Source organism: Plecotus auritus (assembly GCF_963455305.1).
Source record: "Plecotus auritus genome assembly, chromosome: 3".
Lineage (NCBI taxonomy): Eukaryota > Metazoa > Chordata > Mammalia > Chiroptera > Vespertilionidae > Plecotus > Plecotus auritus.
Genome location: NC_137772.1, coordinates 219,671,916 through 219,809,951, shown reverse-complemented (window position 1 = coordinate 219,809,951; position 138,036 = coordinate 219,671,916). Strand labels below are relative to the sequence as shown.

Here is a 138,036-nt window from a genome sequence, read left to right as displayed (position 1 = left end):
ACGTGAGCCCTAGAATCTGGGGAAGTTCAGGAGGTGTGTGGGAGGCCTTCCCGTATGCTCCAGCTAAACAAGGCCTGGGTGTGTGTGTGTTTTGTTCCCTGAATGTGTTTCATTGAACTGGGCCTACTCTATGTTTCTCTTTTTAAAAAATACATATTTTCATAAATTTTTTTAATTTTATGTTTTTTACATATAATTCTTTTTTAAAATTCTTTATTGTTGAAAGTATTACATATGTCTCCTTTTTCCCCCCATTGACCTATCCCACCCCGCTCCCACCCCCCACCACAGGCCCTCACCCCACTACTGTCTGTGTCCATGGGTTATGCTTATATGCATGCATACAAGTCCTTTGGTTGATCTCTTACCCCCACCTCCCCTGCCTTCCCTCTGAGGTTGGATGGTCTCTTTGATGCCTCTACGTCTCTGGATCTATTTTTGTTCATCAGTTTATGTCGTTCATTATATTCCACAAATGAGTGAGATCATGTGATATTTATCTTTCTCCGACTGGCTTATTTCACTTAGCATAATGCTCTCCAGGTCCATCCATGTTGTTGCAAATGGTAAGAGTTCTTTCTCTTTTACAGCAGCGTAGTATTCCATTGGGTAGATGTACCACCTTTTTTAATCCACTCATCTGCTGATGGTCACTTAGGCTGTTTCCAAATCTTAGCTATGGTGAATTGTGCTGCTATGAACATAGGGGTGCATATATTCTTTCTTATTGGTGTTTCTGATTTCTTGGGATATATTTCTTGAAGTTATATATTTTTAAATTGATTTTAGAGAGGAAGGGAGAGGGAGCAAGGGATAGAAACCTCAATGATGAGAGAAAATCATTGATTGGCTGCCTCCTGCATGCCCCTCTAGGGATCGAGCCCACAACCTGGGCATGTGCCCTGACTGGGAATCAAACCGTGACCTCCTGGTACATAGGTCAATGCTCAATCCCTGAGCCACACTGGCCAGGCCACTTTATATCTTATTATAACCACACTTCTAAAGACAGATTGCCTATATAGTTTGAAAAATTATTTTTTCTGTCTTGTTATTTAGATAAAACCTTAAAAAGGTTGGAATCAAATAGTTTGTATTTACTCTTACACTTGATACCAGGACTATCCTGAAAATGCGGCCAGTGGTCATGGTACTGACATGCTTCCTTTGTTATAATCACTTGCATTTGTCCTGCCCCCATGCTAAGAGAAGCTCCCTTGAATTAGGCAGATTTCAAGTCCCACACGTCCCTGTAACTCCCACAGTGCCCAGCACGGTGCTGCCAACAGGAAATCAGTAAATCCCTGTGGAATTAATGAAAAAATGAATAGATATCTCCTCATCCTAATAATAAGGACTTCCTTCCTTCCTTCCTTCTATGCATCCATTCAATCATCCATTCTTCCATCCTTCCATCCACCCACCCACCCACCCATCTTTCCATCCATCCATCCATCCATCCATCCATCCATCCATCCATCCATTCTTCCATCCATCCATCCATCCATCCATCCATCCATCCATTCTTCCATCCATCCATCCATCCATCCATTCTTCCATCCATCCATCCATCCATCCATCCATTCATCCATCCATCCTTCCATCCTTCCATCCATCCATCCAATCATCCTCTCAACAAATACAGTTTGAGCACCTACCCTGAGCCACACGTGGCTTTAGGTGCCAGAGATGCCATGAGACTCCATGGACTTGACTTGTGTCCTCAAGGATCCACAGTCCAGCCAGGAAGACAGACACTAAGCAAATCCTCCGCCAATGCCCAGCCAATTACAAGTGAGCAGGCACTGGGGGAAAGGGCAGGTGCTTGGACTGAGCAGGCCCACGTGGGCTCTAGATGGGGTGGGGCTGACCGAGAAGGCCTCTCTGAGAGAGTGACCACAGGCCGAGGTGGCATCATGGGAGAGGGCCCAGGCTGGGGAGAGCCTTGAGCCTTGAGGCACTACCAGACAGCCAGGGGCAGGAATGGCAGGCCTGGGTCTCTCAGGGCGGGCAGGTGATATCATATGATAAGTGCAGTAAGAACCCTGTGAGGGTCATGCTATGAGGTGATTTTCTTTTCTTTTTTTTAAATATATTTTATTGATATTTTACAGAGAGGAAGGGAGAGGGATAGAGAGCTAGAAACATCGATGAGAGAGAAACATCGATCAGCTGCCTCCTGCACACCTCCCACTGGGGATGTGCCCGCAACCAAGGTACATGCCCTTGACCGGAATCGAACCCGGGACCCTTCAGTCTGCAGGCCGACGCTCTATGAGGTGATTTTCTTTTTAAGAGGCCAGTGGCTTGGGCCAAGGGCATGGCAATGGTACTTGGGAGGCACCGTGATGGATGGATAAGGGGGAGGGAGCACAGAGAATGTGGGTCAGGGCTGGGGGTGCAGGACTGCGAGTCCTTAGCACTCCGGGGCAGTTGAGGCTGGAGATAGGGGCGGACGCCATCCCCAGAGCTAAGGGACCAGAGGGCTGGGGCCTGGGGCTGTCCCAAGAACCCTAGCAGTCAGGGCCAGGAGAAGGGCGTAAACCCATTTCTGACCCGCACCTGCTAAAGGAAAAGGAGGAACCACCTGCGTTACGTTCCCTGCTTTGTCTGGATGTTAAGTGGGGTGAAGGGCTCTGGGAGGCTGGAGGCCAGAGTTCGAGCCTCACCCTGCTGTGTGACCTGAGGCTGATAGCTACACCCCTCTGATCTCAGACTCATCATCTGTGAGAGAAGGGACGGACTGACCCAGATCCCTTGCAGGTCCCTGGCCTTGCCTTTCTTTTTCCTTGGGCTCCCCCCATGCTTTCTTCCTGGAACCCAGGGTCCTGCCTTCTTTCCCCTCTTGTCGCCCGGGCCCCTGGGACTCCCAGGGAGGAAGAAGGTACCGTCCAGTTTGGGCGGCTCTCCTTGCCTTGGCCTCATCTCCCTCCCGCAGAACAGGCTCTGTGTAGAGGCAGCGGAGAAGCACGCATCGCCCTCTGGTGGCAGCTTCTGGACCCACATGTCATTGTGCCTTGTCGCGTTTTATTTAGCTCAAGTATTCTTAAGGCAGTTACTGAGCATCTTTCGCATGTAAGGTCCTGAGGCGGGCTTGAAGGAGGTGAGCAGTGTGAAGAGGGGAAGGAATCCTGTCTGTGGTGCTCAGAGCCCCACCAAATCAGCCGAACTTGGCCGTGTCCTGGGTGTCCTCATCTCTACCGTGGAATCAGGCTAGAGTGGGGATAACGGGCATCGCGCCTGGAGTGCGTGTCAGCCTCGCTCCCGGCCCAGACTCCGTTTATAACACACATGTGCTCAATGCCCTCAGAGGAGGTGGCCATCGGAGGGGCACACTGCTGTGTGTGGGGCGCACCAGCCTTGGGGTTCCTCCAGGCAGGGAGGGGCCAGGTGCGGAGGGACCCTTCCAGTGCTGTCCCCGCAGAGCCGTGGAGGGTCCTCCAGGCGGGGAGACCCTGCGTATACACCAAGTAACAGCGGCATTTCCAGGAGCGGGGCTTCAAAGGCCCAGGGGTGTGGGGGTTCGCCCTGTGCAGCCAAGACCTTGGGCGTGTGAGGTGTCTCTCTTCTCAGGTGGCAGCTGGGCTGCTGTAGCTCCGTGGCTCGGGTTTGCTGGAAGGAGCCCACGGGACACAGGTGTGCTTGGGGTGCACACCCGCGTGGACACCAGAGCTGGGTCGGGCTCTCCCCGGGAGGGGATTGTAGGGAGGCGGGGCACTGAGCGTGAGACGCTGTGGGGAGGGGGGGAGTGGGCATCAGATGAGGGTTGGATGCGGGATGTTTAAAGCTCCGGGCATCTGTGTAAGCCACACAGGCCTTTGTACGTCTGTGTCCACGGCTGCCTCTGCCCCTTGGTGCAAGCCGGTGTCTGATCCTTGGCCCGTGTTATCCGCTATGTATCCTTCAAGGCCTGACTCAAAGCCTCCTCCTCCATGAAGCCTACTCTGAATAGGCAGCTGCCCGGGGTGTGTCTGGACACCTGACGCAAACTCTAGCTGTCGTTGCTGCTCTCACACCTACCCTACTTCCCGTCTCCTCCACCAGGCCCTGGACCCCTGAGGCTGGGCTGAGTCTGGAGCGTTCTTTTTAGCCGCCAAAACTCTCAGCCCAGAGCTGAGATGACACAGATACTTGACCAAAGCTCCATGCTGACCGCTAGCTATGCCTGGGGAAGCGTGATTCACTCTTCCTGGAGAGGCGGGGCTCAGAGCCATGGTAGGAGGACAGAGAAGGTTCTGGAAGGCCAGAGCAGCAGAGCCAGGCAGGCGCAACAGTGCCTCCAGTCATTTCAAACTCAGCAGCAGCCCGGCAGTTAGGAGCATGTCTCCTGGAGCCCGGCGGTCTGGGTTCGAGTCCCAGCCCTGGCACGTACCACCTGAGCAGCTCAGGCAAGATATCTCAGGTCTTGGCGCCTTAGTTTCTCCATCTGTAAGACGGGATGCTAAGAGGACTTGAAAGCATTGCTGCCAGGACTAAGGAGTTAACACAAGGCTTCTTTTTTTTTTTTTAATATATTTTATTGATATTTTACAGAGAGGAAGGGAGAGGGATAGAGAGCTAGAAACATCGATGAGAGAGAAACATCGATCAGCTGCCTCCTGCACACCTTCCACTGGGGATGTGCCCGCAACCAAGGTACATGCCCTTGACCGGAATCGAACCCGGGACCCTTCAGTCCGCAGGCCGACGCTCTATCCACTGAGCCAAACCGGTTTCGGCAACACAAGGCTTCTTAAACATCCTCGTGCACACAGGTCCCCTGCTGACCTGGGTAAGACGCAGGTTCTGCACTGAGGTACCGCCCTCCTGCCCAGCACCCAGGGCTGCTGCTGCTGCTGCTGGGCCTTTGCTTGGCATATCAACATTAACGCATCTAAGGTGCTCGGCACAGGGCCTGGAGCTCAGTGAGGCTGGGGGAAGTGTTGCTAGCTGCCATCTCTTGGGGAAGACTATGGCTTCTAGCACTTTCTGCTTCTCCATCCTTCAGGGCACTTTGCTCTCTGGAGCCTTGGTAATGCTGTAGCATCTGGTGTCTTTGAGGTGGGCTGTCTGCACCTCCTCGGTGGTCTGTGTTCTGGGCCCCGCGGAGGGCAGGTGGAGGGCGATTTGGGGGGAGCTGAGAAGGAAACAGGAAGAGGGCTGGTGGCAAGGGGTGGCTCACAAGCCCCCTCATAGCAAGTGTCCGGGCTTGCAATGGTGTGAGCTTCACAGCCTAAACCACACACCTCACAGCTCCCCCGCCCCTCCGCTCTCGCCGCCCCCTGCTTCCTGCAGGAAGGCACAGGTGACTTCAGCCAGGGTGCCGGCAGTGCTTCTGGGCTGGAACCACAGGCCTGAGCCACATCCTCCGGATCGAAATGCCCTGTCCCCCTCCAGCCGCCGTGCACTGGCCAGGCCTGTGTCTCAGCTCCACCCCCGCGAACCCCCTCCCCCTGCACACCGTGCCAGGGTCTGTCTTCCACCTCCCAGGCTTGTTTGGGGGGCCCCACGTGGCGACCATGGGACGTGGTCTGGGAACACACATCGCCCCCTCTGTCAGGAGTGGCCTGGGCCTCGGGCAGGGGCACCGGGTGGGCCCGAGCTCCCGTTGGAGCTCATTTCCCGGAGAGCAGCCGGCCCCAAGGAGTCAGCAGTTTCAGTGTCGCCCCGGCTTCGCCCCACGAGGGTGACAGCCTGGGACACTTCTCCTCTGCTGCTTTCAGGTTGGCTCATGAGCTCCGGGAGGCCCAGGAAATCAAGGTCACTGGGTCAAGCCCCACGTTGGGGGTGGAGGTGAACTTCCCTCCTTCCCATGCAGGTGGCAGCCCTCCCTGGCCTGGTTCTCTCCTGAATGGAGCGGGAGGGCCAGGCTTCCCCATGCCAGGATCTCTCCGAGGGCTGAGAACAGCCCCCCTCCTCTGCGGGAGGCGAGCGGCCCAGTTTGGATTCTTCTAATCAGAGGTGCTTTTCCTGGAGAACTTTCAGCATCATGGACCCAACCCCCTCCTGCAGGGCTGCGGGGTGGGGCGCACAGGGCCAGCCTGGCACCTGGCGCTGTTGCTTGCCCGGCCTCCTCTGGCCTCTTTTTCCAGTAGCAGCACCCATTTCTCTTTGGAAATCCCATCCCGTAAGAGGGGTGATCTTGGTCAAGCTTCGGTCAGAGCACCACACCTTCTCCAGCCAGCAGGTGGGCGCCTGACCCCACCTCAGCCAATGAGACTCTGAATTCGGGAGGAAGACAGCCGAGCTGCAGCTGGACACTGGGGCCTGGGAGGGATGCTGGCAGCCAGGCCCTGGCAGCCGCTCCGGAGCCTGTGCCCTGAGGTCGGGGTCTCCATCTGCCTCCAGAACCTGTGAATGGTTCCAGGTCCTTCTAGCTACTTCCGTTTGGCTCAGGTTAGCCATAGCCTGCTCCGGGAGCCCCAGAACAGAGCTTAAGCACCGCAGGGAGGGGCATTCGGCCAGTGAGCGGGGGTGTGGGGTGGGGAGCACCGAGACCCAGGCCTCCAAGGTCCTAGTCGGGCTCACGACCCCTGGGAGGAGCCTCTGGCCCAGGAGGGCCGGTGGGACTGAAACAAAGAAGAACCGAAGAGAAGAAATGAGTGTTCCCCTCTCTGGCCAGGTGTTGGGTGGGGGTGTTGGTGGTTTGACTGCTGGGCAGAGTGTCAGGGAGCACTTAGGGCTGGGAGGGAGTTGGGGGAGGGGGAAGGGCTCACCAGCCAGGCTCCCTGCGGGCTCACACAGGCCCTGCCCCTGCCCGGGACCCCTGGCCTGTGGTAGGAACTCTGCACCGGGCGGGGGGGAGGAATCTGCCCTTCCCTCCCAAGGAGCAAGGATTCGGGAAGCAGAATGCAAGCTGACGGGGTTCAGACAAGCCCCGGGTGGGGGGTATGCGGCTGTGTGCCGTGGGAGGACGTGCCTGGGCTGTGCCTCACTCACTCTGAAAGCGAAACCAGCCACCCACCAAACACAAGGGCCTCGGCGAGGCTGAGCTCGGCAGCCTGTCTCTTGATGAGCTAGCATCAAAGGGAAAGCCAGCCATCAGTCTGTCCCAGGTCAGTCAGCCTGGGCCTGGGCCTCCAGACCTGGGGAGTCAGGCATTCAGCCTTGTCGCCAGCCAGGAAGACACTCAGCTGTGACCCCCTTTTCCGAGCACGCCAGGCAGCAGAAGGCGTTGTCTCGGATCCTCCTGTATTGCCCGAGATCCGATGCTCACACCGGCGACAGGGCCCACGTGGCCACCTTGTCCTATTCCCAGGGCCCCCACAGAGAGAAGACGGTGGGGCAGGCACGCTCTCCGGCTGCCCTCTCCGTCATTCCCACCTCCCCAGCACCCAGGCCGGGTCGCCAGAGCTGAAGGGTAGGCTGGGGGCTGGCAATTAAAGGTGACTTCAGGCCCTGACCAGTTTGGCTCAGTGGATAGAGCGTCGGCCTGCGGACTCAAGGGTCGCAGGTTCGATTCCGATCAAGGGCATGTACCTTGGTTGCGGGCACATCCCCAGTAGGGGGTGTGCAGGAGGCAGCTGATTGATGTTTCTCTCTCATCAATGTTTCTAACTCTCTCTCCCTCTCTGTAAAAATCAATAAAAAATATATTTAAAAAAAATAAAAATAAAGGTGACTTCAGGCTTTCATCTGGGTGTTCGCGACTGTTGCTCCACGCTGGGCAAAGGCACCCATGTCTGGTGGGAATTTCAACTGCAGGCCGTAGAACCCAGCCTGGCTGCGCTCATGAGGAGAGGAATTTATCCCGGATACTCTGAAGTCGGGAAGCTCTGGCAGGCCTGGCAAACCAGGCTCCGGGGGAGAGGGCCTGAGAGGGGGTGTTCTGCTCCACCCTCCCCAGCCTCCTGGAATTCTTTGCCTCCTTGTCTGCCTGGCTCCCTCATGCCCAGGTCCGCAGCAGAGGCTTCTGACTGGGTGAGCCTGGCCACGTGCACCCAGGGAGGCTGGGAAAGTCAAGGTTTTCCTGGTTGCTTGGGACACACAGCCTTTAAAGACGTCAACACCCCACACACAGGAAAGGTTTGCAAAGCCGCCGTGTGACCACAGCGTGAGAAATAGCTGGCCAGCACTTGAGAAGCAACACCCTGCCCAGCGTCCTGCCTCCGCCCTGGCCCTCAGCTTGCCCCTCCCTCTGAGAGCACCCCCTCCTTGCGACTGAGGGCCCACGGGCCTGAGGGTGGTGTTTTGTTGTGTGTTTACGTGAAAACAAAAGACCAATATTTTCGGTGAGAGAATTACACACTTTTTAAAAATCTCGTTTTCCGGTTTTCTTAAAAATTCAGGATTTTCGGGGAGTCTTGAGCCACTTCTCCAGTAGATGGAGTCTCCAGGGTCCCGTGCGCCCACGCTCCGATTCCTGCCCAAACCCACCTCCTGCAGGAAAGCCATTGCTGCTGGGAGGCCACGAGACTCAGGTACGTTTTAGGAACCGCCGATTGTCCCCAAATGCCACTGGCCACAATGTGTTCACAGGGCAGCTGGGGGGGTCCTTGGAATGTGCCCACAAACATCAGGGTCTTGGTGAAAGCATAGGAACAATGTCAAGGGAACCCTGCTTTACAGGTGGGGGTGCACCTGCGTGAGCACACACGGGGGCACGGCGTTGGGCTGCAAATGCAGGCGCCAGGGGACTAGTGACGGGGGGGGGGGGGGGGGGGCGGGGGGAGGGGCTGCCACCATGTTTCCCCGAGTGCCGAGTGCCGGCCAAAGGGGCTCTTCACCGCTGGCCGGCACGTTCCGAGCTTCCCCCTCGTGCGGAACTCCCCTCCCTCCGGCTCACGTTGGCCCTTTATCCTGGGGAGGAGACCGTGGTCCTGGTGGCCTGTTTCAGGGTCTGCCCAAATACAGCTGCCTCTCCGCTCAGGCCCACCGACTTAGACCTTTGAGGTGGTGATGGGACTGGCATGCCCAGATGCCAAGAGTCAGGGCCCAAGGGGAGAGTCTATGGCAGGGGTCCTCAAACTTTTTAAACAGGGGGCCAGTTCACTGTCCCTCAGACCGTTGGAGGGTCGGACTATAGTTTAAAAAAAAAACAACTATGAACAAATTCCTATGTGCACTGTGGGCCCGGGACGAGTCGGCTGCTAAGCAGGACAGGCAGCGGCACCCGGCGGGCCGGATAAATGTCCTCAGCGGGCCGCATGTGGCCCGCGGGCCGTAGTTTGAGGACGCCTAGCTATGGTCTCATTCTATGACGCAGGGCCAGGCGGTACCCAGATCTGGCTCGCCTGGCACCTACCCACTGCCTGGAGCTGCATCATCACTGAAAAGGGGGCTCAGGGCCCCCTGTTCTCTGGGGGTCCGTGGTCCCTGGCCCTGGATTCAGGCTTGACGGGGGGGTGGTGTCATTCAGGAGGGGTGTGGATGTCTGATCCCATTACCGCTTTCCTCCACGCAGACACTGGAGGTAGGCCATGTGACAGCCAGACACAACCCCCACAGAGCGACATTTAAATGTTTTCTGATTTTTAAATAAAAATACGAAGAGAAAAAAGCAAGCAAGTCTAAGTGCGAGGTAGAGAGGAACTGCTCACAGACACTTGGCAAACACACGTCTCTCTCCTCGCTGTGACACCTCGACAGTTTCTGAGAAACATCACAGGTCTCGGTGAAACTGCTGAAGAATAAAAGGAAAAAGATTCTTTTCTACCTGCTTCCCACAGGACGGCAGGAAACCGTGGCAGGTGCTGTGGAGGGCCTGGGAAGCCGTCCTGACTGTCCCCATAGCAGGACCCTGGCTGGGCCGTGAGGACACGGGGACAGGGGTTAGGTATCCGTGTGACAGTGGACAAAGTTTCCCTCCCTGGGCTGCTGGGCCCCCAGCCCGGTGACTTGGGGACGTCTTCAGGTTCCTGGACCCTCCATCTCTCACAAAGGGTCCCGCACTTTTTATTTTGATTTTGGTTCTCGCTGTGTGTATTTCCCTGAGGCATTGTGTTCCATGAGGCAAAGCTCATAGAGTACAGAGCTGATTCAGGGGCGTCCACTCCTGCGCTGCCCTCCGCCTCCAGCTCCCCTCCCTGGAGGAAAACCTGTCTCTAGGGAATTCTTCCAGGGCTACTCAGGGCACACACATGCTAGTTCATGGACATGCTCCCACACACACACTCACACATGCATGCTCACCCCACACACGCACATACAGCACACACACACCCACACCTTTGCAAACTCACATTCCTAGACCCTCCCTCACACATGCACACACCCTCACACACAGGAGGCTCAGCTTCACACCCATCACACTCACACCTGGGTACTCAGATCTACTCACCCTCACACACATCGTACAAATGCACCGGGCACATCCACACACACAGAATCAGGCTCATTCTCACGCCCACGCCCTCACAAACACCCCAGCACTGCACACCCCCTCACATTCACACCCTCACTCACGCCCCCTCACATTCACACCCTCACTCACGCCCCCTCACATTCACACCCTCACACCCCCTCACATTCACACCCTCACTCACGCCCCCTCACGTTCACACCCTCACTCACGCCCCCTCACCTTCATACCCTCACTCACGCCCCCTCACCTTCACACCCTCACTACGCCCCCTCACGTTCACCCCCTCACTCACGCCCCCTCACGTTCACACCCTCACTCATGCCCCTCACGTTCACACCCTCACTCACGCCCCCTCACGTTCACACCCTCACTCACGCCCCCTCACAGTCACACCCTCACTCACGCCCCCTCACGTTCACACCCTCACTCACGCCCCCTCACCTTCATACCCTCACTCACGCCCCCTCACCTTCACACCCTCACTACGCCCCCTCACGTTCACCCCCTCACTCACACCCCCTCACAGTCACACCCTCACTCACGCCCCTCACGTTCACACCCTCACTCACGCCCCTCACGTTCACACCCTCACTCACGCCCCCTCACAGTCACACCCTCACTCACGCCCCCTCACAGTCACACCCTCACTCATGCCCCCTCACATTCACACCCTCACTCATGCCCCTCACATTCACACCCCCTCACGTTCACACCACTCATGCCCCCTCACATTCACACCCTCACTCACGCCCCCTCACAGTCACACCCTCACTCATGCCCCTCACATTCACACCCCCTCACATTCACACCCTCACTCATGCCCCCTCACAGTCACACCCTCACTCACACCCCCTCACAGTCACACCCTCACTCACACCCCCTCACATTCATACCCTCACTCACACCTGCCCCCTCACAGTCACACCCTCACTCACACCCCTCACATTCACACCCTCACTCACACCTGCCCCCTTTACTCCTGCAGGAGCGGTGGCGCACCACACACTCTGTTCTGAACTTGGCTTTTGTCACGCCACCATCCATGCCGGGTTGTCCCATGGGAAGGAATGGAGAGCTGCCCCTCCTTTGTTTTTTTCGTCACCATGTGGATGACCCCTAATTTAACCTGCTTACCAGCAGGCCTCCACGGATGCAATTTATTTATTTACTTACTTAATTTTTTAAGACGTTAATTTTTATTTTTTTGTTAACCCTCACCCGAGGATATTTTTCCATTGCTTTTTAGAGAGAGTGAAAAGGAGGGGGAGAGACAGAGAAGCATCAATGTGAGAGAGACACATTGATTGGTTGCCTCGCACAGACTCCCCGGGCCAGGGCTGGGGATCAAGCTGTAACCAGTACATGCCCTTGACTGGAATTGAACCCGGGACCCCTTCAGTCCACGGGCTGATGCTCTATCCACCGAGCCACACCGGCTAGGGCCATGGGTGCACATGTAGCTGCCTCCAGTCCTGCCGCTGTGTGAATTCCCGGCACACGCGCTTCCTACACCGGCATGCGTTTCTCTGCAGGTGGGTCTGCGTGGTGCTACAGGACCTGAGGCGTGTGCTGAGATGTCCATCGAGGCTGTCAAACTGCCTCGCAGAGCGGTAGCACCACTGAGCGCACTCTGGCAAGATGGCAAACCCTCTCAGGTCACTTTTGGTGGCAAACCAATCCACACTTCAAACATTATTCCCAGGGCTGTTCCAACTTTTCCTGGAAACGTTAGAAGACAGCGATGGGAGTTTTTAAAACCGGCAATACCCGACTATCTAGTCAAGGACACGGACCTCTTTTCCCTCACATTGTCAAACAGAAAGATGACAACAGCCAACACAACAATACCGTCTGCTGTGAATGCATCAAAATTATACCTATTTCTTTGTTAGATAAAAGATACTTCCTGGCGTGCCGCGGGATTTTAGTAGCTCGTGTGCGTGTGCCAAGAGATGAAGGCTGACAATCGCTGCTTTCGGGCATTAGAGCTTCAGGACCTTTGATTCTTTCTCTTTTCATTTATTCCTTCCATCCCTGAATCTTGGCACCTTCTGTACGTCGGAATTTTCTAGGCACCGGCTGCATCGCACACATCCTGCTCTCAGGAACCAGTGTAGACACATGCACGGCAGGTCACGAGGAGATGCCAATCAGGTGTGTGCGTGCGTCCCACCTGCCTGGGGGCAGATCGGGGAAGGACTGGTTTTTGTTGTTGTTGTTAATCCTCACCAGAGGATCTTCTTTCCATTGGTTTTTAGAGAGAGTGGGAGGGAAGGGGAGACAGAGAGAGAAGCATTGCTGAGAGAGACACATCGATTGGTGGCCTTCTGTACGTGCGCCAACTAGGGCCCCGTCCTGCAACCTAAGTACATGCCCTTGACCAGAATCGCACCCTGAACCCTTCTGTCCACAGCCCACAGGCCGATGCTCTATCCACTTAGCCAAAGCAGCTAGGGTGGAAGGACTGGTTTTAAAGTGGGGAGCTGAGTTAGCCTGGAAAGAGAGGGGTGGCAATGGGGTGACCAACTTTGTCCCAGTTTTAGCACTGGAAGTCCTGGGTCCTGGAAACCCGGTTAGACCCCGGCAAAGCGGGACAGCTGGTCCGGAGCAGTCCTGGCAGGGAACTGACTTCCACGTGAACAGCGTGGTTTGCGTGACACACGAGCTGCTCCGGGCGCTGATGTCAGAGAGGCCGATGAACCAGCCGCTCAGGGAGGAACACGGAAGAACACGGAATAACGCGGGTATTCAGGGCTGCAGCCTGGGAGGCCGGCGCGGAGGCGACTCCTCCACAGAGTGGAGATGGTGAGGGTTCTGGCTTGGGAGTGGGGGGTGAGGGAGAGGAAGTGCCACAGAGGACGGCCACCGTCTGGCTCGGGGACTGGGGGGTGGGGTGTCCAATGAAGAGTGGCTGTCACCCAGCTGGTGTGGCTCAGTGGTTGAGCTTTGACCTATGAATCAGGTTGGATGCAAAATCCTGTGTGGTGTCGCCTCCTGGCCGGGGAGGGGGGCGGGTGTGGGGGGCTGTATCCGGTTGCAGCGAAGCCTGGCTCTGTGCAGGTGGGATTTCTCCAACCGAGGACTCAGCTACCTGCTGGCTTTCCAGGAGGCAACTCATCACCTGTGAGGGGTGGGGTGCAAAGGTGGGAGGGTGCGTGGGAGAGTGTTTGCCTGGTGAGACGCTGCCAGCCAGGCTGAGCAGGGGAGGTGTGGTGGCCCGGGAGATGCTGGGGTCTTTGCGATGGCAGAGGACAGCGGTCCCTCCAAACCTGTCTCCCTGGCTAGGCCCATTTCCCAGCCTCCCTTGTAGCTGGGTGGCTCATGTGGCTCAGGTATAGTTAATGGGGTGTAAGAAGTGTCCAGGGAGACTTTGGGGAAGGGTCCTTAAGAGGCAGAGGCACGCCTCTCTCTGCTCCTTCCTCTGCCTTCCAGCTGCACATGTGAAGGATGTGAAGGATGGGGCGTGAGCAGCCCTCCTGGTCTAGGAAGAAGGAGAGGAGATTGATTGATTGATGATGCTCTCGCCGCAGACAGATTTAGCTCAGGGTCCCAATGACATCACAAAGGCCCCTCCAGCCCTGGACTGCCAGCCTCTGGGCTTCTCTTACGCACGAGAGAAATAAACTCCTCTCTGATTTTAGGCCACTGTTACCATCTTCTCTCCTCTCTTGACACCCACAGCTGGACCTCATCCTACCTGGGACACTGCTGTAGGTGGAAGAGGGTGGCGGCGGGAGGAGGGCGAGGTGGCAGTTTGAGGGGTCTGGGTTGGCACAAGTGGGAATGATAACAAGGTTCCAGTGTGGGCTGGGCCCCGGCACAGACGGAGGATCCCTGGGAGACGATGGTGCAGGAATCCGGAGGCTGAGGCATGGACCCTGACATCTCCCGGGGTTGCAGTGGTGAGGAAGGGGTGGGGAAGGAGGTGCCAGGGCTGAGGAGGGCACAGGGGTCTGGGGCCTGGCTTGACCCCCAAAGAGGCAGCCCTGTGATGGACAAGTGGAAAAGTCGTGGTCAGGGTAGGACATGGAGCCAGAAGTCCCTGTGGTACCGATGAAAGTGGGGTCCCTGGTGGGGCTGGGTTCAGGGGTGGTGGAGCGGCTGGGGCTGTGTCCATAGAAGCTGGGGTGCAGGGAGTTTGGTGCACAAAGGGGCTGTAAGGACGCAGAGGGGGTGGCTGTGCAGGTGGCGAGGAGGCAGGAGAGGCAGATAAAGGAATAAAGGTGCCCTAGCCAGCTTGGCTCAGGGGTTAGCGGGTTGGCCCTCTAACTGGAGGGTTGTGGATTCGATTCAGGTCAAGGGTACGTGCCTGGGTTGCAGGTTTGATCCCCAAGTAGGGGGTGTGCAGGAGGCAGCCAATCAGTGATTCTCTCTCATCATGGATGTTTCTCTCTCCCTCTCCCTTCCTCTCTGAAATCAATAAAAATATATTTTTTAAAAATAGTAATGGAATGAAGGTTAGATGCACTTGGTGGTTTGGGTGCTGGGAGGCAGGAGCCTGTGGAGGGGGCTGTGTCCCCCGCCTGCCCCCCACCCCCCCCACTCCAAGCTCCTGAGACAAAAGTCTGGGCAGGCCTGGTGGACTCTGTCAGGCTCCTGACATCAGAGAAGCTTCTGGATTCCTCTGCAGGGACCTCGGAGAGACCTGATGCTCTGCCAGACAGACCCCAGTTCTAATCCTGGCTGTCACATTCCGGCCGGATGCCTGTAAAATGTGGAGGGTGGGGCTGCTGTGTGGAGGGCCCTCTGGGCAGGGACCGGCTTGTGAAAAGCGGGGCAGGAGAGCTGGGTGTGTCTGCCCACTTTCAACAAGGCCCGAGTGGTGGGAGGGTCAGAGGTGACGCAGGGACTGGGAGGCCAAGAAGAAGGGCGGAGATTTTATTATGAATGCACGGGAAATCCGGGAAGGTTTTCAGGGGGTGGTGCGGTGAAATGGCCTGAGTTGGTTTGGGAAAGATTGTTCTGGCGGCTGAGTGGAGAATAGAGGGGAGGGATCGTGAGGGGAAGGAGGGAGCCAGTCACGGGGCCACTGAGGACCTGGGTGTGTGTGTGGGGGGGGATGGTGGCAGCTGTGACAGGGGTGGGGCCGCCTAAAGCACTTGCTCTTCTCTGTGCACCTGCTCACCACGGGGCCCAGGGCCTGACCCTGGCACGCCCTCTCACCCCTTCCCCCTGACCCTGGCATTCTCTCACCCCTCACCTGGGCACCTCTGTCCCAGTCAGTTGACACCATCAGCTGCTGAGCCTCCACACCTGAGGCCCCACCGAATAGGCGTCTATTTTTGATCACGTCACAGCCAGTGTCCGGCTTCACATTGCTCCAGTGGATTCTCAACAGGGAGCTGGAAGCGGGAGACAAAGAGAAGGGTGGGGAGCGGGGAGAGAAGGAGAGACTGAGAGACGGGGGATCCAAGGTGAGGGTGTCAGGCCTGGAAGGAAACTAAATCATTTCTACCCCATCCCACAGGTCAGACTCCGTTCACGGCCCCATCAACTGCAAGGGAGTCTGGGAGATGGAGTCTAGCAGATGGCCAGCAGGGAGTGGACACATACCGTCTCTCCGATGTGCCCTCTCCTACGTGGCCCCACAGCCGAGGTCCAGATGGGGGATGGGGGGACGGTGCAGTGTCGAGGTTCTCGTGGCTCAGTGCAGCCCCCGTAAGATGTCCTGGCCTAAGCCCCTTGGCAAAAGCAAGGCCCACTGGGCCTGCGTGGGGGATGATGAGTGTGGGGTTGTCCCCTTCCCGGCTTTAGTGCAAACAGCGTCATGTGACACCCCGACCCCCCTGCCCCATCAGGGCATCTGGCTGTTTTGAGACACCTCCCTTCCCTCCCCTGGTTCTACAGTGGGCTGCGTGCTGCTCACCAAGGCGGGGCTGTGCCAGTCACCTGAGGCCCTCTGCACCTGGCTGGGCCGGTGCGACATCTGGCTGCTCAGCAAATGTTTGCTGAATGACTGCAAGGAGGAAAGAAGGAAAGGGACAGAGGAGGAGGGGCCTCAGGCAGCACACGCAGACAGGCCATCCCGTCCCGCGGACACACTGCTGGCGGAGGAGCTCATCACAAGCTGGGTTCATGATTTTTGGCTTCTCCTGGGGATGAACTTTTTTCTTTATTTGTGTTTTTAAGTTTTTGGTTTTTTTAGATCCTCACCTGAGGATATTTTCCCATTGATTTTTTAAAAAATATATTTTTATTGATTTCAGCGAGGAAAGGAGAGGGAGAGAGAGAGATAGAAACAACAATGTTGAGAGAGAATCATTGATCGGCTCCTCCTGCATGCCCCCTACTGGGGATCCAGCCCACAACCCAGGCATGTGCCCTTGACCAGAATCGAACCTGTGACCTTTCAGTCTGCAGGCCAATGCTCTATCCACTGAGCCAAACTGGCTAGGGCTTCCCATTAATTTTTAGAGAGAGTGGAAGGGAGGGGAAAAGGGGAGAGAGAGAAATATCGATGTGAGAGAGACACATCCATCATTGCCTCCCACGCATGCCCTGACCCGGGCCGGGGGTTCAGCCTGCCACCGAATACGTGCTCTTGACCAGGAATCAAACCCGTGACCTTTCGGTCGGCGGGCTGACACTCTAACCACTGAGCCAAATCGGCTAGGGCTGTTTTTAAGTTTTAACTGAATTCATGTACTTTGGGGCAGGAAATACGTTATGCGGTATAAAAGGGTCCAGAGTGAAAAACAGCCTTTCTACCCCCTCCTCACCTGGCTTTCTTTCCCAGGAGGACTAGGGTTCCTGGTCTCTTGAGAAGCTTCCAGAAATATGTGTTGGCTAGTTTTCTCATCTGTGTGGCGGCTGTGTTATGGCCCTCTCCTGCAGCCAGAACACCTTGCTGAGGGGCTGGGCTGGGCTGGGCTGGGCTGGGCTGGGGAGGAACTGGCTTGTATTGCAGCCTGCTCCCTGTGGTTGGCACTGCGAGCCCTCTGGACGCACCCACAGGACTGTGAGCCCTTCACTCCGGCGGGCAGGGTGCTGAGCTCCAAGCAGCGTGAATCAGTCTTCCTGGCAGCACTGCTGGAGGGAGTCGGGCCTGATTCTCTCTCGGGCTCTTTCATTCGCTTTCTTGCTTCTGTGCAGACAGACGTTCTGCAGACCTGCCCACCCCGCCCACCTCCTGCTCCCCTTAGTCCCTTCTTTGAAAGAGACATCTGGTTACGAACAGGGCCATTAAAATCAGGAGAAAGGGAGAGAGTAGAGCTGCTGCCTTAACATTTATTTTTTTAATTGTATTTATTAATTTGAGAGAGAGTGAGGGCATCAATTTGTTGTCCCAGTTACTTATGCATGCATTGGTTGATTCTTGTATGCACCATGACTGGGGATCGAACCGCTAACCTTAGCAAATTGGGACGACGCTCCAACCAACTGCCCGGCCAGGGCCTGAGCTGCCACTTTAGGACACTGGACGCAGCTTCCCAGGGTCCTGGGGCCTGTGACACTCCACAGAAGGAAACGTGCACTTTTCTAAAGAGGGGTCCATATACGTTTTCATCATTTGAAAAAAAGCCCTGAGCTGACCCCTTCCCCCCAAAAAAAGAGGGAGAGGAAGGTTCTAGAATGTTCAATAAGTGGCCATCAAATGGTCCGCAAAGCCCCCCAACATAGTGACCTCTGAATGCTAACGTGAGTAAGGGGCCTGGAGGCCGAGTGGAAAGGGAAGTCTCCGAGAGGTGGGCTTGATGAGAGTGTGAATTGCAGGGACGCCTAAGGGACATGTTTGTGTGCGGCCTGGGTGTTGGGGGGGGGGGCGGGTATGTGTGACAGGATGAAGGCGTCAAAGGCTTGAGGTGGCCTGTGTGGGATGGGGTGGGGGTGGTGGAGGAGGGAAAGAAGGGGCTCAGCCCCTCGGGCTCCTGTGTGCGGCACGGTGTCTATTCGAGAGAGACTGTGCCCGCCACAGCACCCCGCCTGCCAACCCCCCCCCCCCCCCCCCCCCCCGCGGAGGAGGAAGATCTTATCGCCTTAGGTGCTTCTGGAGTTTCAGGCTTTCTCAGCAGCCAGATCTCCCCCTCCCCCTGCCCCCCAGGCCGTGCCCCTCCAGCCTCTGGCAGGAAGTGGGCTGGCCCTGGGATTTCAGTCAGCTGCCCCCAGCAGTCTGCTATCTGAGTCGCCAGAGCCGGAGCCCTGGGGAGATGGCTGTGGTCTCAGCAGCAGAGAGAAGCGGAGAGAGCTCGCCGCAGCCCCATGTCACAGCCAGGTGAGGTGCCGCCTCGCCCTCACTCTGCCGGGGTGGTCCCCAGGTACCGGTAGCTCCCTTGGGGTCCCTGCCACCAACCGCGGGGGGCTCGAAGTAAAGGTCACAGGGAAGGGGCTCATACTGGCGAGGCCCACCCTATAGAGTCCTGCTGAGGAGGCTATGGGGTGAGAGTCTGTGAAGTGGGGGTGCTGGGAGGTCTCGGGTTCGGGTCCTGATTGGTCCCTTACTTGGCTGTGTAACCGGCAGGTTGGTGGTGTCTCTAGGCAATATTGGGGGGATGGGGTTGCCTGGAGGGCACACTCTCTCTCCTCTCCTGGGGCTGAGGCCTCCTGCCCTTAACTGTGTTTGGAGTACGGTGGGACAGAGCCATCCCTAGGGTGCCCTTCCTACCCCCACAATCAGGATCCCGCGCCTACTGGGGAGATGCCCCCAGAGGGAAACAGCAAGAATGAGCCCGTGTGTATGTGTGTGTGTGTGGGGGGGGGGGGTGCTGGGGGGAGAGATCAGAGGGTACGGGGTCAATGGGATTCATCTCTGGCTACTGAGCTCCTGCTTCACCTCTCACAGTCTCTGCCCCGTAGAGCCTCTACTGCCCCGACTGGGTTCAAACCTCGGCTTCTGGCATGTGCCTCCATCTCCCATCTGAGCAAGGGAGTCATAAGAGTAGCTGCTCAGAGGGCTGCTGTGCGGGTAAATGAGGTCACATCTCAAAGTGCTCACAGCAGTGCCGGGCACAGAGTGGGGCTGAGTATTAGTCACCCCCTCATTCATCCTCTTCCTCATCCTCCTCTCGTTATTGCCATCATTATCAGCATCTTTTCTGACTTGAATCAGATGAGTTGGGTGGAGGTCAGCCCCTTGGGCAGCTCTGCGCGTCAGCCTTGGCCTCCCTCTACCAGCAGGCGACCGTGACGCCCACCTCGCAGGGTGGTGGTGGCCCGATGAGTCAGTCGGTGGCCGGTGAAGGGTGCGAGCGGATGTGTGGGAAGCCTGGACAGAGCAGCCTGGGGCTCCGCGTCTGCCTCCTCCTCCCTGAGGCTGGGACTCCTTCTTGCTCTGTGATCTTGAGCAGGTTCTTGAGCTGAGCCTCGGTTTCCTCTTCTGCAGGATGGCGCAGCCTCAGAGCCGGCTAGGAGTACCCCCCCACCCCCCGGCACCCACCGTCTCCTGTCTGTCCTGGCTCTGTCCTTCCTCCATGCCCTTTGCCCCCTTGGTATGCCGCTGCACCCTCCGGCTAGGGCGGGGACTCCAGACGGTACCTCTCCTCGCCCAGGCTTGTCCTGCCGGCGCTGTGGTCAGGCACGGACCTTCCTGCACTCTTGCATGCCTTTGCCCCACCTCCTCACACCTGGGGCTTTGTACCAGGTTCTGTCCAGGGCACTGGCTGCCTGCTGACACCCCCCAGGGGGCTGATGGCACCTGTACCCCAGGGTCGTGATCTAGTGACTAAGGGGAACAGTGAGGCTTGCCCAGAGAGCCTTTTGCTGGGCTCTGCACCCTTTGGGGTCCCAATCCCGTGCCCTGTAATATGTGGAGGGTGCAAAGAAAGAAGCAACCAACCCCACCCTGGGGAGCTCACCCTTCAGGGGGGATGGTGGGCCATGCACGGAGGAGCCCATGGGTTCCTCTCTGAGCTCCTTCCCACATCAGGCCAGAGGCCGCAGCTGGTCTGTGCCGCCCCGTGGCAGGGGGGCTTATTGGCCTTACCTCTGGGACCAGTGTCTGGGACAGGGGCTGGGCAGGGTGGAACGGCGTGAGAGAACGGGCCTGGGGGTGGGGTGCGGGGATTGGATCCCAGCTGCGCCTCTTCTGTGCACGTGACCTTGGGCGGGTTAATGACTAGGGGCCTTGGTTTCCTCATCTGTGTAAGGGGGGAATGCAAGCAGCCCCCCAAGCCCCAGCGGCTCGGAGATCAGATGAGCCCATGTACCAAGCCCCTGGCGAGCACACGCATAGCACACACGGGGTGTTGTTATGAGGTGACGGTGTGTGTTATTGGTCTTCTGAACCGGCTCGGTGGGTGGGAGATAGACTCAGAGCAGTTACAGGAGGGGCCCTGCCTGGGCTCCGGGCAGTCGGCCCTCACGCAGACCCACATCTGCTCTTACCAGCCGGTGGCCTTGGGTAACTTCACGTCTCTATGCCTCCATTTCCTCATCTGAAAATAGGGACAATGAGAGTATTTCTAATTAAAGATTCAAACAGAGCCTGGCACGTAGGAACGCCTCGACAAGTGGTGTCAGTGTGGTTAAGGGGGCAGCCGGGTGCGGGGCGGGGTGGGCTCTAACCCCGGCTGTGCTGGCCTCCCTGGTGGACATGAGCACACCGCTCCCTTTCCTGGGCCTCAGTTTCCCCATTTTGAACAAGGGGCTGGGCTTACTCAGAAGCCCTTTCAGCAATGACAACATGCGGGTCCCTAACTCGGAGGGATACGCAGGTGTGGGGCAGAGGCAACAGCAGGCACAAAGGCCGCGAGGCTGGACTAGGCGGCGTGGTGGCGAGCGGACCCGCACACCCTGAGTGGGCAGGGTGGGTGCTCACGGTGCTCCCTCCCCTCTTCCTCCCTCCAGGGCTCCCTTCCCCAGCGCCCACCTGTGGATGTGATGGCTGCTCCTGCTCTGTCCTGGTGCCTGTCCCTCCTCGCCTTGCTCCTGCCCCTGGCCATCCCTCGGGCATCCACAGCGGTGAATGGTGAGGATCCCGGCATCTGGACAGCGGTGCCCCCTTTTCGGAAGGAGGCCAAGGCCCTTCTGGATGGCGGGCCCTGCTTCTTGGCAGAAGGGCCGCCATAAAGGGCAGGAGGCAGGGAGAAGGAAGGCAGGAGCCATGGGACCACCTTCCCCTTCCCTCCTCTGCCCTGCCCCACATGCCTCTCTAAGCCACAGGAAGACTCTGGTATCTCATCCCGGTCCGCCTCAGCCTTGCAGCCCCTGGGGCTCAGTTTTGTCCTCTCTGAAGCGGGCCACAACCCCTTCTCTGCCCGCCAGGGTTGTTTAGCTTCTCATCTGGTAGCCTGAGGGCCCGACGCGGGGATGGCGGGTGGACCCTGAGGGCCAGGCAGTGGGCCCCCTGCAGCCAGCACTCACACCTCCTCTTGCTGGCAGACACGTCCACGCTCACCTGCTTTTACAACTCGAGGGCCAACATCTCCTGTGTCTGGAGCCGGGATGGGGGCCTGCAGGCCACATCCTGCCACATCCGCGCCCAGCCTAACAAACGGTGAGTGAGGTCGCTGGCCAACCCGCAGATGCCCAGGACGGCAGGATCTTACAATCACTAACGCTTACACTCCGGAATCCTAAGTGTCAGACTCCAAGACATCTGCGCCTTGAGAATCTTGGACGAATGGGCCCCACAGACGCTTGCTACCTCAGGAGTCTGGAAAATTCAGGAGTCTGATATTTAGACTCCTGGAACCTGGGTGGGAGTGGGTGTGAGGGGGCAGACTGGCGATGAGCTGGACAAGGTAGACTGGGGTCTACAGCAGCGGTTCTCAACCTGTGAGTCGCGACCCACAGGTTGAGAACCGCTAGCAGGGTCGCCTAAGACCATCGGAAAACACAGATATTTACATTACGATTCATAACAGTAGCAAATTACAGTTATGAAGTAGCAACGAAAATAATTTTATGGTTGGGGGTCACCACAACATGAGGAGCTGTATTAAAGGGTCGCGGCATTAGGAAGGTTGAGAACCACTGCCATAGAGCATCCAGCCTCGCTGCAAGGGGCCACCCCACGGGCCGGCTCCGGGGCCCCTCCTTTTCTTCTAAGCAGTTCTTTTGCCTTGAAAGGCCCTGGAACAAATCCTGTGAGCTGCTCCCAGCGGGCCCGGCATCCTGGTCCTGCAACCTGATCCTGGGACCCCCAGATGTGAGTATCTGTCGCTGAGAGGAGAGGACCAGGGGGAGGGTGGGTGCCAAGGGGTGTCCTTCCAGAGATGAGCTGGTGCCCAGCAAGCCCAGTGGCCAGCAAGCATTGGTGGAGCGGGATGCCCGGGGTTGGGCGGCGGAAGGAAGGAGGGCAGCGTCCAAAGGCCAGAACGCAGGCCGGACCGGGGGTGACGGAGCCCGGGTGCATGAGCTCACATTCTGCCTCTGCTCCCGCAGTCTTCCCCGTGCTGGTGGGTCCTCTGCACTCCCACACTCCTCATCAAGTGGGGGGAGCACCCCAGAAATAGTAATGCACACACCTGACTCTTCCTGAGGTCTTCCCACATGCAGAGGGGTGTGGGGTCTGGAGTGTGGGTTCCGGAGCTGGACAGTCTGGGCTCCGGCCCTGGCTCCATGTACACCAGCTGGTCATGGGTGGCTTCCATGCCCAGTTTCCCTTCCGTAAAGCGGGAATGATAATGGGAATGACAGGGCTGATCTGGGCATAAAGCACTTGGAACACCACTCAGAGTAGAGCACACTCTTGACACGACCGTCCGTGGATCCGGAGGGAGTGGCAGAGCTGGGGTTGCACCCAGGCCTGTCAGACCCCAGCCCGGACCTCTCGCCATGGCACTAGGCTGGCTCTGGAAGGACATGGGCTGTGCCCATGTGGGTGTGCATCAAATAATTGCCTGGCAAAGCCTCCTTGGTAGTGGCGGGCACCAGGGACGCCCAGACCACCTTTCCCAACCGCCGCCAAGGTATATGCACTCCCGGGGGCAGCAGAGGGTGGCGATGGGCTTGCAGTGTGGCCGATGAAGGCACAGCCCGGGACCCAGACTGCTGTGCCTATCTCCGCGAGCTCTGCGGTGGCCTGGCCTCAGGTCCTGGTCCCCCCAGCTGTGTGACTTTCCTGACTGTGTGGCCTCAGGCAAGTCCCTAGGCCTCTCTGTGCTTCCGTCTCTGCAGCTGCAGGACGAGGATAGTAATAGTGCCTGTCTCATAGATGATGAGAAAATCAAGTGAGACAACACACACAAATGCTTAGAAGAGTGCCTGCCACAGACTAAGTGCTCGGAATGCATTGTTGGCATCTACAACAACAACAATAATCTCTCCATAGAAAAGCCTAATATGCTAAGTGTCCGGCCAGTCGGTTGACCTTTCATTCGGTTGACCGCTCGACCAGTCACTATGGTGTGCAGTGATCACCAGGGGGCAGAGGTTCTGACCGGTAGGTTAGCTTGCTGCTGGGGTCTGCCGATTGGGGAGTGGGTGAGACAGGCTGGAGATACCCTGAAGCCCTCCTGCAGTCCCTCCACCGGCAGGCCAACCTCCCGCAGTCTCTCCGCTGCCCGGCTAGCCCCAATCGGCCCCGACTGCCCCGGTCAGGACTGGGTAAGACGGGCTGGACATGCCCTGGAGCCCTCCCGCAGTCCCTCCCCGGCCCCGATTGGCCCAATGGGGACTGGTGAGAAGGGCCAGACACACCCTGGAGCCAACCTCTCATGGTCCCTCCCCGACCTCTAAAATATTTCTTCTAATTAATTTCCTTTCAATGTGCATGAATTCATGCACCGGGCCTCTAGGAGTAATCCTATATAATTAAAGCCCAACGACCCAATGGCGGAATGACCAGAACAACCGATTGACCAGTCACTATGACGTGCACTGACCACCAGGGGGCAGACACTCAACGCAGGAGCTGCCCCCTGGTGGTCAGTGAGCTACCACAGTGGAAGCACCGCTCGGCTGACCGGGATGAGCAGCTGCTCTCGCAGCGGGAGCAGCCGCCCAGAGGGCGATCCTTGCAGGCCACACCCCCCACCATGAATGAGTCCTGTGCACCGGGCCTCTAGTATAATGATAATACTAATGTTATCTGGGACCATCTGGCCCCCATAGAAGCTGGAAGAAGGCTAGGGCAGGGTTGTTGGGCAAAGGGAGGAGTTCCCAGCTCTGGGAACTCTGATGATCAGGTTCAAGGTTTGCTCACAGTGGCCCTGCAGCAGGTCAGAAGGACTGTGCCTGGGTCCTGGGCATAAACACAGCCCCCCGGGTCCCAGAGCGCAGACCCTAAGGGTGCCTGCAGCAGGCTCCCTTCTGCAGGGCTGCAGGGCTGCCTCCGCACAGGGAGGGAGGAGGCCGCCGTACACTGCTCACTCGGCAGCCCTCAGTCAGGCATGGCGGGCCAGGGCTCAGTCTCTGTGCGACTGTGGACAGAGCCTGGGTTTGAATCTGGGTTCCCCGGCAGACCAGACCAGACGTGTGACATTGGGAAGTCCCTTAACCTACCTGAGCCTCGGTTTCTCACCTGCACGAGAGGGTGAACTGCTTGAGAATGGGCCAGAGTAGTGGCTAAAGCACCTGAGCAGCGCCTGCCCACACGTGCTTAATACCTGCCATTTCCTTCCAGAAAAGTCGGGGCCGGGGGTGAGAGGAGATGGGAGGGGAGGCTTTCACACTCAAAGCCCTGCACCTTCTTGGGGACCCATCCTGCTTGCCCACCTCTTGTGACCGGGAACTCCCTCTCTCCCAAGGCAGCTCACTTCGCTTTAGAGCAGGGGATGACAAACCACTGTGGCCCCTGGGCCAAAACCAGCCTGCTGTCTGTTTTTGTAAATAAAGTCTTATTGGCACATAGTCACGCCCATTCTCTTACATGTGTATGAGAGCTGATTAGTTATAACCGAGACCATATGACCTGCCAAGTCCAAAGTACTCACTTCTTGACCCTTTACAGAGAAAGTTTGCCGACCTCTACCTTAGTGTGGGCGTGGGGCAGGGCCCCACCTGCATTGCAGTCTTGGTCTCCCCTCCTGCCCGCCCCCATGCCCTCATCCCGATGGCCTCCCCCACCCTCCATGCAAGCTGCCCCAGCAACACCTCTGCCCCCTTGCCTGCAGTCCCAGAAACTGACCTCAGCAGACCTCGTCAGCATGAGGGTGATGTGCCTGGAGGGGGAGAGGTGGAGGAGGGTGATGACCCAGGACTTCAAGCCCTTTGACAACCGTGAGTGAGGGGTCCCTGGGGCATTGGGGGTGGGCACCTCTTTCCCTGTCTTCTCTCTGGGATCTCACTGTTCCAGTCTCTCTCTAGTAACTTCCACACCCACATCTCACAAGTTCACTGCCCACTGCCCCGGGATGAAGTCCCAGCTCCTCACCCTGGCATCCAAGGCCACTTGGGAATCCGCCTGGCTTCCCCGCCAGCATTCTCCTCTGTGGCCTGTATCCCTGCCACACCAAAGGCCAGCTCTCCAAACTCACATTGCCCATCCATGCCTCTGAGCCCTTGCACATGCTGGTCACATGGTCTGGAAGGCTCTTCCCACCTGGAAAATTCCCACTCACCCTTCAAGGCTCAGTGAGGAGTCACCTCCTCCGGGAGGCCTTCCCAGACTCGCCCAGCCCTTTGTACTTCCCCTTTCAGCGTGTTTATATCCTGAGTCGCCACTGCCTGACTATGGGTCTGTCTCCCCCACTCGGTTGTGAGCTCCCTGAGGGCAGAGCTATCCCATCCCCGTCTGCAGTCTGAGTACTCGGCACAGGTCCAATCCGGGTGACGCCCCGGGAAGTGTTTGTTGAGTGACTGAGTGCCTGGCCCCACCCCCAGCCCTTCCTGCCTCCCTCCAGACCTTGCAGGCCGTCTCTAGGGAAGAGGTAGCAGAGGGGGAGATCCAGGCAGCGTTCTAAATGCAGGCCTGCCGTGACTGAGTGATCTGACTGGCAGGTCCTTTAACATGTTTGGCTCAGTTCCCTCATCTGTAAAATGGGGCAATCAGTTACCTGCTGTACATGGTTATTGTAAGGAGTCTATAAGCCAAGACTCAAACTGCTTAGCACAGGCTCAATAAACAGTCACTCATTGTTGATTGTGGAGTTCTACAAAGTCTCAGAATTATAGAATTTAGATCAATTTAACTTCAGAATCATAAAATCTTACAATCATAGCCGATTAACGGGGTAATTAAATTACATGAATGAGATGACCCATTTAAACCGCTTAGATCATTTCTGAGTTCAGAGAAAGGCTGCCCTGAGTCATCCATTCAGAAGACAATTAAGCGCCTACTACGTGCCAGGTAAAGTTTCAGGCACCAAGGACACATGAGAGAACAAGCCCCTGCCCTCAGCAGGCTCACAGTCTGGTAAGGGAGACAGAAAATGAAGAACCTAAAATAGGGATTTCATATGTCAGGTGGTATTAGTGCTCGGAAGACAATGAAGCAGGTGAGGGGGGTAGACAGGCGGGTGGCACCCCAGGAGGGAGGAACAGCAGGTGCAGAGGTGGAGGTGGGAGTAGGTGTCGGCTTTACCCTCTCAGCGTCATGATCCAGCATCCCCCAAGCCTGCTGTCCCCTCTTTCCTCCCCCTCCAGTCCGCCTGATGGCCCCTGACTCCCTCCAAGTCACCCAGGAGGGGAGCCACAGATGCAACATAACCTGGAATGTCCCCCAGTCCTCCCACTACATTGAAAGACACCTGGAGTTTGAGGTCCGGACAAGGTCCCTGGACCACAGTTGGGAGGTGAGTACAGGGCCCAGCCCGGCCTGCCCTGATTCCTGTGCTGCTCACCCTGTCCGTCCTCCATCTCCGCAAAGGCATGACAGCCCCAGGCAGCCCTGCCGCTCCTCTGTACTGCCTGCTCCCGCCTCTTCCTCCCTCCCTCCCGGTGACCCCCGACAACCCAGGGGCTCCAGCGGGTGGCAGATTCCGGGCTGGCATTAGGGAGGATTTATACAGCCAAGAGACAGGCACCTGCCCTCTGTGAGATTTCAGAGGTCCTGGGACGCCACCTCTTCACTCTTCAAATCCAGCGTGGGCCCGGTCCACAGGGGTCTGTGCTCATTCATCCACTCACTCCTTTATTCACTCACTCAGTCACTCAGCAAACATTTCCTGAATGCCTACTATGTGTTGGATGCTGGGGAGAGAGTGGGGGCCAGACTGGCAAGCTTCCCGCTCTCAGGAAACTCACATGTATGTGTGGTGGGCGGGGGGAGTAGGAAGGCAGGCAGTCAGCAAACATGGAAACAGAAGACTGGAATATTGATAAAAGTTATCAAGAAAATGACATGCGATAAGAGGAACATGACACTTCTAAGAGGAACTGGGACCAGGAGAGGCTGCTCTGAGATCTGAGGTCCAGAAGGAGCTGACCCTGCAGAGATCTGGGGAGGGTTTTCCAAACAGGAAGCAGCCGCTACAAAGGCAAACACTGCCTGGGAGTGGGGGGACCGGGAAAAATCACAAAGAGGATGCAGAGGTGGGAGAGGTCTGTGAACATGGTGGTGGCGGGAGCTCGGGCCTGGGGCAGGGAGGAGAGGGGAGGAGGGGAAGAGTCGGTGGAGCCAGTGGATTGGCAAATGGCTTTGGATGGAGGGGATGAGGGGTTTAGGGTGACCCCGGGGTTTGGGCCACAGCAGCAACTGGGTAGTCAGGAAGTCTTTGGGGAGGACGGGGTGGGGGTGGAGGAGGGAGGGTGACGGAGGGGAGAAAGGAAGGCTTTCTCTGCTTTGCTCTGCCTCCTGGTCAGCCCTGCCGCGGGAGGGGAGGTGGGCAGTGGGGGCCCCTTTGCGCTGACAGTCCTGTCTCTGCCCCAGGAGGCCTCCCTGCTGACCCTCAGGCAGAACCAGCAATGGATCTTCCTGGAGACACTCGCTCCAGACACCCCGTATGAGCTTCAGGTGCGGGTCAGGGCCCAGCGAGGCAGCCTCCTGACCTGGAGCCCCTGGAGCCAGCCCCTGGCCTTTAGGACGAGGCCCGAAGACCAGCCCCTGGCCGGGAGGAGGCCTGACGGTAAGATGGAGTTGGACAGGAAGGGGGGTGGGTCTTGGGACAGCTGGTGAGGGAGGCCTGGGGCTGAGGCTACAGGGCTCACCTGTCGTCATTAGCTCTCTTGATGTGACCCTGCAGTCTGAGCCGCGGGGGCATAACTGTGCCCATTTTACAGATGGGAACAGGGACTCAGGGCGGGCCCGGGAGTTGCTCATAGCCTTGTGAGTTAGTGGGGAGGCCAGAGAGGCTCTTTTCACTTTCTCCATGCTGAAACCTCAGACTCCTGGTGCCTTCCAGGGTTGGGGGTGGGCTGCTTTCACCCCTCAGCCTCCGTTTCCTCATCTGTAAAGTGGGTACCGTGATACCGAGGCAGGGCTCAGTAATGAAGGCCCACGTTGCCCCATGTGGGCCTGGCTGGGCCAGCCGGGATGCTGTGAAGGCCTCGGGGGCAGAGAATGGCCCGCCCCTCGGCACAAGTTGGGGGTGGGGAGATGCGGGAGTGATCTGGATGAGGCGGGTACTTCTCTAACCCCTCTCCCTGCTTCCCCTCCCACCCCGAGCAGCCCCTTCATTGGGCCACATCCTCGTGGGCCTCTGCGGTGCCTTGGGCTTCATCTTCGTAGTCTATCTGCTGGCCAACTGCCAGTACCTCGGGCCGTGGTAAGAGCGCTGGCTTCCCCGTCTGTCCTGCATGCTCCTGTGTGACACCAGCCCCCCCCCCCGCACCCCCCCCCGCCCCCTTGCTAGGTCACATTCTGGGCTGAGCGCCTGCTCGGATGCCCCTGTGCTCCCTCTGCCTTGCCAGGAGTCTGCACTGCTGAACACCAGCCTTTCCCTGTGGTCCATCCCCACAGACAGAACCAGCCTGATGGGAATTGGGGGGCAGGGAGAGTCCTGGGTGGGGGGAGGGACTGCCCAGAGCAATACTCTCAGGAGTCGCACATGTGTGTGTGCACGCCAGCTGTTGTGTGTGTAGGTCCTCATGGCTCTGTATAGGTCTGGGCATTCATTCATTTATTCCTTCATTTACTGAGCCCAGCTCAGAGCCGAGCTGAGTGCTGGGACACAAGGGCTAGCCACATGCATGTGGCCCCATCTTCTTGGAAGGAAGGCGGGTACCTGTTAGTCACACACACATATATGTAATGAGACACTGTGGTTAGGACGGGAAGGAAGGTTCTGGAAGCAGATTACAGGCAAGGAACGTCAGCTGGGAGGGGAAACTTCCCCGAGGAAGCGATGACTCCCTTGAAATCTGAAGGAAGAGCTAAGGGCTGGGGGTGGGCAACGGGGAGAGGAGAGAAAACAGCATGTGCAAAGGCCCTGGGGGTGGGGGAGGAGGCAGGAACATTTCGGAAACAGAGTGCAGAGAGGTGGTTGCCACTGGAGACCAGGAGGGGGTGGGGGAGAGGGCTGGGCATGTGGGCAGCGGCCAGGCTCTCTGGGGCCTCGAGGCTGTGGCATCCACTTCAACACAGAGGCCTGTGGACACCAGAGCACTCAGATTGGAATTCGGCCCTCTCACCCCTCCCCACACCAGGTGGCCCTGGGCAAGGCACCACCCGGCCACCATCCCTGACAGCCCTGATGAGGGGCCCACGATCTGGCCTGGCTCCCTCCTCCTGGCCCACCCGCTCCGGCCCCCTGTGTCCTTGAGGCGCTGGCTCTGTTTCCCGCCCTCCACCTCCTCTCCCGGGCACGCTGCTCTTGGCCTCCCCAGGGTGCAGGGTCATGTTGCGCACCTGGCTTGTATTTGTCTCGTTAGAATCTCAGCTCCTGGAGAGCAGGGACCTTCTCTGTCAGCCAGTGGTGTCCCAGCACCCAGCACCCAGCACCCAGCACCCAGCACAACGTCCCTTACAGGACATGCGATCGACATTGACTGAATGAATGATCGCATGTAGAGTGGCTCGGGGCTCTGCCCTCAAAGCTGTGGGCTGATGGCAGGACACGTGGCCCCTTCCCTCTCACCTTCCTCCTCCCCCCGCACCCCTCCCCCACCTTCTCTCCTGTTCAGGTTCAAGAAGGTTCTGAAGTGTCACATCCCAGACCCCTCAGAGTTCTTTCCCCAGCTGAGCTCAGAGCACGGAGGAGATTTCCAGGTAGGAGTTCGGAGGTAGCGGGCAGAAGCGGGCAGCTGACCTGTGCCAGCCAACGCGTGGGCAGTGGTGCCGAAGGGTGGGGAGGTGGTTCTCAAGCTGAATGGCACCTCCTGTTGGAGCCAGACTGCCTGGTCCTAATCCTGGCTCCACCACTTCCTGGCTGTGTGACCCTGGGCAAGTGATAGAACATCTCTGTGCCTCAGTTTCCTCATCTGTAAAGTGGGGAGGAATATAGTGTTGATATGTGTCCGGCCCTGAGAGCATTGCCGGGCCCACGGCTAAAATTACTGTCACCAGCCTGTTGACGGAGCAGTTCTTGGCAAGCAGAGCATGGGTTGGAATTCAGCCCCACCCCCGCCACACCCCCAAACCAGGTGCCCTTGGGCAGGGCAAACCTGAACCCCCGTCCACGGCAGCCCTGACCAGGAGGCCCACCACCTGCATCTGTCCTAACGCCCTCCTGGTTCGCTCTGCTCTGTGAGTACAAGTGCTCCCCACACCACGGAGCGCACCCCTGCTCTGTGCAGGTAACGCGCCCTCTGCCCCTGCAGAGGATCCCTGGTGGGCTCCCTGACTTCTCACAGATGCTCACCCGTCCTGCATCACCTCAGCCACAGAACACAGCTTCATCTGGGAAGTGCTGGCCCACAGAGGAACTCTGAACTCCATTCAAAGTTGTGGTCTCCCCCCTCCCCCTCCCCCACCGCCCCCCACCGCCCCCCACCGCCCCCAGTCCACACCCACTTCAGGAAGGAAGCTTCAGCGGGAAGGGGGATGGGGTGGGCTGCCTCTACCACCCTACCCACCCCTACCGCAGGCACCCTAGATTTGGGGGGAGGGGCTGAGGTGGGGGTGGAGAGAGGTCAGGAGGGGCTGGAGAGCCATCTGGACCAGCTATCATGAGCTGGCGTGGGAGTGCTCTCTCAGGCTGGCCCGGGCCCTTCTGGAATTCTTTGGAAACTCCCTGGGACCTACAGTTCTCTCAATGCGGGAGAATGTAGCAACTGAAAATTCCTCCTTTGGTCCTAAAGGTAGTGAGCTCCCCATCAGCAAAGGTATGCAAGTGAGCCTTGCCTATGTAGGGATTCCTACATTGGGCCTGCTTGGAGGCTGGACTCAGTGCACGCTCAGTCCTCCTCCAGCCTGAAGTCTTCCTGATTCAATGGCCCAGTAGTCGGCAAACTGCGGCTCGCGAGCCACATGCAGCTCTTTGGCCCCCGGAATGTGGCTCTTCCACAAAATACCACGGCCTGGGCGAGTCTATTTTGAAGAAGTGGCGTTAGAAGAAGTTTAAGTTTAAAAAATTTGGCTCTCAAAAGAAATTTCAATCGTTGTACTGGTGATATTTGGCTCTGTTGACTAATGAGTTTGCCGACCACTGCGTAAGGCATTACCCTTACCCAGAAGTTTTGACTTCAGGTTAAAGGCATTAGTACATTATTAAAATGTTTTTTAAGTGTTTTTCCCTAAGGCAGTGGTTGGCAAACTCATTAGTCAACAGAGCGGCAAACCATGGCTCGCGAGCCGCAGTTTGCCGACCCCTGGCCTAGGCATTTTGAGGTAAAGTGGGGTCCTTCCTAGAGAGCTGCAAACCACTGCATGCTCCCATGAGGTCACCCCCAGTTACAGCACCTGCCCCAGGCCTAGTGTGTGGAGGAGTCCCTGGGGACGCACAAGGTGGCTGGGGGTCAGGTGGCCAAGAGGGACCCCGCCCTCTGTATGTGAGTGGGGGCTCTGCCCCTCTTTCTCTCTATCGCAGGACCCCCAGCTGCAAGGCCACAGGCCCATTGCCCTGTCCAGGGACAGGATCTGGGTGTGCATGCGAGTGTGTGCGTGGGCATGAAGGAGGATGAGTTTCTCCTGTGTCCCCCTAATGCGCTTCAGGGCACGTGGATGGAGGCCCCAGCCCAGGAAGTGGCTGACCACACACCTCTGAGGGCCCAGGGAGCCTGGCACGCCAGCACTGGCCACGGGCCTGGCCTCTCCCAGCTGCATGCTCAGCGCTGTGCCTCTGCACCCCGCCGACCTGCCCTTTCCCACTCTCTCTCCTGGTTGGCTACCCGTCCTTGCCATCTCTCTCCTACATTTTCCTCCACAACACAAACTCTGGCTTGGGGGAGGGGTAGATTTTGTAGAGTGGTATGTGCGTGTGTGTGTACATGTGCATGTGTGTGTGTGAAGTGTATGTGTATGAAGTGTGTGTGTATGAAGTGTGTGTGTGAAGTGTGTGTGTGTGTATATGAAGTGTATGTGTGTGTATGAAGTGTGTGTATATGAAGTGTATGTGTGTGTATGAAGTGTGTGTATATGAAGTGTGTGTGTGAAGTGTGTGTGTGTATGAAGTGTGTGTGTGTATATGAAGTGTGTGTGTGTGAAGTGTGTGTGTGTGAAGTGTATGTGTGTGTATGAAGTGTGTGTGTGTATGAAGTGTGTGTGTGTATGAAGTGTGTGTATGAAGTGTATGTGTGTGTGTATGAAGTGTGTGTGTGTATGAAGTGTGTGTGTATGTATGAAGTGTATGTGTGTGTATGAAGTGTGTGTGTATGAAGTGTGTGTGTATGTATGAAGTGTGTGTGTGTATGGTGTGTATGTATGTATGAAGTGTATGTGTGTGTGTGTATGAAGTGTGTGTGTATGTATGAAGTGTGTGTGTATGGTGTGTGTGTATGTATGAAGTGTATGTGTGTGTGTGTATGAAGTGTGTGTGTATGTATGAAGTGTGTGTGTGTGTATGAAGTGTGTGTGTGTGTGTATCTGTATAACAGCCCACTTAGCTCCAGAAACTTGCTCTGGGGAGGGAGAAGCAGGACATTTCTCTACTGGTCCATTAATTCATCTGAAATACATAGCTTGGGCCCCGGGCTCCGTGCTGGGGGCACAGGAGTGCAGGGAGGAGCCCATCAGGCCTGGGCTCTGGGGACCACGGTCCAGCTGCTGGGGATCCCAGGACAGAGAGCTGTGGGGTTCTCAAATGCACCCAAGGCCCCCCCCCACACTACCCTGAGGGACACCCCCCACCACCCTGAGGGACCCCCCCACCACTCTGAGGGACCCCCTCACACCACCCTGAGGGGCCCCCCACACCACCCTGAGGGACCCCCCCTCTGTGTAGCGTGGATTGTACCCTGTGCCCACTGTTTCCACCTTCATTTTCCCTTTTTTTAAAAATATTTTTATTGATTTCAGAGAGGAAGCGAGAGGGAGAGAGAGACAGAAACATCAATGATGAGAGAGAATCATGGACTAGCTGCCTCCTGCACACGCCACACTGGGGATCAAGCCCGCAACCCGGGCATGTGCCCTGACCGGGAATTGAACCGTGACCTCCTGGTTCACAGGTCCACACTCAACCACTGAGCCATCCTGGCCAGGCCCCGCCTTCATTTTCTTACTTGTCAGCTCCCTGCAGGTCCCCAGTGAGGAAGCAGGGAAGACGCAGCAAACGGCTGTGTAATTGAGGCTCTGAGAGGTGCAGGGACCTGCCCAGGTCACACAGCTAGCGAGAGCCGGGGCTGGACCAGGTCTCCCTGCTCCTGGCCAGGGCTCTGGACGCTGCAGCACCTGAGAAGTGCTCTGATGGGCACGCTCCTCTCTGTGGAGGTGGGGCGGGTGGGAGGCACAGGGCACTGGGAGGGGGAAGCGAATTGGGGGACTATTAGCTCCCCACCAGAGATAGTCCCCTGGCGACGTGCGTGGGGAGCCTGCGTCCCAGCTCTGCCACCAGCTGGCTGTGTGATCAGAACCAGGGCGAGTCTGTATCGTGAACAGGGTGCGCTCTCGGGCCCTTCTGCCTCAGCATTGGCTGGTGGATTCACACGCGCGCTAGTCCCCACCCAACACTGATGTTCCACCCCTCGCTGTGTCCCCCGCCCCTAGAGTAGTGCTAGGCTTGTAGTAGGTGCTCAGTAAGCGGTCACTCGTTGAGCCAACACTGCCCTGGGCACCTGCAGGAAGCCGGGAAGGCCTGACTGGAGCTGGGGAGCAAGCACCTCCTCGGGCTGACCCAGAGGGTTCCCCAAGCCAGTGGGCAGGCAGGTGGGGTGGCGGGGGGCAGCCAAGGAGGGCTTCCCCGAGGGGCAGCCTTGGCTGGCTTGTTGGAGGAGACATCCCACTCACCCCCTCTGGTCTGTCTCCTGGCAGAAGTGGCTCTCCTCGCCCTTCCCCTCGTCCTCCTTCAGCCCCAGCGGCCCGGCCCCCGAGATCTCCCCGCTGGAGGTGCTGGACAGGGACGCCAAGGCCACACAGCTGCTCCTGCTGCGGCAGGACAAGGGGCCCTTGCCCTCTCTTGAGACCAGCGGCCACTCACTGACCAGCTGCTTCACCAACCAAGGCTACTTCTTCTTCCACCTCCCGGACGCGCTGGAGATCGAGGCCTGCCAGGTGTACTTCACCTATGACCCCTACGCCGAGGAGCTGGATGAGGACGGGTCCGGAGCACCCGAGGGGTCTCTCCTCCCACCCCTGCCACTTCCGCCAGGGGAGGATGACGCCTACTGCACCTTCCCCCCCAGGGATGACCTGCTGCTCTTCTCTCCCAGTCTCCTCAGTGGCCCAAGCCCCCCAAACACTGCCCTGGGGGGCACTGGGGCTGGTGAAGAGAGGGAAGGAACCGCTCTGGAGGAGGGAGTCCCCAGAGACTGGGCCCCCCAGCGCCTGGGGCCTCCCACCCCAGGAGCCACTGGCCTGGTGGGTTGCCAGTCACCCCAGGAGAATGCACTGGGAGAAGCGAGAGAGGAGGGCCCTGGCCCTGGCCCTGGGGAGGGGGCTGGCTTCCCCTGTGCCAGCCCTCCTGGGCAATGCCAGGTCAGGGCCCCCACCTCCTGTCTGACCCTGAACACTGATGCCTACCTGTCCCTCCAAGAGCTCCAGGATCAGGACCCGGCGTACTTGGTGTAGACAGACGCCCGGGGTGCAGGGCAGGTGGCTCTCCACTGTTGCGCCAGGCCCACCGGGGACTCTCTGTCTTAGAGGCTTGCCCACTGCTGAGCTCCTCCGTGTCCAGCTGCCCCTTGGACATCTTCGCTCAGATGGCCCCCACCAGGCCCTGCACACTCAGCCATTTGGTTCTGAACCTCAGCTGCTGCTCCCTGATCCTACTCACTGTCCAAGCCAGGAACTGCAGGGGACACTTTGACTCCCCCATCAGTCACGGGGTACCCTGGACTTGGCCTCTGAAGCATCACTCCTCCCCAGCCTGCAGCTGCTCCTCAAGGCGAGTGCTCATGTCTCCGGGGGTCTGCAGGGCCTCCTTTCTGGGCTTCCTGCTCAGCCCCCCCGCCCCTCACCCTCCTCCACGGGGCAGCCAGAGCGCTCCTTCCAACACAAACCAGGCCATGCGGTCCCTGCGGCCCCTCTGTCCTCCGCCCATTTCCTGGCCTGGCCCTGGCCCCTCCAGCATCACATTGGTCGTTCCCTTCTGGAACCCTCTCCACGGCCCTCCTGAGCCCTGGAGCTCCCTCAGGCCCCCACACCTTTGCACCTGCCGTTCTCTGTGACTGGGGGGTGCCCTCTCCTTTCTCACCGAGGTGACAAACTCCCCTTACCCTTCAAGTGTGGGTTCAGCTTCCCCTGGAGGGTAACACCGCCTCCCTTAACGTGCCGGAACCTTGAGATTCGGTGCTAGAGTTCTCAGGGTCCAGGACGACTGGATAAAGAGGCCCTGTCATTTCCCTTTGGGATCTCTTATGACCTCAAAAAGCTGGGCTACTGCATCTTTAAGGCTGTGGCCCAAGTATGGACAGAAATCCCCCAGTGACGTGGACACTGGCTGGGTCCTTCCACAGAGCCATAAGGCATGCTGCTGGAAAGAGACCCTTCCTGGTGCCAGTAGCCCACTCCTGGGTCCCGCCTCCTCTGCCCTCCACTGCAGGGGTCTCTTCTGCAGCACACGGGCTGGCACGTCTCCAAAAGGGCAGCTCCATTCACTGCACTTGGCACCCCATCGTGTTCCCCGGAAGAATTAATGAACTGTCGGGTACCACCTGGCCTGGGCTTCCCGCACCCAGTTTCCTTCTCGCAGGGGGTGCCATCTACCTCACAGCAGCACCCTGGGCACCTTGACCCTTCTGAGGTCATGACTCAGAGAGGCGAAGCCCCCCGCCCACTGGTTCCAGCATGCCCACTCCAGGACTGCTCATCCCCTCACATGGCAGTCCTCCCCCTCCTGCCTCCTTCTCAGGGCTCCCCACCACCCCTTCACTTCTTTTCCCTCTGTCCCTGGCACCAATTACACCTGTGATGTCTGTCACAACTGTCTTCCTTGACTTGGAGTCTTACAAAGGCTTGGACCTTGCTCTTGACAAGAGCAGGGCAAGCGCAGTGCCTGCATTTATAGGTCCTGCTCCAAGCTGATTTGGCACTTGACACAGGCCCAGCCATTGGCTGACTGGCAACCTATGATGTGCTTTAGAACAGAAGGTCTGTCCAATCATAGAGGCCGGCCCTGCGCTGGCCAATCAGATTTCTCTCGGTCATGGGCATTTGAACTCAGGGAGGGAGGGAGGCTCCTGGAACAGCACGCTGGGAGAAAGCACTGGAAAAGGCTGGAGAGGAGGTGAGCCCCAACTCCTGACACAAAGACGCCTGCTGCTGAGGGGGCTCCTGGCCCTCACTCGGGATTCCTGTGTCCTGTATGTCCAAAATAAACGCCCTTTCCCGCAGTCGCCCGAGTCTTGAATTCTTACCATGGAAAAGCTCAATTCCCCTGGTTCTCACTTCCCACCTCCTGGTAGGACACCCTCTGTGCTGGGTGTCAGAGCCCCGCTCCGCGCCTAGACCTTTGCAGCGTCCGGGGGCAAACTAGGGAACCGCTCTGCAAGTCCGTTTCCATTTTGCAGCGTTCTGGGGAGGTGACATTTCTCAAGCCTTGGTCATTTGTGTTATATGTATATCTTTAATGGTCCGTGTGCATCATTTTTGTTTACTTAATATTTTTCTTTAAGTCAAGTCACAGTTTGGGTTAAATACTTTTATTGAAAGGAAAATCTTTATATTGCTTCTGGAAATGGAAAACTGATATTCACTATAAATAAAAAGTAACTGTAAAAATTTAATACAATAAAAAATGTTTTAATTCATTGCCAGCTGGAAATCTGCTCAGTTGGCAAGGTTGAGGATTTGATCCCCAGTCAGGGCACATACAAGAAGCAGCCAGTGAATGCATAAATAAATGGAACAAACAAATTGACCTCTCTCTTGCTTTCTCTCTCTCTTATGTCAATAAATAAAAAGTTAAAACAATAAAGGGGAGATTACTAAGTGTGGGTAAGCTGTTGGAGACCCCAGCACCACCAAACAGCCTTCCTTCTTGAGGAAAAAGCAAAAGGATTGTTGAGGAGATGCCTTTTTCACTAACAGGAGTCAGACTTAGCTTATCCTGCAGGGGTCCAGGCATCACCTCACATGGTCTCATGACTTTTACGAATCTTGGCTGTGCCAACCGCCAGCTGCACTTCCTAACCTCCCTGAGCCTCAGTTTCCTCATCTGAAGCCTTGGAGCATGACACCTGCCTCACAGGGTCCTTTCCAGGTGATGAGAGATGATGCTGGGGAAGTTTTATTTATTTTTAGTGCCCTTGACTGAAAAGTTGGGCCAGATCATGGGTGTAATGTCTGGCATCCATAAAACTGCACCCATGGCAGACATGGCTAATCGATTGCACCCATGCACGGCAGACCTTGCTAATAGATCCTCGTCCTCCGGAGCCTCAGTGCCCCTTTAGCTTCTGTAAGCAGGTCCTGATTGGTCACAGCGGGCACCTGGTGACATCTCTGACCAGGTAGGTAATCCCTCAGGTTCCTTCCACAACAGAAGCTCTTGTTTTTCCAGACTCGGATTTCCCAGGCAGGAGGACAGGCTGAGATGACGGCAGCCGGAAAGCTGAGTGGGTCCTATGAGCAGGTGGGCACAGGGAACCCAGCTGTCCCTGCCATTTCCAACGAGAGATCCGAGCGGAGAGAGGGGCCACCTTACAGCAGGTGGAGATGGTCTGATGGTCCAGAGTGGATTAGAGTGTGGCCTCGGAGCTGGAACAAGGACGGAGCAACTGGCAGGGGTGGGCAGAGTAAAGGAGAGACAGGCCTGTCCGGGTCAGATTGCAGGGCAGAGAAGCGGCACCAGCTGGGGACCAGGCAGCCGAAGGCCCGGGATCTGGGATCCGTCAGGTGCAGAGCGGAAAGCGGGAGGCAGCAAGGGCAGATTGAGGGATAAGAGAAAAGGGAGGAGAGGTGGGAGGGCCTTTCAGCCTCTCGGGTCTCCTATTTCTCGGGCTGTATTTGGTCCCTCAACTCCCCAACCCCCCACCCCCGCCACCTCCACCACACCTCCCAGCTCCCACTCCAAGCAACTTCCAGGGCCCACAGTTACCAAGAAAACTGTGGAAACAGACCGTGACTAGGAGGACAAACTTCCCACCGTCCTCTAACTATTGACATTCCAGATAACTCCAACGACAGTCAAGAAGCACTTTAGAAAGGCATGAGAAACTAATATTTATGTTTCAGACACAGTGCCAGGCGCTTCCCAAGCACATCTCTCATCACCTGGAAAGGACGCTGTGAGGCCGGTGCCATGTTCCACAGCTTGCAGGCTGGGAAACGGAGGCTCGGGGAGGTTAAGAAGTGCAGCTGGTGCAGGCCAGATGCAAACTCGGGTACACGGGGCTCCAGAACTCTTGGTCCTTTGCATCTACAAGGCTGCACGGAAACAGTTACATTCGTGAAAAAAAGCAAAGCAAAACAAAACGTAACAAGCAAAATTCCATTCTAATCTTACTGGCAACCAGTTAAATAAAACAGCTCACATTCCACACATGCCATGATTGTGACTGTGCTGAAACCATCCTCACCTGTGACCTGGCAGCATCCCCGCTCTTCGGATCCCTGCTCGGCCTCCGCCTCAGTCACCTGTCCCTCTAACCCTCCACCTCTGAGCCCGGCCAGCATGGTCTTGCTCTGGCTTGCGTCCGGCCATGCCACCCCTGCTTAAGCCCCTATTGACGCCCCGATATCTTCAGGACAAGGGTTGAGCTCCTCAATGTCTTAGTCCAGCGGTCGGCAAACTCATTAGTCAGCAGAGCCAAATATCAACAGTACAACGGTTGAAATTTCTTTTGAGAGCCACATTTTTTAAACTTTAACTTCTTCTAACACCACTTCTTCAAAATAGACTCGCCCAGGCCGTGGTATTTTGTGGAAGAGCCACACTCAAGGGGCCAAAGAGCCGCATGTGGCTCGCGAGCCACCGTTTGCCGACCACGGTCTTCGTCCATGACTTGATGGGTTGCATCTGCTCTCATGCCTCAGTCTCCCCATCTGTGAATGGGGTAGTCATTGGGAAGATTTCTCTTGTTGTTTTCTTTCTTCCTTTCTCTCTCTCTCTCTTTACTTCTTTCTCTCTCTCCTTCTTTCTTTCTTTCTTTCTTTCTTTCTTTCTCTCTCTCTCTCTCTCTTTCTTTCTTTCTTTCTTTCTTTCTTTCTTTCTTTCTTTCTTTCTTTCTTTCTTTCTCTCTTAAATTGGATGGTTTCTAAGTGCCCTCTTAGCCCTGCTATTCTGTGGTTTCAGGTGCCACATGGAATGTGGCTTGTGGCCGGGACTACATGTATTTCACTTCAAGAGTGGAAGGCGAGGGGTGAGGGCCAGGGCCACAATTGACTCATTTACTTTGGCATCTGTTGGTCCTTGGATTTGAAGTAATCTTCAGACCAAACAATCTACTCCCACACTCCTACACATCCCTCGGGGCCCCACTCCAGCATCTCCACTTCTGGGCGGCCCTCTGATTCATCCCAAGTAGGGCTGATTACTGCCACCTCCTGTCACTGTCTGAATTCTCTCTCTTAAAACCGTCTGTTGTGCTGCGGGCCAGACCCGGTGCTAGATCCTGGGGCTATAGGAGCGATAATAACAGTCATAGCAGAAGGTCCATCAGACCCAGGAGCAGCAGCCTTTATTCAGAAAGACCAGGCGTGAGGAGACTCTGGAGGAGCCCTCTGACTTGGAGAAGGAGGTGGAATGGGATCGGGGCTTTAGTCAGAGGGCCGGCCAGAGTGCAGCTCGTTTTGGAAATAGTTGGTTGCGGATGGTCCTTGGAAGAGGGGGGAATTGTACTTGCAGATGAGCACTCAGTGAGCATCAGGCTCTGGTCCAAGCATTGTTTCTATTCACTTACAATGATGTCCGAGAGGAGGAGAGAGAAACCATTCTTACTCCCTTATACACATGAGAATGCTAAGGCACAGAGTGGTTGATGGCTCATGCAAGGCAACACAGCTAGAACACAGTAGCGCAAGGATTTGAACCCAGGCAGTCTTCAGCACTCACACAGCAAGTTCATAAAACCTCTCGGCGCCCTAGCAAGACAAGAATGACCGAGATTCTGAGTCCCGCATCCCCGATGAAGACAGGCGGCCCGAGGGGATGGCGCCGTGTCCCAGGCCACATAGTGAGTCTAGGGGCCAGAGGGGAGGACTGGAACCCTGAGCTCTCACCCTACATCCTACTATCTAATGGCCACTGTCACTGGGGACGAGAGGCAGGTTGTTGATTACACTTGAGCTCAGCACCAGTAGCCACAGTCTGGCCCTGAAACAGCCTGGGACATCCCCTTGCTGGCTTGCTCAGAGACATTTTCCATCACCACAGGTATGACACACACACACGCTCCCATCACAGCACCGGGGAGGGGGCGGTGCTCAGGGCTGTGGGAAAGCAGGGCAGGAAGTGCTGAGTGGGGGGAGAGACGGGGGGGTACCCAGTGTGCAATTCCAGGAAGCCAGGATGCCGAGGGGAGGGGGAGCTGGCGGGACCTGGTCTTCCATTCCTCTGTGGAGGTGGCCTCACGGAGTCTGACTACTTCCCTGTCTGCAGAGTCCCCAGCTCCGTGGGGGAGGGACTGACCATGGAGGACGCAGCCAGGAAAACTGAGGCACAGCCTGCCTCTTGGAGGAAAATTGACCTGAGCCTTTATGGGGATGCCCGGCTTGGGAAGGCTCTGGAGAAGGCGCCTCGCCTTGGGAGGAGCGTGGGACGCTGTATGGGACTCTGTAGCCAGAGGGCCCTGCACAGCTCAGCGGGTTTGGGATATAGCTGCTTGAGGATGGCTCCTACATTCACTCAACATGCATTTACCGCGGGACTGTTCGGTGCGGGTTACGGTGCTGGGTGCTAGGGAGCCAATGGTGGGCAGAACGGAGGCCCCCGTGGTCTCCGTGGGGCGGCTGGTGTGCTGGCTCTGGACCTGGGTTCCATCCTGGTTCTGCTGACCCCCAGCTGTGACCTTGGGCGAGCGCCCAAACTTCCCTTTGCCTCAGTTTTCTCAGCTGTAAGCGGGGAAGCACCAGGATGGTGGTGAGGATTAAAGGTGCGAGTGTCTGTAAAGTACTGGAAAGAGGTGCGATGGCAGGGACAGGGCTGTGGCCAGGGGAAGCCCAGGGCTGGGGTGTGGAGGCGGCTGGCTGGCTGGCTGGCTGCCTCTGGGACGTGCTCCGCTGTCATGGTGACGCTGTTCGGGCGGGGCTGACCTAGAACCATGGCAGGTGGGGGTTCTATTGCCCTTCCCCCACCCCCTTCCCTTTCCACCCTCTTGCTCCTCACTGTCTGCCTTCCCCAAGCGCCTGGGTAAGTCTCAGGGTTTATAGTTTAAGGCGTGACTCTCCCTAGGGTATCTGGACACCCAGAGGGATGGCTCTCTGATGAGGGGATTCCAGGAGGTGTGACTTGTGGACCCGGGGTGACCTGCCCTTTGGAAGAACAGCCCAAGGCATTGTCAATAGCCAGCCTGCTCCTGTCCCTCCCGCCCCACCTGTAAGGGGATGAATTGTGTCCCCCCAAAGACATGGTCAAGTCCTAACTCCACCCCCCCCCCCACACACACACCTAGGAATGTGGCCTTATATGGAAATAGGGGTCTTCGTGGATGTAAATAAGAGGAGGTCATAATCCCATAGGACCCATGACCAGTGTCTTTGTAAGAAGAGGAGAGGCACAGGGAGAGACACACAGGGCGACGCCATGTGACAGCTGAGATGGATTGAAGTTAAGCCGCCGCAACCCATGGAACGCCCCGGATTGCCAGCAACAGCGAACCACAGCTGGGAGGGGCAGGAGGGCCCTTCGCTGGCCCTTCGGAGAGAGCACCGTTCACGCCATTACAGGCGGGCCAGAGGGGCGGGAGCAGCTGGCTACTGGCAATGCCGGGTCCTGCTCACACCTTGACCTTGGACTTCCAGCCTCCGGAGCTGGGGGACAGTACAGTTCTGTGCGTTAAGCCACCCTGCGGGTGGCACTTTGTAAGGACCGTCCCAGGAAACCAATGCGCTGCCTCGGCCCGTGAGGAGCTCAGTCCTCCCAGACCCCACCTGCCTGGACGATGCTGGGGTGCGAGGACCGGGGGTTAGGACTTGCACGGAGCCGCCCCTCCGCCTCCCCACAGCTCCTGCTCCTGCCAGCCCTGTGCTTCCCCTGAGGGCTTCAGAGGGAGGCTGGGCCGGCAGGGAACCTTCTCTGGGGGGGACTGGAGTCTCGACCCCTCACCCCCAACCATGGCCTCCTTGAGCTGAGGCTTGGCTGACCCACAGGACAAGCTGGCTAGGAGGGCAGCTCTCCCATGGTCTCCCACCCTGATCTCCCCGAATAGTGCCATCACTCCCTCCACTGGATTGAACAGGGTCCCCCAAAACTGGAACCTGTGACTCTGACCGTATTTGGACATAGGTTCTTTGAGATGTAAGCAAGTTAAGGCGCGGTCCTATGGGAGAGGGTGGGACCTAAATCCAATAGGATTGGTGTCCTTAAAAGAAGAGGGAAATTGGGCCCAGACACACAGACACACGGGGACGACGGAGGCAGAGGTCGCAGTGAGGTTCCTATGAGCCAGGGTCCCGGCAGCAACCAGAGCTAGGCGGAGGCGAGGCGGGACCCTTCCTAGAGCCGAGAATGGACCCGCCGGCAGTGGGTTTTGGCCTCGAGAACGGAGAGAGGATCCACTGTCTGAAGCCGCCCCATCGGTGCTCATTCGTTACCGCAGCCCAGAAAATGGATACACCTCCCAGCAAAGAGAACAGAATGCAGGCCCTTCCACCTGCAATGGGCGGTGGGACCTGGGGCAGGCCCACCTCCCCTCTCAGAACCTCGGTCTCCTCTGCGGCTGAGGGGGGACCTGTAACTCCAAGCCTGGGCTTGAGGCATCACTGAGAAGAGTCCAGCGAGGGCCCAGAGCTCAGGGCTGTCCTGTGTTACCACCGAAGGAGTTGACAGTGACAGTTATTTGTTCACTCAACCAGTGTTTGCTTGTCCGTGTGCAGGTACTGTTCTAGGCTGGGATCCAGCAGGGACAAGACAGAGGGACTTTGTCTTCACGGGCTCACAGTCTAGGGCTGGGGAGGGACAGACAATGGGGGAAACTGCTTAGACCTGGCACTGCCTGAAGGTGATGAAAACTCGGCTGTCCTGGCGCGTTAGCCTCTAGTGGACAGCTGTGAGTACCTACTGTGTGCAGGGGCCTAAGAGGAAGTGGAACACACATGGTTCAGCCTCTGGTGGACAGCTGTGAGCACCTACTGTGTGCAGGGGCCTAAGAGGAAGTGGAACACACATGGTTCAGCCTCTGGTGGACAGCTGTGAGCACCTACTGTGTGCAGGGCCTTGACATGGCATTTATTGAGGGTTTATTCAGCATTATGTTAGTTTGCTGGGGCTGCATAAAAAGTACCACAAACAGAGTGGCTTCAACAACAGAAGTGTATTGTCTCACAGTCTAGAGAAGTCCAAGGTCAAGGTGCCAGTAGGAACGGTTCTTTCTGAGGGCTGTGAGGGAGAGTCTATTCCCTGCCTCTTTCCTACTTCCTGGTGGTTTGCTGGCCGTCTTTGGTGGTCCTTGGCTGGTAGAAACATCACCCTGATCACATGGCCTTCTCCCTGGGTGTATATCCGTCTCCACAGTTTCCTTTTTTATAAGGACACCAGTCACTGGGTTAAGGGCCAATCCTACTCCAGTTGCGGCAACCCCGTTTCCAAATAAGGTCACATCCAAAGGGACCGGGGATTAGGACTTCCACATATGAATTTGGGGGACACAGTTCAACACATCACAAGCATTTTTGTGTGCCTCCAGGGAGGCAGGCGGTCCCCATCCTGATGGGAGGCACGGGGCTGAGGTCCCGCCCCCCTCTGAGTGTCAGCTTGTCTCCAGAATGTCTTGGGAAGGGGACTGCTGGATGGCCAACTGCTTTCTTTCCAAACCAAGGACTTTGGACAACGTCCCGCTCTGCTGGCGGAGTCAGTCGAGTCTCCCTCTTGTCCCTGTCCCCAGGGCCCAGCGCAGGCCCGACGCCTTGCAGGCACTTGACAGGTTTGTGTAGTTAAGAAATGAGGGGTTGTGCGTTCAGATTTCTCCAGGGCCTTGCGCTGGGGCTAACCATGGCATTGATGAGAGGGTTGTTGTGGGCAGTGAGTGAAATAACTCACGGGGCGCTGGACGCGGCACCTGGCCCATAGTCCGTGGTCCTCCCAGCGTCAGCCAGGACTGGGAGGACCGTCATCATAAGGCTGCTGTGAGTCTGAGGGTCACCGCTGCCGCCCCACCCCGACTCCCCCAGACCTGAAAGAAAGAAAGAAGGGCAGCTGACCTTTCGCAAGGCCTCCGTATACGGGGCAGAGCACCTGTAATGAATGTCAGCCAGTTCCATCTTTCTGCCTTCAACAACCCAACACCCCCATCCCCAGATGACGAGATGGCCGCCTGGGGAGGTCTTGCCAGGTCACCAACAGGTGGAGGGGCTGGGATTCCGACCACCTCCTCTCCCTCTCCAACCGCTGGCTGGATCCTGTCACCTGTGTGGTGGGCACGCTGCGGCTGGCCTCCAAGCCTCCCTGCCTAAGCCTCCAGGGCCTTTTCTGGAGACCGGGGGGCCCAGCGTTCGTGTGACAGGCAGGTTCCCAGAGGACAGTGTGGTCCTCCTGTGTCTGTGTGGGAATATGTCCCTCTGCTGCGGCGATAAGGGCACCCGGACACACAGAAGCCCTCTCTCAGTGGCAGGCGCCCCCTGCCCATGGCTCTCTGACCCCTTGGGAGGTGGCCCCTTGCGCATGCTTTCCAGTGCAGCCCCTCCCCCACGCCGTGGCCGGTGGATCGATGGCTGGGTAGGCAACAAGTACAGAGGACGCTGATTGTGCAAGGTCTGCTTTTCAGACCATCCAGCTCTCCAGAGCTTATGCCCAGACGCCTCTGTGCACGACTCTCACCCCTGACGGACACACCCCGGGACACGTGTGGACCCCGCATGCCCCTGACATTTGCACACAGCAGGCTCCTTACAGAGCACACGCAGGAGCATGCACATGGGTTGGGACTCGTGTGAGGCCCCACACAGTAGGTGTTGCACAGGCAGCCTTCCTTACCCTCACCTGAAACTCCTTGCACATGCCGACTAGGCAGACACAATGGGCACATGCACACCTCCCCCCCGCCCTCCCCCCAACACACACACACTGGGACCCATGTGTCACGGCACACGGGGTCTCAGGCGTGCAACTTCCTCTTTGGGACAACACCGATCAGCCTGTCCACACCCAGAAAACCCTGGTGCCCATCCTGTGCTTGGAGCACGTGGGGTCAGACCCACCGTCTTCCACAGCTTTGCTCACTGGCCCTGCAATTCACGCTTGTGAATTTCAATGTTCTACTTGTTGCCACACTTGGGATTTCCACGTTCTAGTAGTCACACTAAAGAATAGGAAGCCAAGCAGGTGAAGTTTAATAATATACACTGAGTGGCCAGATTAGTATGATCTCTGAACACATAATAATCTGGCCTCTCAGTGTGTGTGTGTGTGTGTGTGTGTGTGTGTGTGTGTGTGTGTGTGTATATATATATATATATATATATATATATATATATATATATGACCTGGTGCATGAATTCGTGCATGGGTGGGGTCCGGGTCTGGCCAGCCTGGCCAGAGGGAGGGGACATGGGCGGTTGGCTGGCCTGCCTGCTGGTCGAACTCCTGGTCGAGGGGACAATTTGCATATTAGCCTTTTATCATATAGGGTATACACCGAGTGGCCAGCTTATTATGCATTCAGAGATCATAATAATCTGGCCACTCAGTGTATTTTATTTAATCCAACATTGTCAATATGTGACCATTTCAACATGTAACCAATGTAAAAAGCTCCTTTCTGAGGTATTTTACATTCTGCGTTCGAACCACCTCTTGGAGCCTGGTGTGCGTCTCCGTCTCAGGTCAGCCTGGCCCATCCCAGGTGCTCGAGAGCCGCATGGGGCCAGTGGCCACCCAAACGGGCAGCAGAGCTCTATAGGACGAGGTAGAAATTCAAACCATTTCTCACTGAGCAGAAAATGGCACCAAACCCCACCCTGCACTCCACTCTCTTCTCTCCTGTCCCGGGAGCACGTGGGCCCCGCCTCCTTTTCTCTCTCTCGGGCCACTGGCTTTTCTGGTCTCACCTGTCCAGGTATGGAGACCCGTGGGAGCCCCCGAGTGCACCACACAGGCCCCTCGGCATAGCCCCCGGTCCTTGCCACCCCCTCATGCTCTAGGGGACCAGGGACTGTAACCAGGCAGGAATGTCACCAGGCAACAAGCCTCGGGAGACAGCTCAGGTCTCCTGCACCTGCCCGCCAGCCTCCAGGGTGCCCATGGGCGGGGCGGGGCGGGCCGGGGCGGGCACTGCCTGTCTCCTGCCTCTGGACTGTTTACCTGAGCACAGTCACAGTGCTGTCCTGAACCTAGCGGTAGGCCCATGGCGCCTGGGGCCACAGGCCACAGAGGACAAGGGCCAGACACCCCGGCCATGGCTCTGGGCCATTGATCCAGTGCTAGCTGGCCAGGTGGGGGTGGGGAGGCCTTGGCCTGGACAAACAGAGGCTGTGAGGTCTGCGTGCAGGCCCGGCACCCACTTGCCAATCCCAAAGGTAAGCGGGGGCCTCCAGGATAGGGGACCAGATCTATGCGTGACCCAGGGACAGTGTCCACTCTGAGAGCTGGGCCTGGCTTCCTGGAATTTGAGCCGTCTGCCCTGCTCTGAGGCCAGGTCTGCAAGGCCTCCTCGGCCAGGGAGTGACCAGGTGAGCAGACGGCGAGGGGTTCATGAGCTGGGGCTGGGGCAGGACCAGGCGGAGCGAGGCCAGGCGTGTGGACAGCACGGGGCAGTGGAGGAGCTGCCGGTTCCAGGTGCTGGGAGGCCTGGGTTTAGGCGGAGCTGCTGGATTCCGGGACAGGGACAAGGCAGGGGAGAGGCCTGATTTGCCAGCTGAGCACCCCATCTTTACTCTGCAGGACTGGACATGCTGCCTTCTCCATACCCAGGTACCCCACCTGGCTGTACGGTGTGCAAGACAGGCCGAGTCCCACACCATTAAACAGGGACCTTAGTGCCCAGGCTCAGCATTGAATGGAGCTGGCTGTGTGTGTGTGAGTGTGTGTGCGTGTACAAGTGTTTATGAACTGGACGTGTGCATCTGTGAATCTGTGTCACAGTAAGGAGTGTGTGTGTGTGCGCCTCTGTGTGTTTCCATCTGTGTACATCTGTGTGTAAGTCGTTTGTGTGTGTGGAAGGGACGTTCACCCACACCCCCACATTTGGGGACACGCGGTCACAGCAGCTCAGAGCAGGGAGTTGCTCTAGGCCCAAAGGGCCTCCCTGGAAGGTCGTAGATCAGAATTCCAGCCCTGCTCTGCTCTGCCCTGCCTAAGTGACCTTGAGGGAGCAGTTTCGTCTCTCTATGCCTCAGTTTCCCCATCCATTAAATAGAAACAGCAAGGCAAGCATCCCTGGCTGCTGGAGGCTGAGGGGGACTGTGGCTTGCGGTGTTGCCTGGTATGGGGCTGGCATGCAGGAAGAGGTGCGGCTGGGCCCCCGTGAGCTCAGTCTCCAGTGGGCAGACTGAGGTCCCTCCGATGGTCAGAAGGGCAGGAGGGAGAGGAGCAGGTTCCAAGGTGGGGTCCAGGTACTCAGGTCGGGGAGAAGCCTCAGGCTCCTATGGCAATTGGGGTACACCTGGTCCCTCTTTCCTGAGTTCACTGTCAGTGGGACAGAGAGAATGCCCCCCAAGCTGAAGTACTCATGGATGGGGGTGGCCCGGGACACTGCAGAGCGGCATCTGCCTCTCCTGGGGCACTCTGGGAGAGCTTCCAGGAGGAGGTGAGCGCTGAGCTGAGGTGTGAGAGCCGTCTACGAGCTGGCCAGGCCAGGATGTGGGCAGCCCTGCAGAAGGAAGGGCGTGTGGGAAAGCTTTCAGTGTTCCAAGAACCAATCCGTGCTCTGCTCTTTGCCCAGAGCTGGCGAGAGCCCTCGACCCGTAAGGTTTTTACCATATTTATTATTAGAATTGATAAGTCCAATGTCACTGAGGTGCAACAGGAAAAAGAAGTGGGAGAAAGGAGGCGGGAGAAGTTGGCCCGGCCCCATGTACACACAGCACCTTGGAGCTATGTGGGACGGAAGTGGGATCTTAGCGTTCCTTCATTCAACAATAATTACGGAGTGCCGAGTTCTGCTCTTGGAGCAGGGCACACGGCGGTGAGCAGAACAAAGCCCCTGCTCCCTACAGCTCACGGCCAGGGAGGAGACAAAGGACACATAAGCATCTCATGCAATTTAGGTTCAAAGAAAGATGCCGCAGGGAGAGGGGCATGGTCGGGAAGGCCTCGCCGATGAGGTAACATTAGAGCAAAGACTTGAAGGAGGTCAAGGAGCAGGCCATGAGGCAAACCGAAGAAGAGTGTTCCTGGTGGTGGGAACAGCAAGTGCAAAGGCCCTGAAGTGGTGTGTGCTTGGCATGTTGATGGTCTGGCAAGGAGCTGGGTGGGGCTGCAGCAGAGGGCGGGGAGAACAGGAAGATGAGCCAGGGCCGAGTCACATAGGCCCCGTGGGCTGTGATGCGGCTTTGGGACCTGTTCTAGGCCATGCGGGGCTTGTGAGCAGGGCACCTGGGGAAGAGGCCACGCTGGCGGTTGTGTGGCAATTTGCTACTGAGGGTGGCCAGACGACTGGCGATTGCAGGAGTCCAGGGGACAGGTGATGTTGACCTGGGTGATGGTGGGAGCCGTGGATAAGGTTGGGCTCTGGAGCATTCGGAAGGTAGAGCCACAGGCTTTTCTGATGGACCGGGCCTTGAAACAATGGGGAAGTCATGGTGCAATAGGAAAAGACGGGAGCGGGAGCGGCATGCTCATTCTCTTAGCTGCCACTTGTCAGCATTGTCCATGTCCTGCTGGGCTGTCAGGCACAAGAGGATCAGAATGGGGTCCAGCACAGAGCCTGGCCTCAAGCAGATGTGCTTGGCAAACATGGGCTGGCTCAGTAACTGAATCATGACGTGTTAATTAACAGCTCATTTACAGGAAGCAACCAGTAGTGGAAGGAGCAGGGAGTCAGACACCTGGACGCGCCCCCCACTTACCCGCTGTGTGACTGTGTGACCTTGGGCGAATGGCTTAGCCTCTCGGGGCTTCAGTTTTTTCATCTGTAAAATGGGGTCAGTAGTGAGTGCTAGATATTCAAATCACATTGGAGAAATGAGGCCAGGCCAGGAAAAGCCTGGACTGAGTTATTGCTAAAACACTCTGGGTCTCAGTTTCCTCATCTGTCCAATGGGTGCAGAACCTTGAAAGGTGGTTGGAAGTTTAAGCGGAATCATCCATGTAAAGGGTCCACACAGAGTGGCCCTGAGGAAGAAGAATGCATGGGGACAATGGTCCCCACATCCCTGGGTGACCAGAGGATTAAATGAGGTGATACCTGTGAAATGTCTTTTGTAGATACTAAATGAATATTCGTTTTCGTCTCCTTCTTCCACCCCTAAGAGAATTTTGGGCTGGTGGGGAGACAAAAGGAACAGCACTCTGAAAGGTAGGTTACTGGCCCAGCACAGCACTGGCCTAGGGCTTCTGGGGGAGCGCTAGGTGAATGACTGCGTTGGTATTTTGGGAAGCCCTGCTATGGAAAACCAGGAGGAATGAAAAGCATCCCCCTGGATGAAGGTATGCGGGTGAGTTTTTGTGCCCCCGTGTTTGTATCCCACGTCACTCAGCTCCATCTGTGGGTACAGGCTCTGGGGGACTGGGTTCAGGCACTGAAACCTCCACCTGTCCTCTGACCGCAGAGAGGCTGATGCGGTGCAAAGGCGAGGGCTCCAGAGCCAGACTAGCCCAGCTCTGCCTCCGCCCTCTGGGTGAGCCGCTCCGTGCCCACTTGCAGTGCTGACCACCTGGTGATACCGATCCTCCTACTCCAAAGGGCTGGCTGCCTTCCTTCTGTGCATCGTTGGCATCCAGCAAAGGCTCCCTTGCGAATGCCAGGACATTTTCAACCCTGGTCTGTTTCCCTGCCAGGATGCCCGTGGCTGAGGCCCCCCAGGCGGCTGGTGGGCAGGGCGACGGAGGAGATGGCGAGGAGGCAGAGCCGGAGGGGATGCTCAAGGCCTCTGAGAACTCCAAGAGAAAAGTCCGGGGCTACCTCCGCCTGGCGCCTCTGTGGCTGGCCCTGGTCGCGCTGGCTTCAGGGGGGTTCCTGCTCTGGTATTTTCTAGGTAACGGCATGGGCCTGCCTGGAGAGGCACCTGGGAAGAACTTGGGGGTGGTTGTGGGGGGCACAGCAGAACAAACCAGGATTCTAGGTCAGCAATACCTAGGCACTCACCGCCGGCCAGCACTTCCTCTCTGTCTGCCTTCTGTCCTGGGGGATGGGAGTGTGGCTGCACCTACTAGTATGTTCTGGGTCCTGGGGCTCAGGCCAAGCGCCCCCAGTTCTCAACAGCTAGGGAAAGAGTGCTCTCCCAGCACCTAGTTCTTGCAAACCAACAAACCAAAGGAGTATGAACATTGCCTCCCCTGCCTGCAGCCTCTGGGGTTGCCCCTGGGGCTCTGATCCAGCTGGCTCTGCGGGAGGCCAAGAGGTGCCCAGGGTTCCTGGCACCAATTAATGCTCTGCTCACTTGAGCTCCATCTGGGAGCTCCTCTAGGGTAGGGACCCCAGCTCTGTCACCTCTGAGTCTCTAGGGCCCATCATGAATGGGATAAAGGGGAGGAAGATATGGGACTTGGGCATCCAGGGGGCTGTATACACACAGAGGGCTTTCATACCCCAGCTCGGGTTCACAGGGATTTCAACACACAGAGCAGGTGGCTCAGAGCCTCTCCCAGGTTCTGAATTTTGGCCTCTCTGGTATCACAGCCCTTAATCAGTCCCCTGGAAGCAATTGGCCCATGTGTCCACCTATTCATTCATTCATTCATTCATTCATTCAATAAACACTCTTGAGCACCTACTACGTCTTTCTCTAAAACTGATGAAGACTGTACCTCATTCTTCCTACTCTTGGCGTGGCTATGGAAAATAAGGAATGAATCAAGTTAGATGGTACCTGTGAAAATGCTCCATGCACACTGTAGAAGACTTTATTCATTCATTCATTCTTTCATTTCTGAGCACCTCCTATACACCAGCTCTGTGCCAGGCTCTGAAGATAGTCCTGCCTCACCAGAAAGCATGGCATGTGCCAGGACAGAGGAAGCTGAGGGGCTGGGGAGTCATAGCAGGGACAAATGATCAGAGACGTCCCATTAAACGCTCTGCGAAAGTGAGATTGTATTCTTACTGGCTAACTCTCATGGTAGAATTTCAGGCCCATTAAAAGGAATAGGGACCCGCCCTAGCTGGTTTGGCTCAGTAGATAGAGCGTCAGCCTGCGGACCAAAGGACCCTGGGTTCGATTCTGGTCAAGGGCACATAACTCTTGCAGGCTCCTCCCCGGCCCGGGCCCTGGTCAGAGCAGGTGCAAGGAGGCAACCAATCGATGTGTTTCTTTCACATCAATGTTTCTCTCTATCTTTCCCTCTCTCTTCTACTCTCTAAAGCAGGGGTCCTCAAACTACAGCCCACGGGCCACATGCGGCCCGCCGAGGACATTTATCCGGCCCACCGGGTGCCGCTGCCTGTCCTGCTTAGCAGCCGACTCGTCCCGGGCCCGCAGTGCGCATAGGAATTTGTTCATAGTTGTTTTTTTAAACTATAGTCCGGCCCTCCAACGGTCTGAGGGACAGTGAACTGGCCCCCTGTTTAAAAAGTTTGAGGACCCCTGCAAGGATCAATGGGAAAATATCCTCGGGTGAGGAATAACAAGAAAATAAAGGAAAGGAACAGGGACCCACTTTGGAGCAGTCATGGGGAGATAGCCTGGGTCCAGCCCCAGAAGGGGTTGAGGTGGTGGGAGTCTGGAACCAGCCTCGGGGCAGACACCGTTAGGAAACCCAGGTCCGATGTGAATCTGCCTGCCATGGCTCAGGGTGTATGGGAATTCTGCTCAGAACCGAGCAGTGCCAGCTGGGAGTGGATGCCGTATGCATGCCGCCACGGGCAGGAAGCCAGCACGGGCTGCCGAGGCCTCCTCAGGCTGCGGGATAATTGGTCTTCAGGGTAAGCCACAGAGCACCAGGTGCAGGGCCAGGAGCTCACCTGCCAATTGTCTTTCTTTGCAGATGAGTCTAATTTCTCCTAGTTACGCTCCAGGAGTAAATCACCCCCCCAGAGAGTGTGCTCCATGGGGCTGAGTGCCCCCCAAGTTTCAGCTGGGGGAAGCCAATTCCTGCTCGGCAAAGGGATTGGGGGGCGGGGGCCGGGGAGTCACCTGAGGAGAAGTTTGAACCATTCCTCCCTCCCTGGCCAGCAGTGCTCCAAGAACTGGGCACTGGGTGGGGAGATGAATCAGAGCTGCGTCCTGCCCGTCCGGAAGGGGAGATGGACCACGTCCTAGGACACTGGAGTAGGATAAGCCCAAAGTGAGTGGCATGCTAACCCAGAAAGTGGCCCAGGAGAGGAGAGGGCGGGGACTGGCTTCCCAAGGCAGATGGGCCCAGGCCCTGATACGGCCTAACTGTGTCTCCCTGGTCTTCCCTCTCCTGCTGCCCTGGGTGATGGTTTTAAGCTTTCTTCTCAAACCTCCTGCACCTCCACCCACTTGGCTACCTGTTTCAATGACCAAAGGGAAGGAATCAGAAGAGAAGTCCCCTAGATGCCCTCCCAGCTGCAGCCACACGCTCTGCCCTCCTGCCCGCCCCCAAGGTGAACCATCCCTGCCTATTCTAAAGCCTCCTGGCTCCCCGCAGTGGCTGGGCCCCAGCCATGCTCCTTCTCAACTTGCCAGCATACCTACCTGGTCATCTCTGACTCCAAAATACAGCTGGACTCCACCCACCTCACCCTCTCTGCCCTGCAGCCTGGCCCAGGCTCCATCGCCTCTTACCCAGACGGCTCTCACGTGGACCTCTCTCACCTGGACCACTTCCTGCAGCTTTCGCTGCTTCTGCCCTTGCCTCCTCAGAGCCTGTTCTCAACACAATAGCAAATCAAATCAAAGTTCTCTGCTCAAAATCCTCCAGGGCTCCTGTCTCACTCAGGAAAACCAAATCCTCACCCACCTCACCTCCTCCTGCTTTTCCTTCACTCACTCTGCCATTCCAAGCTCCTTAAGCTCACTCAACACACAGATAAGCTCCTGCCTCAGGGCCTTCGCACTGCTGGTCCAGGTGCCTGGAAGGCTCTTTCTACCGATTAACATCTACGTGGCTGACGCCATCCCTTTCTTCTCAGGCCTCATGTTGCAGCCCCCCTCCCCCCCTCGCCCCCTTACCGCCCCTGCCACCCCGGTCTGTCATGTTGTATAGCTGTTTGTTGCTGGGCTACAAGCTCTTTAGGACAGGGGTTTATTTTCTTTATTGTTATACTGGTCTATTCCCAGGGGCTCCAGGCCAGTCTTGGCACATTGTAGGTTCTCCACAAATATTAGTTGAGTGAATGAATAAATGAATAGATAGAGATATAAACCCAGGACATTGGATCTATTCTCTTCACATCAACCAAAAAGTCTTTGCAAAATGGAAATCTGATGGGGTCATTCCTGATTTTAAACCTCTCGTGGTGTCCCTTGTTCGTCTGGTAAAGACAAAATCCTGCCACGCTGATGTCACAGCCTCTTGTTGCCCCAATCTGACTGTTCCAGCCAAACAGGTCTTAGCCCTCTTCTTCCCCTGATCCCTCTGCCCCAGGGCCTTTGCACATACTCTACTTCCTTCTCTCTCCTCTTCCCCATTTACACTCCAGTCCTCCCATCTCGGCTGGAGGGTTGCTCTGACCCAGGCCTGGTTTCTTTGTCATGTCCCCTCCATAGCACCTCGTGCCTCCTCTTGAAGGCCCTTAACCCTCATGGGGAGACATATCTGTCTTGTTTACTAGTGTCCCCCACATAGTAGGTGCAACCTAGACAACCTGGTGAGTGGGAAGATGAATAGAGGTTGTAACCCATGAACTTGACCTGAGCCCATGGGGTCCCCTGGCCTTTATGTCACCATGTCCGCACTGCATCAGCTTTTGGGACACCATCCACCTGTGGGCCTCTCTCCTCTCTGGCACCTTAGGGCCAGCTTGTCACTAAACAAACTTTGGATGGTGATGATGACAATGGCAAAGATGAGCATGAGGATGGGGCCTTGGAGGTCCAAGATGTTGGAGGCCGAGCTGAGGTTCCGGTGGAGGAGAAGGCCTGGGGGAGGCAGAGCCTTGCCTGCCGCGTCGTGGTTAACCTCTGGTTTCTCCTGGGCAGGGTACCAGGCAGAGGCGACCGTCAGCCAGGTGTACTCAGGCAGCCTCCGTGTGCTCAATCGCCACTTCTCCCAGGACCTTGCCCACCGGGAGTCCAGTGCCTTCCGCAGTGAAACCGCCAAAGCCCAGGAGATGGTAGGAAAGGAACGTGGGGGCCAGAGGGAGAAGGAGGGGCCTGATCACGTCAAGCCCATTGGTCAGTCCACCTGGGGAGCAGAGGCCTGTTCCAGGCATGATGGAGGGGATGGTATAGGGTGGTGGGAGAGTCAGTGGACTCTGGCATCAAATGCACTTGGGTTAAATCCTGACTGTGCCACTGACAAGGAGCGTGGCCTCGGGAAAGTTAGGGCAGTGCAAGGGCTGTCAGGGCCCGCCTGCACCCCTCCCCTCCAGGGCACTGGCTTCCTGCACTGGGTGGTCTCCCGCTGCCAGTACCTCTGCTCAGGCCGCGGGACCGCACCCCGCCCAGCAGGCAGGCCAGAGAGCGGAGGAGCTATTCCCAGGAGCAGCCCGCAGCCCTGGGAAGCAGAGCGGGTGGCCAAGCACCCCAGCAACCTTGACCCTGGTGGGGGCAGTTCTGAGGATGCCCTCTCTCTCCCAGAGCCCCCCACGGACTGAGCCTCGGTGTCCCACAGCTCTACCCTGCTCCTTCCCAGCCCTGTGGGCTGCCCGCCCCCACTTCCAGTCTCTCTTCCTCACCCCGCCCCCTGGTGTCCCCCAGAATCACTTCCACATAAACCACTTGCCTCATGTCCTTGACTCGACCTGCTTCTGGGGACCCACCCCAGGCTCTCTTTCCCCCTCTGTGAACGGGGTGATGAAACAGTGCCTGTCCGTAGGGTTGCTGTGGGGTTCCTTCCTGCAGCCGGCCCTGTAGTGGAACATGTGTGAAAACCAGCCAGCTGGGCGCCGTGGCTGCTGGGCGGGGCGGGTGAGGAAAGGACTCAGGAGCCACGTGCCTTCTCAGAGTTGAGTGACATTTGACGAGGGGGCCAGAGGCCAAGGGTGGCCTGATGGAGGCCAGAGCTGGTGGAAGGGGGCGGGGCAGTGCCTGAGTGTAGGGGGAGGGAAAGTGGAAGGGGTGTGAGGTTTCCTGGTGTGGCCTCCGTGTGACCACGGGCAAGACTGGACCCTGCAGGCTCCCTGTCAAGCAGGGCTGCCTGGAGGGGAAAGGACCTCTCAAGGTTGGAGGGGCTTCTGCAGAGGTTCACCAGGGGCTATGGTTTCCCCTCCTTTTAGCTCAAGGCCCTCCTCACCAGCACCCGCCTGGGCGCTTACTACAACTCCAGCTCCGTCTACTCCTTTGGGTGAGTGCCTGGCCCCCCGACCCGCCCCTGCTAGAACCTCGAACTCAGAGAAGGGGAGAGGAGTTGACTTCTGTTGCCATGCCCTCGTTTTTTTTTTAATGGGGAAACCAAGGCATGGAGAGGCAACTTGGCTTCCTGTGTGACCTTCCTTCACTGCCTTGGTTTCCGCGTCTGTAAAATGGGCACAGAGGTGGGGCAGGGATTGCCTAGCCAGTGGTCAGCAAACTGCGGCTCGCGAGCCGCGATTTGCCGCTCTGTTGACTAATGAGTTTGCCGACCACTGGGATAGGGGCTTAATCACAAGGAACAACAACAGCCTGTAATTATTGGAATCGAGAGTCTAGGTCAGGGGTGGGCAAACTTTTTGACTCGAGGGCCACAATGGGTTCTTAAACTGGACTGGAGGGCCGGAACAAAAGCATGGATGGAGTGTTTGTGTGAACTAATATAAATTGAAAGTAAAGGAGCGGAGGGGAGAGGAAGAGAACCAGATAGAACAGCCGGATCCGGCCCGCGGGCCGTAGTTTGCCCACGGCTGGCTAGGTCAATGGTGGGCAAACTCATTAGTTAACAGAGCGGCAAAACGTGGCTCGCGAGCCGCAGTTTGCCGACCTCTGACCTAGCCAATGGCTACGATGTGTTCACCAAGGGCCTGGACGTATTGGGTGAGGCCACGGGGGGTGTCAGTGGGGGTGGTCCAGCTCATCCACCCATGTCTGGTTCTGCCACCTTTGACACGGTCTGTGGCCTCAGTTTCTCACCTGCAGAATGGGGATGAGGGGAGCACCTGCCTCAGAGGCAGTCCCCGGGGTGGTCAGGGGGCTGCACTGTGAAGGTGGAGAGCAATGTCTGGGGTTAGTAAGCGCCAGCACGCATGAGCCCCAGCTGGTGTCCCCCCTCGGGAGCAGGGGGCTGGCCAGGGGAGACCGCAGGCCCCGGCCCCAGCGCTCTCACTTCCGCCCACCGTAGGGAGGGACCTCTCACCTGCTTCTTCTGGTTCATCCTCCAAATCCCTGAGCACCGCCAGCCGATGCTGAGCCCCGAAATGGTGCAGGCGCTGCTGGTGGAGGAGCTGCTGTCCACGGCCAACGACTCGGCCCCCGCTCCCTACAGGGCAGAGTACGAGGTGGACCCCGAGGGCCTGGTGATCCTGGGTCAGTACTGGGGAGGGAACGCGGGATGGTCCGATGAGGTCCGGGAAGGCTGCCCACGAGGGCCCCAGGAGCCAGGACTGGGCCCGGGGCCGGGGGAGGGTTGGCATGCAGGGGAAACCTCAGCCAGGCTGCCTCTGAGGGTCTCTTCTATTTTTATTTTCGTTTCATTGACTTATTATTTGTCTTCATTTATGTGTGTTCATTTCCTTTTAACAGAAGCCAGCGTAAAAGACATAATTATGCTGAATTCCACGCTGGGTAGGCTACCTCGCTTTTCCACTTTGGAGCTGGTGCTTCTCTTGGCCGAGTGTCAGGGGGCCGCGTGGCTTCTACGGCGGGTGCAGGGGGACTGGCTTAGGGTCACCCAGGGATGCCCCGGCGGGCTGGGTCCTGGGGCCTGTGGGGGAAGGGGAGGAGGAGCTGTGCATGTGTGGACACATGTGTGTGTGTTGTACACAAGTGTGCATGTGTGTGGGTGTGAGGCTGTGACTCCACTTTCCTATCACTGAGTTCCGTTTGCCCACAAGCCACTGCTTGCACTGATGGCAGGAAATAATCTTGCCAACTCAAGGTGTGTCCGCCACTTGGGTTTAAAACCTGGTCTCCTGGAGGCATTTCTGCCGCATTCAAGGATGCTCCCTCCACCCTTCCCTTCCCCTCAGCAGCCAGCTGATCTCCCTCCACCCGCCCTCCCTGCACCTATTGCTCCTCACCTTGCTTTTTCCAAGAGGCCCCAAGGCAGCGGGGGGCGGGGGGGGGGCAATAGAGCTGCCCAGGCCAGGGGCGCGCTCCACGTCATGGTCCACGGGACCCGCAGGTCTCCGAGGTGCAGCGCTCCATCTGCGCGCTGTGCCCCGTGGTCCTGAGCCCCGGCCCCAACACGCTCGGGTTCTTCCCACTCTCCCCAGAGTTCCCCCCAGAGCTGAGGCCTCCAGCCGGGCTGAGGGCCACCCTGCCCTCTCGGTGTGGGAGACCAGTCTAAATCCTGGCTGTACCTTCGCTGACCTTCCCCTCCCCCCATCTGGCTGGTCAAATGCTTACTTGCTTGGTGGATGGAGGTAATGGGGTCAAAGTACAGCTTTCAGAGAGTTCAAGTCATGATTCTCCTCCACAGATAAAGTGAGACAGGTCAGAGATTCACTTAGCTGGTCTATCATTTATCAGCTATCTATTATCTATCATCTATATCTCTCTACCTATCATCTACTACTTGTCTATCATCTATCTATTATCTATCATCTCTCTATCCTATCTATGTCTGTCTATTATCTATCTATCTATCTATCTATCTATCTATCTATCTATCACCTGTCTATCACCCATCTCTACCTCTCTATCATCTGTTATTTGTCTGTCATATATCTGTAACCTATTAGCTATCATCCTTTTATCTATCAATCTATCTTTCATCTATCTATTATCTATCATCTCTCTATCCTATCTATCTATCTATCTATATCTATCTATCTATCTATCTATCTATCTATCTATCTCATCTATTATCTATCATCTCTCTATCCTATCTATGTCTGTCTGTCTATCTATCTATCTATCTATCTATCTATATCTATCTATTATCTATCATCTGTCTATCCTATCTATATCTATCTATCTATCTATCTATCTATCTATCTCCATCTCTACCTCTCTATCATCTGTTATTTGTCTGTCATATATCTGTAACCTATTAGCTATCATCCTTTTATCTATCAATCTATCTTTCATCTATCTATTATCTATCATCTCTCTATCCTATCTATCTATATCTATCTATCTATCTATCTATCTATCTATCTCATCTATTATCTATCATCTCTCTATCCTATCTATGTCTGTCTGTCTATCTATCTATCTATCTATCTATCTATCTATCTATATCTATCTATTATCTATCATCTGTCTATCCTATCTATATCTATCTATCTATCTATCTATCTATCTATCTATCACCATCTCTACCTCTCTATCATCTGTTATTTGTCTGTCATATATCTGTAACCTATTAGCTATCATCCTTTTATCTATCTATCTATCTATCTATCTATCATCTATCTATTATCTAGGATCTGCCTATTCTATCCATCCATCCATCCGTCCATCCATGTATCTTACACTGCATTGGGACTTTCATAGCTTGGACCCTTGGTCTGGGATGGGCCTTCCTGTTGCCCTTGCCCGTGCCAGGGGTCCAGGTGTCCCCAGGTTTCTGGCAGTTTCTTTGCAGTTTCCCTTATTTGGTTGCATGAATGCCTGGAGCCCCAGCCCTCGGGGACACCGTCTAATGGGATGGAGATGACCCATTGAAATCCTTTAAACAGGCTTTTTGAGCACTTTTTCCATGCCAGGCCCCACACCTGAGCTGGGGACCCCAGGTGGCCATGTCCTCACCCCTGCCCTCGGAGGAGCTCAGAGCCCTAGGAGGGAGACAGACTCACAGACAGTCACACCACTGAAGGTGCCAGTGCCAGAGCAAAGGCCCCGGGCAGTGGACAGAGGGGATTGCTCTGCTCTGGGGATAGGGCTACCATCCAAACAGAGGATGACACATGCCTCTGGAAGGAGAGGGGAGCTGCTCCTGACTGGGGGGAGGGGTCCCGGAAGCCTTCATGGAGGAGGGGGCGGCAGGCCCCGGTAGGAATCTGTCAGGCTGAGAAGGGGAAAGGGCAGCTGGGCAGAGGGAGCCGTGTGAGCACGGCTGGGTGAGCAGAAGCGTAAGGCAGGCTCGTGGGCTTTCTTCCAGCGCCCAGAGGTACCAGGCGCCCTCAGGGTGTCGGATTATCATCAGAGACAGCACTTGCCTCTCCATGTAACAGCCGTGGGCAAACTACGGCCCGCGGGCTGGATCCGGCCCGTTCGGCTGTTCTATCCGACCCGTGGAGCCGAAAGAGCAGAGGGTTCTCTTGCTCTCCCCTCCGCTCCTTTACTTTGAATTTATATTAGTTCACACAAACACTCCATCCATGCTTTTGTTCCAGCCCTCCGGTCCAGTTTAAGAACCCATTGTGGCCCTCGAGTCAAAAAGTTTGCCCACCCCTGAATTAGACTCAAAAAAAAAAAAAAATGGCAAAAGCAAAGCATCAACTTGGAGCAAGATTTAAGGAAGACAAACACCTAGGAACAGCCAGGGACCTTCCCCCAGCTGCTGGCTGAGGCAGGTATCGCAGGCCCTGTCCCTTCCCTGGCAAATGGCAGAAGTCTCTCCGGCGGGGAGGTCAGCTCCCCACTGGGGGCAGGATGGCCAGGGGTCAGGGCCGGGAGCCGAGCAGCAGGCAGCATATCCGAGCAAAGCATGCCACCGCCATTGCCTTCTTGTCTGTCAGCACCACTCAGAGAAGGAGCTGGGACAGGGACTATGCTGTGTCCGTTGACAGAACTCAGAGTGGCTTAGCGACTGGCCCAGAGTCACCCCGCCTCGGCGAGGGGGTGCTGGGGCTGTGGTGGGAGAGGACTCCCTGCAGACCAGGCTGCCTCCCGCGGCGGGGCCTCAAGCCCACATCCCTTCTGCTTCCTGGCAGGTCCACAGCCTCCCGGCTTCACAGGCTCACGGGAGCGTTAAACGCGATACGTATGCTCCAGGGACGAGATTGGTTTGCTCCCTGCTGCTCCCCGGTGCCTCAGTCAAACACAGAGGAGGTTCCCAATGAACGACTGAACGGTGTAGGTCAAGCATGTCAAACTCAAAGGCTAACACGGGCCAAATAAACGAGGCATGGGGCCCGCGGGCCACGAGTTTGACATGCTTGGTGTAGGTGGTTCTGCAGTGCAAGCCCTAGCACCGCATACAGAACTCAGGGATTACGTGTGAGAGAGGAGTGGGTGCAGTGGGTGTGTCCGTGTGATGGAGGAGGTGTGAAGGGAGGGAAGCCAATGAGACAGACGACGCCGTCTGAGCCTCAATGGAGCCAGCTGAAAGGTGAAGTCACAGGACTTTTTGCTCCAGCTTCACCTTCACCCACTTCCCCACACCCACCTCAAGAACAGCCACCGCATATATCGAGCACCTACTGTGTGCAAGGGACTGTGCTGAGCGCCCAAGCGTGCATCATTCCTAAGCTTTATGACCATCCTGCGAGATGGTGTCATTGTCCTCATTCTACAGAGAAGAAAACCAAGGGTCAGAGAAGACTGGGCAGAGGTCAGGTGAGCCCAGGTCTGTCTGCCCGGCTCTGGAAAATGGGGACAATAACAGAAACTATTTCGTGGAGGCTTCAGATGAGGTGGTGTGTGCACAGCCTTCGGCTCGGTTCCAGCATCTCTCAAACCCGTGCCCCGGGCAATGCTCTCGTTCTCCTTCTTCGTTGTCATTAGCAGGTGCTCGCTTCCTCTACCCCGGGCTGCCCAGTCCCGCGGGCACCCACTCCCTTCTCTCCCCCTGAAATGGAACCCTCACCCGGTTCTCTGTATTCAGCCGCCTCGCTGGTCTCCAGCCTCCTCCGCGTGGCTCCCAGCAGCCGGAGAGTCTGTGATCCAAGCCTGACTCTGCCCTGCCCGCCTGGGCCTCCCACGGTGACCCCCAGGACGCCCTGCCTCAGAGGCCAGGCCGGAGCCCTCCCCTCCTCAGCTATCACCGCTGGTCTTTGTTTCTGTTGTTCCTGGTGCTCCAGGCAGAGCCTGGGCCTTGCCCCAGCACTCACCCAGCACGGAGAGGGAGCTGAGTGAGCGCCAAATGAATGAATGAATGACCCACGGATGAACGCGTGCATGAGGAGACAGAGATAAAGGCACAGGGAACAGAAAGATGGGACACAGCACCTCTGAGCTGACCCCCATCCAGCTGCTCTTCCTGCCCCACCCCTGCCCCATGAGGACCTGCCGGGGCTGGCTCTCCTCCCGGCTGCTAAAGGTCAGGGAGCCTGTCCCTTTCCCCCCTCCAGGCTGCTACCGCTACAGCTACGTGGGCCAGGGCCAGGTCCTCCAGCTGAAGGGGCCCGACTACCTGGTCTCCAGCTGCCTGTGGCACCTGCAGGGCCCTGAGGACCTCATGCTCAAGCTCAGGCTCGAGTGGACGCTGGCCGACTGCCGGGATCGGCTGGCCATGTACGACGTGGCGGGGCCCCTGGAAAGGAGGCTCATTACCTCGTGAGTTACTGGGGAAGGTGGGGGGGGGGTGGGGGTGGAGATGGGGGGATTGAGGAAGGAAGTGGTGATGTAAGGTCAAAAGTCACACCGAGCATTCTGAGACCAGGGGCTGTGTGACCTCAGGTTCTCTATCAGGGAGACAGCCAGGCCAGCCCAGAGGGAGACTGGGAGAGGAAGTGGAAGTGGAAGTGGTCTGTGGGTCCCCTTCCCCTGCCGATTTCCCCATTTGTAGCAAAACGGTTGGGCTAGATGACCCCACGTGGCTTGTCAGAAGAATGCTTCTGAGTCTTCCAACTCCCAGGCTCTTGCTTCCTAGCTGTGTGCCCTGAGGCAAGTCATTTTGCCTCTCTGAGCCTCAGTTTCCTCACCTGGGAAATGGGTGCAGTGCTGTTGTGAGGATTTAAATCAGCCCATCTGTGCCAAGATCCTCACACGCAGTGATGCTGTCCAGTTGGGGCAAAGCACAAAGGGCACTGAGTGCCAGGAGCAAGTTCAACTCCAGCCCGTGGGAAGCGGTGCGTCCCTGAGCAGAGGAGTGGGGCTGTGGGGCAGGGGCATGATGTGGAGCACAGAGGTGACCAGGGCAGCCCTAGCCGGTTTGGCTCAGTGGATAGAGCATCGGCCTATGGACTGTGGGTTTGGACACATGTCCAGGTTGCAGGCTGGATCCCCAGTAGAGGGCGTCCAGGAGGCAGCCAATGAATTATCCTCTCTCATCATTAATGTTTCTATCTCTCTCTCCCTCTCCCTTCCTCTCTGGAATCAATAAAAAAAAAATATACTTTTTTAAAAAATACAGAAATGATGAGGGCAGAGGTCAGGTAGTGGGGGATGGGAAGGCCAGAAAAGGGCTGAAAGTGGCCTTGGTCTCGGGGAGCCCGATCACCTCCCCACAGGATGGAGGTGGGTGTTGGCCTACAAGGCTCGGGGCAGGTGGGGAAGACACTGGGCGCCAGGCTGCTGCCTTCGCTGCCCTGCTTCCAGGTGGCGGGGTGGGCCTGCATGTTCAGATCTGGGCAGTGCTGGAGGGTGAGCTGGGTGCGGCTTCCTCCCAGGCCTCTCTGCGTCTCCAGGCTCTGAGGCCGCAGACGCTCACTTGCAGCGCCCCTGCTGGCCGGCTGCGGTGACCGGAGTCTGGGCGTGTGTGGGCGGGTTCCGGGAGGGCTCTGGGCAGGGCAGGGAGGCCAGGCCACAGCTGACTTTCAGGACTTCCCCTGGGGCTTCTCCGAGTGCCCCTCCCCCCACCTCCTGGCTGCTGGGCTAGCGCTGTCCCTACTCACTGTGGCTCCTGGGCAGGTGGCTCCCTCCACCTCAGGCCCAAGGAGAAGGCTACAATGACAGACGAGTTTGGGGGTCCTCACGTGCACCCTGGAGTGTGCGCGGGACATTAGTGGTGATAGAAGACAAAGCAGACCCTCGCCCATTCGGGGCCTCCTGGCCCGTTTTCTTGGGTCCCACACCCCGGAGGCTGGAGGCATTTTCGTTACAACAAGGCTCTGCTGCTAAGTCAAACAAAGGAAAGAGAAGACACCCAACACTAAACGCTGAAGCCCCCCTTAAGGGTAACCTCCAGGTCCCTCTTGACCCTACACTCTTCTCTCCCACTTCTGGGGGAAATGAGCAGGTGAGGGTGAGGAGGGCATGGTGTGTGGGAGGGAGGGGGCACCCAGCCGTGAGAGCAGACCAGGCGGTAAAAGCAGGAGGGACGAGGACCTGGGGCGGCTGTGCCGGCTCCCTCCCTGGCGAGAGCCGAGGCCGAGGCCGAGGCCAGAGCCCCTCCCCAGGATCCTCCGGCCCCAGGACCCGCCTGGGCCCTGCCATGGGACTCCTCACTCCTCTCTGGGTTGGAGGCTGTGTCTGGCTCTCACGCACGCACTTGCGGGGATGTCTGTGCTTCCCCATCGGTGCCCCTCCCTCCGGTCAAGTCCACGGCCAGCATGTGCCTTGCGGCTGGGAGGGGGCAGGCCCACTCTGGGAGGACGGTTAGCAGCTGCCTGGCAATTGGACTACGAATTAGCAATGGCTCAGAGGATTCTGTCGGAGGCAAGGGGTAGTCTGACGGAGGTTGATAAGATGGCAGACCAGGCAGGGCACACCTTCTGGGAGGGGGCCCAGGCCCTGTCACAGGCAGTGCCCAGCGCACCTTGATCTGGCTGTGAACCTGCCTGGGGCCTGAGCCTCCGCTGCCCCACCTACAGAGGGAGCAGCTGACTCGGACAACCTCCGAGAGCTTTTGCAGGGCTGACATTCAGACCCGGAGAGCCTAGAATTCTACGATCCCATCATTTATTATGTGCACCCGGGCACCAAACTCTGGGTGGCATCTGGGGTGCCCTGGGGGCCATACTCCTGCCTCCTCTCTGTCCCAGCCCAGAGCAGGGTGTGGCCAGCTAGAGGTTGTGGTTCCCACAGGTGCCAGTCTGGTCTTCCTGCGGGCACAGGCTGGACACTCAGAGGTCGTGGGGATTTGCAGGGGGCAGAGAAGATTCTGTGGCATAGTTGATGCAAAGCTCTAGAAGTCTGAGCATCCTCCTGACCTTTCTCACCTGAGATGCTGGCCTGACCCTTACAGGGTCTCCAATCAGCCCCCTGGGCCAGCGCGGGTCAGCGACTGTCTGTGAACACACAGCAGGCTGGCTGCACAGCCGGATGCCCTGCCTGGCTCACCCAGTCCACCTTTCTCCGTCTCCCAGGGTCTACGGCTGCAGCCGCCAGGAGCCGGTGGTGGAGGTCCTGGCGTCGGGCGCCGTCATGGCGGTGGTCTGGAAGAAGGGCCTGCACAGCTACTACGACCCCTTCGTGCTCTCCGTGCAGTCCGTGGCCTTCCAGGGTGAGGGCTCAGGTCCCTGGAGGGTGGGGGGTGAGGTGGCAGAAACGGACCCCCCTGGGTGTGCCCCTCGCCTTCTTGGCTCTAGTTGGTGTGGGATGAGGGAGAGGGAAGGTTCTGGAAGAGTCTCTGCTGTCCACCCCGCCTTCCCGCTCGCGGCCTACCCTTCTTCCCTCCTCTATTCACAGTCCACGCCCCTCATTTTCTCCATCACTCTCCCCAGAGAGGCCGCCTCAGCTCTCATTCCTCCTTCCTCTCTCTCCTGCCTCTGATGTTCTTTCCTAAGCTCATCCTCTCTCCCTCCTCTCCTTCTCTCATCCTGGCGCTGGCCCCTCTCCTCGGCCCCTCTCCTCGCCCCTCCCTGTCCCTCTTCCCTTGGCACCCACCTGGAGAGTGGGGTCTGGGGGCCGCATGCCTCGTTTAGGAAGAGACGGGAAACGGATGGGGGTGTGGAGCCCTGTCAGGCCTGTAAATGAGGCATGCGGCCCCCCAGCCGCGAGTTTGACATGCTTGCGCGTCAACGGTCCAGTGCTGCACAGCGAATGTCAATGGCTAACATTTGTTGAGCACTTACTACATACCAGGCAGTTTGAGCGTTTTATGTCTGTTTAACCCTTTCAACTACCCTAGGAGGCATGTCCTGTTATTGTCCCCATTTTACAGATGAGGTAGCTGAGGCCCAAGACTACACAGTCACACTCAACCACTGGGCTTTACTGTTGAGTGGCAGCGGGGAGGTGCGGTGGGACGGGGCCGAGGGACCCTGTGTAACCACTGTTCTCTGGGCCAGCCTGCGAGGTGAACCTGACCCTGGAGAGCCAGCTGGAGACCCGGGGCGTCCTCAGCACACCGTACTTCCCCAGCTACTACTCGCCCAGCACCCACTGCTCCTGGCACCTCATGGTGAGACCCCTACCCTGCCCAGAACACCCTAAGGACTGCTGGGACCCCTGCTGGGAGGGGCTGGCGGGTGTGGCCCCAGCAACGCCTGTTTGTTGAGTGACTGGCAGACTTCGGCCCTGGTCAGCACTCCGGGTGGCAGCCCCTTTCTCTCTGTGTCATCCTAGAAGGTGGGGTCACCAGACCAGCCTCCGCCCACGGGCCTCCTGGTGACCAGCTCCTCTGTCACAGGTGCCTTCCCTTGACTACGGCTTGGCCCTCTGGTTTGATGCCTATGCACTGCGGAGGCAGAAATACGACCTGCCGTGCACCCAGGGCCAGTGGATGATCCAGAACCGGAGGTACCCCCCTGGCACCCTGCCTCTCCCCACAGGTACCCCCGCTTCCCGCTGGAGCCCGAGTCCCAGACCTCAGAGGAACAGTCTGGGAGAACAGTCGAGGCGGGCTGCTCAGGCCTGTGGCCGCACCCCTTGACCCAGTCCCTGCCCCGGCCTCCCCTCCAGCCTCCCAAAGGTCTCAACACACTTGCCATCAGACACCCGGGCTGCTGAGCCTGGTTAGAGTGAAGTGGTTCATTTCCTGGGGCGCTGTCACCCCTGCTGGGAGGGCTCCACTGTCCTGCCTCTTGTCCTTGTCTTTTTGCTTTGAGGTGGTGGGGAGGGACTTCAGGGTGCAGCCAGGTGGGGTGAGGGAGAGGGGGAGGCCTGACAGGGCTCCGCATCCCCATCTGTTTCCGCTCTCTTCCTAAACCTCTCCCCTTCTCATGGAGGCTGCCTGGTTTCTGCCTGCCACTCTGGGGACACCTCCTTTCTCACCTGTAAAACTAGGGGTTAGGCCAGCCCAGGGGCCCCATGTTTTATTATTTATCCACTAGAGGCCCGGTGCATGAAAATTCATGCACTGGAGTGGGGGGGGGGGTCCCTCAGCCTGGCCTGCCCCCTCTCACAGTCCAGGAGCCTTCAGGGGCGGGAGGCGACCCGGCGATCAGGGGAAGGCAATGCCCCATCACACCTCTGCTGCTGCCACTGCCGGCAGCGCAAGCCTCGGCTGGCCCTGGTTACCTGCGCCTCCGGCTGGCCCTGGGCGGCTGGGGGGCTGAGGGGACTGGGGGACTCCGGAGGCAGGCACGTGGCAAGGCTGAGGGAACTGGGTGCCGCCATCTTGTGGCTGTGGGTGCCACCATCTTTGAGGGCGTGGCAGTCTATTAGCATATTCCCTCCTTATTGGTTGTGGGTGCCACCATCTTTGAGGGCAGGGCAGTCAATTAGCATATTCCCTCCTTATTGGTTGTGGGTGCTACCATCTTTGCGACAGTGTGAGGGTCAATTAGCATATTCCCTCCTTATTAGATAGGGTTAGAGAGATGCGCCCTGTATGTTGCGTTTATTAGTTCCTAGTGGTTGCTGTGAAAAGAGCTTAGGTGTGGAAGCCAGGCAGAACAGGGTTCGAATCCAGGTTCCTCTCCTTCCCACTCGGCAAGGACTCACCTGTCCCAGCCTCAGGTAACTCCTCTGGCTAATGGGCACAAAACAGATCTCCACCCAGGGAAGACTATAGGAGGTCATGGATGGAGGACACTGGCTCCTGCGGGCTCAGAGAAAGCTCCAGAAGGCACCGACCATGAGTTAATAACCGGTTGTTGACTGTGCCGGGCAGGCCCCTAGCTGAAGGGTTTCGGTGCCCGTTCCTTCATCCCCCACAACCTGGGGAGGAAGCAGGTCCCCGTGCTGCCTTCATGAGCCACTGAGGACCCTGAGGCACAGAGAGGCGGAGTCATCTCCACAACGTCACCCAGCTTGTGACTGGAGCAACCAGAGTCGCGCAAGGTGGCCTGCCTGATCCACACCTGTGTGTGGGTGTGCATACGTGTGCCCATGTCCATGCATCCATGTGCGTATATATGCACACGTAAGCGCTCATGCTTGTGCAGGTTCCTCCCGCAGAGCCTCTGAGCAGCCACGTCAGCTGTTCACTCTCCTGGCCAAGGCATTTCCGACCAATCCACTGGCATCCTGATGAGAGGGCTGGCAGTCTCCGTGGCTCTCGCCAATTCCAAGAGCAGCCATCAAAGTCCCATCTCTGTCTTCTCAGACCTTCGTAAGGGCCCAGGGTCCCCAAGTGGAGACTCGTGTCCCCCTGTCCCCGGGCTTCTGTGGCTTCTGTTCACGTGTGAGTGTGGACGGGAAGGCAGAGGCGTACCTCCAAACTGTGAGCTCCGGACAGACTGCTTCCTCTGGTTATGATCTTTTTTGATAATGATCATCCTATGTAGATGCTGGGAAATTCTTTGAATGAGCATTTGTTGGAAAATCTGCTTGTGTGGGTGGTGGAGGCGTGAGCGGCCTGGGGAAGGGTGTAGATTCCAGGCAGGGTTTGTAGGAAGGGGAGGCACAGTCCTGGGCCCCGAGTGACCACGGACGGGGAGGGGCAGGTGGGGCGGGGAGAGGTGCCTTCTTATCCCTCAGCGTCTGAGGAGCCAAGGCTGGCCTGGGCTCTTCACTGTCTGGGCATCCTTGGGCACCGTCCCCTCACTCCCCTGAGTGATTTCTATCCCCCCACCCCACCCCCCACCTTCTACCCAGCCTCTCCGGGTGCCCACCTGACTCTGGCTGAGGCCTTATGTCCTTTGGAGGGGCCTGGAGGCAGGGCAGGGAGGGGCCTCCCGAGATCTAGCCGCCAGCTGCTGGGTTTCGCAGAACCCACTCTGGCTGGGCGTCACCGCAGCCAGGCTTCCCCCTTTCCGGGAACCTGCTCGCCAGCTTCCTCCCCGGTGACGTCACTGCTCCTGTGATCTGTCCAACCATGTCTGCCTCTCTCCTGCGGACGGGACAGGCAGGGCCACTGGCTCAGGCCTGCTGGAGCGCCGCTGGCCTGCGCTGGCTGTGGAGGGCCCTTCTGCTCCCCTGGGCGGCCAGCACTGGCCGCGACCACGAGGCCCCCGGGCACTGCCAAGGGAGCGCCTGCGCTGGTGCTGGCAGCGAGGGGGCAGAGCCCCAGCTGGTCCCCAGATGAACTCACAGCCTGCCAGCGTCAGCAGCTGGCTTTCAAAGAAGTCACTTTCTCATTATTCCTTAGCACACCCTACACGGGAGGGAGCATCACCCCGTTTCACAGACGTAAAACTGCAGCTGGCTGGGGCTGAGCCATGTGCCAGGTCACACAGCCGCTTCATGTGGCAAAGCTGGGCCTGAAACAGCTCTGCAGCTCCAGCTCTAGAGCTCTGGCCACGTCAGACGCTGCGGCCTCCCTTCTTCCTGCTTGCCTTCTGCAGCCCTCCTTTCCTGCTAACCTGTGCTTAGGGAAGGGAATGCATCCTCCCTCCCCCTCCCTCCCTCTTTCCCTGCCCCCTCCCTCTTTCCCTCCCCCTCCCTCCCTCTTTCCCTCCCCCTCCCTCCCTCTTTCCCTGCCCTCTCCCTCCCCCTCCCTCCCTCTTTCCCTCCCCCTCCCTCCCCCTCCCTCCCTCTTTCCCTGCCCCCTCCCTCCCCCTCCCTCCCTCTTTCCCTGCCCCCTCCCTTCCTCTCTTTCTCCCTCCCTGCCCCCTCCCTCCTCCCTCCTTCCTCCTTTCCTCCCTCCTTCTTCCCTTCCTTCTTTCCTCCCTTCCTCCCTCCCTCCCTCCTCTCTCCTCCCTCCTTCCTCCCTCCCTCATTCCTTCCTTCCTCCCTTCCTTCCTTCCTCCCTTCCTCCTTCTACCCCCCTTTCATCCACCTATCTATCTATCCACTCCACCCTTACTTTCTTCCACCTGCTCAGTCATTCATCTATCTATCCATTTTTCTTCCTTCCTTCTACCACCCTGGCATCCATCCATCCATCCATCCATCCATCCTCCATCCATCCATCCATCCATCCTTTTCATCCACTCATCCTTCATCCATCCACCCACCATTCTATCCGCCCATCCAATCTTTCTTGAGTTCCTCCCTGTGTGGAGTTGCGGATGTGTAAGATGATTGACACGGTTCCTGCTTACCATCTGAGACAAGAAGGAAAAGCCTCAAACCCAGAGAGGTGAAAAAGCAGGCAGAGCCTGTGCCTTCCAGCTTTGTGGCTGAGATGAAAGGGTGGCTCCCCAGCCTTCACGTGTCTGGTGCTCCTTGGAGAGGCTTGTGAGGGAGGATGTGGCACCTAGTGGGTGGGTGGGGGGATCGGGGAGCTAGAGGTGCATACCCTCCCCCAGAAGGCTCTGCAGCAGGAACCAGACACACAGATGTGCAAAGGACCGGCGGGTGCATAGGCCCCTGAGGCAGGCGCTTGGGGGAGTGGGACGGGTAGCAGGCCACATGTGCCTGCCTAACTCGGGTGGCCTCAAAGGCCAGCCAGTGCTTCTGGGGCTTATTTGTTAGGAGAAGCAAGAATCTAGATTACGATGTGAAGTTATCTAGCAACTAAATTTGAAAAAAAACACACTAGCCCCGTGTAGACTAGACCGATCATCTCTAAGCCGAGTGACACAGACGGAGGAACTGGTTGCAGCCTGTCTGGCCACCTACGAACCAAGAGGCTGTTCAGGAACTCCGTCCCTCTCCCTCCCCCCAGCCCCCCAGGTCTCCAGAGTGGGAACCAAATGCTGTCCAGGTTGGGCAGGTTCCTGGGGCACCAGCTGAGCCACGAGCGGATTCTGGAATTCTCTCGTGGAGAACAGGGGCTGTCCGCAGGGGCTGTCCGCAGGAGAGACCAGGCAGCATTCTAGATTGAACTGTTCCCACTCCCCTCCCCCGGGCTCTGGTGTCTTTCGGTCTCCACAGTCTCCTGAACTGTGTGCGGACAGCGACCATGTCCTTGAACTCCGAGAGGGTTAGTGATGCCCTTGACTCCTCATTTCCCCCTGCCCAGAGTTTCCCAGGCCCTGGCCCCTGGCCGCTCCCGGGGCATTCTCTGTGGATAACAGTTTATGAAACATTTGTTTATCCTCCTTAAAAACAACAAAATCCCTTTGTTGCCTTCGTTTTAAAAGGATAAAAAGGGCCAGGCTTGCTCGGGGGTGCCCCCTGGTGGTGCCTGACGCCAGTCTGGCGGCCCCTGGGCTGTGGCAATCAGATGCAGAGAAGTGGTTCTCCAACTTTTCCATCTCAGGACCCCTTGGCACTTTGTAAAATTATTGCGCACCCCAGAGAGTTTGTATACAAGTCACATAATCTGCATTCACAGTAGTATAAATTAAAACTGGGAGAAATCACACATTTACCAATGCATTTAAAATAATGATAAAACCATTACATGTTAGCATATCTTACTTAAAAATTATATTTTTCAAACCAATAGCATTTGGTGAGAAAAATAACACCACGTCACACTTTTGCAACTTTCTTTAATCACTGCATGACCAGACCACACTGGATCCCACGCTGGCTTCTGCATTTAATCGGTTACCATGTCACACACCATGTAGTCTCGGGAAAATTCCACCGTATTCTAGTGAGAGAGAGTTAGAACGGCAAATGACATCTGAGTATTGCTATGAAAATCAGTTTTTCTCTGGACCCTCAGGGGTCCCCAGACCTCACTTGGAGAACTATTTGTTGGGGTGGGGACGTGTAGGCAGGCTGCACCTTAGGCCAGGACTGTGGGGGGACACGGGGAACATGAGGGCTCATCCCCGGAAGCTGGCGTTGCAATAAGCGTGGGGGGCCTACCTCCCCCTGTGCAGGCTGGGTGTGTCCTCCTGAGTCCCGAGGGGGCTGGGTTCTCACCTTGGGAACTATTCCTCCCTCACAGGGCGACATTGCTTCAAGACCCTCAGATCCCTGTGCAGTGAGGCCTTGCCACGCACAGCCGCTGAGGGAGGAGGGGGATAGGCCCGGCTGCGCGCAGCCCCAGCCCCAGCCCCAGCCCGGGCGAAGAGAGGTTAACGTAGCCCCCAAGCACGTCCTCCCTGGCTCATTGATGAACTCACTGGGCGATGCACTGAAGTGCTTAGCATGTTCTGGAAGTTCTGAGGAAGGGCCCGGTGCCTGGGACGTGACCTGCTCAGTGGGATGTTCCCAGCATGCTTTGGGGCCTTCCCACCTGCTCTCTTGACTTCCTCCCACCTTCTCTGCTGGGGCACTTTTGCCCTCTCCGGAATCTTCCCACCCGTGTCTGGCTGTGTTCCCCTCATCTGTGAAGGCGTTCCTACTTGCTCTGCGAGGGGACCCCCTTTCCTGTGGGGGCGCTCCCAGCAGCATCCCGTCTGTTCCATGAGGGTGCCCCACCTGGGAAGGCAGGGAGCCCACGCTGCTCTCTGGGGAGGGTCCCGCTGCTCCGGGGTGTGGTCTCATCCACTCCATGAAAGTGCACCCACTTGCTGTGAGGCGAGGGCCACCCAGGCTCCATGTGGGTGAGCTCCCTGCACCCCACTGTGCAGATGCAAGGGTTCCTACCTCTTCCCTGGGGAGAACGCTGCCTCTCTGGGGAGGTTCTAAGGAAACAAGAGCATCTTCTTGGCAGGGAGGGGTCAGCAGTGACCCCTTGGCAGGGAGGGATGTGGGGGTGCTCCATGGCTGGGGGGTGGTCCCCCCGGGTGTGACCACGCACAGAGAAGGAGCATCCCATCAGCACTGTGCTAGTGGCCCCGGAGCAGGACGGTCCCTCCCTTGTGCCCAGAGGGTCACAGGAGGACCAGAGGGCTATGCAGGTGACTCTGTGGGAGGGACAGTGCCTGAGCAGGAGCGGCTGCCTCCTTCCCCAACCCCCTGTCCCCCAGAGCACAAGGAGGCTGCCCTCTCCTGGCCACAGAGAGGGAATAGCCAGGACTTCTTCTACTGGCACGTTGGAGCCCTTTTGTTAGATTTCAGGTCAACAGAGACCAAATGGCCCTTGTTTCATAAGGGAGGAAAGTGAGGCTCCGAGGGGGATGCTAACTTGCTAGGTCACGGGGACTGGAGTCCAGACTCTGAATTGCATCCTGCAGGCACTGGGAGCCACTGCAGTTCTGAGCAGGAGTGACCTAGCCAGGCTGCTTTGTAAAGATGATTCTGGGAGGAAGAGGCCACCCAAGGGAACAATCAAGCCAGAGGGGGTGGGGGGGCGGGTGCAGCTCCCCCTTCCTCTTGGCTGCCCTGTCCTTGCCCTGTCTGCACGGGCCCAGGCCATTTCTTCCTTTGGACAGACCCAAGAGGCCCTGAGTGTGTCTCTTGTCGTCCCAGGCTGTGTGGCTTGCGCACACTGCAGCCCTACGCCGAGAGGATCCCCGTGGTGGCCAGCACCGGCATCACCATCAACTTCACCTCCCAGAGCTCCCTCACTGGGCCCGGCGTGCAGGTGCACTACGGCCTGTACAACCAGTCGGATCGTGAGTATGAGCTGCTGGAGTGAGGCAGCCCCCCGCGGCCCCGCGGCTTCCTCTGGCTTCTGCCATCCCCGCGAGTGCCTAGAGCAGTGGTTCTCAACCTTCCTAAGGCCACGGCCCTTTAATACAGCTCCTCGTGTTGTGGTGACCCCCAACCATAAAATTATTTTCGTTGCTACTTCATAACTGTCATTTTGCTACTGTTATGAATCGTAATGTAAATATCTGTGTTTTCCGATGGTCTTAGGCGACCCTGCTAGCGGTTCTCAACCTGTGGGTCGTGACAATCGGACCATCGGAAAACACAGATATTTACATTACGGTTCATAACAGTAGCAAAATTACAGTTATGAAGTAGCAACGAAAATAACTTTATGGTTGGGGTCACCACAACACGAGGAGCTGTATTAAAGGGTCGTGGCATTAGGAAGGTTGAGAACCACTGGCCTAGAGGCTAGGCAAAGGGAGTGTGTGTATGCATGTGTGCGTGTGAACATGTGTGTGTGTGTACATGCATATGCAGCTTTTTGTGTGCCCATGTGTGCAAGCAAAACAGTCGCGTGTGTTCCCAAGGTATGCACACTCATACATACCTGCGTGTGTGCTGCATGTGTGAGACTGGACATGGGTTCCACATGGACCATCTACACAGCATGTGTACATGTGGGTACAGTGAGGCACACAGAGGCTGCATCTACCCGTGTTTTCCCGATGACACACCCTAACGGCACCCTCCCCCGCAGCGTGTCCTGGGGAGTTCCTCTGCTCTGTGAACGGACTCTGTGTGCCCGCCTGCGACGGGGTCAAGGACTGCCCCAATGGCCTGGATGAGAGAAACTGTGGTGAGCAGTCGGCCTGATGCGCCCTTCCTCTCTCCTCGCCTCCTCTACACCGGCTGAGTAGAGACCCCCACGTGCAGTTCCCAATATCAGCATCCCGGAAGTGGGGTTCCCTCTCTGTGCTGAGATGGCAAGATGGGGGCACAGAATGGGGAAGCAGCCTCCCCATGGGGCAGGGGTGGGGACAAACTGGGACCAGGTCTCCTGACTCCCAGCTCAGGGCTTCTCCCCACCTGGCCATCACCCCCAGCCTCTGTCCCAGCCAGCCAGGAAGGAACCGAGGTGGGGCCAGGAAGGAGAGGCTGTTAAGCAGGGGCAGGCAGATCCTGGGTGACCCAGGGGAGAGCCGCCCATCTCCTTCCTTGAATGGGTTCTCACCCTCCACTTCAGGGGTTCAGACTGGAATTGCCAACTCTAACTAGAGTTGCCCAGCCCTGCAGAAGAGCTCAGGGGCCTGGTGGTCTCCAAGCCTCTTGGAATAACACCTCTTCCTCTGATCCTGATTTGGATCCTCACCATCAGGGCAATCTGTTCTGGTCTGATCCCCCAGACCTCCCTCCTCCTTATCCCATTAAAGTTTTCAACGTGTGGGGAGAGACGTGGAGGGAAGGGCATGTGCCTTTCTCTGGGGTGATCCTGCCTGGGTGCTGGGGAAGCTGCCTCATTTGTAACCAGAACATCTGGCTTCAAGTTCCGGCTGAGCCAGCTGACCTTGGACACATCACTTCATTCCTGTTTTCATCAATGAAATAGGGTATCTCACCTGGTATCTCACTAAAGGAGCTGAAAGAGAGATTTGCCATTGTGAGGTGCAATCCATGTTCTACAGGCAAGGCAAAGCCCCAGCTGTCCCTCTGGCGCCCCCTATCTGCCCCCCGTGTCCCCACAGTTTGCAGAGCCACATTCCAGTGCCAAGAGGACAGCACGTGCATCTCCCTGTCCAGGGTCTGTGACGGGCAGCCTGACTGTCTCAACGGAAGTGATGAAGAGCAGTGCCAGGAAGGTAGGGTGGGGTGTGGCCAGGCGTCCAGAGGAAAACCAAAGATTGGGTCTCAGCCAGACAGCCCAGCCCTTCTGCACGCTTCTTTGGCAAAGGTTTCTGCTCTCTTGTCCAAATACTCACCAACCCATCTGTGTGTATGCCTACATGTCCATCCGTCCATCCGTCCATCCGTCCATCCGTCCATCCATCTTCCGATCTCTCCAGCCAGAACTTGAGTGTATATCCACCCATTTATCCGCCATTGGCCTCCCAACCACCTCCCTACCCACCGAACCATCAATCCACCCATTTGTTTACCCAGCTATCTGCATGTCCACTGTTCCTTCCTCCATCCATGCATCTGTCCACTGATCTCTCCAACTGCCTGTCTACCCATTGGTCTTCACATCCAATCAGTTATCCATCCTTCCAGCTGCTTGTCACTCTCCCTGCTGGACCATCAATCCACCCATTTGCTGGTCTTCCCAATCTCCTATCTGTCTATTGGTTTTTCCATCCATCCAACTGGCCAACCAACACCTGTAGACTACCCAGTGATAGGCGAGGCAGAGGGAGGAAGTGGGAGTAAAAGATACCAGAGATATGATCCCTGCCCTCTGTTGGTAGGAAGACATGATGGGTGGCTCCCGCTGCCCAAAGCCTTCTGGACACTGAGTCCAGTAGCATGGGAAGACCGGAGGGTGGGGAGCGCAGGCGGGGAAGCTTTCTAGAGGAGGCAGGCTTGGAACGGGGCTTTGAGGAGAGGTGACATTCAAAGAGGAGGCAAGGAGACCAGGAGGCGGAGCAGAACGCTCTTCATGTGAAGGCGGCAAGGAGCACGTGGGCGGCTAGGTGGGGCCAGGGCCCGGAGGTCTGCCGGGCTAGTGCAGAGCCCAGTCTGAAAGGGGAGGCACGGTTCTAGGGTTAGGTACCACACCGAAGCGGGAGGCCTGGCCCTGTGGTCGGGGGCCGCCGTCTGAGGGGGAGACAGCCTTGCTCCCAGCAGAACAGTCGGGCAGGCGGGGAGGAGGGCCCAGCTGCCTTCGGGAGCCACTGGAGGAGCCGCAGGGAACCCTCATTGGCTCAAGAGACCCTTCAGCGGTCACCTCCTGGCTCTTCCAGGCTTCGTCTCCCTGGGCCTTGATTGGAGGCTCCCTTGGGCTCGGGGACCCATCCTCTGTGCCCTGCCCCCACCCCCTCTATCCCAGGGGTGCCCTGTGGGACGTTCACCTTCCAGTGTGAGGATCGGAGCTGCGTGAAGAAGCCCAACCCGCGGTGTGACGGGCGGCCCGACTGCAGGGACGGCTCTGATGAGCAGCACTGTGGTGAGCCTCCCTGCCCGGCGGCCCGAGGGCACGGGCGGGTGGGCGGGCAGAAGGCCCTGTCCACCCACTGGGCCCTAGAGCGTGGGAGGGCGGGAGGTGCCCACACTGGAAGCAGGAGATAAAGCTCACCCCGTGTCTATCTGTCTCTCCCACCTCTGCCCCCTCACTCCGTCCTTCATTCTTTCTCTCCGTGTCTCCCTTTGCTCTCCCTCCCCCTTCTCTGCCTCTGTGCCTCACTGGCCCCCCTCCTGCCCCTCCCTGTCCCCCTCCCCACCCCCAGACTGTGGCCTCCAGGGTCCCTCTGGCCGCATTGTGGGCGGGGCCGTGTCCTCAGAGGGTGAGTGGCCGTGGCAGGCCAGCCTCCAGGTTCGGGGCCAACACATCTGTGGGGGGGCCCTCATCGCTGACCGCTGGGTGATAACAGCTGCCCACTGCTTCCAGGAGGACAGGTGAGGGGGGCGTGGAGACGAGACCATAAGAGGGGGGCAGGGAAGGCCGTGCAAGGAGGCCCGGTGTCCCTACGCTCTAAGCACACGGAGCAAAGGCTGGCGAGGAGCCCCCAATGGCTGTTCCACACTTGGGTTCAGTCCTGGCTCCGCCGCAAACATGCTCTGTGGCCCGGACAGGTTGCTCAGCCGCTCTGTGCTCTCCTTTCGGTATCTTGTTTTGTTTTTCAATATATTTTTATTGATTTCAGAGAGGAAGGGAGAGGGAGAGAGAAACATCAGTGATGAGAGAGAATCATTGATCGGCTGCCTCCTGCACGCCCCCTACTCGGGATCGAACCTGCAACCCAGTCATGTGCCCTGACCAGGAATATACCCATGACCTTCTGGTTCATAGGTCGATGCTCAACCACTGAGTCATACCGGTCGGGCTGGCATCTTGTTTGAAGTTAGGTCAGCCTTTCACTCACTCACTCACTCTCTCATGCAGCCACTCGGCAATGTGTTGTGCTCCTGTACGCGCCAGGGGCAGCGGCTGACACTGGGGTACAGCAGAGAGCAGACCCCTCTCCTCCAGGCACACCTCCAAGGGGACATCTCACCCTGCCTCACAGACATCTTCCCCGCGTGCATGGTGCTGGGCTTACAATGTCCCCCCTTTCACCCCGGATCTATCTTCTGGGTCCCCAGACCCCTCCCCAGCATGGCCAGCCCTGGACTCCTCTCCCCACACCCCCTCTTCCGCCCTGGGGCTACTCAGTCCCCAAACAAGGACTTGGCACCACAGGTGTCCCTCCTCCTACATCAGAGCCGGACAGAAGTCTGTCCTCCGGCGACCCCTCACCACTGCCCATCCACACTGGGCCCCGCACCCAGAGCCTCTCCCTTCCACACCCTCGGCCCAGGTTCCCTGGAGGCTCTTCCTGAGTGCGGTCCGACCACACTCTTTTTCACTCCACCTCTGGCTCCCCTCTGCCCAAAAGGTAAAGAAAGACCTGGCCGCTGACCTGGCCTCCAGGGGTCTGCGAGGCCCAGTCTGCGATCCCTCCACACTCACCCCACCCCACCCCACCCCCCCATCCCAGGGAGGACTGACAAGTCTCAGCGGTTCCCAGCAGCCCCGCCTACAAAGCACACAGATAGAAGGAGAGGCCCTTGTCAGGTGCTGGCACTCTGTTCTGTTTTGTTTTATTGATTTCAGAGAGGAAGGGAGAGGGGGACAGAGCTGGAAACATCAGTGATGAGAGAGAATCATTGATCGGCTGCCTTCTGCACGCCCCCCACTGGGGATGGAGCCCACAACCTGGGCATGTGCCCTGACCAGGAATCAAACCATGACCTCCTGGTTCATAGGTCAACGCTCCACCACTGAGCCACATCGGCCAGACCCCAACACAATGTTAATATTTTTACATAGTCTTACTACATCCCCCCGGAAACCTGAGTAGAAGGTGCTATTCCCATTTCACAGATAAGGAGACCTGAGGCTTAGAGAGGCACACACACATCTAGGAACGGATGGAGCTGGGGCTGGAACCCAGGCCGGCGGGCTCCAGAGTGGACAATGAACACTGTACCAGCCTCCAGCTACCTGGCCTCACAGAGCAGGAGGGGATGGGTGTGGGGACCATGTCTGGGGGAGGGGGGTGAAGCCGGCTATTCTAAGGGTCTGACATAGGAAAGGCAACTGCTGACCGGACACCCACCCCCCATCCCCCCGCCCCCAGCATGGCCTCCCCGGCGCTGTGGACGGTGTTCCTGGGCAAGGTGTGGCAGAGCTCACGCTGGCCGGGCGAGGTGTCCTTCAAGGTGAGCCGCCTGCTCCTGCACCCGTACCACGAGGAGGACAGCCACGACTACGATGTGGCCCTGCTGCAGCTGGACCACCCCGTGGTGCGCTCCACCGCCATCCGGCCCGTCTGCCTGCCTGCGCGCTCCCACCTCTTTGAGCCGGGCCTGCACTGCTGGATCACGGGCTGGGGCGCCCTACGAGAGGGGGGTGAGCAGGCCTTCGGGGTGGGCCTCCCCCAATGTCTAGCCTAGAGGGGGCGGGGCAAGGGGCCCAGGGCTCCACCCCTGAGGCCTTGCAAGTCCCAGGAGTAAGTCCGGTTGGATTTCACAGAACAAAACCATCTTTTACTACCTGTGGGCTCCTGCCCTCCTGCCCTCGCCTTCCTCCTGGAAGGGCTTTTAAGGAGATCTGATGTCATGGGAGGTCATCTTGGTTCTGTGTGGGGCAGAGGGGCAGGCCAGGGGCCCCACAGTCTACAGGCAAGCTCCAATCCTCTGCTCCTTGGAGTCGGAGTGGGAAAGTGGACGGGTATATGTGTGTGTGTGTTGGGCGGCAAGGCAGGAGAGGTTTCTAATTAAGGTTTGATTTTAGGGGAACATTATTTAATTTAATCCACGCGATAACCCTAGGGTGAGTAGTATGGCCCCATTTTATGGATGGGGAAACCAAGGCTCGGAGACATTTAGCTGTTGCCAAAGACACACAGCCAGAGAGGGCTGGAGCAGAGACTGGATCCCAGGACTGCCTGGCCCCAGAGCCCATGCTGTTCCTGTGACGGCCTCTCAGGCACAGGGGTCCCTCTTCTTCCTGCCTAACCTGACCGGGGCAGCTGTCCTGGAGGCCGCCTCAGTTCTGTGAACCAGGCCTGGGCTGGCAGAGCCCCAGCCATGCCCTTCCCTCCATGGTGGTGGCTTTTAGAAGGTGTACAGGGATTTACAATGTGGAGGCAGCACTGTCAGAATCATTCGTAAATGAGGAAACAGGCTCGGGTGAACGGTGACTTCCCCAGAGGACGATGGAGAGCAGTGGTAAAGCAAAGGCTGGCTCCCTCGCTCATCCATTCACCCGTCTTCATCCTATGGCACATTTAGGAGCAGCTACACTATGCCAGAGATGGAGTTGGGCTGAGGGGTGTGAAGAGGGAAAGAGCATTCGCTGGGGAGGCAGTGCTAAGAGCTGACCTGGGCGGGCAGGTGCAGGCAGCCCCAAGGCAGCGTCCAGGGGAGGGGGCTGGGCTGAGGGAGGAGCGTGAGCTGGCAGGGCCCTGCGGAGGGGGGAAGCATCCCCAGGAAGGCAGCGAAGCCAGCGGGAAGGGAAGCGGGCAGGCAGCTGGGTGAGGACCTGCGGGCAGGGAGCTGGGTAAGGACCCGCGGGCAGGACCTTGCCCTGTGCTTTAGACCCACCCGAGGGCATCGAGAGAAACACAGATGGCCGCCCTCCCGGGGGGAACAGGTCTGAGGGAGACCAGGCACAGCGCACGTTGGAGCTTCCTGGGGTTCCATACACAGCCCTCGAGCCTCGCGGAGAAGCGCTGGGTTGGAGGGGCAGATGCTGAGATTTAGAGGGCGCGTGGAGGGGTCAGACATGTGCTCTGGAGAATCCCCGGGGCTGTCACAGAGCAGAGGGGAGGCAACACGGGCCTCAAGCAGGAGGCGGAAGGGGAGGAACAGCTGGAGAAGACACCCGTCCAGACAGGCTCTGGGCAGGGGCTCTGTGCCCATGGGCCACACAGGGGAGGAGCTTGGAGTGACCATGGGGCGGAGGTGCAGGGGTGGGCAGGGCAGGAGAGGGGCTCCTGGGATGCAAAGGGAACAGTGGAAGGAAGGGTGGGGACTCCTGGGCGCCTTGGATCTTCTCACCTCTGCCCTGTGGCCTTGACCCCGCGCGCGCCGGGCAGGCCCCATCAGCAACGGCCTGCAGAAGGTGGACGTACAGCTGATCACGCAGGACCTGTGCAGTGAGGCCTACCGCTACCAGGTGACGCCCCGCATGCTGTGTGCCGGCTACCACAAGGGCAAGAAGGATGCCTGCCAGGTGACTCCTGGGGCTGGGGGTGGGGGGCGGGGGGGCGCGACGCCCACGTCCCCCAGGGTCTGGCCCTGTGCTTACATCAGCTTGCCCCCAGCAAGGTGGCAATGGCTGTCCCCGCTTCACAGATGACAAAACCGAGGCTCAAGGAGGTTGAGGGACTTGCCCCAGGTTGTAGGCCACAGATCAGAAGAGACTGTGGTAGGCAGGCAGGTCTGAGGCTCAAACCCAGTTCTGCTCCTCGCTCACCGCAAGGCAGTTTGCCCGAGGTGACACAGGAGAGCGGACTAGGAGCCCCCAGGAGGAGGCAGAGGTGGACGGGGCGTGTGGACACCCCCCCACCCCCCGCCAGTTCCAGGCCAGTCAGGACACGCTGGAGGCCAGGCCGAGGTCCGGGGAAGCCGAGGCTTCAAGAGGGAATGCAACCTTGCTGTCACTCAGAAACACCCAGCAGCCAGCACCCTGCCCTGGAAACGGGCACCCTGCCCTGACGCAGCCCTGTCTCTCCTCTCCCCTTTCAGGGCGACTCGGGCGGCCCACTGGTGTGCAGGGAGCCCAGTGGCCGCTGGTTCCTGGCGGGGCTGGTCAGCTGGGGCCTGGGCTGCGGCCGGCCCAACTACTTTGGCGTCTACACCCGCATCACAGGTGTGATTGGCTGGATCCAGCAGGTGCTGACCTGAGGAGCTGCCCCCTACAGAGCTGGGGCCACCTCCTGTACTCAGGGCCCAGGGCACCCATCAGGCGGGAAACAAGTATTCTGGGGCAGCGGGGCCCTGCGGAAGCCAGAGTGGCATCTTGCCCCCCAGCCTGCTCCCTGGCATCACCCCAGAGAGCACAAGCAGGGAGGAGCGCCCGCAGTGGGTCACCAGGCCTCCCGATTCTCTCCCTGTCGTCTCCCCTGCTAACTCGGGGGAACTGCTCAGCAGTGAGGATGTGGCTTCCAGGTCCCAGTAGGAGTGTCTGAGCCCCATACCCCACCTCCACCCCCTCCAGTACAGAGGCTGCTTGGGGGCACCCACTCCAGAGAGCATATTCCAGACTGTGACACCCCCGGCCTAAGTAGAGAGGTGGGGGTGGAAGGTGCCCCTGAGGAGGGGCCCTGGGAGCGGAGGCCGCCAAGCAGGCCAGCTGCCACTGTGAGCCAAAGGGGGGTGGAGCCTGGGTCCCGGTTCTCGCCACACCCTTCCCTGCCCCTGGGCCTCCCGCCCACTCTCAGCTGGAGGTGAGCTCAGCTGCCTGGAATAAAACCTCTGGTCCAAGGCCCTGTTTTGCAGATTGAATGCGGCCCTAGGCACCAACCTCAGCAGGGCTAGGGAGGGGAAGGAGCTGGCCAGCGGGGGCGGGGACGGTCCTGGCAGGGCAGGAAGGAGAAGCCAGAGTCTAGGCCAGGCGTCCTCAAACTACGGCCCGCGGGCCACATGCGGCCCGCCGAGGACATTTATCCGGCCCGCCGGGTGCCGCTGCCTGTCCTGCTTAGCAGCCGACTCGTCCCGGGCCCACAGTGCGCATAGGAATTTGTTCATAGTTTTTTTTTTAAAACTATAGTCCGGCCCTCCAACGGTCTGAGGGACAGTGAACTGGCCCCCTGTTTAAAAAGTTTGAGGACCCCTGGTCTAGGCTCTAAGAGAAGGTGGGGCAGGTGCCTGGGTGTTTCTATTTCCTGGGACTTGGGGCAGAGGATAGAGCAACAGGGAGGGGTGGAGGCGACCTAAAGTTGTCATAGCAGGGAGCAGGGGTGTCCTGAGGGTTGGGATGGAGCAGGGGTGGCCTCGAGCAGCAGCGTGAAGCCAGCCAGCAGAGGGTCATGTGAACAGTGGGCTGAGGCTGGGAAGTGGGAGGCAGGGAGCCGGGCACGGAGCACCTGGTCTCCTGGCGCCCAGCTCCCCGCCCCTCAGCAGCCCAGCTGGCCTGGCCTGGAAGTCGCCTGGTCCAACCCCTGGCTTCAGATGAGGAAAAGGGGGCCCAGAGAGGGGTGGGCACCAGCAAGGCAAGACTGATGCCCTCGAGGTCTGGGCAGAGGATCCCGCCAGGAGTCCCCTCCCCCCATGGGGAGTGACACACAATAGGGCAGGGTCCCTGGGGTTTAGGAAAAAGCCCGTTACCTTGGGGTCACCATCCCACCTTGAGTTTAGCCGCAGCCCCCAAAAGTGACCCAGAGAAAGAGGGAGGCAGCCAGGCCGCTGTTTCCTCAGATTTTATTACATGGTGGTGCAAACACAGCTGAGAGGTACCCCGCTGGGAGTCAGACACAGCGGCCCTGACAGAGGAATGGCCCCCTTCCCGTCTCCCCAGGTCCTAAGTGGCCTCACCGGCGCTGCTGAGCCACTGCCTGCCCGCTCCTGGCCTCGGCTCTGTCCACAGCAGTACAGAGGGTGGGAGCGGTCCAGGGGAAGGCCGAGGGCCACCCCGCCCCTCCATCCCCCACCAATACCGAACCTCATCTGGAACTACACTGTCCTTCCCCCTCGAGGGAAGGGTGAAGGGGGCCGCCCTGGGTCTGGCACTTACTCCCTGAGGGAGGGCTTTCTGAGACCCTGCACCTCACAACAACCCTGTGAGGTAGGTGGGGGAAGAGAGAACCCATTTGACAGACAGGGAGGCTAAGGCTCAAGGAGGTGACGTGACCGGGCCAGGAGGGATTGTATCCGCCATGCAGCTGGGGGTCTCAGGGGAAGGGGCGTAGGGGCCTGGGAGACACAGCTGGACAGTGCCACACTTTGGCCACAGGCAGGCGGCTCTGCCCAGGGGTGCCAGGGCCCACCAGGGAGGCAGGGGTAGGTCACAGCCCCACAGGTGTAGGCAGAGGTGGCAGTGGGCAGAGCACTTCCTCCACCTTGAACTGGGGGCCCACCCCATGGTACAAAAATAAAGGACTTCAGATCGGAACCCCAAGTGCCTGGAGGTGATCTGGGGCCTCACATCCGGGTGCCTCTGGCTTGTAACAGCTAGAAAATAAGAGGGAAAGGCAGGGGGGCAGGTGTGGGGTGGTCAGAACACCGGGAAAGGGATGGGGGGGGCGGTGAGGAGGGTGATGGGGGGCCAGGAGGAGGACAGAAAGGAGATTGAAATGGAGGGAGGGGTGGGGAGAGAGGGAGAGAGAAAGAGGTAGGTGAGTCGCAGGGTCCCTTATGGGAAGAGGGAGGGGGCTGAGGCCCAGAGAAGGTGGATTCAGACAGAGCCCAGGAGGAGGGGAGTAGGAAGGGGGCCCAGCTCCCCTGTCTGGGAGCCCCACACCCCATTCTGGGCTGGTGGTAGCTGCCTACCTAGGAGGCCAGTTTCTGCCAGAACTCTGGCCAGGGGGTCAAGGCCCAGAGAGGCAGGTCAGAAAGCAGTCCTGTCCCCACTTTAGAGGAACAGTGACTGGCCCCAAGTCACCGAGCAGGCAGGCAGACTGGGTGGGGGCTTTTCTCGCCGCACGCGGATCCCTGTAGCCGGCTCTGGCTCACTCCTCAGAGGCCCAGGGAACCCAAGCGGCCTGTCCTTCCCTCCCCGCAGAGACGGGGAACCCAGGCCCCGAGGCTGTGAGGCAGGAGCTCATGGGCAGGGGGAGGCCAGGGCATCTGGCTTGCATCCCCCGCTCCTGCCCAGCCTGCTCTGGCGCTGATGGGCAGAAGGCACAGTGTCCACCCCTAGCTTCCTTCTTCTCTCACAGCCTCATATCCAAGGCCAAGATCAGCTGAGATACTTTGGTGAGGGGAGAAAAATCAGCCAGAAGTTTGGCCCAAGTCCAAGGAACAAGATCTGAGCACCCTCCTGGCTTCTGCCCTCCCTCCAGCTCCGCCAAGCTACAAACCGGGGGGTGGCGCTCTGGGGGTGGGCGAGGGGCTGAGGCCCTCCCTGCACACGCAGCCTCAGGTCTGAGGGGTGCAGACAGGAACCTGCAAGGAGGAAATGTGAGGAGGCGAGGAGGTGAGGCGCTGGGGCCGGGTGGCCCAGCCTCAGAGGTGCCCAGTGGTGTTGGCAGGCCCAGAGGAGGTGCAGCTGCACCCCTCCTCCCCAGGCCAGGAGGTAGGATCTGCCAGGAGGGATGCAGGAGGCGGCAGGCAGGATGCTCTGAGATGCAAGGCTGGGGCGCCTGGGTGGAGGACGCGGGAGGCTGGGACCAGGGTGGCCCCGGGATGGAGGCGTGAGCAGGCAGAGAGGAAACCCGGACAGGGGCAGAGAGGGAAGAGGCAGGGTGCAGAGATCCAGGAGGAAGAAGAGGTGGATGAAGATGAGGCAGGACCTCCAGCGGGAAGCTGAGGAGGAGGAGGCGGTGGTGGGAGGGAGAAAAGGTTAGCGAGATCCTGAGATGACTGGGCTGCAAAGAGAAAGTGAGAGAAGGGATGGTTATGCAGGTGAGGTGCCAGGCAGGCGGCTGAGCTAACCCTGGCGGCCCGCCCCCCAGCAGCCCTCGGCCCCCCAGTTCTGCGCTGGCTCCAGCAGGGAGCAGGCGGGAGGCTCCGGCTTGTGTGAGCAATCATTCTCCTCGGGGGTTGGCTGCACCTTTCTCCTGTGTATCTGCCTCCACCTGCACCTGTTCCACCTCCACCTCCTCCTCCTCCTGCTGCTGCTCCTCCTCCAGCTGCTCCTCCGCGCTCTGTGGACCAGCCGGCGGACCCAGGGAAGAAAGAGTGGAGAACTAGCAAGGGGCCTGCGGGCGGCTGTCCCCACGGGCCCCAGCTCAGGGCGGGCAGTGGGCTAGATGGGCCAGGAGAGGGGAGGGCTACAGCAAAGAAGCTGGGCAACTGGCCAGGCCCCTGGGAAGCCTGGGCGGGGCTGGGAGAAACCAGCTCAGGAAGGGCCAGTCTGGCTGCTGGCATAGGGTGCAGGCTGGGCAGGGGGAGAAGGGGGCTGGAGAGGGTGTGTGACTGATGGCAGTGTGGCTGGGGTGTCCGTGAGGGACACCTGGGAAGGCTTCACTTTGGGAGGGCTGCCCGAGTTGAAATGAGGCCGGGGAAGACCGGCGCGGACACAGCCCAGTTCTGGGCTGCCAGCAACAGGCGCCGGCCCAGGGGCAGGAGCGGAAGGCTCACCGCGCACCCCTGCAAGGCAGCACCAGCCATCGGCCGGAGCGGGGTGGTGGGCAAGGGAAGTCCCAGGCTAGGGAAGGCAGACAGACAGACAGGAAGCCAGAGTTCATACGTCTCCAAAGCACAGGGACAGACCCCAGAAGGAATGGCCTCCCTTCCTCCCCGCCTGGCTTGCTGCCTGTCCCACTGGCCCTATGGAAGGCGCCTGAGGCTTGTGACCAGCTGTGGGTCCAGGGTGGCAGCTGAGGCGGCCTCAGAGGCCAGGGTGGAAACACAGGAGCCTGGGAAAGGGACACGGCTAAGAGATTGGGCTTCCCCACCCCGGCCCAGGCCAGCTGGGGACATTGGCCTGCCCCTGGGAATAAACGGGCCATTAGGATCCCAGAAGCTCTAAGCTTGACGGCACCACAGACAGGATGTGACCTACCCCCCTCAGTTCTCAGACAACACAAAGAAGGTGCCGAGGGGATGGGACTTGTCCAAGATCACACAGAGCGAGGCACATCATGCCAGACGCCTGGTCCAGGGCACCCTCCCCCTTGTGGCCACCATTCAAGTGGCATCTAAATCACTCTTGCCGCGGCCTTCGGATGGTCCCATCTCACTGTTCCCCAGCCTGGGCCTGGGTGACCAGCATGAGCAGACAGGACCGTGGGTGGCATGGGATGGATGGCGTTGACTATGAGGGGGGTTATGCGTGTGCAGCGGGAGGGAGAAAGAAGAAGCAGGGATGGCAGGGGGTCAGGGAGGAAAGCGGGGAGGCTGGGGCTCACCTTGGTTTTGCGGCTGGACTCGGAGCTCAGCCCGTGGGGGGAGCTGTGGAGCTCCTTGGACACCACGCACAGGAACTCTGCCTGGTCCTCACCGCTGTAGTTATAGGAGGAGCCGATGTTCACCAGCTACAGGGTGGCCACAGGGAGAGAGATGATCAGTCCAGTTGGGGGCAGTGCGGAGGGAGGAGGTGGGCATCGGCACTCGTCAAGATACCAACGTGTGCCCTGGCCAGTTTTCTCAGTGGTTAGCGCGTCAGTCAGCGGACCGAAGGGTGTCGGGTTCGATTCCAAGTCAAGGGCAAGTACCTCGGTTGCAGGTTCAACCCCCAGCCCCTGGTTGGGGCACATGCGGAAGGCAACCAATGGATGTGTCTCTTTCACATCAATGTTTCTCTCTTTTCCCCCTCCCCCTCTCCCTCCCTTCCACACTCTCTAACAAGCAATGAAAAAAATACCCTCAGGTGAGGATTAAAAAAAAAAAAACCACCAACTTGTGTCCTGATCTGGCTGTTTTGCTCAGATGCATCCCTGGGTTTCCAGGATTTCCAGAGAGCAGCTCTGGGCTGCGTGTCCAGTCTCCTCCCCGCCCCCTCTGCGGCTCTGGTGTGCTTTCAGACCAGCCTCCCTGCCGGGCTGGGCCTGTCCCTGGAGGAAGGCAGTGGCAGCACTGCTGCTCCTCCCCAGCCCCACCCTGGCCCGGCCCAGCCCAGATCTGGCAGGCCACTTCCTAAAAGCAGGCCTGTAATGGGCAGGCTGCCCTTCTGTACCAGATGAGGCTGACACAGCCCTGGGACCAGGTGGGCATAGAATCTTCTGTTCACTCTTAGAAGCAGAGGTAGGACAGGTTGCCCACTGCTCAGGCCAGACCAGTCGCCCCTGGCCTGCTGGCTCAGCCGCTGAGAACACATGCAATGACCAAGGACTCCCGTGGGCTCTCAAGGGCAGCCCTACACCCACCGGCCCCTCCGGCTGACAAAGACCCTGAGCCTGACGGGCCTCCCTCGGCCCAGGGACCCTCCTCCAGCAGCAGAGGAAGTACCAGGCGACCCATCGACAAGGCTTGGGGAGGGGGTGCCCTGCTGAAAGGCCCACAGCCAGGACGAGTGAACGGGAGTCAGAACCTGAGGTCCCAAGGCCTCTCTAGGGTCTTACAGACTTAAATACGTCTGACTATTTGCACGATGCCAGCTCCTTCCAATGGCTCGAGTCCACCCTGCACGAGGGACTTGATCAGTGGTCCTTCTAATCGCACGACAGCGCTACATCACAGGCTAGGAAACTGAGGCGCAGTGTGGAGAGGCGACTTGCCCAGTCACACCGCATGTCCCTGGTGAGGCCTACATGTGAATCAGGCCTCTGGCTCCTGGAGGGGGCTCCTTCCTCCACACGGCCCGGCCACCGCAGGGAGCCCAGCCTTCTCCCTGCTCCAGCCTCCCCCAGGGAGCGTGCGTGAGGGTGTGGATAAAGGGCTAGCCAAACCCTCTCCTTCTCTAAGGGTCCACCTGACCTCGGGCTGGCACTGGCTCTGTTCCTCTGGAACCTGAGACAGGCGGGACCTCTGCTTTATGACTAGGCCAACACCACTTGGGATGGGAAGCCTGCCTCTGGCCTGGGAGGAACTAGAGCAGCCGTGGGCAAACTACGGCCCGCGGGCCGGATCCGGCTGTTCTATCCGGTTCTCTTGCTCTCCCCTCCGCTCCTTTACTTTGAATTTATATTAGTTCACACAAACACTCCATCCATGCTTTTGTTCCGGCCCTCCGGTCCAGTTTAAGAACCCATTGTGGCCCTCGAGTCAAAAAGTTTGCCCACCCCTGGTCTAGAGGTTACTATAAATTCCTCAGGCGGAGCCGCTGCTGTGGGCTTCTCTGAACGTGCAGATGACTGTGGCGGGGCATGTCACGGGCCGGGACCCTGGCAGCTGTGCGCATGGAATTGTTCCGGAGGTGTTAGCCCCAGGTGGACTCTGCTCACCCATGTGGACCTCAACTCCTGCGCCTGAGCTGTCACTCGGGGGCCGGAGGCTCGCTCACACTACTGTGGAGACTAGCCCCCCGCCGCTGTGAGCACGGAGGATACCCAGAAATGCCTGCAGCAGGTGGGGCTTCTACCCTCTCTCGTCCTGGTCCGTCAGCTGCCAACTGTGGCCTTTCCTGGTTGTGTTTACTTTAAATATGTTTTTATTGATTTCAGACAGAGGAGGGAGAGGGAGAGATAGAAATATCAATGATGAGAGAGAATCATGGATCGGCTGCCTCCCACACGCCCCCCACTGGCGATTGAGCCAGCAACCCGGGCATGTGCCCTGCCCGGGAATCAAACTATGACCTCCTGGTTCATGCACTGACTCTCAACCCCTGAGCCACGCCGGCCGGGCTGATCTTGTTTACTGTAACTTAAGAGGACCCCCTCAGGTGGGGCAGCAGTATGAGACCCAAGGCTGGGGCTACAGGAAGGGAAGGGCCTACTTTGCCTGGAGAATGGGAGGCCATGGTCACAGTCCCCGCCCCCAGCCCACCTGCTCAAAGCGCCAGCCATCAGACATGGTGGAGACCATCTGCGTGAGCTCCTCCTCCTGGCACTGCAGCACGCGGTACACGTGCTTGGGCGGGACCTGCAGGCAGAAGAAGGGCAATGTGGAGGGCACCCAGGAGGGGGGTGAGCACCCGCCTTCCCCAGTCTCTTCTGTCCTCCCACACCACATACCCGAGAAGGAGAGGAGGAGGGGAGTGGCAGGATGGGAAGCTGGGAGCCAGGTTCCGAGTGCTGACTATATGACGGGCACTTGACATTCGTGATCTCGATCCTTCCAAACACTCTGTGAGTTATGGGGTTTTCATGAAGGCTCAGAGACGGTCAGTTACTTGCCCAAGGTCACCCAGCTAAAGAGTGGCAGAGCCAGGACTGTGATACAAGAGGGAAGGGACGGGCCTGGGGGACATTCTGGGTCACTAACTGAGGCAGGCCCTCCAGGAGACATGCACGGAGCCTCCCCCTCAATCTGGGCCTAGGAAAGGGTGCCTCACTGCCTGTTCCCCACCTCCGCCTCGCCACCAGGGCGGGCCGAGCATCTCGCAGCTCTTCCTACTGACTGGCCACTGAGGCCCAGGGTCCACGCTCAGAAATGCCAGCTCCACAGCTGTGCTGGGCTGTGCCCGCCAGGGGACCGGCTGATGTCACGAAATAGATGATTGACTAACCCTGTGCCGTCCCCCGAAGGGACCCTACCTCCACGCTGACCTCATTTTGCCTGAGGAAGGGAAGGGGTGGGCAATTCTCAGCATCTCTGTATCCCACCAGAGGGATCCAAGGTCTAGAGAGGGCATGCGTGGCCCCAGGCCACACAGCGAACAGATCCAGGCAGGGAAGAGCCAGTGTTTAGCTCCCAGTCTGGGGCTCTGCTGGGCGGTCTGGGAGCTGGACAACTCCCCTCCCTTACAGGCCCGCTGGGACTCCCTAAGGCAAACACTGTTCCGCCTCCCCCCTCCTTCCTCCCGCCTCCCTCTCCCCATCACCAACGGCTCTGGCCACGGGTGCGGCCCTGCTGCTCCCTGCTCCCTGACCTGTGTGACAGGGTAGTCCTTCTCCTCCATCCGGTCCTTGATGATGCGAATCAGCGGGCCGATGTTGTAGAACTCGGCTTCCTCCAGGACCCCTGGCACAGACAAAGCCGTCCCGGGTCACTCCCGCGGCTCCCATTCTTCCCGTGTCCCCTCCTCCTCCAAACCTACCTCCTGCTCCAGTCACACGAGGGTGACGAGCATCTCTTGAGTTCAGGGGTCAAGCAAGAGGGAACATCTCCTTCCTTGCATCCCACGCTCTCTGTGGAAGGGGCGAGATACTGCCGCTCAGCAGCCCGACATCTCTGCTGGGCCGAGCATGGTGACCGAAGGGGGCCTGCCAGTCCCCTGATCTGGGGGCTGCTCTGGGCTGTCACGAGGCAGCAGGCTCGCTGGGACTGGGCCCTGACATGCCACAGTGAGAGGGGCCCTGGCTGACCCCGTTCCATGATGCCCAGTGCCAGGCGCTATGCTCGGCATTTTCCACTCTTTATTGTGGTTAGTTCTCAGAACTAGGAGTAGGCACTTCTATCGCCCCACAGAAGAAATGGGGAATCTGAGAGCCAGCAAGAGAAGCAGCTTGTCTAAGACCCCAGAGCCCCTAAGCGGCAGAGCCGAGATTCACACTCAAGCTCCTCGGACTTCAGGGCCCCCTGTCAGTGCATAGTCACTGCGCATGTGCGCGCCCCCGTCCCACACTTCCCAGTCTGCAACGCCCCTCCTGTGCTCACCGCGGCCCTGGGGACACAGGGAAGCAGGCATTATCGTCCCCATATTGTTAAGGGAACTGAGTCTTAGAGACTAAGTGGTCACCTCTCCAGTGAAGTGGAATGGCCCCCGCCCTCTGGACTCCCCTAAGCCCCTTCAGGGCAGGGACCCCTCTGATTGTTTCCTTGACCGGCCTCTGGGCTCCCTGCTGTCCCCGGTGCCCACACAGCACCTCACACAGAGTAAGCGGGCAGCGAGTGGCGCTGCATCAGCGCCCGCGTGGAGCCCTGCGGAGGACGGACAGCTAACATTGCGTCACCGGCCCTCTGGTGCCAGATGCTGCGCTGCGTGACGCACTTGTTTTAGCTCCTTTCAGCAGCTCAGCCAGGTGGGTGCTGCTGTCACCCCATGTCACAGATGCGGCATGAAGGCACACAAGGATAAGCGACTCTGCCAGTGTTACACGGCCACTAAGTTTCCTTCCAGATTCCCCACCGCCCACATGGGGCCCTCACCCTGTCTGAAGGCGCTGGGCGTGGCCAAACTTGGAGAAACCCAGAACCTAAAGGTAAACAGGTGTTGGCTGAGCCGCGCTGGAGTGTTTACGCCTCTCCCCACGGAGCTGCTCCTGGGCCCAGGCCACGCCCACGGTACCTGCCAGTGTCTATGGGGGGCTCTGATTTTGAAGTCCTGGGGACGCACTAGGGAGGAGGGTGCTAGACACCAACAGGCTACGCGCACGGGGACTCATGGCATTAGCTGTTGGAAAATATGCTTTCACCTGTGTAGATCACATGTACATGTCACATACACGTGGAGACTCAGAAAGGAGAAGTGACATGTCCAAGCTGGCCTGGCCAGCCACACCCTGTGCCCCAACAAAGAGTTGACGTGGCACTGACTGTGCCAAGAGGCCCCCCCCCCCCCCCCCCGCTCCCAGGCACGGCTTCCCCACCTCCACCACCCACAGCCAGCACTGTGTTGCAGATGTTGCCGAATCGGGGGGAAGAGCTTCCCACTCCACCCACCTGCTGACGGCAAGCCCTCACCAGGCATAGGAGATACTGGGTCACCCTGCCCAGCTTCAGCCCGTTCACACCCAGAAAGCAGGAGAAAGGGCATCCCTGCCCACAATGAAGGCTGCCAGCCTCGCTGGCTCCCTCTGACCTCTGCCTGAGGGCACCCAGTGGGAGCTTAGGCTGGTCAGCCGGGCAGAGCCCCTGGGATTCAGCCCTGGCATGAACGGGAAGAGGCAGGGAACACAGAAGAAAGCAGATGTCGCTCCTGGCTTGGAGGCATGGCTTCTGACCTCCACAGAAGGCCTGGCAGGCTGCAGAGGGCAGGGCTAGTAGGCCCGGCCGGCCCCCTGGACCAACTCACCCTCCTCAGCCATGTCCTTGTCCAGCACCAGCTTGCCATGCCGGAGGAAGTTCAGGATGGGCCCGAAGTAGGTGGGGTCACGGTCAATGAGGTAGGCCCCGGTCTCATCCTAGAGAGGTGAGGGCACAGGCTATGGCAGGAGAAGAGTCAGGCCTCCCCCTGCCCACCCCTCACGTCGGGCCCAGTAAAGGATGGGAGGGAGGGAAGGAGTGAGAGCGTAGAGTCTGCTCTTCCCTGGAACGAGATAGCATGATGGAGCCGAGAGGCTCCGATCCTGCCTCTGCCTTTTCCTGGCTGTGTGACCTTAGGTCAGTGACTTGGCCTCTCTGAGCCTCACTCCTCTCCCCCATAACGAGGGGTCACTGTGAGCATCCGGTGAGGTCTCAGTGGCACCCAACCCAAAGTAGGGATCAGGGATCGTCCCTCTTAGAGGCTGTTCCCCTGAAGCCAGCCCTACACTGTCTCCAGCCATCCGGGGTGTTCGCACGTTTCCAGAGGAGCCACTATCTCAATGCTCACCCTCAGCCTGCAGGGGGGCAGGCAGGCAGCGGCACAACTCTGCAGAGAGCCAAGAGCATCAAGAGGCGAGGGACTTGCCCAAGGTCACAGCATCAGATGGTCAGGAAAGGGGGGAGAAAGGAGCCTTAGAGGCATCTCCAACCAGCCTCCTCGGGTCACAGACAGGAGGCTGAGCCTGGCGCAGGAAGGGTCCGACGCGGGTCACGCAAGCAGTTTACAGCAGAGCGAATGGACCGCCAGACGTGGTGCCTGCCAGGCAAGCACCGCTCCCAGATGAAGCCCAGCTCAGAGGGCAGCCTGGGCCTCTCTACCCAGCTCCCTGCACACCCAGGCCTCCCATTCCCCAAGAGGCCGGGAGAAGCAGCCGCAGGCACTCCTTCGCCAGGGAGAAAGTCCCGTTTGGGGAGGACTGAAGGCCCTACGTGTCTGCCTGTCCCCAAAGCTCCCAAGGCGCGGGGAAAGCGGGCTCTGATCCACCAGCCTCCCGGGGTGGGAGCCCAGGGCAGCTCTCTAAGCTCCAAATGGCCGTTGCCTGGCGTTGTGCGGTTTCCAAGGCAATGGGAACAGTCCTCACTCTGGATCCACTTCCTCCTCCCCGCCTCTAGCCGGTTCTTCCCGCCTCCGGCTCTTAGGAAATAAAACCTGCCGGCTTCCCAGCCCGGCTGGCGTGCCAGGCCGGACAGACCCGATTCCAGCAAGCTGACCCCCCTCCCCCGCGCCTCGCCTCCCCGGCCCACTCCGCCCACCGAGGGCCTCACCCGGTCAGACTGCAGCTCTTCCCCCTGGCACAGGCGGCTGAGGAAGGACTTCTGCTCCCGGCACAGCGTCTGCCGGGTGGTCAGGAACACGGTGCCCCCCACGTTGAGCCGCACCCACTTGCTCCAGCCGCCCGCAGCGCGGCCGCCTGCCCCCGCCGGCGGCGCTGCCTCCCCGGCCTCCATCCTCATTTCTGGCAGCGGCTTCTGCATCCTCCCGGCTCCCGGGGGCTGGAGGCGGGTAGGTACTGCGCGCGGGGCATGCCGGGAGCTGTAGTCCGTGCCGCCCGGAGCTGGGGCGCCCGGGTGAGGGTCTCCGGATACCAGCAATTTGCCTTCCCCCAGCCCTGCCCTACTTTGCCCTTCCTGGGAGACCCACAAACCGGGTCTCCTGAAGAAGCTCATTGGCCAAATGACTGTGTGTTTGGGGAAGGTCAAGTTAAGGGTCACTGGGGAAATAGTGAGTGATAACCCCAAATCAGCAATCCTCCCATTTGTTCTCCACATTATTGATTCCCCTTTGTCCACAGTGGGCATCAAACAGATGATAAATATGGGGAAGAAATGTTTTCCTCCCAGAATTCCCATTCTATTCCCTGTATGGGTTTTCTAATATTGTTTCATTCTGCCTTTGAGTGTGTTGGGGAGGGAGGGGGAGTGAAGGAGGGGTATTGGGGAAGGGAGGGGAGCTGGTTCTTTCCCCATGTGTTCTTTTCAACATATTTTTTATTGATTTCAGAGAGGAAGGGAGAGGGAGAAAGAGAGATAGAAACATCAATGATGAGAGAGAATCATTGATCAGTTGCCTCCTGCACGCCCCCTACTGGGGATCCATCCCACAATCCGGGCATGTGCCCTGACCAAGAATTGAACCGGGACCTCCTGGTTCATAGGTCGCTGCTTAAAGTTGATTGAGCACCCACTGTATTCCAGATGCTTCATGTTATTCACTGAAACTCTCAGCAGCCCTGTGAGGCTGTCATTACTGTACCCATTATACAGATGAGGGTTCAAGTGAGGCGACCTCCCTGACTCACTGCTGGTGACTGGCAGGCTGGCACGAACCCACATGGTTTCCAAGTGCATTTCCACCAGCGAGGCCCCTCTCCCGCTTCCCTGCCGTGGATTGTCAGCGCTCCTTGGGCAAGATGTCTAGGGAGGCAAAGTGGATGGGGCACTGGATCAAAGCCTGGAGAACTGGGTTTCATCCTGACTTTTGTAGGATGAGGTATGATGCGAGGGAAGGAGGGGCTGGTTGTGTGGACCCCTTTCTGAGCCGGCTAACAGCGGTGGGACTGACATTGTGGGTACTGCAGGGCGGGGGTAGAGGGGCAGCTCCTAACGCCACCTGGGACCAGGGAGGCACAGGGGCTGGAGAGGAAGCGGTCCTCCTTCACTTCCTCTCCTTTTCCATGCGGCAGTGCTGGTCTTAGACTAAGGCGGAGGGCACGGAGGCCCCCCTCGTCGACCCCAGTGTCACACACACAGGCCCCACACACTGGGCAGCCTGGCCCTGTGCTGGGGAAAGGCTCTCTGTCACCACCCAAGGCTCTATATTCTCCTTCGAGCCTTTCCTCTTGGCAGGGAATAGGTCACAGCTGCTGGGCTGTTGCCCAAGGACTCACCAGCGTGTTCTAGACCGAGTCCTCTCTGAACCTCAGCTTTCCCTTTTGGAAATTGGGGATTAGAGTAGTCCTAGAGCAAGGTTGTGAAGATTAAAGTATGAAGTGTCTGTCCAACACCTGGCACAGTCCCTGGTTTCAGTACATTGAATGGAGGCACCAACGGATGAATGAGGGAAGCGGGGTACAAACTGGTCTCGAAAGACCAGCAGCGCCCCCGGTGCTCAGTGAGCCCTCCGCCGTTGTTAGCTGCAACAAAGCTAGAGCAGGAAATACTTTTAAAAATCAACTTAGAGTGTTGCAGGCAGGGAGTGACCTGGTCAGATTTGCAACTTAGATCGTCTTGGGGCTGAGCCCCGTGCCAGGGCTCATTGCCATCCAACACAGGAGCTGCCCTGCGGATGGTGGCCCAAGGGGTGTCCGTGGAGGCTGAGCCAGCACCTTTGGTTTCAAAGTAGAGGGAGGAGCTTTGACTGAGCCAGTCTCGCCCCCTCCTTTCTCAGAGTCCCCACCCCATCCCCCAATTCCTGGATACCGGTGTCCCCTCGGCAAGTATCTAAAATATTCCCACCCGAAGCAACAACCGCACCGATGAGGGCCTCAGCTAAGAACCAGGTGGCAGGACCCACGGCCCTTAAATAGAGCTGACAGATGCCACCACATCCTTGCCTCTGGCTGGGTTTTGTCTGGAGGAAGCCATGTTTCGGTGGCAGGGATTACCCACTGCTAGAAAAGGGCTCCTGACCCCTTTGTCCCACCAGCCATGATTCAGTGCCATCCCTATTCGTTGAGCAACAACTATGTGCCAGACACTGAAACCCAGAGATGAAGAAAGTCGTCAGGTGGCCCCTGGTCTAGAGGGGGCCTCTGTTTGGGGCGGTGGGAGCAAGAGGCTTGGACAAAACTCAGAATCCCCGACAGTCCTGTTTGTACCCACACACGGACGTTCTTCGGAGCTGTTTGCTGTTCTTCCCCATTCAGAGGATAAAGGCAAACATTCCTCAGATGCTTTCTGGGGTAATGGCTATCCTGGAGGAGAGCCAACCTTCCGCGGGTTACACTGCCCCCTGCTGTCCCCTCCTGGGAAGAGCAGATGCCTTTTAAAATGGCTCTGAATTCGGCTGGAAAGTAAGCCGAGAGAGAAGGCTCCCAGGCAAGGATGCCAGCCGGGCTTGGTGGCTTGCTATCTGGGTGGCTTGGGAGCGTCCCTTAACCTCTCTGACCTTCATTTCTAAGTTGAGAAGGATAATAGCTCTGACCAGCCTCCTCCGGGGACCCCACTATTCCAAGCAAGCGGCCCTCTGGCTCCTGCGGCGGTCATCCCACAGCTTGAAACAAGAATCACAAGAACCAGGATTCTGCTAACCATCCCCCTGGGCCTCTTGACCCCCCACCCTGCTGCCAGAGAGTCTGAACCGAGCATTTTTGTGGATTATCTCTTTCCCAGGCCTGGATCCCTCCCAGCCCAAGAGGCCCCAGAATCCAGGACACACAGGTCTAGCTCCACAGATGGCTTCCTTGAAACCCCTTTTATAACCAGACAATCGATGGGTCCATGCCGCCAATTAAGCAGAGACAGGATTGAATCATATATGAACATTTTTTCCAATACTGCTGGCAGCATAGGAGAGCAGCAGGTCACCCACAAGAATCTGCTCTGCAACTAAGTTGCAAATAAGATTGGCAACTTAGATCATCTTGGGGCTGAGCCCAGTGCCAAGGCTCATTGCCATCCATCACAGGAGCTGTCCCCCCCCCACCCCCCATAGACCAGCTACTTATATAGGGTAGGACAAGGATTACATGGAGGAGTAGGGATTACAGGCATGGGGAAATAGGAGGCTGGGGGTGGCCGGACTCCATTGTTTGGGCAACAAGGTTGTTAATCCTTCCATGATAACAGGCAGTTCTTGGAGGAGAATGGACCGCATTCCAAGGTTGACTCCCAGGTCCTGGGGGTGTACAACTCCCAGCCAGGTCAGAATGTCCTTTCTTTAACTGACACAAGGCAACCACGGTTTCCAGAGCATGATTAATATTTCCCATAACTATAGCTAGTCCCCAATATTCTATTTTTGCCCCTAACACTCTCACTCAGTCTGCAGAGGAGGGAGGTGCCTCCCCCGCCCCCCCCCCCAAGGCAGGGGAGGTAAAGTGCCACAGCACCCAACCCTGCTTCTAGAGAAAGCCTTGTCCGCCGTCCAGCTGCTCCCGCTGGCCTCTCTCACGTCTCTGCCATAAGCAGGAGGTGTGTGGTCTCCTAAGTTTCTAAACTAGATCTTAACCACCTTGGCTGAAAGAACCACTTCAGATGGTCCAGCACCTTGTTTTAGAACGTGGGTGCAGTTAGCAGCCCTAGCTGAAATGGAGTCAGAAAATCCTGTGTTTAAAAATAGCATTTTGTTTTGAAGTAATTTCAGGCTTAGAGAAAAGTTGCAAACACATCCTGTTTTCCATCAAACGTATTTATCTCAATAATTTTAGTGTTCGTTGATGATTCTTGCTGTAAAAAGTATGACTATGCAGATTGCCCAATTGTTATTTTTCTGTTTCCAACATCCCTTCTGCATTTATTAGGTGGCATTCTATTCTAAGGGAGATATTTTCCTTCTCATTCATTCATTTATATCAGAATGGACTATCAGATTCCTATTGGATTCTATGGGTTATAATCTGTTACTATTAATATGTCCCTCAGCTGAGGCCAGGAGGAGAACCATGAATAAGATGTTACCCACAAGGGCATTCGGGCCGGCCCAGGGGGGCAGGAGTGGGAGCAGGACAGGACATTCGTCACAGTAGTGATTCATTGATATTGTGCCGGGCTCTGTTCTCGGTGCTTTGTATGAATCTGATTCTATGAGGCAGGTACTGGATTATCCCCATGTCACAGATGAGGAAGTCAAGGCACCGGCCCACACCCAGAGCCGGGGAGCAGGAGGGCCCGATGCCTCCAGGGGCTGTGCTTTGAACCCTATCCCCCTGCTGTGTCTTTACATGGAGCGAGGAGTCACAGTCCGGGAATTCCTAAAGGGGCTGTCAGTCCTGGCAGAGGGGCCTCTGAGACCCAGAGCCACGGCTCCCCCTCTCCTGTTCTGTGTGGCATGTCTCCGATACTCCGCACTGCACCTGTCACAGTCTGTCAGCCACCCCTCACCAGGCCGATTCCCCCCAAGGGTCTGCCTTCATCCTCCATTGCCGCAGATCCTGGCACGAGGCCTGTCCTTCAGGGTGGACTGAAATGGAGGGGTGGGACAGGCTGTGTCTGTGAGCGCCTTGGGCATGATGGGCAGAGGACCGGGACCAAGGCAGTGGGAATAGAGGTGGAAATCCAGAGATCTCAGTGCTGACTGGCTGTGGATAAGGCGCGGGGGCGGGGGGGGGGGGGGAGATCCTGGAGAACTGCCAGGACTGGGCACAGGTGACCCTGCGTGGTGGCCGTGCACGCAGTCAGGGAATGTGGGCTGAGGAGCAGGCAGTGGACACAGGGATCTGAGTCCAGCCAGAGCTGCAGGCCCAGACTCTATCCCCGGCTCAAGACAGTGGTGAAGCCACTGGGATGGGTGGCATCGTCCAGAGAGCGGGCCCACCTAGAAGCAGGTGGACACTCCGGGAGCGTCAGCAGGGCTGACCTGAGACAGTTGCGAGGACGCGAGCCCCGGGAAGGCACATCAGTCGGAGCCATTTAGTTCAGGGCAAACAGTCCCTGAAGGCATCACTGTGCAATAACGTGGTGAAACAAAGCCTTGGAGCTCAGGCGGCCTCTGCGTACTGTGTTCCACGCCCTCGCAGCTTAATACGTTAAAGATTTCGGTGCTTAAAGTGATCAAGTGTCAGTTAACCCGAAAACTTCATCTCCTCCAGATGACCCATTCGCCAGGAGTTAAGGCTGAAGCTCCGCTCTGCTTCCATACCTGGGTGGTTCCAGTGGGAGCAGCACCTTATATTGTTCTCAGTTTTACCCTATTTGACAGCACACCCACCATCACAAACACGTCAGGGCTGAGTTTGCTCCCATTTTTCAGAGGAGACCACGGAGGCCCTCGCCAGAAAGGTCCAGGAGGCAGACCTGGGGCCTTGTGCGGAGTTGACTCCAGTGTGGGGCAGGGGCTTCCTCAGGCCGTGATCCCTCAAGGAACGACCCAGGGAATGGCCGTATTCCAGAACACCTGGTGAGACAAGGTTGGGAAACTTCCAACGGCCCAACACAGAGTGGGTGCTCGGCAAATATTTGCCAAGGGGACAAAAATTTCATCACCTCTGTTATCTGGCGTTGCAAGTTCCCGCCTGCGGTGCCCGGGAGGCCAGGCCTCTGTGGTGAGTGGCTCGTTATTCCGGAGTTCAGGCTTGCCAGAGGCAGGGGGAGCTCAGGGCTCGTCAGCTCTGTCAGGTTCCAGCCGTGGGCAAACTATGGCCCATGGGCCGGATCTGGCCCGTTCGGCTGTTCTATCCGGCCCGCGGAGCCGAAAGAGCGGAGGGTTCTCTTGCTCTCCCCTCCGCTCCTTTACTTTGAATTTATATTAGTTCACACAAACACTCCATCCATGCTTTTGTTCCGGCCCTCCGGTCCAGTTTAAGAACCCATTGTGGCCCTGGAGTCAAAAAGTTTGCCCACCCCTGGGTTAAACCCAAGTTCTGAGAACCCTGGAAGGCACGGCTCCACTTTCCTTCTCCCACCTCTAGGCTTTGCTCCTCTGAACCTGTCCAGACCCATGAGGACCTTCCCAGGAAGAAAATGCCCTGGCTCAGCCTGGGCACCTTGCTGGGGGTGAGCTGGGGAGACACTTGGCCATCATACATGAGCGTGTCATGCGTGTTTCCAAACCCCGAGTTATACTCCATTCTTCCCTGATCTTGAGATCTGGAAAACCACTGCAGGCAAGGCCCCTCGGAAAGGCTCCTACCCGGAGAATTCTAACTCCAGTGACATTCCTCTCTTGAGCAAGCCGTGTGCCCTTAGGCCAGGGGTGGGCAAACTTTTTGACTCGAGGGCCACAATGGGTTCTTAAACTGGACCAGAGGGCCGGAACAAAAGCATGGATGGAGTGTTTGTGTGAACTAATATAAATTCAAAGTAAAGGAGGGGAGGGGAGAGCAAGAGAACCTGATAGAACAGGATCCTGCAGGCCGTAGTTTGCCCAAGGCTGCCTTAGGCAAATCACTCAGCCCTCTGAGCTTGCCTTCTTGCTTGTGAAATAAGTCACTTCCCCCTTCTCTCTGGAAATATGACAAGACGGGCCCGTTTTTCTCCCTGGCTGGGAAGCTTTTCCGGGCAGGAACCCAGTTCTTACATTCTCCTCCTCCTCTGCCCCAGTGCCGGAGTAGAGGAGGCACTCAACATGCTGAATAAGTAAAAGGCTTTTAAAAACTAATAACTGCGCCTGTTTACTCTGTGTCTGGCACCAGTTTCTATGGTTCTCTCATTCAATCCCCATATTGCTCTAAGAAGGTACTCTTACTCCCATTTTAAAGGTGAAGAAATCAAGGCTCAGAAATGTGTCCAAGGTCAGACAGTTTTACATGGGGTAGCGGAGACAGAAGCCAGATCAGAACCTCACATGTGTCTGAAGACAAACCTAGCTGCCTGAAGAGGCCGGGGCATTCCTGGGAGAGAAAGTGAGGCTGGTCTGAGACCAGCACAGAAGGAAAGTTTCTTAGCTACTAGCCTGTGCCTGCAGGGTCAGTGGTCCCTCCACAGAGCCCCCTGTCTGCACTGCCCCTGGCTGCTGTGGTCCAGTGTCCTCTGCTCCTACAGCAGTGGTTCACCTGGGCATGTCTGGAGATGGCTTTGATTGTCACAACTAGTGGGCCCACAGACATCTAGTGGGTAGAGGCCAGAAATGCTGCCAAACATCCCACAGGACCCAGGACAGCCCCAGGAACAAGGGTGATCCGGCCCAAAGGTCACAGAGCGGAGGTTCGCAACCCTGAGCTGGAAAGATGGGACTCCTGGTCTGAAATCCCTTCTTCTGAAGTGCGTATTATTCCCATCACAGATGAGGGAGCCGAGGCTCAGCAAGGTTGGGACCTCCTTAGGAAAGTCACAGCCTGTTGGTGTTTTTTTCTCCTTCTAGGGTTCCCCCAATACTGGCTGACACTGGCCCTTTGCTACTGATGTGCCTCGGGGGCTTGTAGGTGGGGAGGGTGACCCAGGTTCTGACGGGAAGCCTTGGGGCTTTCTCACACCCTCGGCCCACCTCTGCACAGAAGACACAGACAGAGGGGGGAGAACAGAGTGGCTCCCCGGGGAAGCCTCGTGGAAGAGGTTCTCCGTGGGCAGAAAGGACAGACCCTGGGTCTGCCCACCCCCTGGCAGCTCCAGAGACTAGCCTCCAAGTGTGGCCTCCCAGAGTCTAAAATTAGATTCTCTCCAAGTTAGCCAAACTCAGCCCTTCTCCAGTGCATCCCGAGGGGCCAGGGCGGGCCCCCGCGGTGGGTGCAGCCTCCTGGTCACCGGTGGACCCCTCTCTATCTGGAAATGAGAGGCACCGCTCACCCCTGGGGCTTTGAGTGGGACCTCAGACATCTCACGGCAGGATTCACCTGAAATAGCGCAGGAGCCGGAAGGGAGAGCCCCAGCATTAGGGGGTGGAGGACGGTTTGTGGGGGGCATTTGGCTACAGGAATGAAAGGGCTCTTGGCCCCAGCACCTCTGAGGGGCAGGGACAGGCTCCCAAGACCCTCGGGCTCCATGGAGCTCCCCTTGCTGGGCGTGCTGGAAACCTTGTCCCTTGGGAAACTGAGGCAGCCCCGGAGCGAGAAGCACTTGGCACTTGGCTGTTTTATTTCCTCAAACGTAAAACAGAAGGGAGGTGGGGCCCCGCTCAGCTCCATGTGGGTGGCTCCCCTCCCCCTGTGCCCACCACCACCTCTCCACCTTCTCTCCCGGGAGCCCACAAGTCAAGAGAAGTCCTGGCCTCTGGATGTCACCCCGTGTGCCACCTGTTGGAGGAAGAAATGCTCTTCTGGTGAAAACAGCATGAGAGCCACCAGGCTGGGCACCGTGGCGGCCGGGCGTCACCTGAGCTTCCTGTGTCACGTCCCGCCCATCTCAGCGGGTCTTCCCCCGGCCCTCAGAGATGACTTCCTCGGGCTGCGCCCGCATGTACCACTCCACCCAGGAGCCATCATAGATGGCCACGTCAGGCTTGCCGCAGAGGTAGGCCCCCAGTGCCACGTGGCAGGCTGTGACGCCGGAGCCACACGTGGCCACCAGCGGCTGGGACAGGTCCACCTTCTTGTCCTGGAACATGCGGCGGATCTCCTCGGGCGTCTTCTCCAGCCCCTCCTTGGTCATGAAGTCCGTGAAGGGGATATTCACGGTGCCGGGGATGTGGCCGGGTTCAATGCCTGCAGCGGGAGGGGGCAAATGCAAGAGCGGCGTGACTGGCCTCTGGGGTACTGAGAGCCCCCACGCAGCCCTGGCACTAAACCCCCGGTGGGCATCATCTCACGTGGCCCACACAACTGCAAACCCAGGTACGACGGACGGGCATTCCCATGTCACAGGTGGAGATGCTGAGGTTCAGTACTGCCCAAGCGGGTGCCTCCAGCAAACTGCTGGCGGGAATCTGAGCCCAAGACTCAGAGCCACACTCGCCCGGGTTCCTGAGGACTGACTATGTGCCCTGAGGCAATGGAGAGAAACAAGACCGCTGCCTCCAGGACAGGTAGTACCTGCCGCCAAGGAGCTTTGATCCGGCAGAGCAGACAAGCGATAGCTGATTAGTTACAAGTATGATGCGTGTTGCCAAAAGGCCCTCCTGCCTGGGGCACACCATGTAAGATGATAACAGCTGGCATCCCTACACGCTCACTTTGTGCCTGGCACTGTTCTGAGCCCCTCTGCTGCATTTTCTCCTTTAGTCCTCCCCCAAACTCTGTGGGGAAGAAATCACTACCGTCTCTTTTGCAGAGGAGGAGACTGAAGCACACAGGCTAACTTGCCCACGTTAGTAGGGGCAGAGGCCCAGAGCCTGTGCACTAACCATCAGGCTGCACTGCCTCGGAGGGGTGGTCAGAGAGGCTTCTCTGAGAAGTCCCTGAAGGGGGAGTAGGATTCGGCCAGGGAGAGGAGTCTGGGCTGTGGGAACGGGAAGAATCCCACGGAGAAGCGCTCCTAGGGGACAGGGAATGGCATGGTGCGTAGAGGGGTTAAAGGTCATCAGGGCCAAAGCCCAGACCGTGGGGAGGCTGAGGCTCAAGGGGAAACTGAGGCGGGTGGGAACTCTAGGCTGGCTTCTGCCTCAGTTTACCCCCCGCAGTGGAGTGACACTCCTCCAGGGAGCTGCTGACCGAAGCCACTGTCTCTTCTCAGGCCACACGTGTAGCCGGCCCTGGAGCCCCCAGTGAGGGTGGAGTGGGCCAGGCATCTCCGCTAAGAGATGCAGAAACTGGGCGCAGTCAGAGACATTCTGGAGAGACTAACTCGGCGCCAAAGCACAGCAGCTGCCAACCCCGGTCAGAGCAGTGCTGTCCCCGCGCGTGAACCCCACCAAGCAAAGCAGGCTTCCCCTCCCTGCCGGAACTACGTGGCCAATTCTGGGCGCACTTGGCGGGGTCTCGGGCCGTGGATCGGAAGGATGGGGACAGTGACCTTCTGCACGGGTTTAGCGCTCCGCTGCTCACTGACATTAAACGTCCAGGCTCCAGGAGTTCACTCCTGGCTGAGCTGCTTCCTGACACCACAGCACATATCAGCTGGGGTCACCCTTGACATGCGTGTATCTGCTGGGTGTATCTCCTCTCCCGTTTCACGGATGAGCAAGCATGACAGAAGTGAGCGTGAAGCACCCGGGTAAAGAGCCACAACCAGGTAAGCACGTTAACTAGATCACTTCCCATTTCCGGAGTGCATCCGTGTCTGCCAACACAGAGCTGCCATGTGACATTTGACCCTGACCCCATCCTTGAAGTTCCCCATTCTGCTGTCACTATATACAGGCAGAAACTACAGGTCAGAGATGAGGTGACCTGCCAGGGGTCACACAGCCAGCGCCATCCGGGGCAGGGCTCTGTCACACAGCCAGGTCTGGATCTGGCTCACTGCCCTACTGTTGCTTCACTCCTCGGTCCCCGCCTCCACTCCCTGGGGGCTGAGCTGAAGGACCAACAGGTTCCAGATGGCATTCTTATTAGGCTGAGCCTGTATGGGTTTGTAAATGGTTGGGTATCAGCAGTGTATATGGTTTGACCTATTGTCAACACGGCTCTGCAGGGACCTTCTGAATTTAATACTCTAAGGCAGCCGTGGGCAAACTACGGCCCGCGGGCCAGATCCGGCTGTTCTATCCGGTTCTCTTGCTCTCCCCTCCGCTCCTTTACTCTGAATTTATATTAGTTCACACAAACACTCCATCCATGCTTTTGTTCCGGCCCTCCGGTCCAGTTTAAGAACCCACTGTGGCCCTCGAGTCAAAAAGTTTGCCCACCCCTGCTCTAAGGCCTCGACTCTGTGCCAGTGACTGGGTGAGCTCCAGGCTGCACTGGGGACAAAGATGTCCTTGCCCTCGGGCCATCCCAAACAGGGCTGGGATAGGGTGAGTCCAAGCTGCTCTGCTGGCTCAGGGAAGCCCCACCCCCAATCTGAGGGCCTGGGGGTGCCATTCAGGAGAGCGTCCCAGAGCAAGTGACAAGTTCCTCACCCCCTCCCAGAAGCAGGCACAAGAGAGAAGGCTGGGGAGTTACTGGCTGCTCACGGACATTAAATGTGCCGGCTCCAGGAGTTCAACTCCTGACACCTACAGCCAGGTCACCAATCTACGGCTCCATTTTCTCTGCTCTGCAGTGACAGCTGACACCTTGAGGGATCATGGAAAAGCTCACCCCACGTGGCCGCTGACTCGCCTGCTTTGTGGACACCCCTCCCTGCTTCCTATGGGCTCCCTGCAGGCTCCTTGCCTGAGAATGGAGCCCCGCCCAGAAGACCCTGCCCCAACCCCGGCCGGCAGCCAACCTCTATTCAGTTTCTGCCCCAAACTGGGCAGCAACCTCTATTTAGTGCCCCCCCTCCTGCCCTCTGCCAGCCCTGTCCCCTGGGGGGAAGGGGGGGTCTCAGCCTCCCCTTCCCCAACTCCATCACCCTCAGAGATGGCCTAGACCTGACTAGGCCCCATTTCTTTGGGGCTTCTCCCAAACTGGGCCTGCCCACCACCCCTCCTATTCTGCAGTGACCCCCTACATCCGTAGTATTGGGGGGAGGCTGTTTGGGTTCTCACATATATACACCCTGGGTTCCCAACAAACTTGGGGGAGTCATTGCCCCAAGCATCAAAATGAAGTCAGTGGGGCTCCCAGAGTGAGTGACTAGAAACCAAATCTTGGGCCCCCACCCCATGCGGGGTCCTTTAAAGGCAAGGGCAGTGCCCAGCGGGCGCCTGGTCCCTCTCCCCGGGGGACCTCCCAGACCCTTCGGCCAGCCCCGTTACCATCTCGGGGCTCCGGCTCTGTGCCCTGGAAGCGGCCGGCGGCACGGGCGTCCACCACCTGGAAGCGCCGGGATTCCAGGTTCTCCTTGATGTCCTCGTACGTCTTGACAAAGGTGGGGTCCAGTGTGGCCCGGAACTCGGAGGACGCGGGGCGGCTCTTGCCCGAGCTCAGCGGGAGGCCCTGGCGCAGCCAGTTGCGGAGGCCGCCGTCCAACAGTGACACTGTGGGGTGGCCAAAGGCGCGGAACATCCACCAGACACGAGGCGCCGCGTACAGGCCCTGGTCGCTGGCGTCGTAAACCACCACGTGGGTGTCGGCGCCCACACCCAGGTGGCCCACGTACTCCGCGAAGTGTGCGGCGCTGGGCAGCATGTGGTCGTAGGGCGAGGTGCGGTCGCTGCACTGGTCGATGTCAAAAAAGGCAGCTCCCGGGATGTGCCGCTCCTCGAACTCGCGGCGCGCGTCGCGGCCCAGCTTGGGCAGGTACCAGGAGGCATCGAGCAGCTGCAGGGGCTGCGCCTGCTGGGGCTGCCCCGCGCGCAGGGTGCGCAGCGCCTCCGCCACCCACTGCGCGGACACCAGCGCGCGGAAGAGCTGCGGTGGGGCCATGGCGGCGGCAGCGGCTGAGACACTAGGGCTGCGGGCCTGGGAAACAGAGAGGAAGTCAGGAGGGAATCCAGGAAGGGCCGGCCCTAGGGCAGGAAACGCCCCGTGTCTCTGAGGCTGGGCCTGGGGCAGGGGCTGGAGCTGGGGCTGGGCCAAGAGGGGAGGTGGAGCCGGCGGAGGGCAGAGTCCAGGGACCTCAGAAAATCATCTGCGGTGAACCCAGGTGCAGACTTGGGTCACCGCGGCCTTCCCTCCCCTCCCCCGCCAGGATATATCACCAGCACAGTGACGACCACGACCACGACCCCTAGAAAGGGCCAGGAGGGCCCCTCACTGCTGCTTGCTGCGTGGGGCCGGGGGGCACATTGGGAGAGGGCCCAAGCAGGGGCAAAAGCCTTAGGCCCTCCCTAAGATGCACCCAGCAAGGACGGTCCCTGGTGAAACTCATTCACTCAGCATTTACACAAGCAGCCTAATAGGAAGAGCAGCGGAACCCCCTGGGTCTGGCTGTGGGGACCATTTCATCCTCACAACACCTCAGAACAAGGCGGTTCACCGAGTAGGCTCTAGCTCAGGGGGAGGGAACCTTTTTTCTGCCAAGGCCCATTTGGATATCTATAACATCATTTTTTAAATTAATTTCTTTATTGATTAAGGTATCACATATTTGTCCTCATCCCCCCATTCCCATCCCAAACCCCTCCCCACGCATGCCCCCCTATAACTTCATTTGAGGGCTATACAAACTGTGGACCAAAGGGGCCACATGCTGACCTGACAAGCTCAGGGGAGGCCTGCATGGCGGTCTTGCAAACTCAGAGACCTAAAGTCACCACAAAGGATGGTCTGAAATGAAACTTGAACTAAACGCAGTGATGGTGGGCAGTTACGTCCTAGGCCGGTATCTTCACTGACGAGGTCAACCTTTACCTTAACACATTGTGGACGGATCACAAGAATTCTCGTGTTTTCTTTTTGCATCTCTGATAACATACCCTTGAAATGTCTGGGTAACTTGTAACTTCCCTTTTTCTGGAGCCCCTGGGGCACAACCAAATGTGGTGGGCGCCAGGACAGATGCCACATCATATTCATTATCATGTTAATTGTTCCTGCACCCACCTAAGTACGTGTCCATCATTTTACTTTTTATCCAATCCCAGGGGTTTGTCCCCCCCCCCCCACCCCCGCTTTGCTTTATCCCACCTCCTTAATCTATCATCAATGAATTTCATGTAACCCACCTATGTCCCTCCTTTGATTGCAATGTATAAATATAATTGTAACCCGCCATTCTCCCAAGCATTATCTCAACCCGTTGAGGTTCTGCTTCCTGGCATATGTCAAACTCACAAAAATTCTTTACAGGTTTCAATGTTGTTGTTTTTTTACATTAACAAAAGTTATCAACTTAAAGATCAGCCTACTATAGTGGTCAAACATTTAAGTAACTCGCCCCTAAGGCCCGAGACCAAATGATTTCTCGGGCCTTATAAGGGCCCGCAGGCCGGATGTTCCCCACCCTGCTCTAGATGACTTGTTGAGTGAGTGCCCTCAAGAGGTTTGGTACTATTCTCACAGAGGGGGGCGCTGAGGTCATAGAAGTACACTAACTTGAGAAGTAGTGACCAGGCTGCACACTAGGCAGTCCGACACGGGAATCCAGACCTCACTGACACGCACTGAGCAGGCTCCCCGAGTCCGGCACAGTCAGATTTTGCCCAGTGAGCCTGAGCTTTCTCTCTGGATCTTCTTGTAGCAGCAACAGTGACTTCGCACCTCACTCCCTCTCCCCTCCACTTCCCTGTGAGTCAGCAGCGGCCCACGGTCATATCAGCCCACAGTCTTCCAAAGCCGAGACGCTCCCACTGCGTGCAGCCCCTGTGCAAGCAGCCCCTAGCTCACCAGAGGCCTTTGTGCAGGTTAGAGAAAGGCGTCCCTTTTGCAAGGCCTCCAGGTCACACCCCTCAGCTGTGACCTGGGTTCACCGCAGATGATTTTCTGAGGTCCCTGTGCAGGGCACAACCTTTACATCCACACCGGGCAGTCCTGCCACCAAAGGGGAGAGGATGGGTAGAGAAAAAGAGTTTGCAGGAGAGCCTTTTGGGCCAGGCTACAGGCAGGGGTCCTCAAACTTTTTAAACAGGGGCCAGTTCACTGTCCCTCAGACCGTTGGAGGGCCGGACTATAGTTTAAAAAAAAACTATGAACAAATTCCTATGCGCACTGCGGGCCCGGAAGAGTCGGCTGCTAAGCAGGACAGGCAGCGGCACCCAGCGGGCCGGATCAATGTCCTCGGCAGGCCGCATGTGGCCCGCGGGCCGTAGTTTGAGGACACCTGGGCTAAGCACTGCAGCAGGCCAGGGGCAGCCTCAGGAGTTGAAGCCAGATGTCAACTCCTGAGGCTGGATTCTCCCCCAGGCGTAGGTCAGCGATGCCCAGGCCTAATGAGTATACAGAGTGCTACATAAGGCCCAGCCCCCTCCCACAGTCTCGCTGCAGGCTGACTTTTAGCAACCACGTTGTCCACAGGCCCTGTGCCGGATACAAAGAAACTCTTGACTTGGCCAGATCCTGGAGGTAAAGGCAGGCCACAGGCCTGCTTGAGATACAATATAATTAAGGAAAGGCTGAATGAAGTTCAGTGGGAGCACAGAGGGGCCATTGGCTGGGCCTGCAGCTAGAATAGAAGGTGTGGGAAGGCTTCCTGGAGGAGGGGGAAATCCAAACTGATTGGACCTTTTCAGGGGGCTTTGGTGAAGGGGTCATCCCAGAATCTGTGGTTTACAGCTAGATGATGTGGAGGTTTGCTTTGGGCCCCTTCTTCTTAAACCACAACAGCCCCTGCCCCCCACCATTCTTGGGGCTCTTTGCTTCAAGGATACATTTAGAAAGAAAAGAACCATGGTCTGGGAGTCAGATCCCCCCACTCCCACCTGAAAGCCAGTGCAGAGGTCACTCTACAGCTTAACACATTGCGGACGGATCACGAGAATTCTCGTGTTTTCTGTTCTAAGGCTTGTGGCCAGTCATACTTTAAGAAGATATTTGCTTGTAAGAGCATGTAATAAATAACTCCAAAATGCAATGGGTATTTAATTTTAAAGCGTGCCTTTAACATTTATGTAAAACGTTCTTTGTACTCATTCAATAGAAACTTACCTGACCACTGGGTAAAGCTAGCAATAAAACTACTGGTCCGCAATGTGTTAACAGGTTATGCGAAGGTGGGCATGTTATGCTCCCTGTCCTGTTGTCATTACCTATAAAGGGCTTTCCAAACCTCACCTCTTTTAGCAAAGATTAAACAATGAGTGTAGAAGGCCATGACGATGCACTGTATATGGCTGGCATTAATAATCACTCAAAAACAGCTTAATAAAAATATCATTTGTTTTTCAAAGTTACTCTCATAGGTAGCCTTTTAAAAATATATATATATTTGTATTAATTTCAGAGAGGAAGGGAGAGGAGAGAGAGATTGACACATCAATGATGAGAGAGAATCACTGATAGACTGACTTCTGCATGCCCCCGAGTGGGGATTGAGCCCGAAACCCAAAAATGTGCCCTGACTGGAAATCAAACCCTGACCTCCTGGTTCATAGGTCAATGCTCAACCACTGAGCCATGTCGGTTGGGCTCATAGGTGGGACTTCAGAGGTCTGAAATCATCTCTCCCTGTCTCTCCCCGGCCCCCCTCCCCCCCCCAGCCTGCTGGATTGGCAGTTCTTAAAAAAAAAACAGGGAGGTAGAGGGTCTGGGAGAGCAGGCTGTGTGTGTCACTGAAGGGCAGGATCAGGTTCCCGCGTGCTTGGCAGGCCTGGACCAGTGTAGTTGGGGGTGCTCTGGGAGTGAAGGGCTCCAGGACATGCAGGCCAGCCCCAGGCCCATCTCAGGAGCATAAACAACTGCACTAGGGGAAGTGTGAGCCCCAGGCCACCATCTGGGTGGGCCCTGGAAGAGCAGGGCTCTGATCAGACTGGCATTCAAGGACTTCTCCAGCCTTGTCCTTCCTGGGACCCCAACTGCAAAGCACAAAGTTCAGAGGATTCACTGGGTAAATGCTCATCTAAGTATGGCTTTTTGCAGCTTCCTGAGAGAATATAATTATTTCAGAATAAAACAAAAATTTTAAAGGGGATGAGAAAAGCATCTGAGGTATATGTAACCGCATATGCAAAAGCTAAGTAGGGCAGTGAGGCCCCACCAGTTGTTAGGGTCCCAGGAATTACGCCAACTGGTTGTTAAAAATTAAAGTATATAAACTTACAGTTAAATGGGAAAACAAAGGCAATTATATTTAAAAGTATAAGGCCTGGAGATTGGCAAGGTAAGCAAAGGCAGCCGGTGCCACGTGGGCTCGGGATCTAACACAGCCTGGCCTCAACGCCAGTGCCCCAGGGCAGCCAGCCCAGCTTCTCTCTCTGCTCTTTAAATAAGTTCTGGCCTTCGCAGCTGGGCGGTTGTGGGAACTAAGTAACACCCCCAAAAAAGTGCCGCACTACACAGGCCCTGACAGAAGTTACTTTCATTTCACGCCAGCAAGTTCCTTGCTAGTTTCTCCTCCTGCCACCCCTGGGTCGGTTGGCCTCTCCCTAGCTTATCTGTCAGGTTTTATTAGTCCCTCCTCCCTCCCTCCGGTCCTTTCTGGCGGCACCAGGTGTCCCCCTCCCCCACCCATGGCCACTCACTCCGTCCCCACCCTGCAGGGCGCCCCAAGCTGCTGCAGACAGCCAACCATTATTAGGGCAAACCCACGAGCGCGCCTTCCCTCCCAGACGGCAGCCCCTCCTCCGATCAGGCCCCGCAGGGACCCCCGCCCGGTGCACCCCAAAGATCGGCCTCCCCCTAAAAATCAAACGCGACATCGCAGAAGTTACCCGGGGTTCGGGCTCTTGGATTCCCGGCTCGGCCATAGCCCCCGCCGCAGGGTGCCCCCTCCCCGCACCCGCAGCTGTTCCCTCCTCCCGACACCAACCTGCGGCCAGCCAAAGGGAGGAGACTTGGGCACAGCCCACCGCCCTGGCCACTCGGAGCCGCCTATGCCCGCGCATTCCATCGGCTGGGCCTGGGGGACGCCCGCGCCGCCGGGTCTCACCCCGCGTCACCCCGATGCCACCCGGCGTTCCCAGCGGGTTTCGGGGGATCTGAGAGATGCTGAGCGCGGGGTGGCGGGCAGGGTCGGGCGCCGCTGGGCGGCAGGCCACGAGGGGCCGAAGCGAGTGGCGCGCGTCCACCCCCGTGGGCGGCGGCGCGATGGTGCAGGCGGCTGGGGAGTTGCAGGCCTGGGGTTTGAACCGCGAACTTCTCCTGCGGGCAGGGGCGGGAGCCAGGGCGGCGGCGAGGGCGAGTAAGTGCGGCGGGTGAGGGCGGCGACCTGCGCTCGGGCTGCTCGGGATCGAGCCGCCGATTAGGTCCCCGTGGCGAGGGCGGGCGCGATGCCCCCGGAATCCCTAACCCAACTGGGCAGAGGGCACCGAACCGGGGCTGGACTCGGGCATCCTGGGGGCAGGCTAGCCCCGGCTGCCCAGAAACCGCGGGAAGGTTTTCGAGACCCGAGGCGCGGCGGGTTAGGGGGGCGGGGAAAATGCGGGACTCCGGCGACCCTCCCCCAGGAGCTCACTCCCCTGCCCTCACTGGAAAGGGGGCTCTAAGCCCAAGATGCCATCTTCCCCCATCCTGGGCACCTTTTCACCGTTCTTCTCGGCAGGGTCCTGAGGGCAAGTATTGTAGCTTCTAGGGCCAGCTACCTCCCCTCCACCCCCAACCCTCAGAAGCTCTTGCCCCACCCCCTTCCGTGAGGGGGACCCCGGGGCGGGGAGGCTTTCCTTAGGGAATCTGCCAACCTGTCCCCCTGCATGGCCCAGCCTGCTGGGTGGCTGTAAACACCCCACCCAGAAGGGTTCGGTGGGGAAAAAGCTCCTCCCAGGCCCCACCGCGCTGAACACAGGGTCCTCATGCCCGTCTCTTTCCCGGTTCCCACCCGCGCCAGGTGAAGCGCAGAGCTGAAACCATGGTTCATCAGGTGCTCTACCGGGCGCTGGTCTCCACCAGGTGGCTGGCGGAGTCTGTCCGGGCTGGAAAGCTGGGGCCTAGCCTGAGGGTGCTGGACGCGTCCTGGTACTCGCCTGGCACCCGGGATGCCCGCAAGGAGTACCTGGAGTGCCATGTGCCCGGCGCCTCCTTCTTTGATATAGAGGAGTGCAAGGACAAGTCGTCACCCTACGAGATGATGCTGCCCAGCGAGGCGGGCTTCGCCGACTACGTGGGCCACCTGGGCATCAGCAATGACACACACGTGGTGGTGTATGATGGTGACAACCTGGGCAGCTTCTATGCACCTCGGGTTTGGTGGATGTTCCGTGTGTTTGGCCACCGCACAGTGTCGGTGCTCAATGGGGGCTTCCGGAACTGGCTGAAGGAGGGCCACCCGGTGACATCTGAGCCCTCCCGCCCAGAGCCCGCAGTCTTCAAAGCCACACTTGACCGCTCACTGCTCAAGACCTACGAGCAGGTGCTGGAGAACCTTGAATCTAAGAGGTTCCAGCTGGTGGATTCACGGGCCCAAGGGCGGTACCTGGGCACCCAGCCAGAGCCAGATGCCGTAGGTAGGTGTCCCAATGGGTGGGATGGTCCCTGGAGAATAATGCCCAATGGAAGGGTGGGGAATAAGGATGTCTGGGACCCTCTGCAGGTTTTGCCCTCAGTACCTCCTATGTAGGCCTCAGTTTTTCCATCTGTAAAATGAGAGGACAGAGCCAAACCTAAAGGCTTTTTCCTCTCTGATGCATGAGGACCTCCATATGTGGTCCCATAGTCCTGTGCCAATAGGCACCTAGCATCTGTATAGGGTGGCATCAGCAGAGGTGACTGGTGACATATCCGCCCAAGTCCACACCAGGCACTAGCTCCCCACATGCCCAAAGGCGTGTCCGTGAGCCAACACATGAATCACTGTACAGAGGCCTCTCAAGGATACCTAGGTCTCAGGGCCTCTCTGTTCCTCAGAAACCCTTACAGACGCCAGCAATGTCCTTCCCCCCGCACCACCCCCTCCAGCTCTCCCAGGCCCCCTGACCTTTCCAGACAGCTGCAGCCTGTCTGTAGAGCTACAACAACATCTGCATTTCACGCTAAGCACTCAACATCACATTATCTCATCCAACAAGGCTTCATGTCCCCATTTGAGAGGGGAGGCAACGGAGATGCCAGGATATTAAGTTACTTACTTGCTCAGTTACATGGCAAAGTCAAGATCGGAATCCAGTGCTGCCTGGCTTCAAACCAGCGATCTAAACCAGGATGCATTGCTGTTTTGCCCACCCCCACCTTGCAGGGTCAGGAGGGAGCCCCCTCCCTAGGCATCAGCAGGGAGATGGCACATGAGTGCTCCCTCTCCTGTGGAAGGTGCTCTACTGCCGGGGGTGGGGATCCTCTCGGGAGAGGAAATGCAGAGTTCTAGAACCGCCTAACAGACCTCAGAGGCCTTGCCATCACCCCTGCTGGCGCCCTGGACCTCAGTGTTCTTGGGGCCTCTCATGGCCCAGGCTGGCCTGAGCCTTCAGGGTGGCTGGGACCTCCTGGGGCGGTGGCTCTGCCCTTGGTCAGGGTTCCTCTGCAGAATCTAACTCCTGTGCAACATTTTGCCCAACTTGTTGAAAAATGTCTCTTCCTGTCTATGCCTCGAGGAAGGAGAACTGTTTCCAACACTCTTTGAGCTGGAGGGCCTGAAAGGTCACCTCATCGGACAGAAGGGAGACTGAGGTTCCCGGAGGGAGGGGCGGGGTCAAGGCCACAGGCTGGTTAGTGGATGAGTCAGGAGAACGCAGCGTTCCGCGTCCCTGTCGTGGGCTTTTCGCAGGCCCCGTGTTTTCCTTGCCCAGCTTGCTCTCTGAAGGTCCAGAGTTGAAGATTCAAGTTCATTTGGCACCTTGTAGAGACTCCTGGCACGGCGTTCCCGCAACCCCCTCATGGCCTTGGTTCAAGACGCCTTCTGTCCTTGGGTCTTAAGCTGCCTGGGGGGGGGGGGGGGCGGGGGGCGCAGGGGGGAGAGACTTGTGGAGTTGTTCCCCAGCTGCTTTCTAGCTTCCCCAAAGCACTGTGAGAATCAGTGAAGGGAGAGTTTAGAGACGCCGGACCCAGTGTCCTCACTCCCATTTTAGAGATGAGGAGACTGAGGCACAGAGCGGAAACCGCCTGCTGTATGTGATGCCTCTTGGAAGTCTGGAATTTTCAAGCCCTGCCCCCCGCCCCGTGGCCCTACTCCCACCTCCTACAGTTCCCATCTGGAGCCCTGGGGAGCATGGGTCTTAGTTGAGGTCAGGAACGTGGTGGAACCTCAATCTAATCACTCAGCTTCTCTGGGTTCCTTTGTTGTAAAACGAGAAGAGTAATGCCAGCCCTGCCCACCTGGGCGTGTGTTCCTTTAAAAGCAGCAGTGGCTGTGAGGGTATTTTGAGAAGGGTGAGGAATTGCAGAGGCCAGGGCCGGCTAGAAAGGCATGGAGGATGTAGCCCTTCCCTCCCTTACTTTCTAAGTGGCTTTGCTGGCCTTCCTTCTGTACAGGGCGATTTTGGGGACACAAAGGCACACGAGGCTCTGCTGAATTCATGGTCGCCAACTTGGGGTGGATCAGGGAGGCAGCGCGTGGGCCTGGCAGTCCGAATGTGACACCCAGGGGAATGTGGGTGACGGGCCCTGGGCACCCCTGGAAGGAGTGTCCCAGGAGGAGCTGGAAGCAAGCCCTCAGAAACCCGACAGCCATTTCTTGCAAAACCTAGGCAAGCAACGCCCCCTCTGGCCTAGGTTTTGTGCCCCCAGTGCCTTTGGTCCTGTTTGTAAGGGGAGCAAGGTGAGAGGCAGGCACCTGGGTTTATATCGCCTTGTGGCCCTTGCATGTGGCCTTGAGCCAGTCCCTTCACCTCTGAACCCCAAATAAGGAACACTGCTCACCTTCTAGGAGCCTGGGGGAAGGAGGAATCAGGTGGGAACTGATCCATGATCCAGCTCTGTCTTTATAAACCCATTCTCTTTTCCTCCCCTCCCCCCGGGGGTGGGGTAAGGCTGAAGAGGGAGGGTATTGACCTAGTGAGCTCTGTATTAGCAGAGCCTTTACATATGCCGCAGCAGGCCTGCACAGGGAGGCAGGTGGGGGTTGGAATTGGTCCCACTTTGCAGGTGGGAGCAGAGACCTTGCTAAGGAGGCAGCGTGGCCAAGACTTGACCCCAGTCTGCAGGCATCAAAGTGGGGCTGTTTCCCGGACCACTGCGTGTCAGCAAACAGACGGGAAGAAAGCCCCCACTCTGCTCTGTGGCTACGGGATCCTGTGGCCCGTCTGCCTCTTTCTCTCTCTCCCTTGAAAGTCTGGGGGCTGGGTGAGGGAGGGGCGCGGGAGGGTGCCACGATGCCTCCCAGTGGCCTGGGTTGGGGGCTACCCACTGGCACTACTTGCACTGAATTCCTCAGGGCCTTTAGGAAGAAAGCAAGAAAGAGCCAAACAGCTTTTCCTTGCCTTGAAAACCCACACCTACCAGTAGCCTCACCAACTTGACTGGCATCTTCTTGGCCAGAGCTGGAACACAAAGTCCCAGACCTCTGAGCAGTAGAGGAAAATGAGGGGTCATCGCATCCGTTCCCCCACCTCAGCCCCCTCTTCCAGGAAGGCTCAGGGTGGTCAAAGAACACGGGCCTTGGGGGTCCGACAGACCTGACTTCACACACCTGTGCTGTGTGTCCTGGGGTACGTTCCCTCACCTCTCTGAGCCTGGACTCCCCATTAGTGCCAAGAGGATAAGGTTCTTGAAGCAGCCCATGGTTTGGGGGCTTGATGCCAGAGGTTGTGAGCATGGTGGTTGGGAAAGCCGAGCCTGCAGCTGGAGTTGGACCGGGAAGCAGAGCAGCAGGAGCTTCTGGGGCCATCGCATTGCCTGTTCTCCAAGGTGCTCTGAGCTGGGCTCACCCTTCCCCCTCTCCACACACCCATGCACGCACACACGCGTGGGCAGGGCAGGACAGGCAGTTCCTGCTCATTTAAATGCCTCAGACACACACTGAGCCCCTGCTGGCAGAGATGAAAGGGGGCCCATCCTCTGGCTTCTTCACTCCCCGGAGGTGCCTCTTATGTAATCAGAGGGAAACAATGAAGCTGTTTCAGAAGGAAAATCAGCATTCAGAACTCAACAGACCCTCGTGCTTTTAAATGCACGAAACCCAGCCCACTGCGTGGATGCTGAACATTTCAAAGTTGGTTTCTTGGCAAAGAGCACCCTCAAAGCCGACAGATGAAATATTTCTCATCGGTAGGGTCAGCACCATCCAATCGCAGATTGAAGTTGCCAGACAAAAAAGATGAAATAATATTTTTTTAAAAAGGTGAAGTCAGCACAGAAAGCAATTGCTCTAATTTTATAAGTTGGGCATCTATTTAATCAAAGGAACTCTTGAGTTGTGCCAGCAAATTTCGGAATCCTCTTTGTCCTTGGGTGAGAGGAATGGGATGTTGCTGGCACGACCACACCTACCGTGTGCCCAGGGTCATTAGGGTGGGTGGTGAAGTGGTGGGAGCGACAGCAGCTGGGTGTGGGTGGCAGTCTCAGTGGTCCGTGCTGCTGTCCTTACAACAGCCCTGACACCTGTGACTCCGCTCATTCCCATTTACCCATGGGGAAACTGAGGCTCAGAGAAGTGAGGTCACTTGCTTAAGGTCACCTTGCTGGTAGGTGTCAGAGCTGGGATTTGAACTTGTCAGAGACCAGGTCATATGCTCCTTCCACAGCTGTGTGCTTAAATAGGAAAACCCAGTGACTGCGATCCTGGGTCTGCCCTTACCTCTCTCTGTGCGCTTAGGAAACCGGTTTATTTAGCCAACCTCGGTATAATCACCTGTAAAATGGAGCCATGTTAAGATGAATGAATTCTGAGGGTGTCTGTTTAACATCTATCGTCCTTGCTAGACCATACTCCCAGAGAGCGGAGCTGAGTCCCTTTCACCTCTCTGTTCTCAGCAGTTGACACAGCACATAGCATTCACATTATTTCATTTGCTCTTCTCAACCACCCTCTGACACGGGGCTGTACCACTGAGCCCATTTTACAGATGAGAAAACTGAGGTTCAGAAAAGGGATACGATTTACCCAAGGTAAAGGTTAGTAAGTGGTAGAGCTGAGGACTCATTCCCTGTCCTCTCAGGCAGGTATGATTTTGGAAATTCCTACCTCAAGGCAGGTTTGCGGGGAGAGGGCATTTTGTCTTCAGTCAGGAACATTGAATATAGGTAGGGCCTACATTTAATGCTCAGAGAAGAACGTAGGTGAGTTCAGAGAAGGGCAAAGACGTTCCGTTTATTTGCGAAGCACCCTATCCTGATAGCCTCAAATGGTTTTGGACTCCAGGCCCCACTTGCCCCACCCCCATGCCTTCCTAACCCTGCCCTTCCCCTTGTCCTCTGCCCCCGCCCAGGACTGGATTCGGGCCACATCCGAGGCGCGGTCAACATGCCGTTCATGGACTTCCTGACGGAGGATGGCTTCGAGAAGAGCCCAGAGATGATCCGAGCCATGTTCGAGGCTAAGAAGGTGGACCTCGCAAAGCCCCTCATCGTCACGTGCCGCAAGGGTGTCACCGCCTGCCACGTTGCCCTGGCCGCCTACCTCTGCGGCAAGCCCGACGTGGCTGTCTACGACGGCTCCTGGTTCGAGTGGTTCCACCGGGCCCCCCCAGAGACCCGCGTGTCCCAGTCGAAGGACGGGAAGGCCTGAGCAGGGAGCCTCCGCTCGCCCAGAGCTCAGCCGGTTAGAGACTGCATGACCTGCAGCTGGTTCATAGCCCCGCCTAGGAGATCTTAGGGTTGCGGCTAAAGCTCTCTCCCCCCCTCCCCCCGCTACCCCCCCCCCCACAACACTGGAATAAACGTGGCTTTTTCTGAGTGCTGTGTCTGCCTGTCTGCCTGGCTTCCCTCCTTGCCCCACACGCCCCATATTTCCATCTCCGGCTGATGCCTTAGAACCACCAAGGAAAGACTCTGTAGCACCTGCCAGCTGGGGAAGCCACTTTATTACTTAGTTTTGGCAAAGGAGGCCGCCTGTTGTCCCACGTCAGGTGGGGCATGCTGGGCCCTACCTGGAAGGGGCACCAGGAAGCCAGAGAGAAGTGAAGCCACAGCTGGCCAGGCCCTAACCCCTGCTCTAGGCCCAGCCCTCTGGGGGTGTGTGGGGGCGGGGGGAGGGGGAAGCTAGCCTTCTGAATGACTATTGAAAGAGGAGTCACACAACACGGGCCCTGGGGCCTCAGAAGAGGTGACGCTTAGCAGCAGGCCAAGGGAAGGTGGCCTCCACCTTAGGTGACCTTCCTGGCTCAGAATAAGACCCTCCGTCCCTGGGACAGGAGCTCCGCAGGTGAACCAGGAGCTGCAGTGGAAGAAAGCCACCCAGCAGACTGGACCCAGGTGGCTGGATTTCCAGTTTTCTAGCAACAGGCTCTGTAAACCCTCCTTTGGGGATAGAAGATGACTCCAGGCCCCACCTCCTAGGGGTTCCCTGCTGCCCACTGTCCAGCTTGGAAAGAAGTTCTACTGTGGGTAAAATGCTACCCCACAGCATCACATGTGACAGAGAAATTGTTCATGAGAGGGAGAGTCAATGGATGTGGCAGGCTCCATCTATACTAATAAAAGAGAAAGATGCAAATTGACTGTACCTTCGCAATGCCCACCAGCCAATCAGGAGTGTGTATGCAAATTAACCCAACAAAGATGCTGGGTTAATTTGCATATGCAGGCGCTGAGCGGCCGGGGGTTGGGTGGGACACAGGCGTTCTGCACCGCCCCAGCAGCTCCAGGCCTCTGGGCAGCGTGGGAAGGCAGAAAGGTGGCTCTGGCCGGAGCGAAGGTGGTGCTGGCAGCCAGGGGAAGGAAGGCCCATTCTTGCACGAATCTTCGTGCATCGGGCCTCTAGTTGTTTTCTATTGAGAAATTGCCACCGCCACCCCAGCCTGCAGTAGCCACCCCCCTGCTCAGTCAGCAGCCATCAACATCCAGGCAAGACCCTCCACCCACAAAAGGATTATGACTTGCTAAAGGCTCAGGTGCTAGTTAGCAATTTTCAGCAATGATGTATTTTAAATTAAGAGGTGGTGTTTTTTAGACATAACGCTAATGCACACTTGATGGACTGTAGCAGAAACATAACTTTTATATGCACTGGGAAGCCAAAACGTGTGTGTGACTTGTTTCATTGTGCTATTCACTTTATTATGGTGGCCTGGAACCAAACCCACAATACCTGTGAGGTCTGCCTGTACGTTGACGCAGCTATAGGCAGTTAATTCAGGGGACAAGAGCAAAACCAGGAAACCTGTGAGGAGGCAAGTGTGCTAACCCGGCAAGAGGTGGTGGTGGTTTGGACCAGGGCCGGGAAAGCTGAGGAGGTGGATAAAGGGGTCTGAGTCTGGTGTACTCTGAAGGACTTGCCAATAGGTTGCTTACAGGGTTAGCTTAGGGCAGTGGTCGGCAAACTGCGGCTCGCGAGCCACATGCGGCTCTTTGGCCCCTTGAGTGTGGCTCTTCTACAAAATACCACGTGCGGGCGCGCACCTAAAGTGTGATTGAAACTTCGTGGCCCATGCACAGAAGTCGGTTTTCGGCTCTCAAAAGAAATTTCAATCGTTGTACTGTTGATATTTGGCTCTGTTGACTAATGAGTTTGCCGACCACTGCCTTAGGGTTATAGGTGACATCTCTCTCTGCCAGGCAATGTTCTAGGCATTTCACAAAACATCCAGTCCTCATTCATACTCTTGGAGGTGGGTTAAGTTCATTTAAAGAACATGGACAAAGCCACTCTTTCTAAAAAGTGACAGGCCCAGACTCTGGGACCCCAAGTTTAACCATAGTGCTCTCTGCCTCCTGGGGAGACCCTGAAAGGCTGGGCATGCAGGAGGTACCCCTTATACCCCCGCCCCTGCTGAGCAGCAGCGAGACAGGACTGAGCTGCTGGCATCAACTGTGCAAGTCACAAGCTCATATAATCTTCTGAATCCCTTATGTTTCAAGAGGAGGAGAGTAGACCCTCTCTATCCCAGGCCCCCTAATTTTGCTCCTTGGTTCCTGAGCCCTTCACGTCCAGTTCAGGCAGTTAGTGCATCTTTCCCTCCCCTCCCCTCTCCCCTGGACCTATGTTTAATGCTCATAAACACATCCATGCCTTTAATATTTGAGTCCCTTCTAAACTGTTGAACTCCTCTGCATCTTTCAAAATCCAGCTCACATGGCCCTTCTTTGAGCCCTGTCTTTTTTCCCTAGATAGAACTAATCACTCTCTACTTAATCCTTTGTAATCCCAAAACTTTCTTCCCACTTGATGGTACACAACCTGGCACATGGTGGGTGCTCAGGGGATAGATATTTCATCCCTCAGTATTGGTTTTCCATGGCCTCTATCCCCTATGGTTGGCCTATCTGCCCTCTGAGGTAACAGAGCCCTGTGTATAATGGTCGCCATGGAAACTCCAATGAACAGCAGGGAAGGGCTGCTCCCTAGCAACCACCCATTGGTCTTCAGCAGCTGTGCAGTGCAGATCTGCACTCCTGGGCTTCAGCACACACCAGAGTGGTTCACGTGTTTTCTGACGTTATAACAGAGAGTGGAGAGGTCAGACAGGCACTTGCCAGGTGGGCTGGGGGTCTGTCATGACCCAGATTTCATCTTCCTTCTCCCATTCAGAGTTGCTTGTGAGTGAAGAGTGCCCAGCCTGCAACTGGACCTTCTCTTCCTCCCTTCTTCACCAACATCTCTTGGGACCTTCTCTTCAGGTCAGAACCTGCAGTGAGTCCACACATCTGTGGACTGGGGGTGCCATTGGGGCAGATGGGATGCTGCTGTGGGCACTCGGGTGGGTGGCTGGTGTTGGGGAATGAGGACAAGAGCAGAAAACTCACTTGAAGGACATAGAAGATGTGGGCTTGTTTTCAACACCACCTGGGTGAGATCCTATTTCTTTCCTGAGCCCCAGTTTCTCCATCTGTGAAAGAGGGTGAGTTAATACTTTCTCTAAACACCTCAATGAGTCCTTGTGAAGAAAGATCATCCTACTAGACTGCATAACAAATCGCCCAACACTTAGTGGCTTAAGACAACAATATTATCTCAGTTTCTGTGGGCCAGGAATACAGGTGCAGCTTCAATGGGTCCTCGGTCTCAGGTTCTCTCACAGGCTGTGATTAAGCTGTTGGCTGGGGCTTCAATCTCATCTCAAGGCTCAACTAAAGAAGGACCCCTTTCCAAAGCCCCTCACATGGTAGGAGGTTGAACTGAGAGCCTCAGTTCCTCATGAGCTGTTGGCCATGTTGGCCATGAGGGTGGCCTCTCTGTTTCCTGCCCTGTGGGCCTCTTCAGAGGGCAGCTCATCACATGGAAGCTGCTTTCGTCAGAGCCAAGAAGAGCCAGAGAGAGTGTGAACAAGACAGTCACAGTCGTTTATCATCTCATCTCGGAAGGGGCATCCCATCACTTTTGTCATATTCTATTTGTTAGAAACAAGTCAGTAAGTCCAGCCCACAGATGGAGCAGTTAGTGGAATTAATACCAAGGAAGAGGGGACACTGGAGCCATGTCTACTGTCCTGTCTCACCCTCGATGATATACGTCCCTTCCACATGCAATATACATTCATCCCCTTCCAAGATCTCCAAACATCTCATCTCATTGCAGCATCTCCTTAATATCTAGAATCTTTCTATAAATCAGGCCCAGGTGTGGATGAGACTCTTCAGGTGTTGTTTCTTTTCTTTTTCTAAAACAAGACATGCTAATACAACAGTCTTCAGGGTCTCGAACTCTCTACCTGCAGGTCACAGATGCGTTTGATGGGGCATGTGTTTTATTTTTTAATTTTTTATTTTTATTGACTTCAGAGAGAGAAAGGGAGAGGGAAAGAGATAGAAACATCAATGATGAGAGAGAATCATCAATCAGCTGCCTCTTGCACGCCCTCCAACCAGGGATCAAGCCCACAACCCTGGCATGTGCCCTGACTGGAAATCGAACTATGACATCCTGGTTCATGGGTCGTCGCTCAACCACTGAGCCACGCCAGTCGGGCAGGTGCTGTTTCTTGAGTTCAGTCCTCCATCAGGAGGTCTGTGAAACTAAATTATCTTCCCTGAACACACCTGGCATACAATGGTGCGGCAGGCAGAGGATAAGAGCTGCTGACATTCCTATTCAAATAGGAGTAAAATGGAAACATGGAGTCACTGGTCCATAGCAGTTCTGAAATCTGGTCAGGCAAATGTTGGACTTTCTTTATTAGGTTTCAAGGCATGGAAATAATTCTCCATGGCTCTCAGCTCTGCCCTATGGACCCTTGCTTCCACTCTCCAAGTTACCCTTAAAAAAAAAAAAAGAGGTAGTGCGTGTTTGCAGCTGAGTGGTTTTTTTCAGACCATTTCTGTCAGTAGAATTAGGAAGTCCACTGGTTTCTCTTATTTTGTACTGTCTCTGTCCCTTTCACTCCACGCTGGCAGTACTTTTGCCGATATAGTTTTCCCCAAAACTATGACATTGTACTTCTCAATTGGCACTCCTGCTGAGAGTTAGCACCCTTAAGCTTCCTAGAGGCCCTATTATTTCATTAAGGGAGTCTGTGAGGCATATTTTTAAATCTGTTAAGGGCCCATTGTGTGACTGAATAATACTCTGATTCACCTTTCTAAGGTTTTAACTAAAGGTGGTACAGTCACCCTCTTGGTTAAATTTTCCTGACAGCACTCTGAAGCCTTTCCTTTCTTTTTTTTTAAAAAATTATATTTTATTGTTGACAGTATTACAGATGTCTCCCATTTTCCCCCCTGAAGCCTTTTCTTAATTTAAGCATCTTTTGGCATTTGGAGAGGATGAGAATTTTCAAAACTATTAGGTCCTGCCTCATTTTCCTTTAACCTTTCTTTCTTCAATCTTTCTCTTTCCTCTCACCTTCCACTATAAGCAGCAAGAAGAAACCAGGAGGCACCTCCCGTACTTTGTTTGGAAATCTCCTTTGTTAGATCACCCCGCTCATTAGTCACAGGCCCTGCTTTCCACAGAACTGCCAATGGGTGTCCCTAAGTTTCTGTCACTACACAACAAGGACACTTCCTCTCAGGTTCTAATAACATGTCCCTCACTTCCTTTTGTGCCTTCAGCGGCAGCATCCTCCAAGTCCGGATTTCTACTACTGGCCCGTTTAACACAGTTTAGGCCTTGTCTGTCGTGTTCCTCAAAATCCTTCCAGGCTCCACCCACTGCGTGGTTCCAAAGCCACTCCCACATAGTTAGGTATTTGTTACAGCAGCACCCCATCCTTGGTACCAAAATATTAGTTAGCTATTGTTGCCTAATACATCACCACAAAGCTCAGCAGCATAAAACCATGTGTTTTTAAAAAAACAACAACAGACAAATTATTACCTCACAGTTTCTCAGGGGCAGGATCCCGGGTGTGGGGTGGCTGGATCCTCTGGCTCAGCGTCTCCCACAGGCTGTAATTAATGTGTCAGCTGGGCTGTGTCCTCATATCAAGGCTCAACTGGGGAAGGATCGTTCAGGTGGCAGGATTCGATGAGTTACTTACTGAATCCTGCTGGACGAAGGGTCTCCATTCCTTCCGAGCTGTTGGTCAGAGGCCCCCTCTGTTCCTTACACCTGAGCCTCTCCATAGGGCAGCTCAAAACACGGCAGCTGCTTCCGTCAGAGCGGGCAAGCCAAGAAGAGCCGGAGAGAGTGTGTGAACAAGACAAAAGCCACTGGTCTAATTTGGAAGCGACATTCCCTCACTTCCATCATATTCTTTTGATCTGAAGCAAGTTGCTAGGTCCAGTCCACATTTAAGGGGGGCGTTTTGCACAGTGTGTGAATACTGGGGGGGGGGGGGGGGGGGGCGGGGGGGGAGAAGGGAGAACGGAGGGTGTTGGGATCATTGACAGTTACATCAGAACCTGCACAATCACCAGACAATTAAGTAAAAAATTAATAAGGCGTTTTGCTTAGTGATTTTTCAAGATGATAAAATTAATCCAGTTCTTAAACTGCTCTGAGCTTGCCAGCAGAACAAATTGCTGGGTGACCTAAGACAAGTCACTCTCCTTCTCTGGGCCTCAGTTTCTTTATCAATAAAATGAAGCCATTAAATTAGCTTATCTTAAAGATCCCTTCTAGCGGGACTAAACATCTGTTATATAATAAATTGTCTTATTTTAAAAATTCATGAAAACCTTTTTAAAAAAGTGATAAAATAAGAGAATATGAATAAGAAAAAGATCACCTCAGAAAAAGGAACACAAACCTAAAAGGTGCAGAGGCTTTTGAAGACGCCGGAGCAGACCCCCCCGTTAGGCCCGGAGGCCTGTCTTGGGAGGAAAGACAGAGTGGGGTCCTGCTCTCGGCTCCCCTCCACATTGGCCAACTTGGTTCCCTTCACGTGAGCGTGAATGACCAGCTGGTAAAATGGACAAAATCCTATTTGCAGGGAGGCAGATAGTCACCAGCATGGGGAACCTGGGGCAGCACCCCACAGCCAGGGGAGTGTTGGTGGTGTAGATGGGGGAGAAGGAGGAGGAAGAGGAGCCTAGGCCCCAGGCTGCCTGAGAAAGGTTTTGGGGGCACTCGCTGGTATGGGGGTGACCAAGGCTTCTAGAAAGAGCAGAGCCCGCAGGGGTCCAGGAGGCAGGCCCAGTGCCAGTGGCGATGGGTGGATGGGGCAGGGGACCCCTTGCGTGCCAGGGAGCACTGGGAGCAGCGGCATGGAGGGGCCTCTGGTCGGGGGCTGGGCAGATGGCCACAGGTCACCCTGTTCCACTTTCGCGAAGCCTCTGTGACATCTGAGACGGCTGACAGGTTGTTTCTTTGTCTACAGCATTAAGCTTGGAACAAGAATCCATGGAGCTGGGCCATCGAGCAGGTAGGACGGGCCGAGCAGGGATGCACTGACCGGGGACACTCCATGCAAACCCAGGGCTTCGAGAGGAACTAACTCCCCAGGGGCAGCAGGGACCACCCCCTCCTCTCCCTGGGTCTTGCTCTGGCTTCCAGACCCTCTGTGTGGCCCTGACCTCCTTGGGCATTCCTTGAAGACAGAAGGAGAAGAGAAGGAAAGGAATATCCCTGCACTGGGCCTCAACCTCCCCGTGAGCAGGAGGCGGGGCCAAGGTTGATGGGTGGGTGCTGAGTGCGCTCTGCCTCCACTCCTTTCCAAAAGGGTCCCATCCCCATCCCGGAAGCCTTGGTTTCCCCGGAGGTGCCCCTGGCTGAGCTCCTGCTCCTTGGGACAGAACCCAGGACAAAGGGAGGGGAGGCGTCTGGCCTCTTAGACTTGAGTGCAGTATTACTCTGAGTCTGAGGCCCCCACAGCCACCTACTCGTCCCCTCACTCACGAGGGACTCCACCTACTTCTGATGCTCAGGGCTCTCTGGTGGGTGCTTGGGGAGGCCCAGAACTGACTCACCCGTGGACCCCACCTTAATGACTGCCCCCCAGCTAGGAGGAGAAACAAGAGGGTTTAAAGCTCACGGGGATGGGGAAAGGAAAACCCAGGGATGAGAAACCAGGGGGAGATTGGCGGAGCATGTTGGGGACAGAGTTGTGAAGTTGAGAGGAGGGAGCTGGTCCCGCAGGTTGGCAGCTTGGAGTGGCTGAGGCTGCAGTGAAAGGAATGGCAGAATTTTGATTTAGGGAGGAGAGGGGGCGCTTCTAGGTGGCAGAACCAGGCTGGGCAAATGCTGGGAGGTGGGACATCCCAGGTTGTCCTGGAGATGGGAGAAGAGGATGAAGAGGAGACATCGCAGGCTGGGAACCGGAGACCCCTGGGACTGGGAGTCAGAAGCAGGAATGGGGAGGAGAGGAGGGAGGTGAGAGGTGCAGTGTGAGGCGGATAACACCAGGTTGGGCTGACAGCACCGGGTTAGCCCAGAGAATAAAGGAGGGAAGTGAGGGCTGGGGAGCAGCTCAGAATGGGGAACAAAGACCGGGGCCCAGATCCAGCTCTGGCCCATTCCAGCCGTGGGACTTGGCCAAGCCAAGTAATGCCCTGTGCCAGCTTCCAGGGCTGCGGAAATCCACGTGGGACGACCCTGCCCCGTGGGAGCCTGGCAGCCGAACGACCTTCTCTCCTTGTCTCTTTCCACGTTTCTCACCCGTGCTTCTGGCTCCCTGACCTCTCTGTTCCCCCCCTTTTTCTGCTCTGGATCTCTGGGGCTCTGGGGCTGTCCGTTCCCCCTCCCCGGCCCCACTGCGGTCTCCCTTCCTGCCTGCCACTCTGCATTTGTCTGCTGTCTCCTTCTCTCTCTCCCACCCTCCCTCCCTCATCCCTCTTTTCAGGTACAACCACTTTGACCAGGGCCCATCTGAATAGCAAGGAAGGCCAGCAGGACACGGACCCCAGGAGAACTGCCCACAGCCCCTTGGAGACCTCCAAGTTCAAGTGCCAGACCCCAGTCTCCCCGCAGGCCTCCCTGAACCAAGAAGGCAGCCCCCAGGGGCAGGCCTACCCGGAGGGGATCCGGTCTCCAGGCTCAGCCGTCAGCAAGGACTCCTCTGGGATGGAGTCACAACCTGGGTCAATGAAGAAGGGGGACAACAGAGCCTCCCCAAGGGAGAGCGGGGCCACTATCCAAGAGGGGGCTCAGCCATGCCAGGGGCTGAAGGAAGGCCCCAACTCTGGAGCCAAGGGCCAGAAGAGCAGTGTCATTCCTGACAACATTCGCCACAAGTTTGGGAGCGACGTGGTGGACCAGCTGGTCTCCGAGGAGCAGGTGTCAGCACAGGGCCCAGGAGGCCCAGGGCGGCCGGAGGGTGGTACAGGGAGACGTATAACGGGACCCCAAAGGAACCTACCCTGGAGAACAGAGCTCCTGTAATAATGTCACCAGGAAGCAGTGTTTACTGAGCACGGCTGTGTGCCAGGCCCTGTGCACTGTGTAAACGCTTCACATATAACAACTCGTTTCACCTGCCCAGCCAAAAGCTGCTCCGATCCTCATCTTAGGGGAAGGGGCCCAAGGCCCAGGCAGGGCTAGGGAAGTTGATCAAACGAACCCAGCTGTGTAGGATGAGGCCCCAAGATGGGCCAGCAGATTCTGGAGCTCAAGTCCTCAATGACGCTGCAGTAATAAGTCTCAGGTTTGAATTAGAGACTTGTAACTCACACGGGTCCAGAGGAGACTAGCATTGAATAGACAGCTCTGATCGGGAATCAGGAGCCTTGGGTTTGAGTCCCGGCTCTGCCACGAGTGCTGGGTGGCTTTGAATAAGTTCCTTTCCCTCTCTGGGCTTTAGTCGCTACATCTGTAAAGTGAAGCAGTTGGACTGGATCCTGCTGGCAAATACCTGGCATGCATGCCACAGCGCTCCTGGTCTACGTGCATGGCAGACATCATTAATCAATGCTGGCACCTCTCCTCTGCCCCCCCTTCCCCCTACACACACCGTTTTGGGGAGTTATTACTGACCCATTGAAAGTTGAGATAAAATTCATCTGCCATTTTCTGGCCAGATACTAAGGCAGCCGTGGGCAAACTATGGCCCGCGGCCTGGATCCGGCCCGTTCGGCTGTTCTATGCGGCCTGCGGAGCCGAAAGAGCGGAGGGTTCTCTTGCTCTCCCCTCTGCTCCTTTACTTTGAATTTGTATTAGTTCACACAAACACTCCATCCATGCTTTTGTTCCGGCCCTCCGGTCCAGTTTAAGAACCCATTGTGGCCCTCGAGTCAAAAAGTTTGCCCACCCTTGTCTAAGGGCTTTTCCTGCTTTGGCATTCTGAGACATTTTCAAAGCCATCTTCTCAACACTCCTAGCAACTACGTTGTGTGGTAGGCTGGGCAGAAGCTATTGCTGCTTTTTTAAAATTTCATAAATTTTTATTGATTTCAGGGAGAGGGAGAGAGAAACATCAATAATGAGAGAGAATCATTGATCGGCTGCCTCTTGCACGCTCCCTGCTGGGGATTGAGCTCGCAACCTGGGCAAGTGCCTCGACCGGGATTCAAACCACGATTTCCTGGTTCATGGGTTGACACTCAAGCATTAATCCACACCAGCCTGGCTATTGCTTCCTTTTTTTTTTTTTTTTTAAATATATTTTTTATTGATATTTTACAGAGAGGAAGGGAGAGGGACAGAGAGTCAGAAACATCGATCAGCTGCCTCCTGCACACCCCCTACTGGGGATGTGCCCGCAACCAAGGTACATGCCCTTGACCGGAATTGAACCTGGGACCCTTCAGTCCGCAGGCCGACGTTCTATCCACTGAGCCACACCAGTCAGGACTATTGCTTCCTTTTTAACAGATGGTAAAACCAAGGCTCAAAAAGTGCTGTGATCTGCCCAGAGCCATACTGAGCTAATGGAAGATCCAGACTCACCGGGCTGTGGGCCCGGTCCCCTTCCATTGGTCACCTTAAGGTGCAGTGAGTCTACCCATGTGGCAGAATTGGGACTCAGATCCAGGCTCCCTGGCTCCTAGGCCTGGGCGCAGCCATTCTGGGCCTCAGTCTCCACTTTGGTACAAGGCGGGGTTGGCTTCCGTGTAATCAGAGGGGCCTCCTAGAGCTGCCTCGAGGGATGTCTCGATCCCAGGAGGCCGGCCAGGCTCTGTCCCCAGCAGTGTGGGCGGCGAGTCCCCATCCTGAGCCCCCGCTTCCTCATTTCTAAAACGGCAGGAGAAATGTCACCTGATAAAGACCTCTCCTGATGAGGCGCACAGTCGGAGCTCAGTGCAGGGAGAGGTTTATGGTCACCTTCATCTCTGATGTCCCCGCCCGGGTGGGAGGTGGGGTGGATGAGAGGGAGGATGGGCCTTTGACATCAGCTCCCCAGCCCTGGGGGCTGGTTGAGGGCTGCAGGCTAAGGGGGGAGCAGGCGTGGTGAGGGCAGGGTCAGGGGCGTTAAAGGGGAAATACAAAGAGAAGCTGGACCTGCTGCTCTATCCCGTGTCTCCTCTCCGTCCCTCCCTGCTCAGGCTCGGAAGGCCCTTGGGGAGGTCGTTGAGGGCCAGAAGAGGGCAAGCTCGTGGCCCAGCAGGACCCAGAGTCCGGCGGAAATCGCCTCCATCTTCTCAGACTACTACGATCTGGGCTATAACATGCGGTCCAACTTGTTTCAAGGTCAGGTCACAGGGCAAGGGTGGGGGCCGTGAACACCCACAGTCCCCAAGGGGCAGGGAAGGCCTATGGGAAGTCTACCCCTTCCCGGGCCTCCATGGACCCGACCCTAGGATACATCCCCAGGGCTACTCATTCACGGCCACCAGGGCCTGCTGTAAATGTCCAGGGCCCTGGCAAGTCGGCCCTCGCCGTGCAAGTAATCCACCCCAGTTGGCTGTCAGCTCCTCCCTCCCCCAAACACCTCTAGTGTCCCAGACTGCCAAGACCCAGGCACCCCTGAGCTGGGCATCTTTGTCACAGTGACACCAGGTTTCTGGCTCAAAGCTCAGCTCAGCAACGTGCTGGGTGTGGCCTCATGTAGGAGCTTCAACCTCTCTGAGCCTCAGCCATCACCTTCTTGGTCCAATGGGACAGCACGGTCACATGGCCCTCACTGGGTTGGCAGGACGCCGAAGGCGCTTGGCCTGTGACACGCAGTGCGTGCTCAGTACCTGGCAGGCTGGAGTCTTTCCTCCCCAGAACCTGGTGGTGGCGCTGCCTGGGGAACCGGGTCAGCCCTGGACCATTCGGTGCAGGAGGGTGCTGCTAGCTCCCTTTCACAGTCGGAATTAGTCTGCCCAGGACCGCTCAGTGGTAGGAAGTGGATCTGAAGCTCACACCCAGGTGTTTCTTCTGCCTCTGAACCCCAGAGTCTTCCCTGGTCCCTGGGTCCCCTCCCTACCTCTGACCCTGTTCCCGAGCATTTACCGAACTGCTCCGATGGGGGCCCATGGCCAGCACACAGGGGCTTCTGTCTGCCCCCACAGTCCAGTTCTGCCTCAGTCCCCAAAGTCAAGTGTTTCTGGCCCTCTCCCCTCCTCCTGCTCACTCCAGGCGCTCTCCAGGGCCCCGAGGGCCTGGCACGCCGCCTCACCTGGCTCAGAGCCCCGTTACCGGAGGAACCGGACAGCCACTGCCACTTTCCGGGTTTTCCTTGGAGCTTAGAGAAGGGGTGGTGCTGGGGGAGGGGAGAGAGAATACAGCTCAGATGGTCCTGTGTTCTGGGCCCCAGCAGTCAGCCTTCCCCTGGCCCCTTGAACCAGCACCCCCCACCCAGTACTTACATGCAACCTCCTAGGGGAACGTCCTCAGAACGGTAAGAGAAGAGTATAAAAAAGTGTGTGTACCCATCATCCCGTTGGAGCAAAACACCACGGTGTGTCCTAGCAGCTCACAAGAATAGATTGTGAAATCTGTGAAACCTTCCTGGACTGACTGACTGGCAGCACAGTGCCATCTTACACTGGCCATGGTAGGACTCACACTCTGGACACTGGCAGGCGCTGCGAATTCGGATGTTACCGGGCACCCTCTCCATCTCCACCCTGCGGGGTGGCCTCTGCCCTTGCTGTTCCAGGGGGGCGAGGCCCGGGCGGCTGGAAGGAGTGAGGGGAGGAAATAGGGAGGAAAGGGCGAGATGGGGAAGGCCCTGGAAGGTCTTTTCTCTCAGGGACAGGGACGCCAGGGAGGGCCTGTAAGCTGGAGAAGGGCTCTGTCTGACTTAGGTGAAAGGATTGATCTGATCGCTGTGCTGAGATGTGGGGAGCCGGGAGGGAAACGCAGAGCAGGGAGGAGGTGACTGCAGAGGTCCCGCTGGGACAGAGGGTGGCGGCTGGTCAGGCAGCAGGCGGGTGCGCGGCCCCGGCCTGGAGGGCACCCCTGTGCAATCGGTGGCCAGGGAGCTTCCGGGGAAGGTCTGACGTGGTAGGATCAGTCTGGGCATTTGTGTGAGGTGGAGCGGACAGCATAGGCCCGTGGTCGGCAAACCACGGCTCGCGAGCCACATGCGGCTCTTTGGCCCCTTGAGTGTGGCTCCTCCACAAAATACCACGGCCTGGGCGAGTCTATTTTGAAGAAGTGGCGTTAGAAGAAGTTTAAGTTTAAAAAATGTGGCTCTCCAAAGAAATTTCAATCGTCCTGTTGATATTTGGCTTTGTTGACTAATGAGTTTGCCAGCCACTGGCATAGGCTAATGAATGGATTTGGGGTGAGGGGCAGGTTGACGAAACCTTATCCCCTGAAGGTAGGATTTTCTATAGTCTCCTAACGATATTTAGTTTCGCGTTTCACATTTAAGCCTTTAATCCACCTGGAGTTGATTTCTGTTTTTAGTGTGAAGCAGGAAGTCATTTGTAATTCCTCCTTTATGTGGATTACCTACTGCTCAGGCCCTTTGAGTGAACAGTCCCGCCTCTCCCCCCTAGCGGCCTGCAGTGCGATGGCTGGCACCATCGAGTTTCCTAAGAGCACGGATCATTTTCTGGACTCTCTATTCTGCCCCGTGGTCCAATGTGACACTTTTTATTTCCAAGATGTTATTAGTCATCTGATATCGGATTGGGTAACTTCCCCCTCCCCCCTCCCCCCCCCCCCATACCACCACCACCAGCTAGTGTCTTGGCTATCCTAGGTCATTCACTCCTTCATACAAGTTCTAGAAACAGATTGTCAGATTCCATGGAAAGCTCTGTTGAGCTTTTGTTGGAAGAACATTGAATCTACAGCTCAGTGTAGGGGCAGATGTCAGTGTTATGATAATGAGTTTTCCAATTCGTGAATATGGTATTCGGATCCATCAATTCAAACCTTGCTTCAATATCCGTCAATAACATTTTCTAATTTCTTTCTATAAAGATTATGCGGCTCTTGTTAGATTCATTTAGAAGAGCATCCTTTTTTTTTTTGCTGTTTATTACAAATGGTATCTTTTTAAAGTCACCTTTTCTAACTCTCCTGCTTAGATGCACAGAGGTAATTTTAATTTTTGTACACTAATCTTATAGCCAGAAGCCTTACTCAGCTCACCTAGTAATTCTAGTAATTGGCTTATCGATTCTTTGGGACTTCTTTTTAGGAATAGCAATGGCTACGTTTATGCATAGTACGTAGCGTGTGCCAGGCACTGCTTTATTCTAAATGTATTTTCAGTTGTACAAGAACTTCATAGAGTGAGTGATATATTACCTCCGCGCCTCTTTTTTAAGACAGAAAACAATGAGGCATGGAAAGACTAGACAACTTGCTGAAGGCTGCACCGCTAGGAACGGTCACCGCCGGGATCTGAGCTGGCAGCCTGGGACCCGAGCTTACCGGGTCCTGCCTTTCTGCCATCTGTCCTGGTTTATTTCAAAACAAACCCCAGGCCTCTTATTGGTCACTGAAGTTCAAATGATTGTCGTGTGTCATTTCTGAAATTCCATTGGCTTCTTTGACTAACCTGTTCTTTCCAGGAACATTCTTTTTTTTTTTTTTTTTAAATATATTTTATTGATATTTTACAGAGAGGAAGGGAGAGGGATAGAGAGTCAGAAACATTGATGAGAGAGAAACATCGATCAGCTGCCTCCTGCACACCTCCCACTGGGGATGTGCCCGCAACCAAGGTACATGCCCTTGACCGGAATCGAACCCGGGACCCTTGAGTCTGCAGGCCGACGCTCTATCCACTGAGCCAAACTGGTTTAGGCTCCGGGAATTTTGTTATTCTTTGCTTAGACTTTTATTCCCTCTCGTGACTCCAAACATGTAATAGACTGATGTTGTATTCTGTAACTGGTTATTCACATACCCTTGCTGTCTTTGGGGATTTGATCCCCTGTTTGGTGTTTCCGCTGACTCTTTTTTATGGTACCTCATTTCCTCGTGTGCATTTTACCTTTCCACCTAGAGATACATTTTGTGAAAATACAGGGGTTCATTGCCACATGCCATAGGCTTCAATGAACTTCCAATAATGTAATCTTCCCCAAGCAAGTTCATTTTCCTCCTTTGAACAGATAAAGAGACCAAAGGTCTGAGAGGTTAAAAATGTGTCTGAGGCCACACTGTCCATCAATGAGGGAGCTGAGGTTTGAACCCAGGCCTGCCAACCTATGCTTACCCTTCCCACTCCCCTCCCCTCCCACAATCCACCCTCTAAGGGGAAACTAACATCCCAGGTATGAAACCCAGAACAACTGACCTCCATTGACTTGTGGCTTCTGGGGATTTCTTTCTGGGGTTCCACAGGGGCCACCGAAGAGATGAAGAGCCTCATGAAGGCCTCCTACACCCCCGAGGTGATTGAGAAGTCCGTGAGGGACATCGAGCACTGGCATGGCAGGAAGACGGATGATCTGGGTATGTGGGAGCTGGGGGGATGTGCTGACCCCACGGTGCAGACAGAACTCCGAGCAGCAGCGAGAGCCCTGGGTGCGAGTGGTGGGCCTGGAAGAGGCATGGGCCACCACGGGACCTGGACCCTCGATCCCCTGGGTGACCCATGCTGGTTCCTGCCCTGCTCTCTGCAGGACGGTGGCACCGGAAAAACGCCATGAACATGAACTTGCAGAAAGCACTGGATGAGAAATACGGAGAAAAAAGCCGGGCCTCGAAGTACTAGATACGACCCGAAAATGGTGCCCTCGACTCAAGAGGAAGTGCTAACGATAAAGCTAACAATAAAGAGAAAGGCACAAATCTAAACCCTTCTTCCCTGCTTGGTGACTCTCTTCATGTTGGGGTTGGGGCCGATGTGCGAGGGCCCCAGTTCTCCCCCAGACTGCTGCCTATACACACACACACACACACACACACCCCACAATTCCAGGAAAGGATGTGAGAGCAGAGTGGGACTCTGTCTCCAGGCCAGTGTGCCGGGCTTCTCCCTCATGCCCTGTGCGGAGGGGTCCTATCGCGGACACTGGTGGATCTCACCTTCTTTGCCCTCCCTATTATTTCCAGACACCCATTCCTTCCCTATGAGCCCAAGGACTTCTGAGGAATTGGCCATATCGCCCTTCAATCCAGGGGTAGTTTTGATTGGTCTTGTGGTAATTCTGACCCCTCCCCCCACACCCACAGAATGATTGGTTTAGAAATGGGCATGTGGCTCAATTTGGCCAATGAGATGCACCTGACCTCCGTGCATCTTGACTGGAATTGAACCCAGGAAGGAAGGTTGTGTGTGTGTGTGTGTGTGTGTGGCCTTCTGGGAGATTCTCTTCTCTCCTAGGAGAGCTGGGGAGCATCGCTCTCTCGTGTTGCACTGAGTGAGGAAACACTCCGCCAGACTGCTCCTGGCAGACACAGTCCAGGTCCCGTGCAATCTTGGTCCTCCAGGGACCTCACTGAGCTGCTCCATCCGCTTGGCCGGAGGCCACCCAGCTCTGGACTTCTGATAACGTGAGCCTGGGCATCTGTCTAGAGAGCGAACCTTACCCTTCACTGATAAAGGGTCCCTGGTAGCAACAGGGCAGGACCTGGGAATGGGGGCCCCAGGGAAGAGGACTCCAGAGAAGAAGCGCCAGGTTAGACAGGTCTACCTGCAGCTTATTACCTGCTGGGTCTCCAAGCCAGCGGCGCCCCTTCCCCCCCAGATCACTGACTTGCTCTCAGGGAGCATGCTCTGCTCATGGGTTATTTGCTGTGTGTTTCAAACCACCCGGAAGCCTAGTGGCTTAAAAGAACAGCAATCATTTACTAGTATTTGCTCAGGATTGTGCAATGTGGGCGGGGCTCAGGAGGTGTGCTTGCTTTTGGCTGCCTGTGGCGCCTGCTGTGAAGATGGGTGCTGCTCTCTCCCACCGGGCGCCTCAGCTGGTATGCGCTCCACAGCTGGGGCCGGCCAGCATCCCTCTCTGCGTGGCTAGCTTGGTCTTCTTCCTGGCACGGCGACTGGGTTCCAAGAAGGAGCCTTCCCAGGAGACAAGGTCAATGTGCAAGAGCTCACCACGCCTTGCACTGGCTTGTGAATGCTCTGTTGTCTAAAGGTCACGTGGTTCAGCCCAGCCTTGCGGTGGGAGGAGACAGCCCTGGAGGATTCCTCGGGCAGGACTGGGTCCTTGGGGACCCCTGCGATAAGAGTCCGCGGTGGTGATCATGCTCAGGAAAAATCAAACAAGATCCCTGCCAGGGGAGGGGGCTGCCCTCCTCCCCACAAACTGACTGGAGCAGGATGCTGAACGGGGAGGTGAATTCGGCTTGATTTAATATTTATTGAATACCTATTTCTGTGCAAGATGCTGAGTTCAGCTCAGCTTCCTCCCTGAGTACCTAATTTCTGCAAGACACTCTTCTTGTGCTGGAAGAACCAGACTTTACTGACTAGCTACTCGTCACATATGGCAACTGATGAGCCACCCAGGGTATTGTAGCCAAAGCAAGCCCCACACTGTCTGGATGGAGAAATTATAATATGCCAAGTGCTGCACACACACAACCTTTTCTCATCCTTACCCCGGCCCTCAACGCTATTACACCCTCTCGATGAAGACGAGGAAACGGAGGCTTGGAGAGGCCATGTAAATTGCCCAAGATTCTACCCATTGGGAACTGGGATTGAAAATCCAGGAATTTCTGAGCAAAGCCATTTTCTACACTACCAGGCAATCGTACAGCCAGGACAATAACTCGCCCTAGACCAGGGGTGGGCAAACTTTTTGACTCGAGGGCCACAATGGGTTCTTAAACTGGACCGGAGGGCCGGAACAAAAGCATGGATGGAGTGTTTGTGTGAACTAATATAAATTCAAAATAAAGGAGCGGAGGGGAGAGCAAGAGAACCGGATAGAACAGCCGGATCTGGCCCACGGGCCGTAGTTTGCCCACGGCTGCAGACGGTTTGGCTCAGTGGATAGAGCGTCAGCCTGTGGACTGACGGGTCCTGAGTTCGATTCCAGTCAAGGGCACATGCCCGGGTTGTGGGCTTGATCTCCAGTAGGGGGCATGCAGGAGGCAGCCAATCAAAGATTTTATCTCATCATTGGTGTCTCTTTCTCTCTCTCTCTCTCCCTCTCCCTTTCTCTCTGAAATCAATAAAAATATATTTAAAAAAACACATATGGAGCGCCACAAACACTTGCCCCTGTGAGGCACTGTGGGGGACAGCGATGCGAATCTACTACAGTCCTTGTCCTCGAGGCCGGGACAGTCTGCAGAAGACGGATGTGGAAGAAGCTGGCTCTGAGGCTCATCCAGCCGTCTGACGAACACGCACCTACCCTCTCTGCCCAGCCCTGACCAACGAACTGGGAGCTCTGCGGTGAATAAGACACGGCACCTGTCCTCTGGGCGCCCAGAGTCTGGTGGGGAGGTACATCAGTAAACAGAGGCTCGGAAGTTTTACATTCGCGGCGAGAAGCTCATACGGGGCCAGGGGAGGCACCGAGGACCTGGGGTGGGACAGGGGCTAGTAGCCATGGGCCTCATAGAGGAGGTGGCTGTTGAGATGAGTCTTGGGACATGAGTAGGCACATTCAGATGGGCTGCGAGAGGCACAGCATTCCAGACAGAGGGTTCAGTGTGAATGATCCCAGCATGCGCATGTGGGGAGCTGTGGGGGTGGGGGTGTGTTAGGGCTCCAAGGTGGGGCACAGAGGTCAGGTGGGAAAAGTAGGAAGAGAATCCAGGCTTGTATGGGGCCGTGGGTGCCCCGTGAGGGTCTCAGATGTGAGACCCGGCCTCTCCCCCAGGAGCTGACAGTCTGGCCGGAACACAAAGAGTTAATAACGACCGAAGAAGCCACACAGAAGAGTTGAAAAGATGCTCAAGATCCCCAATAATCGGAGCGCTCAAATTAAAACAATAAATCTGTTGGTTGGCAACCATTAAAATGCAAGTGTAGGTGAGAAGGAGGGAAACGGGAACTCATGTACCCTCAATGAGTTATGAGCGCAGAACAGCCAGGAAGAATTTAGCAAAGTTGAAATGAGATCTCCTAACTTAACATCCCATGTCTATGTGGCTAGAGAAACTCAAACATACACACCAGGAGCCCCGCGCCAAGGACCCACTGCAGCTCTGTTCGTCATGGCAGAACAACGCGCATGCCTGTGGGCAGGGCAATGGACACGTGGGGAGGAATGGACCACGTCTACACCCGCCAGCACGGGAGGATCTCACAATATAGCAGAGTGGGCAAAACGGCAGTCTGCAGAATGAGCCCCCGAGTATGACACGTGCCATTTGCACAGCCTTCAAAAGGCACACCCCCAGCCCTCCATCGTGCGTGGATGCAGGTATGTGAGAATGGAGGTGGGCTGGAAGATGCTGTGAGTATGGAGGTGGGTTGGGTCGACGCTCAACCACTAGCTACACCTGCCTTTTGGAGGGCAGAGTGATGAGTCCCACAGCGCCTGGCACAGACTCGTGCTGGACTGCAGCTCGCTCCGCGGGCACTTCCCCTCAGGCGTCTCCAAGCCTCAAGCCCTCCTGGTGATGTGATCGGTTCTTCCTTCCATTTACCTCAGCCCCTGACTCCTAAGGCTGTTTTCCTGGTTTTGTTTTGCTTGCGGTCAGGTCTGTTTACCCCTTGGCCCAGGGTAAGTCCCCACTCTCCAGGCTCCCTGCAAATGTTTACCACAGAACAGCTGAGTCACTGCAGAGAGACGGTACTTCCTCGGACTTAAGAGACTCAGAGCACAGGGTGACCCCATTACGAAGAACAGCTAGGGCCTGGCTGGTGCGGCTCAGGGATTGAGCGCCGACCCATGAACCAAGAGGTCCCTGCTTCTATTCCTGGTCAGGGCACATGCCTGGGTTGTGGGCTCCATCCCCAGTGGGGGGTGGAGGGGAGGGTGGCGAGCAAGAGGCAGCTGATCAATGTCTCTCTCTCATCGATGCTTCTATCTCTATCCCTCTTCCTTCCTATCTCTCTCTAAAATCAACAAAACGTTCTTTTAAAAGAATAATAGCTAGCATG

The 138,036-nt window shown here is 57.1% G+C and overlaps 6 protein-coding genes across 14 annotated transcripts; 4 read left to right on the top strand and 2 right to left on the bottom strand.

Moving 5' to 3' along the window:
• Positions 1-21,097: 21,097 nt before the first annotated feature.
• Positions 21,098-35,147, top strand: IL2RB (interleukin 2 receptor subunit beta; the record flags this gene model as incomplete). Its single annotated transcript, XM_080659282.1, has 9 exons — positions 21,098-21,185; positions 21,599-21,713; positions 22,289-22,367; positions 25,276-25,381; positions 26,750-26,898; positions 27,975-28,170; positions 28,713-28,809; positions 30,167-30,251; positions 34,392-35,147. The coding sequence occupies 9 exons, from the start codon at positions 21,098-21,100 to the stop codon at positions 35,145-35,147; spliced, it is 1,671 nt and encodes a 556-aa protein (XP_080515408.1).
• An 11,833-nt stretch (positions 35,148-46,980) lies between these two features.
• Positions 46,981-82,083, top strand: TMPRSS6 (transmembrane serine protease 6). Of its 4 annotated transcripts, none has more exons than XM_080659496.1 (18): positions 46,981-47,189; positions 50,611-50,807; positions 54,876-55,009; positions 56,114-56,181; positions 57,151-57,335; positions 57,552-57,593; positions 62,210-62,414; positions 65,108-65,244; positions 66,032-66,144; positions 66,373-66,482; positions 73,266-73,411; positions 74,152-74,250; positions 75,137-75,250; positions 76,438-76,554; positions 76,835-77,003; positions 78,728-78,999; positions 80,690-80,826; positions 81,342-82,083. In XM_080659496.1, exons 2-18 carry the CDS (start codon positions 50,612-50,614, stop codon positions 81,498-81,500), a joined length of 2,403 nt encoding a protein of 800 aa, XP_080515622.1. In that variant the 5' UTR covers positions 46,981-47,189; position 50,611; the 3' UTR covers positions 81,501-82,083. The 4 variants fall into 4 exon arrangements, with proteins under 4 accessions (XP_080515622.1, XP_080515623.1, XP_080515624.1 ...); XM_080659497.1 differs by having other exon boundaries at positions 46,981-47,342; XM_080659498.1 differs by lacking the exon at positions 57,552-57,593.
• A 917-nt stretch (positions 82,084-83,000) lies between these two features.
• KCTD17 (potassium channel tetramerization domain containing 17) lies at positions 83,001-93,768 on the bottom strand. 2 transcript variants are annotated; one of them, XM_080659500.1, is made up of 6 exons: positions 93,531-93,763; positions 92,254-92,362; positions 90,169-90,260; positions 89,124-89,219; positions 86,606-86,731; positions 83,001-83,765 (listed from the first exon to the last, which is right to left on the bottom strand). In XM_080659500.1, exons 1-6 carry the CDS (start codon positions 93,738-93,740, stop codon positions 83,736-83,738), a joined length of 663 nt encoding a protein of 220 aa, XP_080515626.1. In that variant the 5' UTR covers positions 93,741-93,763; the 3' UTR covers positions 83,001-83,735. The 2 variants fall into 2 exon arrangements, with proteins under 2 accessions (XP_080515626.1, XP_080515627.1); XM_080659501.1 differs by lacking the exon at positions 83,001-83,765 and adding an exon at positions 84,357-85,120 and having other exon boundaries at positions 93,531-93,768.
• An 8,144-nt stretch (positions 93,769-101,912) lies between these two features.
• Positions 101,913-111,732, bottom strand: MPST (mercaptopyruvate sulfurtransferase). Of its 5 annotated transcripts, none has more exons than XM_080659172.1 (4): positions 111,165-111,339; positions 105,577-106,222; positions 102,171-102,499; positions 101,913-102,091 (listed from the first exon to the last, which is right to left on the bottom strand). In XM_080659172.1, the coding sequence occupies exons 1-3, from the start codon at positions 111,243-111,245 to the stop codon at positions 102,201-102,203; spliced, it is 1,026 nt and encodes a 341-aa protein (XP_080515298.1). In that variant the 5' UTR covers positions 111,246-111,339; the 3' UTR covers positions 101,913-102,091; positions 102,171-102,200. The 5 variants fall into 5 exon arrangements, with proteins under 5 accessions (XP_080515298.1, XP_080515300.1, XP_080515297.1 ...); XM_080659174.1 differs by lacking the exon at positions 111,165-111,339 and adding an exon at positions 111,067-111,159; XM_080659171.1 differs by having other exon boundaries at positions 101,913-102,499; positions 111,165-111,732.
• Positions 111,399-118,111, top strand: TST (thiosulfate sulfurtransferase). Its single transcript, XM_080659176.1, has 3 exons — positions 111,399-111,536; positions 112,179-112,794; positions 117,646-118,111. The coding sequence occupies exons 2-3, from the start codon at positions 112,200-112,202 to the stop codon at positions 117,942-117,944; spliced, it is 894 nt and encodes a 297-aa protein (XP_080515302.1). The 5' UTR covers positions 111,399-111,536; positions 112,179-112,199; the 3' UTR covers positions 117,945-118,111.
• An 8,056-nt stretch (positions 118,112-126,167) lies between these two features.
• On the top strand, positions 126,168-133,817 carry CIMIP4 (ciliary microtubule inner protein 4; the record flags this gene model as incomplete). The annotated part of the gene is made up of 4 exons (XM_080660263.1): positions 126,168-126,968; positions 129,173-129,317; positions 133,365-133,475; positions 133,646-133,817. 4 exons carry the CDS (start codon positions 126,168-126,170, stop codon positions 133,735-133,737), a joined length of 1,149 nt encoding a protein of 382 aa, XP_080516389.1. The 3' UTR covers positions 133,738-133,817.
• Positions 133,818-138,036: the final 4,219 nt, after the last annotated feature.

What these genes read in the sequence shown, in the direction of transcription:
- TMPRSS6 (XM_080659496.1), top strand. Translation starts at nt 50,612, where the DNA reads ATGCCCGTGGCTGAGGCCCCCCAGGCGGCTGGTGGGCAGGGCGACGGA. An exon ending in CCTGTACAACCAGTCGGATC is followed by an intron (nt 73,412 to 74,151) that starts GTGAGTATGAGC and finishes CCTCCCCCGCAG; the next exon opens with CGTGTCCTGGGGAGTTCCTC. An exon ending in TGAAGAGCAGTGCCAGGAAG is followed by an intron (nt 75,251 to 76,437) that starts GTAGGGTGGGGT and finishes CCTCTATCCCAG; the next exon opens with GGGTGCCCTGTGGGACGTTC.
- KCTD17 (XM_080659501.1), bottom strand. Translation starts at nt 93,740, where the DNA reads ATGCAGAAGCCGCTGCCAGAAATGAGGATGGAGGCCGGGGAGGCAGCG. An exon ending in AGGACTACCCTGTCACACAG is followed by an intron (nt 89,220 to 90,168) that starts GTCAGGGAGCAG and finishes TTCTGCCTGCAG; the next exon opens with GTCCCGCCCAAGCACGTGTA. An exon ending in AGTCCAGCCGCAAAACCAAG is followed by an intron (nt 85,121 to 86,605) that starts GTGAGCCCCAGC and finishes TTCTCTTTGCAG; the next exon opens with CCCAGTCATCTCAGGATCTC.
- MPST (XM_080659171.1), bottom strand. Translation starts at nt 111,245, where the DNA reads ATGGAATGCGCGGGCATAGGCGGCTCCGAGTGGCCAGGGCGGTGGGCT. An exon ending in CTCCCTTTGGCTGGCCGCAG is followed by an intron (nt 106,223 to 111,164) that starts GTTGGTGTCGGG and finishes TCTGTTTCCCAG; the next exon opens with GCCCGCAGCCCTAGTGTCTC. An exon ending in AGAGCCGGAGCCCCGAGATG is followed by an intron (nt 102,500 to 105,576) that starts GTAACGGGGCTG and finishes CTCCCGCTGCAG; the next exon opens with GCATTGAACCCGGCCACATC.
- TST (XM_080659176.1), top strand. Translation starts at nt 112,200, where the DNA reads ATGGTTCATCAGGTGCTCTACCGGGCGCTGGTCTCCACCAGGTGGCTG. An exon ending in GCCAGAGCCAGATGCCGTAG is followed by an intron (nt 112,795 to 117,645) that starts GTAGGTGTCCCA and finishes GCCCCCGCCCAG; the next exon opens with GACTGGATTCGGGCCACATC.